Below are 142,496 nucleotides of genomic sequence, written 5' to 3'. Positions count from 1 at the left end.
CATCATCTGTGATGGTTTGTTGCCGCCAGCATTAAACCCACGCTCACATTCTAAGAAATATCTGATTTCACAGGGAGAGTGTCTCAATGGAAACCTCACAGAATCCCCCAGGACCCCAAAGTCCCAGATATGAGGCCAGCAGGTGTCCTGCCTGTTGGAGCAGCAAGTTGTGACTTCTACGTTCTAACACAAGCCTGCCTTTGTTAATTCGCTCCTTGCACTACCCCAGGTTCCAGGCAGAGGGAGCCCGCCTCAGTCTTCTTCCCTTTCCCTTTCTCTTCGGCTCAAAGGATGCAAGTTGCCTGTGCCTATCCTAGACACTAGTATTTTGAAGTCACAGGATGTCATGCCTCACCATGCCACAGGAGCTGGTAGTCACTTCTCCTTGTCTGCCCACTATGAAATGTGCGTTGCCATGTTACCAGAGCCTACCAGAGGTGACCTGCTCAGACATAGTCCGTAGCCAGCTGAAAACTTAGCTCCAGGCGGCTGGGACTACACTCAGGTGTAGTGAGCGCAGCCATGAGTGTTGGGAGGGCAGGGCTGTTCTGTTTCATTTTCTGGTTTTTTCAGGCAGGGTTTCTCTGGGTAGCTCTAGCTGTCCTGGAACTCACTCTGTAGACCAGGCTGGACTTGAATGATCCTCCTGCCTCTGTTTCCCCAGTGCTGGGATTAAGGATGTGCACCCACACCACCTGGCAGAGGACAGGGATTTTTTTTTTTAAGGCAAAAACTACATCCTGGCATCTTGCTCTGTAGCTGCAGGGTGGAGGGGGCTTTGCAGGGTTTGTTTTGTTTTGTTTTTTCTTTTCTTTTTCTTTCTTTCTTTCTTTTTTTTTTTTTTTTTTTTTTTTTTCTCCTTTTCCGGAGACAGGGTTTCTCTCTGTAACCTTGCTATTCTGGTCTCACTTTGTAGACCAGGCTGGCCTGGAACTCACAGCGATCTACCTGCCTCTGCCTCCTGAGTGCTGGGATTAAAGGCACGCACCAACACACCTGGCTGAAACAAGCTGTTTTTAACAGAAGCTACATTAGCTGAGGCATCCTAACCTGGGGGTTCCTAGAGTTTGGTAAATTCCATGCAGTTATCCATCAAGGAGATCAAATTCATCTGGGCGTCATGGCATACGCCTTTAATCCCAGCATTCAGGAGACAGAGGCAGGTGGATCTCTGTGAGTTTGAGGCCAGCCTGGTCTGCAGAGTGAGTCCAGAACAGACAGCCTGCCTTGAAAACTCAAAAACAAAAACAAAAAACGGGGGGGGGGGGGGCAGGGGGGGAGGGGTGGGGGGGAGGGGCGGGGGGTGAGGGGCGGGGGGCGGGGGGCGAGGGGCGGGGGGCGAGGGGCGGGGTAGCATAAATCTTACCTCGCTGCCCACAGCTGTCCTGGAGCCCCTGAGTCCATTTCACAGCCCTTGACCTTGGCCTCTTGGTTTTGGTTTTTCTCCCTCAGACTCCCATTCTATCTGCCCTGTGGCCATAGCAAGTAGCAGGTCAAGGTAGTCAGAGTGTGCTCTTGTGACCTTGGGCGGCAGTCCAGGCAGTTGCCTCCCTTATCCTTTCCTGAACTCTGTCTCTTTGTTCTCACTCACTCTGTCAGTTCCCAGTGAAGCTCAGGCCAGCTGGGGGTTAACCTAAAACCCTGAGTCTTTTCCCGTTGGAGAACACAGTCATCACTCTGTCCCCACAGTAGTTGATTAAAGCCAAGATTAAATATCTTAAAGTAGCCGAGCGTGGTGGCGCATGCTTTTAATCCCAGCACTCGGGAGGCAGAGGCAGGTGTTCGAAGCCAGCCTGGTCTACAAAGTGAGTCCAGGACAGTCAAGGCTACACAGAGAAACCCTGTCTCAAAAAACAAACAAACAAACAAGAGAGAGGGAGAGAAGGAGTGGGAAGGGGTGGGGGGAGAATTTAGAAGGACAATAACTCAGACAGTTCTTACATCACAGTTGCAAGGGCAGACAGAATTTATTGTCACATCTCGCTGTTCAGCTCGGAGAGCTCCCTGCCCTGTCCTGGGCAAGCTTCCCGTGGATCCCTGTGGAATGTCTTTCACCAGAGCATCTCTGTACCCCAGTGTGAACACTGCAGACACAGTCCCAGTCCCTTACAGAGCACTTGGTGACAAAGTCACCAGGACACACAGGATGGGAGTTAAGCCAGCAAAGGGACCACATCAGCTAACCCTGGATGAGTGGTCAATGGATTCCCGGGCCAGATGGCATGCTGTCACCTCCATATGTGAAATTCAACGGCAGTGGTTGTCTGTCTCCTGGTGTCTTTGCTCATGGTGCTGGTGTGAATGATCAGGCTTAAGTGAGATTCTCCCCAGAGTTGGTGAGAGTCCATCCATTTGCCCGGGCGGGTGCACGGGGACCCAGAGACCCCACAGTTAGGGAGCAAGAGACAGTCCCAGCAGCAGCCGATTTTCATTTCTGCTGTAACTTGCCACATAGTATGAATCTGGGGAATTCACGGAATTCCTGGGGCCTTCCTCCTTATCTACACAATGCGGTCTTGAGGACAAGGACAGTGCACGGCTGTACAGTCCCCGAGATGATGAATAGCAGAAACCGTTCTGATTTCTCTCTCTTGATGCCGCTGATCCTAAGGGCAGCCTGGAGAGTAGCCTGGGTTATCCTGGCCTCCAGTCACCTTAGTTGCCAAAAAATTTCCTGCTGGACATTTGGTTGTTCCAAGATGACTCAAGGGTTTGAGGGAGGGCAGCATGTAGCGTTGTACGGTGCCGGAGTGGCCTGCGGTGAGTTCTCTAGAGAATGCCTCACAGCAGTGAGGGCATCCGGTGAGATCCTGACAGGGCCACCAAGCGCTCCTGAGAGGCCTGGCTGGAGGAATTTCCAGTCCCACCTCACAGAGAAAACAACTTGAGCTGTCCATGTTCTTGCCCGAGGCCACTTGGCCAGGGCTCGCCTCCAGTGGCTAAATGTTGGCTCATGTTTTTCACTGCTAGCTCTGCTAGTTCAGGCAATCTACAGTGCTTTTCCCACCCATCCATGCATCCAGGCAGACAGACAGACAGACTGACAGCCATTCACTCACTCACTGTCCCCATTGGCTTGTTTGCAATGCTGGAGACTGATCCCAGAGTTTCCGTATTTTAACTCTTGGGCTAGCTCAGCGGGAAGAGGCATGCTACCCACCCTAGCATGCACGTGGCCTCACCAGGGCCCCTACTGTACTTCTCCAGAACAAAAACTAGTTCTCCCAGCTCCCGGGAAGCTGCCTGCCCTGAGCCTACCCTCCCTGCAGACAGTAACCAACACCAGCACCTGGAAAAGGAAGTCTTATAAAACAAACAAACAAACAAACAAACAAACAAAGCAGGGTGCCCTGCAGGGACAGCTCTGCAGCGGGTGCTGTGTAGATCTGGGCTCCAGGCAGGAGTGTCCGGCTCTTGAGTGGGGACAGTGGCACATTCTGGTGGGCATCTCTGGCCTCAGCTTCTGTTTCTACATGGCTTCATAGACAAGTCACTTGAATATTGAAAATCCATACCAAATAAAGCTGACTAATCCTGGTTATTATAAAATGTCATCTCCTTGTTTTGCAAAATAATTCATTATTGAGTTATGAAAATAACAACAATAAACTTCTGTATTTTATAATTGTGGTGTAATTGAATTGAACCAATTTCAGAAACATTTATATCCATATCAAGGCATTCTTTTTTGTCGTTTTGTTTTGTTTTGTTTTGTCTTTTGTTTTTCAAGTTAGAGTTTTTCTGTGTAGCCTTAGCTGTCCTGGACTCACTCTGTAGACCAGGCTGACCTCGAACTCACAGAGATCCACCTGCCTCTGCCTCCCTAGTGCTGGGATTAAAGGCGTGCGCTGGTTTTGATTTTTCAAGACAGGGTTTCTCCGTGTACCCAGGCTGCCCTAGAACTCTCTCTGTAGACCAGGCAGGCCTCAAACTCATTTTGTTTGTTGGTTGGTTGGTTTTGGAGATAGGGTCTTTCTATGTAGTTCTGGCTAGCTTGGAACTCACAGAGATCCTCCTGCCTCTGTCTTCCCAGTGAGGTACTTTATAGGTTTTTAAAATTTTGATCTTATTTAACAATCTTAATTCAGCACAAGAAAAACCCTTGTGAGCCAGGCTGGGGGGGGGGGCAGGAACAGGAAGTGTAGACTGTGCACACGAATGGGACTCCCGAGGCCCCTCAGCCTGGTGGTTGGTGTGTGATGTAACTACTCCCTGGTAGATCGGGATGTGATTGAAGGCAGGTGTGTCCTGAGGGTGTAAATGAGTGTCTGAAAGGATGTTGACAGATAATTGATCATGTCTGCCAAGGAAGGAAGCAGGGAGGGAAATTTTGTTATCAGTGATGTGACTACATGGGTTCGTGGATGAATACAGGGACACTGTAAATCAGCTCAGCAGCTTACTCAGACTGGGAAATGCTGCTTTGCATTTGTCATTCAGAGCCGGAGATGATAACCAGTCACACACCAAGCATTTAATTGCTTTACAGAAGCACCTTACTCACATATGAAAAGACAAATTGCACTGTCACCTTTTAACCTATTAGTACAAAGTAAATAATAAGCAGTGGTGACGGGTGGGTCAGTGGGAGGAACAGGAAGCAGGAGGCTACACAGCGTCTGTGGGCGACATGAGAACGGAGGGTCAGCCTGTACCAGTGCACAAGTTGCCACAACGCTGGGACTCTATTAAATTTTCCCTTTCTCCAGTCCCTGTGAATTTTAGCAAGGAAAAACAGTCCCCACTGTCACCCAGGAGACAGGCAGAGACTGGACACCACACCCTTTCTTCCTAGCTAATTTGCACTTGCAGCTGGGCTCTGACCTCCCAGGACTGCAAGTTAATCGGATCCCGTGATGAATGAGGGAGCTGAGGCCCTGGGACCCATCAGATATGCAATGACTGAGCTTCCCAGGCCACAGTAACTTCTGCCTCTGTGAGGAACCTGTTTAAGCTGTGAGAAACAACACACACACACACACACACACACACACACACACACACATACAAACTGCTCCTGTCCCAGAAAGAGGCTATAAGAGCTTTTGTTTTGAAAGTTGTACTAAGATGCCTTTGTGATTGGGACTTTGCTTTGGGGGCCCTGTGGTTTGGTACTGAGCACCTCACATTTTGACCGCTTTATTTGTATTATGGTCCCAAAGACCCTGCAGGTTAGCCCTGAATTTGAGATGGGCTCAGATGAAAACAAAGACTTGGCCTCCCAGTTCAGCTTTGTTCATTAAAATTTAAAAATAAGGATAGGGTAGCGGGACAATAAGGGGGTCCCCGCCATTTGTGATGGGCTAAATCTTGATTCCACAGCTCTGGCAAAAGCCTCTCCTGTCTTTGTCCCGTGCACCAGTCGGCTCAGTGACTTCAGAGGGAGGGCGCCAGCTGTATGCAAACTGCAGAGTCAGCGGTGGAGGTTGTGGAGGGAGCTGTGCGCTGTGCTAGATTTCCATATCAATAGTTCTTTATTTATTTCTTTTTCTTCCCTTCCCCTCCAACTCTGTAGCTAAGGATGACCTTGAACTTCTTATCCTTCGCCCCGCACCTCCCAAGGGCCGAGATGACAGGCTCCCGTCACCGCTCCCGGTTTGGGTTGACCTCTTTTTGGAAGGAATTTGTAAGAATAGCAGATCTGGTCACACTATGTCTGAGGGAGGGACTCCAGAGAGAGGTGACTTGACTAGGACGCAGGCGCGCACGCACACATGCACAGACACACTGCAGGATCTACTTGGTGTTGTTGCCCCTAGAGATCATTACTTGAGATTAGATAACACAGCCTATGGGTGGGGGCTCATCCCTAGAGACACCCTCGTTCTGTCTCTTAGCAGCTGTTAAATGCCCTGTAGCTGCTCCTGTAGGGTGGCAAGATTTCCCCTATCCCTGGGGAACCGTCAACTGATGCTGTCATTGTGCAGTTCTTATTAAAGAGGCCATATTTTTAGAGGTCTGGAGTGGGTCGTGGTCCTCTGGCTCCTGCAATCCTTCTGCGCCCTCTTGACAGATGCTTCCTTACATGTGAGGTTGATCTGCCGGCGAATAAGAAACACTGAACCTTTTCTGACAAATACTATAAAGTTTGTGTTTAGGACGAGGAATTCAAGAATTTTGTTTTGTTTTAGTTTTCTGAGACAGAGTGTCTCTGTGTGTAGCCCTGGCTGTCCTGGAATCACTTTAGACCAGACTGCCCTTGAACTCACAGAGATCCCCCTGCCTCTGCCTCCTGAGTGCTGGGATTAAAAGCATGCACTACCACTACCCAGCTGAAGGAATTCAAGTTTTTTGTTTGTTTGTTTGTTTGTTTTTAAAGATGTATATATGTATTATGTATACAATGATCTGCCTGCATGTGTGCCTGCTGGGCAGAAGAGGGCACCAGATTTGATTATAGATGGTTATGAGCCACCATGTTGTTGCTGGGAATTGAACTCAGGACCTCTGGAAGAACAGCCAGTGTTCTTAAACTCTGAGCCATCTCTCTAGCCTGGAATTCATGCTTTATCCTCCCTATCCTGCATACAACTGTCTTAACCCCAACAAACACATAGTAAAGCATTTGTTTGTTTTTTGTTTTTCTTTCTTTCTTTCTTTCTTTCTTTTTTTTTTTTTTTTGGTTTTTCAAGACAGGGTTTCTCTATGTTATCTTGGCTGTCCTGGACTCACTTTGTAGACCAGGCTGGCCTCAAACTCACAAAGATCCACCTGCCTCTGCCTCCTGAGTGCTGGGATTTTTCAGTCTTTCTTGGTTGGCTACTTAAAAAATAATGTCAACCAGGTGTGATGGCACAAACCTTTAATCCCAGCACTCGGGAGACAAAGGCAGGCAGATTGCTTTAAGTTCAAGACCGGCCTGGTCTACAAAGTGAGTTTAGGACAGCCAAGGCTACCCAGAGAAACCCTGTCTAGAAAAACCTAAATAAATAAATAAATAAATAAATAAATAAAACAAGAAAGACCGAGAAGTTGGAGCCCAGCTAAAGGGGAAAGGATACAGTCGTCGCCCGCTTTCCAATAAAAGGAGGCTCGTCCTGTCCGGGCCACCACCCCACCCCCCACCCCCACCTCCTGCCCGGGTCTTTCATTTCTCAACTAAAGAACTTAATTCTGCTCTAAATTTTCACCAGCTAATTGATCATCGTAGTTAAAATTTTAATGTGGCATGTGTTAGTGACAGAGTTCTCAACTTGAATATCACAGAGAAAATAGGGAAGTTTCTCACTTATAAATGAAAAATGGGAGTGACACAAGTTTCTCTGGCAATATAAAATAAGACTTGTGAACCACTTGTTAAAATTAGTAATGGCCCAACTTCATTTGGATGAGAAAAAATTTAATTTATGAAACATTTTAACCCTTCACTCTCCTCCTGAAATCAGCCATTTTCTCTTTATAAAATGGGAAAATAAATTAGGGAGATGGTCCCCATCCTGGAGATAAACCGTTTGTTTTAATTTCTCCTAATTTCTGACTAATTTTATTTTTAGTGGTGTGTGTGTGTGTGTGTGTGTGTGTGTGTGTGTGTGCGCGCGCGCACCTGAGTGCAGAAGGCAATGGAGACCAGACGCTTCAGAGCCCCTAAAGCTAAATTTATAGATGGTTCTGAGCCATGTGATCTGGCTGCTGGGACCCAAACCCAGGTCTTATGCAACAGTTGGTCTTAACTGTTAAACTCTCCTCTTGTCCAGGTTTCTTCCAGCAAGAAATAATTAGAAGCCAGACGTGTGTGGTGGTGCACGCCTTTAATCTCAGCACTCAGGGAGGCAGAGGCAGGAGGATGGCTGTGAGTTTAAGGCCAGCCTGGTCTACAAAGCTTGTCCAGGACAGCCAAAGCTACCCAGAAACCTTGTCTCGAAAAATAAAATGAAATGAAACAAAACAAAGCAAAAGAAGAAGAAGAAGAAAAAATAATTAGAAATTAAGTAAGCCTTTTAGTTTCCCATCCTTCTGTTAACAGATGGGAGGTAACTTTGACATGACCAACCTGCCTTTATTGCTGCTTGTTTCTGCTTTCTTCATCCTCCTCTCTGTAGAAACATCCTCTGCTCAGCTCTTCAGACTGTCACTCTCAGTTTTACATGATGAAGTTTTGTCTGATTGTAGAAGAGAAAAACAAACAAACAAGACTCATTGTTGTAGTATCTTCTGAGAGAGGTGAGACAGCAGTTCCTGCTTGCGGTCAATCGTGCCCTATACTCCAAGTGCTAGATGACAGAATGGCTGTTCCGATTGGAAGAAAGACTGGGTGGTGGTTTGAATGAGAACGGTCCCCACAGACTCATATATGCTTAAAGGCTTGGTCCCTGCTGGTGGAACTGTCTGGGAAGGATTAGGAGGCGTGGCTTTGTTGGAGGAGGTGTGTCACTGAAGCTTTGAGGCCTCAAAAGGCTAGAGTTGGCTTTCTCTCTACTCCTGCTTGTGGGTTAGATGTAAATTCTTAGTTACTGTTCCAGTGCCATGCCTGCCTGCCTGCCTGCCTGCCATGTCTGTCTGCCTGCCTGCCATGCCTGCCTGCCTGCCTGTCTGTCTGCCTGCCTGCCATGCTTGCCATGCCTGTCTGCCTTCCTGCCATGCCTGCCATGCCTGTCTGTCTGTCTGCCTGCCATGCCTACCTGCCTGTCTGCCTGCCTGCCTGCCTGCCATCCTGTCTGTCTGCCTGCCTGCCTGCCTGTCTGCCATGCCTGCCTGCCATGCCTGTCTGTCTGTCTGCCTGCCATGCCTGCCTGCCTGGCTGTCTGCCTGGCTGCCTGCCTGCCTGCCATGCCTGTCTGTCTGTCTGCCTGCCTGCCTGCCTGTCTGCCATGCCTGCCTGCCATGCCTGTCTGTCTGTCTGCCTGCCATGCCTGCCTGCCTGTCTGTCTGCCTGCCTGCCTGCCTGCCATGCCTGTCTGTCTGCCTGCCATGCCTGCCTGCCTGTCTGCCATGCCTGCCTGCCATGCCTGTCTGTCTGTTTGCCTGCCTGCCTGCCTGTCTGCCATGCCTGCCTGCCATGCCTGTCTGTCTGTCTGCCTGCCATGCCTGCCTGCCTGTCTGTCTGTCTGCCTGCCTGCCTGCCTGCCTGCCATGCCTGTCTGTCTGTCTGCCATGCCTGCCTGCCTGCCATGCCTGCCTGCCTGCTGCCATGTTCTCCACCAGCCATCATGGTCAGGGACTCCAACTCCATGTAACCATTTACTATTAATCACATATCATTACTACAGCAGTTATTATTTAACCTGCTACTCTATCAATAAAAGATATGCTACCATATCAATAACACAGACATGCGTTAGACTTTTCATATGCCTATACCCTGGAGCTGGGCAGAAACTATCCCCCTAAGCTGTCTTCGCCTCCCAGCCCCACATCCCATGCCAATTGCTCTAATAATTCCCAGCTGGGCTATTTTTCATCCGCTATCCCATACATACCTGCATCTCAACTAGGTTGCTTTCCTCCACAGAGCCTCACAGTGGGCTCCTCCCAACCACGTGGTTACCCTAACCCATGGCCACTCTGCCTCCTCCTCCCTTCTCCTCTACCCCTCTTGTCTCTCTCCCGTGATGCTTCTGTCCTCTAAGCCCAGGAACCTTGGCTCCACCTAACTGTCCGTGCTGCCCAGGTATAGGTCTTTAGTCAGGCAATCAGGGCTATTCAGAGGCAAGGTTACACACTGCCGTTTTGACAGCCCTGGGGGTTTGCTCATAGAACAGTAAGAATGTGCAAGGTCTTAAAAGTCGTCGTCTCTGCTGGGATTATAAACCTTTCTTTGTTGGCAGACTGACACAAAGCACATGTATTCGGGCTTTTAGATTCCAGCTAGTGATGCGTTTTAGGCCCTTGGGACCAAGGTACAATCTTACACATCCATGATTTTTCTGTCACCCTTTTTGTAAAAAGAGAATCTTTAATAAAATGGTCACCCTTGTACACAGTGTGAAGAAGAGCGTGTGCTGTTCCCTGGTGTCCTGAGCTTCAGATGTGTGATGCCACCTGTCCTGTGAGGCAGAGAGGTGAGACGTGAGCTGTGCCTGCTAAGCAACCTGGGAATGTCCAGACGGGCTGAGGGTGAGCTCCTGAACTAGTCAGCCAGAGGCCTGCACCCAAAGAGTCTGCCTTTAGTTAGGCTCCTGGGTGGTTTCTCGGCCCTTCTGTGGGCTTCCTTGTATGTCCAGTTTTAGCAAAAAACCCTGCTAAGTTAGTAAACTAGGCCTATATCCAGTGGTGGATTAGGTTCTCTTGTCTGCCATCCTCCAGATGTTGTCTGACCCTAACCTACTCTTATCAGGAGTTAGGTTGGTTCAGCCAGGGTGCACGCCCACCTGGGTCTAGTCATCCACTGTTCTGACTATACTGAAAGGCCTGTGGTAGGTGGGTTTGCAAAAAGGTTAATGGAGCTCCCAGTCTGGAGGTGCACCAGCATCGCTGCAGCTGTGCTCAGGGGCTAATGTCAGATGCACTGGGACAGAGTACACGTGGGAGGAGCAGACCGTGCACTGAAGTAGGGCAGAGTGATTTAAAAACTGAAATTGCTCTTTGTGCTGGCTGGCTGTGTGTGTCAGCTTGACACAAGCTAGCAAGTCGTCAGAGAGGAAGGAGCCTCAGGTGAGGGAATGCCTCCATGAGACCCAGCTGTAGGGCATTTTCTCAGTTAGTGATTGATGGGGGAGGGTCCAGCCCATGGTGGGTGGGGCCATCCCTGCGCTGGTAGTCCTGGGTCCTATAAGAAAGCAGGCTGCACAAGCCACAGGGAGCAAGACAGTAAACAGCAACCTCCATGGCCTCTGCATCAGCTCCTGCCTCCAGGTTCCTGTCCTGTTTGAGTTCTTGTCCTAACTTCCTCCAATGATGAACTATGATCTAGAAGTGAAAGCCAAATATACCCTTTTTCCTCCAACTTGGTATTTGGTTATGGTGTTTGGTCACAGCTATAAAAACCCTAACTGGCCGGGCATGGTGGTACACGCCTTTAATCCCAGCATGCGGCATGCAGCACCACGCCCGGCTGAATAGTTTCTATCTTCAACAGTTCCTCCATATCAAGAATCCACATTTGGGGGCTGGAGAGGTGGCTCAGAGGTTAAGAACACTGACTGCTCTTCCAGAGGTCCTGAGTTCAATTTCCAGTAACAACATAGTGACTCACAACCATCTGGAATGTAATCTAGTGCCCTCTTCTGGTGTCCAGGTGTATGTGCAGGCAGAGCACTATATACATAATAATAAATAAATACACATTTGGTGTGTAATGTGCTCAGTGTCCTACACATGTGGTCCTGAGTATGACAGAGGCTCCCTTCCTTCTCGATGGAGCCTGTGCTGGCCTTGAGCTCCTATTCCTTTCCTTGGCTGGGGCACAGGCAGACAACTGGCCCAAGCTGAGTCCATCCGATTTTCTCTCCCAGGAGTTTTGGGGCATAGGAACTGGAAAAAGGAGCCAGCGACAGTGGCATCATCATATGTGTTTGCAGCTCAGACCTTTACTAAAGGTGGCCAAAGCCACCAACAGAAATGACAGCAGTCGGTGTGTCCAGAGTCGGTTTGCAGGGAGAAGCAGACGCAGGCAGACAGTTCAGAAGACAGTGCAACTCCCAGTTTAAGGAGACCAGAAAAGCCTTGACCCTGGAGAAGCCAGAGCTCCATTTATCCTCAGAGCAATGGCCTTCCAAATAGTAGAAACTCAAGAGACCTGTGTTCCAGCATAAAAGATGATGCAACCTAAATCTAATCTGGTACAGAATGTGATTTTGTGAGCTATGACTCCCAGCGCTCTTTTGGGAAGAATTTAGCTTCTGTTTGTTTTTCAGACAGGGTCTCCCGTAGCTGGTGATGGCTCCCCTAGGCTGGGGAGAATGACCTTATTTTACCCCTCGTTTTCCTGCCTCCAAGTGCTAGAATTACAGACCTGTGCCACCAACACCCAGAACAAAGATCTGGTCTTATCCATTCATTTGCTTTTGTAGTGTTGGGGACTGAATCTCAAATTAACATTCTTGATATAAAAAAATAGATGGAAGCCATGTGTGCTGGGGCATATCTGTAATCCCAGCACTCATGGAAGCAGAGGCAGGCAGATCTCTGTGAGTTCAAGGCCACCCTGATCTACAAAGCAAGTCCAGGACAGGAGAAACCCTGTCTAGAAAAAAACAAAACAAGCCATACAGAAACCCTATCTCAAAACAAAACAAAACAAACAAAATGAAATGAAACGAAAACAAACAAACAAACAAATAAAATTTACCAAAAAAAAAAAAAGATTTAATGATAAACTTTAATGAGATTAAGATTTACTGTAGCCGGGTGTGGTGGCGCACGCCTTTAATCCCAGCACTCAGGAGGCAGAGGCAGGTGGATCACTGTGAGTTTGAGGCCAGCCTGGTCTACAAAGGGAGTCCAGAACAGCCAAGGCTACACAGAGGAAAAAAAAAAAAAAGACATACCGTAGGAAACCTGTCACCCACTCACCCAGCCAAGCAGCTCAGGGTTGATTTATAACAAACATATTTGTTTGGTTGCATCTGTTCTCTGTCACCTAGTGACCATGTTCTTTTCCTGTATAATGTCCTATTAAAGGTAAATTGCATTGTTCTTCCAGAAGCCTTTCTCTGTGGATGAGCAATCTACTAAATCTCACACTGAAACCACCTGCAGTGCTCGCTTGGGTTGTTTTACTGTGAACATCCTTACGGGCCTTTGTAGAAATGCAAATCCTTGTGTTTACCCAGACTCACCCAATAGGAAAGTCCGGTTAGTGAACTACTGCAGCACTCTGGGTACCACGTGATGCTGGAAAGCTCAAGTTAAGAACCCCTGTTTTCCCAGCACTCGAGAGGCAGAGGCAGGCAGATCACTGTGAGTTCAAGGCCATCCTGGCCTACAAATCGAGTCTAGGCCAGCCAAGGCTAACACAGAGAAACCCTGTCTCGAAAAACCAAAAGAAAAAAGCAAATCCTGTTTTTGAGGACACAGGAAATCAGAAAAGATCATCCACAAAAGGGTTGTATGGAAGTGAAGGAGACAGTTCTTGCCTGTGTTTTTCCTGCTTCAAAGGCACATCATTCTAATAAATAAATTATCATGATGAAGCCAGGTGTGGTGGCACATGCCTGTGATCCCAGTACTAGGGGAGGCAGAGGCAGGCGGATCTCTGTGAGTCCAGCACAGCCAAGGCCTCACAGAGAAACCCTGTCTCAACAAAACAAAACAAAACAAAAAATTATCATTTCAAAGGAAGTTTAGACAGAGACCCAAAGAAAAGCTCATTTGTTTATTGTTTCCACAAGTCATACTGCAGTGTTTTGTTCAGGGAGCGGAAAGTGTCGCTGCCTACCCTGTCTCCATGCTAACCACAAGCTGCTGACCAGCCCGGGCCTTCCCACTCAGGAAGAAGCTAGTGAGGAGGCGAAAGACAGTTGTCTTCAGAGGCAACATGTCCAAGCAAGTCAGCAAGATTTTGATTTGCTTGTAGTTTTCAACAAGTCTCCCCACTGACACAGTAAGCTCGGGACAATGTTCCCAACAGGAGATTTCAAAACTTCACAAAGGCTAAGAGCTATCAATGTCTTTCTTTTAACGAGGAAAGAAGACGTGATGATTGCAGGATCACACCTTAGGAGAAGCCAAACGCCATCACCTGACTTCCAGATCGGTCCTCGCCAGCCTTCCTTATCATTGTCAAGAGTACACTGACTTCTCTGTCTCTAGACATTCCCTCATAGGGAGCCTGGCCTTCAGGTTGGCTAACTGAGGTCCAAAGCCATGCCATGCTGTGTGTGGTAGCATGTATTTGCTGAATGACTGAGCTAGGACCCTGCATGTCTGGGTGGCAAAGTGGAAATCTCACACACACACACACACACACACACACACACACACACACACACACATCCACATATACACACACACACCTTGTTGGTGGTTTTGTTACCAGGAATTGGGGGAGTGATAGTGTCAAAGGACATTTATCAGAGAAACTGGGATCCCCTCTTAGGATTTAAGAATAGTCTCAAATGGAAGCTCAGAAACAATTTAATACATTTAGGAGAAAACCCTCAGGGCTGGAGAGATGGCTCAGAGGTTAAGAGCAGTGGTTGCTCTTCCAAAGGTCATGAGTTCAATTCCCAGCAAAATACATGGTGGCTCACAACCATCTATAATGAAATCTGGTGCCCTCTTCTGACATGTGGGCGTTACATGCAGGCAGAACACAGTATAAATAATAAATAAATCTTTTTTAAAAAGAAGGAGGAAGAGAAAGAGGAGAAAGAGAAAACCCCCAGGGTAGACAAACTGTAAATTTCTGGAGCTGCCCAGAGGAGAATGGAAAAGAGAAGAAAAACCAAAACTAGAGCCAGGCGTGGTGGCGCACACCTTCAATCCCGTCGCACGGGAGGCAGAGGCAGGCAGGATCGCTGTGAGTTCAGGGCCAGCCTGGTCTACAGAAAAAAAGAAAAAGAAATAGGAAGAGTGGTGCAAGGAGCCTCATTGCAACCCCAGGGCAGCTTGTAGGGGTGGGAATTCTCGGAATAAAATGTACAGCGTCTCATCAAAGGGGTAATTATCCCCCTTGCTCTTTAGCCAGCCTCCTTCCTGAGGGCAGGAGCCTTGGCCCGGAGACTGACCCACACAAGTGGGATGATAGGTCTCCGCCGGCTGCAGACTAAGCTGTGGACCAGGAGTTCTCTTTTAATAGGCCCTTATTGCTGCTCTAATTTCACGTACATTAAACCCCTTTTAGGTTGGGAGTGTAGTAGTTCAGGGACAGAGCAAAGGCCCAGCATGCAAGGTGTATACACACACACACACACACACACACACACACACACACACACACATCCCAAACCCTTTCAGTGTAAAGTCTATGGAGGCTGCTTGTGGCAGCTCGTTCTACTAGAAAGGCACCCCCAGTCTCCCCCCGCCCCCCCCACGTCAGCACACACTTCTTCCAGGAAGGTCACCTCACAGTCACATGTGAGGTCACTTTGAGGCCATCCCTGACGACAGGGACAAAGTGCCCCTTCGTTGGTCCTGTTGGGCAGTTTGTGTACCCTTGCGTTCTCAGTGAACACAGCTTGCTGAGGAAATGAGAAATGTCAACACGAGAGAGCCACTGTTTTCCTAATGATGGGGCCTGCTGGGCTCGGGGACCCAGGCTAACATATAAACAGGTTAATTTGGAGAGCAGCTGAGCTGCAGAACCAGGCTGCCGTGTGCGCTAATTATGATCCTCTGTAATCGTTCTAGACTGTTGGGAAAAAGAAACCCGAAACTCAGGGAGGCTCGGTGACCTGCCCAAAGGGGTCACAGGGCCACCAGGAATTTGTCCTGTGTTTTGAGCGTTGCTAAGGATTTTATATGCAATATCTCATTCATTTGGTGGATGTTTTTGTTTTTAGATAGCCCTGGCTAGCCTGGAAATCATTATGTAGACCAGGCTGCTCTCAGACTCACGGAGATCCACCCATGTGTTTACCTCCCAAGTGCTGGGATTAAGGGCGTCCACCACCACCAGTCCTGGCCCGGTATCTCTTAATTCTTCCAACAGCTTCGGGCCTTTTTATTACTACTATCACCAAATTAGTTATGAGAAGGGGCAACTACCTAAGCCACAGAGGGAAGTTAAGTTACTGCTTGCCCAGACCAGCTCTCCTCGTGCCTGGCGAAGTCAGCTGAAGCAGGTTGAGAGCTGAGGTCAGTCTGTTCCAGCCGACATTAGAAGGTCTTGGCTCACAAGAATTAAGGAGAGAGAGAGAGAGAGAGAGAGAGAGAGAGAGAGAGAGAGAGAGAGAGATCCCATTTATTGCTGAACACGGGCTTATTCGCAGGACTCCGACTGATTAAGCGCTTCTGACGTGCTGCAGAGAAAACCTTTCTAGCCAAGGTTGCGTCGAGAACTAATCTATGTGTACAAAGGTCAGTGTTTAGAAGGCAGCTTGGAGCATGTCCGGTTAGCAGGGTAACATTAGCAGGGTCCCTCTTAGAGTCTGTGCATCCCAAGCCACGGGCTTTTGAGCAGATTTAGAGTACTAGGTACACTTTGCCTCCTGAGGAGTGGGCTTTGGGTCCAGCCCGGCGGCGGTTGGGTAGCCCAAACTCCCATAGCCTCCCTGCTATTGTTGTCCCTGTGGGCACATCGTGCCTGACAGGTTGGTGTGGTAGATGCGGCGTTCATCACTGGGTAAGACCTTTAGTGGTTTTCTCCCCCAGTCGCCTGCCCTTCACATCCCAGCACTATGAATACAAGCCAGCAGGGAGGTCAGGTTCTCGCTTGACTTCTCCGTTCTGCAACTGAAGTGTGTTGTATCTTCAGCAATAGGGTCCTACCACCAAGGGCAAGGCAGGCTCATCTCTTTATTTAAGGGGGTTCACCGGCAGATCCTAACACAGCAAGTCCTCTCACCCACTGAGCCCACTCCCCAGCCTCGGCGCTATTTGAGGTGCTGGGACTGATCCTAAGAACTCACACCTTATAAGAAAGTGTTCTGTCACTGAGCTACACTCTCAGCCCTGCATGTTCTTTTTTTTTTTTTTTTTTTAATTAAAGAATGCTTGTTATGCCAGGCATGGTGGTGCACACCTTTAATCCCAGCACTTGGGAGGCAGAGGCAGGTGGATTGCAGAAAATTCAAAGCCAGCCTGGTCTACAAAGGGAGTCTAGGACAGCCAACGCTACACAGAGAAACCCTGTCTAAAAAAAAAAAATTATTTTATTAATTATTTAATTAATTTATTAAATCTATTTAATCATTTTACAGCCTGATCCCAGTCCACTCCCTCCTCTCTTCCCAAGTCCGGCCCTCAGGCCCCAGTGTTCTAATTTTTAAATTGGTAAAGAACATTTGCTGTTTGGTTTCCATTATTATACATAAAAGACTGTGTTGCTTTTCTTTTTTAAACACAGTCTCACTATATAGCACTGGCTGGTCTAGAATTTGCTATGTGGACCAGGCTGGCCTCAAGCTCACAGAGATCATTCTGCCTTTGCCTGGAAAGTAAGAGGATTACAGGCATGTGACGTGGTGCCCTTAGAGGCTGCGTTTCTTGAATTTGAAAAAAAAAATGACATTGTATAAGTTGTAATTAATATTCTAGGAGGTTGCTGATCAGATTTACTACTATCAAAGTACTTATATTCCATCCCACACACAAGCTGTCAAAATAGCAGTAAAAGTGGCATTAGCATTGTGCTTAGAAAAGCATAAATGTCTTTTTCCTCCTCTTTCTTTCATTTGAAACATATAGTGTGTCTCATAGTGATTAATATTGTCTAGTTTCCCCTTAATTTAAAAATTTAAATGCGCACATCAGGCTGATGTATCTGGAACAGAGTAGCTACGTTCACACATGGCAAAGATATATTTTTTCTCCTTTATTTGAAAAAAATTCTCAGCAACTGGCAATGCAGTTTCCAGATTTATCCTGAAATTTGTATAGCTTTGCTTAAGTTGTTTGGACAGGATAAATATGGAAACTTCCATTCAGCATCACAGATTTTGGTTAGGCATTTTCCCCTCAGAGCTTTATGCTGACTGAGCATGCTCTGACAGGAAAGTCAGTGTGGGCAGTTACCCAGCGCCTTTAAGAGAGCTTATGTAAAAAGCTCCTAGCCCTGTGGCACACGCCTGCAATCCCAGCACTACAGAGGCAGCAAGTGGTGGAGTCTACATGTATAGAGTCAGATTGTTCCTTCACATTTTCACTCGAAAGGGAGCCAACTGCTGCTTTACAAAATGGAGTCACCCAGGACATGGTTCAGCCTGCAAGGCATTGTGTGGCAGGAAATGGAGCAATGTGCAGAACAGAATTGAGAGCAGGCTGCAGCAGTGTAGGGCAAGAGATACCTTAGAGTCGGTCACAGAGAGACCTCACTTAATCCCGTCCAAACACAAGCAGGGATGAGACATATCCCAGCATGCACCAAGCCGCAGATTTGATCCTCTTTGGCACAACAAGGCAAAACAGACAGAGCAAAGATAGGGTTGTGACAACTCCGCTCATCAATATGGGAAAAATATCATGGGGGACAGGGTCCGAAAGTGCTTAAATATGGGAGTCAGTAAACTAAGCTATCAGGCACATGCTCATCGGAGATATCATGAGCTCTGGTGACATGATATTTGCATCTCTGATGTTATCACTACGAGCGAGCAAGGGCTTTCCTGAGGCTTCTCATTGAATGAGCATTTGGCCCAATCACACTGCCTCCCCCAGCATCCAAGCTTCTTGCTCACAAATGGTGTATAAGCACCACCCAAGGACAGAGCTGACCTCTGACTTCTGTCCTTTATGGATCTCCTCAAGGGGCATAATGGAACAGAAGCGCTGCTGAGTGGAAGCTGGAAATCACAGGGGTATTCTCCTGGGAGCTACTGCTTTTGGTTTTTCCAGCGTCTCAGGGAATCCAACTGCCCCCTCCCTTCATGAGCCTCTTAAGCCACCTTCTCTCAGCACTGAAGGGCCTGGTCATTTTGCGACCAGCCTTCCTGTGGATCACCATATGGATGCCGTGGCTCCATATCCCACAGTCCTAGTCAGCGTTGAAGGTGGAAAATGGCTTCCATGCCTTTTCAACTTTTAATTCACACAGAACTCAATCCTTCCCAAGTGGAGGGCAGGACCTTGATCAATGCACCTGCCCTCTTTCCTAGGCAGGCCAATCCTAGAACCGCTCCTGGTTGCAGAATTTAGCATTGACCTTCCCCTGAAGAAGGAAACAAGACATCCCTGGGCATCATCTCCCTGATAGCCATCAGTTTCTCCCTTCCGCTCCTCACCAGCACCCTGCTCCTCTGTGTAGCTTGTGAAGCCAGATCACTGCACCTAGCCGAGACCTGTGGCAGTCTGACGGCTTGTGGCAGTCTGATGGCTGCCTGCCTCATAGCCTCATGGGCATGGACAAAGAGTACATGTGAGAAGACAAGACAGAGTTGTGGAGAACGTGGACACCACCTCTGTATGTCTGAGTTCACAGGCAGCCTGTGCCACTTAAGCACGTCCCCGAGCCAGTTTTCCACAGTCTTCTTGGTTCAAATTAATTGGAAGCAGCTTACAGTATTTTTGTGACCAACCATTCCAGTTAATAAATGGTCCCCATGCCAAGGGCTTAGACAGAGACCCAGAGAAACTATGTGTAGGTAGACTGACGCTTCAGGGAATGCAAGCAGTTGCTGCTTCCCCTGGGCTCACACGGCAATCCAGTTCTATTGGGAGAATAGCTACTTATTCAAAAATATTTTAAAATCCCAGGTGTGATGGTGCACGCCTTTAATCCCAGCACTGGGGAGGCAGAGGCTAATGGATCACTGTGAGTTCGAGGCCAGCCTGGTCTACAAAGCGAGTCCAGGACAGCCAGGGCTACACAGAGAGTCCCTGTCTCAAAAAACAAAAACAAAACAAAACAAAGTTGCTGACAGACTATTAACCTATTGCTGGGCGAGAAAGGAGTGTAGGTAGACTGTCTGTCTGTCTGTCTGTTCCTGACCTGGGGGTCTCAGGGAGGAGAGAGGAGAGAGGAAGGAAGAGGAGGGTAGAGAAAGGACATGGTGCTTAAAAGCTGACCTGATGGAGCAGGAACAGCCCAGGCAGGACCAACATGGCAAGTAACTCGAGGCATGTAGCTGGGAGTAGGAAGACTAGCATAGAGGTTTAGTAGAAATGAACCTCTGCCCAGTTGTGGTGCCTAAAGCTTATTAATAAATCTTATAAGTCTCTGTCTCATTTATTTGGGAGTTAGAGCAAGTGATTAGAAAAAGCCCCTCAGCCGGGCAGTGGTGGCGCATGCCTTTAATCCCAGCACTCGGGAGGCAGAGGCAGGCGGATCATTGTAAATTCAAGGCCAGCTTGGTCTACACAGTTAGTCCAGGACAGGCAAGGCTACACAGAGAAACCTTGTTTGAAAAACAAAAAGAAAAAAGAAAAGAAGAGAAAAAGTCCCTCACCTAAAATATAACCTATCATTTCACTTATTCTTTTTTTCTTTCTTGAAACAGGGTCTCTCTGTGTAGCCCTGGCTGCCCTGTACTCACTTTGTAGACCAGGCTGGCCTTGAACTCCCAGTGATCCACCTGCCTCTGCCTCCAGAGTGCTGGGATTAAAGGTATGTGGCACCATACCTGGCTTTCACTTGTTCTTTTAATGATTTGTTGCTATTACGTCATATGCATTGTTTTCTCCCTGCATGTATAGCTGTGTGAGGGTGCCAGATCCCCTAGAGCTGGAGTTGCAGACGGTTGTGAGCTGCCATGTGGGTGCTGGGAATCGAACCCAGATCCTCTGGAAGAGCAGCCAGTGATCTCAACCACTGAGTCATCTCTCCAGCTCCCAAAAGTCTTGTCCTTACTATCCTTCATTTTGCTATGTCAGAACCTGAGACCAGATAACTTATAAAGACGTCTGTTTGGCACAGGCACCGGTGCTTTGTAACGTGATAGATGACATCACGTGGTGAGAAGGAAAGGATGCTACCTTGGCTCTCAAGGCTTCTCAAAAAGTCACTACGCTGTCATCTAAGCCTCATCACCACTCCACAGAACACTGGTGTGGACTCGAGCATCAAACCTCCACCAGGAGCCTTTTGAGGGGTACATTTACACTCTGGGCCTAGTTATCCCACTGTCCTATGGTTACATTAAACCTAAAGTTCTTAGTACATCTATCTCTGAACCTGTGATTTTTCTCAGTACAGTCCCAAGGGAGAATGGAGCGTAGGGATAAGCAAGGTAAGACAGGCTGCACAGGATTTGTGTCTGTTCTTCTTTACGGTTTTATTTTCACACTGTGCCCTAGGACCCCTGAGCACCGCATTCCAGTGGGCCCGAGAGGCCTAGAGCTCAGTGAGATGCCAGCTGATTAGAAGAGAAGGGTGTCACAGCAATGGCTGAGTACCAGCAGAGGCGCTGCAAGCTCCTTCCTTGGAACCAGAAACACTCGAGCATACAGATGAGTAACAGAGCCGTGAGCGCCAAGGAACATGGGATCCTGTCAGAGGCTCTGCTACTTGCGTTGCTTCCCTGGATTAACAAGCTCCTTGGGTTGCAAATACTGGCTTGAAGGGAGAGATAGGGCCAGCCCATCTGGAGTTCCTCCCGTTCATTCCATTAGGCTGACGAAAGAGAGTGTCAGTGGGACATGTGAATATCACAAAGCAAAATAAAACAGTTGACTTCATTTGGGGACAATGTTTCCACTGTTCTGGATTAAAACAAAACAAAACAAAAAACAAAAATCAACAGCAACAACAACAACAGCAAATGAGCCAGGTGTGGTGGTGCATACCTTTTGATCCCAGCACTTGGGAGCCAGAGGCAGGCAGATCTTGCATCACTGTGAGTTAGAGGCCAGCGTGGTCTCCAGGACAGCCAAGGATACACAGAGAAACCCTGTCTCGAAAAAACAAAAAACAAAAACAAACAAACAAAAAAGCTCCACAGCAAATGTAAAAGATCCAAAATATGGACTGTAATATTTATGATACTGACATATGAGCTAAATATTTGTGTTTGTATATTTAGGAATAAATAATGGGCTGAAATATGGCTCAACGGTTAAGACCACTGGCTGCTCTTCCAGAGGTTCTGAGTTCAATTCTCAGCAACCACATGGTGGCTCACAAACATCTATAATGAGATCTGATGCCCTCTTCTATTTGATGCTTGTTCCTGTCATGTAGCCATACATGCAAATAGAACACTCATATAAATAAATAAATAAATATTTTTAAAAAGAGAGGCTGGGCGTGATGGTGCATGCCTTTAATCCCAGCACTCAAGAGGCAGAGGCAGGTGGATCACTGTGAGTTCCAGGCCAGCCTTGTCTACAAAATGAGTTCAGGACAGCCAAGGCTACACAGAGAAACCCTGTCTTGAAAAACCGAAAAGAAAAAAAAAAAGAATTTAGAAGCAGAAAGGGATTTTTCAGGACTGTTTGCTGTCCTCACATGCCCCCCTGTGTTTTGGGGACCCCCATATCTGGCATCTTCCAGTTACAGCCTGAAACTCATCTCTCATCCAGACCATGGAGCATTTCTGACTCCGTAATTACAGGGATGAGTGGTGGGAACCAGGCCTGGCCTGGGCAGCTGTGTGGCTGCTCACTGCATGATTCACGCGCATCCCTCAAGGTAAGGATGTCTCCCATCACGTTGTTTAACTTTTTCCAGTAGAGCTGGGATGGAAGGCAGGAAGGAAGTAGCTCAGCCACTCGCTTGTAAACTCATTCACTGGAAGACTACTCATCACATACCCAAGACGTCAAATTTCATATAGACATTAAGAGGTGCAAGGATGGAAAAAAAAAAAAAAGTATGGTACCTGTCTTTGGGGTGGTCTCATAAGACAGAAGATATTAGGGAGAGAAAAGCTGCCATTGGCATCCAGAGCTGGTCTCCGCTGTCACCTAGGCCCTGTAAGACCCCAGGAACCTTCTGACCCTTCAAGCCCTGTGCTTCATCTAATAGAAACTAGGGCAGAGTCTCAATATCATAAGGGGCCACTCTGGGACAGTGCTGGATAAAAAACAAAACGAGATCATGAATCTTATGTTATACAGTGTTAGTCATTCTTTTTGGGTTTTTTTGAGACAGGGTTTCTCTTTGTCACCTTGGCTGTCTTGGAATACGCTCTGTAGACCAGGCTGGCCTCGAGCTCAGAGATCTGCCTGTCTCTGCCTCCCAAGTGCTGGAACTAAAGGCATGCGCGACCACCACCTGGCACATTACTCATTCGCTTTTTGTTGTTGTTGTTGTTTATTATTTATTTAGTGTGTGTGTGTGTTTGAGACAGGGTTTTTCTGTGTAGTCCTGGCTGTCCCCGGCTTGCTTTGTAGACCAGGCTGGCCTGGAACTCACAGTGATCCTCCTGCCTCTGCCTCCCGAGTGCTGGGATTAAAGGCGTATGCTACCATGCCAGCCCTCTGCTTCCAAATTCTAAGGGATGATATTTAAATGCAAATTTATTCTAAAGCTAAAAGCTGAAAGTGTTAGTATATAACTGAAACCCCAGTACTAAGGAGGCAGGAGGCAGGAGGATGGCAAATGTAAGGCCAAACTGGATACATAATGAGACCGTATCTCAGCGGCTGTACCCTACCTCTATTTCATAAAACATGGTTAGTGCTCGATAAATATATTCCATCATATTAATTTCCTTCACTATATTAGTCATCCACTACAACCATCTTTCATTGTACTTTTTAAATTTTTATTTATGGGCATGCATATGTCTTTTGTGCAAGTCTGTATGTCATGTGTTTGAGGCCGTCAGGAGGGGAAGGAGGAAGGGGAGGAGGAGGAGGGGAAGGAGGAGGGAGAAGGGGGAGGGGGAGGAGGGGGGAAGGAGGAGCTGGATCCCCTGGAGTTGGATTTACAATGCTCACAGGTCTCTGGCCTTGGGTGACAGGAGTGGACAGCAGGTACTCTGGAAGAGCATCTGGAAGAGCAGTGAGCACTCACCCCAGCCCCAGCTCACCATCTTCTAGACTGATTGGTCTGGGAATGAAGAGGGTGACCTACAAATTACAGGGGATCATCCCATATTGATAATTAGCACTTACAAGTTCATCTCAACCTTTAGATTCATAAATCTGGGAGGGATATTAGAAAGTTATTAAAGTTCCAGAGTCTTAATTATGTAGGTGGGGACTCTAGGCGCAAGACTGAGCTATTTTGTGGACAAATAATTTGTTCACACCTAGAATTCATACCATCTCTTTTTGTTTGTTTGTTTGTTTGTTTTGAGACAGGGTTTCTCTGTGTAGCCTTGACTGTCCTGGACTCGCTTTGTAACACCACCACACCCTGTATCATCTTAATTTTTATTAGTAAAATTGGCCAGAGAGTAACTTTACATAGAAATAGTAATTAAATTGTATTTTTGTATGTGACTCACCATGTCCTATCTCTTGATTCAGCTGAAGCTTATTTATAAGTACTATATGTTCTGGAACTTTCTATATATGCATTTTCTAACTTTGCTTTCTTTATTTTCTGTAAAAAGTGAACAAGAGAGTTGGCCAGAGTGCAAGAAGAAATTGTTACATGGTACTAGAGGGATGGCTCAGTGGTAAAGCAGGCTTACTGTTCTTGCAGAGGACCTGGGTTCGAGTCCCAGCACCCATACAAGGCAGCTCACGGCTGCCTGGAACTCCTCCAGTTCCAGGGCACCTAATGCTCTCTGACTCTGCATGTCATTTGTCCATAAACTCACGCAGGTGCACAAACATGCACATCATAGATTACCTCCCCTCTTGTCCCCACCCCCCACCCCTGACAGAGTTCTTCTGTGCAGCCCTGACTGCCCAGGAACTTACTCTGTAGACCATGCTGGCCTGAAATTCAGCTGCTTGCCTCTGCCTCCTGGGTGCTGGGACTAAAGGCATGCACATGCCACCACGGCCAGGCCAGATCTTTTTTAATTAATTAATTATTTTTGGTTTTCGAGACAGGGTTTCTCTGTGTTGCCTTGGCTGTCCTGGATTCACTTTGTAAACCAGGCTGGCCTGGAACTCACAGCGATCCACCTGCCTCTGCCTCCTGAGTGCTGGGATTAAAGGCATGTGCCACCATACTTGGCTCATATATTTTAAAACAAATAAATGAGAGAAATGGTCACTGGTATGGTATCATCTCCATTTCTTTCTATTTATTTATTTAGGTGTTGGAGCTGGGACTCAAGACCTCATGCACGCTAGGTCAGTGTGTCACCCTTGAATTCCATCCCCAGCCTTCACATTTTTATTCCTGTTTCAAAGGGCCAGTACCTCTGTAGAAATAGAAATAAGAACTGACTAATTACAGCAGAAACAGGCAAAAGGCAGCCTGAAGTGCACAGTGAAAACTGCAATGCTCTAAATCAAAAGACTGACAACATAGCTGCACACAAGGCTGACCAGGGAACACAGGGAGTTTGAGTTACTTTTCTTTATTTAACAACATGTTTTCTCTGTACACCAAGCTTAGAATCCCAGAACAGTGTTTAAATATAATTAAAAAAAAAAAAAAAAAAAAGCACTTATGTTGCCAGAGGAAAGGAGTCCAAAATGTTAATTCCAAGATTGGCAAACATGCCGAAGCTTGTCTAAGGGAGTTCTTTAGCCTTTGATGAGAAGAGGCTCTTAGCATCACCTAGAAGGTATTCCAAGTCACCAAGGTACCACTCCCATTCCCACCTATTCCCTCCCCTCTCTCCCGGGCCAGGCGGCTGACTCTGAAATTCTTTCATATGCACTGTAGGGAAGAGGCTGTCCTCACAACAACGGTCACCAGGGGCCATCCTCCCTGTCGGCTCATTTCTGTGTGGGCAAAAGGCTGTGGTTTTCAATCCTGTCAGCGCTGAGAGCCTTTGGTTTCTCCCCCCCCTCTTAGAAATGTTCTTTTTCTTTTTTTCTTTCCTTTTTTAGGTTTCTCAAGACAGAGTTTCTTTGTGTAACAGCCCTAGCTGTCCTAGACTCATTCTGTAGACCAGGCTAGCCTTTCCTCTGCCTCCAGAGTGCTGGGATTAAAGGTGTGTGCCACCACGCCCGGTTGTAGGAAATGTTCTTTACATGAAATGAAACCATTGTATGTGTACAACTCTAAATATCTACTTTAAAAACCTGGACCTGGCATGGTGGGACATGCCTTTAACTTCAGCACTCCAGGTCAGAGGCAGAGGCAGAGGCAGAGGCCGAGGCAGGCAGACCTCTGAGTTTGAGGTCAACTCGACCGGCTTACATAGAGAGCTCTGGGTCAGCCAGGGCTATGTAATAGAGAGAGCCAGCCTTGGGGGGGGGGGGGAGGTGAGGCATGGGGGCAGGAATCCCTTAAAGAGACACTCCCAAACCATGATAGGCCCAAGTAAAAAGAACTCACACTCACGGTCACTCACACAAACACACAATCATCAACAAGTTCTATAGTGCTGTAATGGTGATAATAAAAAGAAAAGAGCAACTCATATTTTTCCTAAATAAAATTCATGTATAAAAGCCGGGCGTGGTGGCGCACTCCTTTAATCCCAGCACTCGGGAGGCAGAGGTAGGCGGATCGCTGTGAGTTCGAGGCCAGCCTGGTCTACAAAGTGAGTCCAGGACGGCCAAGGCTACACAGAGAGACCCTGTCTGGAAAAAAAAAATTCATGTATAAGCAGAGCAGAAACTATATAGCAAAGTGCTCCTTAATTGGAAGCCACTGTTAACATGCAGACAAATGCAGTTGTGTTACAGTGGCAACTCCAGTCCCTTGAGCGGCACTGACTCATTTGAAAAGCTCAAGGAGGAAGGAAGGACATGCTGTGGTCCCGGCTAACTTGGGAAGCTGGGACAGGAGAATTCCATGAGCACGGGAGTGAGGCTAGCCTGGGCAAACCGAGGAAGAAAAGGGGGTGGGGAGGAGGAAGAAAGGGAGGGCAGGAGGCGGGGTGGGGGAGGGCAGGAGGCGGGGTGGGGGAGGGCAGGAGGCGGGGTGGGGGAGGGGAGGGGAAGGACTAACATGGTGGAGGGCAGGGGACGGCATGGGGTGGGGGCAGAAAGGGGGCAGGACAAAGGAAATGTAGGTCAAGTCCACATCAAAGGGCACAGAGAACCACTTTCCTGTTGTCCCTGCCCCAGCAGCTCCTGCCACCACATCACACTGCTCTTTGACAAGGAGGTGACAATACAGCTATAAACAGCGCTAAGTGTATTATTTCAAAGACTTTCATGTAAGTCTCTGCAGAATCAGAAAAGTTGTCCCCTGGGGTGGATACTACAAATACAACAGGGTTCCCATACACAGAATCTGGTCACAGAGATATTGAAGGGATCGAGAGCCAAAGCCGGGCGGTGGGGGGGGGGGGGACCTGAAGCAAGAGACACCGTCTCCTTCGGCTGTCAGGCGATGGGAGGGTGAAAAGCTACCAGAAGTTGCAGATCACCCTGGGACAGCTAGGTCCTCAGGATGCCACTGCACGGAGAAGCCTGGCCACTGCTGGAAAGGCCACATGAAGCCGAGAAGAGAGGGCTATGTTGCTTTCTCTCTTCCTGGACCACCCCAACCTCCTCACAGCACTGCCCTGTCCAAACCCAGGCAGCAATTGCAGAAGCCTGTCCTGGTCACCTTGTGCTAACCTCAAAGATCAGAGAAAGGCCAGCAACCCAGATCATCACGGGCAAGTTAATTAGAGCAAGCTTTTTTATTTGTGTACACGGGCTTCCTTCCTCTCAGGCAGGGTTCAACAGGTCGGCCTGCATGTCAGGAAGACGAGGTTTTTATAGCTCAGGGGCAGAGTGTATCCAAATGGGGGATTTGGCAAGCAAAATAGGCAGGGTTGCAGGAGCAGCACATAAACATGACAGGCTAGTCATAACACCGTCCTGAAACAAGACACGACTGCAAGGTGGTCATAAGGTAGTCATAACAACCTTCAGAAACAAAGTTGCAAGTGGTTACAATAGCTTTTTGGAAAAAAAAAAAAAGACAAGGTTGCGGTTCCTGGAACAAGCAGTACAGAACCATTTGTAGTTAAGCCTACAGGTGGGGCATAGCCCAGTCCTTGAGAAACAGATTTAATCATAAACATAAACGGGCCAAGTTTGTCTTTACTATATGACGGCTCTCATGCCTAAGATAGAGGAGGCAGGCTGTTTCTTCCCATCAGGTGAGGGGGCTACATCTGCAGGCAAAGGGACGGAGCAGGCACAAGCACATCTTGTTTTGTTGTTCTGTGAATAAGGGATCTATGTTTCATTTACATTATAAACCATCAATCTTTAGTCTAATTTGATTTAACAACAACAACAACAACAAAAATCTCTTTGGGAGTCACAGTTGACTTTCAAACATCTTGCCCTAGGCGGCAGAACTGTGGTGTGAGTGGGTGCGTGCGTGTGTGCATGCATGCGTGGGCTTGGTGGGGGGAGGGGAGGTTGGAGTATGCACAATCATATGCCTGCAAGTGGTTGTGCAGGAGTGTAAGGTGTATTGTATGTACAGTGTGCATCCCAAGATGCACAAGCATGGTGGCCCAGTTGTCTTCTCTCTCTCTCCACTTTACTCTCTGGAAACCCAGGAGCATTATTTGTTTCCACTAGGGTGGCTGGCCTGTGAGCTTCCATTCAGTGCCCCCCAGTGCACAGGCATGCTCTGCTTTTTCCCAGGATGCCAGGGATTGGAACTCAAGTCCACGTGCTTGCACTGCAAGCACTCTTTTCCAGTGAGCCATCCACCAACCCAACAGGCATGTGTCTCTCTCTTTAAGCTCCTTAACTCGCAGAAAACAGGGAAATAAAGCAATACCTAACACCTGAGGCTAGGTGCAGTAGACCCTGGAGGAGCTGATAAGGAGATTCCTCTTTAAAGGAACAGGAAGCTGGGTAAGTTTTCGGAAGACTTACCGAAACACTTTTGGGTGGACTTTTTGCTTGGCTGTGTATAGTCTGAAGAAGTGACATGCTGTGCTTAAGAGTCCTGGACGTAATTCTTTAGGAATGTGAGGCTGTGGGAGTTCTAGGTCACCACTTTGGTACAGAAAGGGGACGCTGGAGCGCCCTCTAGTGGACATGGTTAGTCAAGCGTGACCGTCGGCCTCTAGTCTCTTCCCTGACCCACAATCTAACCTACTAGTATCTTTTCCCTCCAAGCTCTTCAAGGGACACGACTCAGAGGAGTTGGATTATGGGTTACATTTGGTGTGTTTCACGTTCAGAAGATTTCCGGAAAAGTGCTTCGCAAAGTCCAGGCCTGTAAGTGCAGCAGAGCTGGGTTTCACTAGGGGCTGAGGTCAAGCCGCAACAAGACGTGTTATCTTCTGCGAGAATAGCTTTCCTGATTTGTACCCTCCCTCAAAACAAACAAACAAAAAACAAAAACAACAAAAGACAAAAACAAAACATTCAGTTTCTCCTGTAGCTTCGGACGTTCTGGCTAAGTCGGGTCATTCTGATTACAGAGTACAATTTTCTTTCTTTCTTTCTTTCTTTCTTTCTTTCTTTTTTTTTTTTTTTTTTTTTTTTTTTTTTTTTTTGGTTTTTTCGAGACAGGGTTTCTCTGTGTAGCCTTGGCTGTCCTGGACTCACTTTGTAGACCAGACTGGCCTCGAACTCACATCGATCTGCCTGCCTCTGCCTCCCGAGTGCTGGGATTAAAGGCGTGCGCCACCACGCCCAGCTGAGTACAATTTTCCTTTAACATTTCCAAGTCTGTCCAGCCTTAGGTGTAAGCCCTGCCCCCCTTTCACTGTGCTGCTAACACAGAGGAGCATCCTTCAGAAAAACACAGGCTTCTCCCGCTGGCACCGTCTTGTCTACCCTTGCTTCCCAAAATGCCAAGGCTAGATGGAGGACAACTTAGGCGTGTCCTTGGGCCATCTATTGTCCCACCTCCAAAGCCTGGACATAAACCACACTTAGCATCTGTCAAAAAGCTCTTTACAGTCGATGGGTGCGCTCTGCTATTTGCTCATGTAATCAGAATATATCCAGATCCGGTTTTCTCTGATTCTACGGGTCAGGAAGAAATCCGAGACTCAAAAGGGTCAAGTGCTTTGCCCATGGAAGGGAACCTGTACTCTGGCTCCTTGGTGCTCTAAGGCGAACGCATCCGGCCGAGAGTCCTGATGACCTAGGTTTGAATCCCGGCTCAGCCACGGAAGTTCAGACAAGCGGCTTCACCTCCCCGCTCTAGTGTCTCATTCTGAAGACAGGCTTTCCAATTCGGGACTGTTACCAGTACGATAAAGCGTGTAGCAGCAGCGCCTGGCTCAAGGCCGCTGGAACTATAAATGTCAGCTCCCTTTCAGACCCCAAGCTTGGCGAGCTGCTTCTCCTATTTCTACAGCGGCTCCTCCCTCTCGGAGCTGCCCAGGCCACTTGGGGGTGCCAACTGTGGAGCGCTGTGCGGGTCTTGACGCTGCATCCGGTACCAGTGAGCGTTAAAGAAGCTCTGGGGAGCAAAATGAAGAGGGAGGCACGAGTCGGATAGAGGGGGCTGGGACAAACGGAAAGAAAGCTGGCATGCAGAGGAGCCCGCCACACACCCCGCACCTTCAGTGTCCCCAAGTGGCCGATGCCCGCCCTCTTCCCTCCTGTCATCCCGGCTTCTTCCCTTCCTTAGCCAACACTGGCTGGTAGTTCCAGCACAGGCAAAGGCACAAAGTGGTCCTAGGCTGCCATGGCTCGTGGGCAAGCAGGCTCTGCGCCCCCGGAGCTCTAGCCCCGCCCTCCTGCCCGCCCCGCCCTCTCCCCGGCCGGCTGGCAGTAGGCGGGGCGAGCGCGCCCGGCTCTGGACGGAAGGGTACGCGCGTGCTGCTCCTCTCAGCCTGGTAGAAGCGGTGGCTGCTGATCCCTGCGGACTGGCAGTGGGCGGGGAGCGGACCGCGGGAGCCCCGCGCGCGCCGCCAGACAAGTGTTTTTGTGCGAGGCCGCGGCGGCAGCCTCAGAGCTCTGAAGGCACGGTGCAGGGGATGCGAGTGGCCGCGGCGGCTGTGCCAGGAGAACCGGCGCGCCGTGGACCTGAGCCAGGGGAGAAACTCCCCCGGGTCGGCTGAGTGCGGGGGAGGGGACGGCGGGAGCGCTGGGCGCACGCCGGGCGGGGCAGGGGGTCAGTGATGACCGGGCGCGCGGGGAGGCTGCACACCGCCGCCGCCGCCGCCGCCCGGAGCATCTGCCGCCTGAGCTGCGGATCGCGGCCGCCGCCCGGGCCATGGAGACTCTGAACGGCCCCGCGGGCGGCGGCGCCCCGGACACCAAGCCGCAGCCAGCCGGCCAGCATCACCGCCACCACCACCTGCACCCGCTGGCGGAGAGGAGGCGGCTTCACCGCGCACCTTCGCCCGCCAGACCCTTCCTCAAGGACCTGCACACGCGGCCCGCCACGGTCACCTCCTCTGCGGGCCGTGCCCCGACTCCCGCCGCCCCCCGCTCGCCCAGCCTCGCTGGGAAGGCGCCGCCTTCGCCCGGGCCCCCGGCCGCACCCGGTCGCCTCTCTCGACGCAGCGGCGTAGTCCCGGGCGCGAAGGACAAGCCGCCGCCGGGCGCTGGAGCCAGGGCGGCTGGTGGCGCCAAGGCCGCCCCGGGGACTAGGAGGGCTGCGCGCGCCGGGCCCGCGGAGCCACTGTCCCGGGTCGGGAGGTCGGCTGGGGCCGAGCTGCCGCCTGCGGTCGCGAAGGGCCGAAAACCCAAGCGGGGCCCCGGGACGCCTCCAGCTCGTACTGTCGGACCCCCGGCACCGGCTGCTCGGGTCCCCGCCGTGACCCTCTCTGTGACCTCGGTGGCCGGCTCGCGTGTCAGCCACACCGACAGCAGCTCGGATCTCTCCGACTGTGCCTCCGAACCCTTGTCTGATGAGCAGCGCCTGCTGCCCGCCGCCAGCAGCGATGCGGAGTCCGGCACTGGCTCCAGTGACCGGGAACCCGTGCGCGGAGCACCCACACCGATCTCGGGACCCCGCGTGCCGCCGCCGGGCAGCCCTGAGCCCCCCGCGCTGCTCACGGCGCCCCCTGTTGCTGGTGCCTGTCTCGGGGGCCGAAGTAGCCCAGGCGGGGTCTCCTCAGGGTCCCCGGGACCCTTTTCCCAGGAGGATGTTGAGGGCCGAGTGCCACCGGAGCGGACGATTCTCGGGACCCTCAAGGAGCCTAGCTTGGGCGAACAGCCCCGGCTGTTGGTGGTGGCTGAGGAAGAGGAGCTGCTGAGGGAGATGGAGGAACTGCGCTCGGAGAACGACTACCTCAAGGTGAGCGGCCGCTGGGGTGGCAGGTGTCTCTGAGGCCGATTCTGGATCCTCTGGCTTCCCTGAGGTTCGGCGAGTCCATCTCCTCGCCTCATTAACTCCTTACCCCTTCTCTGCACCTCGCTGCTACCCAAATCCAGCTTCTTCTGGTAACTAAATCCCAAACTTGTGACAGGACCTGTAGGTCTGTTTTGTTGTTGGTGGTGTTTGTATTTTTCCCCCCTTTGCTCTTAGTGTTTTCAGAAGTCTTGGCCTGTCTCTGCTGATGCTTTTTGGGTGACTATAAATCGTTTTGAATACATTGATCTCTGCACTGTCACCTGTTGAGGAGGCTTATCTGGATGCCCAGCTGTGACTCTACACGTGCCCGGGTGTGCAGTGTGATTTTTCAGGTGTCAGACTTAATCCGCAGGTCCTCCTAAGAGTTCAGGTTCTTTTCTGTCTTCTCCGTGGCTTTGGGGAAAAGTGGAGACGGGCTGGTCAGTAGTGAGAAACAAAATTAAAATCCAAAAGAGGTGCCGTGAACTTTGCGGCCTGTGTTCAGGGACAGCAGTGTTTCTTTGTGTGCAGCCCTTTGTAAGTGACTGCGATTAGGTTTTCAAAAGAGGTGTCAGGAGAGGACACAGCTCTTTCGAAGGAACTGCAGCCTCCCTTACGCCTGAGTGTTCTCCAATGGGGCCTGCTGGCAATGGTCTTATCTAGTTAGCGTTGGGATGGATAATCGGCTCCATGTTCCCTCTACAGGGCTGGCCTGCGGAGCAGCATGTTTAGACAGTGTCGTAAAGACAGTTGAGGTGATTCGGTAAGAGAAAACGAAGGGGTATGGTAGTGAAAGTGACCTAATTTATTGTAATCCTCTGGCTAGCAAATAACTCCAGGAAAGTAAATCTGTCAAGATCTTGTTGACTGGATCCCCGCAAGGCCGGGGGGGGGGGGGGGCACGCTTCATCCAGCGGGTTATGTAATTTGAGCTGTCCTGTGAGCAGGTGGTGAACCTGCCTGCCTGAGGCCCGGTGTTGAGGCTGGGGTGGAGGTTCAGGTTTTAAAGGTGATGAGTGATGTGATGTACAGTTCACCGGAATTAACACCGTAACTGTGGGTCCTCTGAACACAAACCGTTTGTCAGAAGTTAACTCTTGAGGCCAGCAGTCAGGTTATCTTCTTCAAAGCAAGGCGGGCGGAAGCGGGAACAGAGCACTAGGGGAGGCATCCGATAGTGCATTTGCTTGGTCTTATGTAAAGGCAGCTACGTGGTGTGTGGCTCTCCTGCCGGCAGCACTGTGCAGCTGCCTGGTGAATGCGGGGTCCTGCAGCCTGGGAAATGGAGGCCTTGCCCTTGCAGCCCCAGCTGTAAGCTTAACCCATGGCCCTGTGACCTGCAGTAGTTCCGATCCTGGTGAATGCGGGGTCCTGCAGCCTGGGAAATGGAGACCTTGCTCTTGCAGCCCTAGCTGTAAGCTTAACCCGTGGCCTGTGACCTGCAGTAGTTCCGATCCCAGGAATCCAACTCGAGACTGCTGAGCAACAGAAAATGGAGTTGTTGTTTTGTTTTGTCAAAGAAAGCGTGTTTGTCCCTGCACCCTTGATCTCAGAGCAAGCAACTTTGACAGACGCCATTTCTAAGTTAATTCTTGGATAACTGCGTGTTTGCCTTGCCTACACACTTGGTTTAAACACAGTGAATAAACTTCCCAGCTGTCTGACACTGGAATCTGATACAGTGTATTTGACACCTCGTTGGCCCTTCATAACATGGGACATGGATTTGGCCAACATCCTCCACACCCTATCATGCTAGGTGTAGAACAGGGGACCAAGCACGCTGAGGAGGATCTGTGCTACTGCCCTAACCCTCCCAAACCTGTTATCTTTATCACATCTCCAGTTCCTCAGGCAGGATTCTAAATATTGCCCAAAATAAAGTGGTGCTCCTTTCTCTTTGCCCTGTGCCAGCCTGCATGGACCAATGTACATCATTCACTGCCTCTTAGCTCCTTTACCTCTGTTTTCTTCTCAGGCAAAGGCTCATAATGAATTGTCTCTCACTGGCCTGTGTTTGAAGGACCATAGAAATCCAACCGTGAGCCGGGCGGGGTGGCTACGTCTTTAATCCCAACAGAGCCAGAGGCAGAGGCAGGTGGATCTCTGTGAGTTCAAGGCCAGACTGGTCTACAAATCGAGTCCAGAGCAGCCAAGGCTACACAGAGAAACCCTGTCTCAAAACACCCCCCCCCAAAAAAAACCCCCAAACAAACAAAAATGAAACCCCACTGGTAACGTTTGATTTGCAAGAAATATTCAGTTGCTGCTTCCCTGGGGAGAAAGTGTCCTGGCCATCTGTTTGCTGAGCCTTTCTTTGGGCAGCAGGAGAGAGAACTGGTGACAGGGGATCTGAAGGGGAGCAGGAAGCCAGAGTAATTGTCTGAGTATGTATGCCACGCATACGCTGGCTCCTCCAGAAGTCTGTTTTATAGTAGTGCAACTTTCAAAAGATTAACAACCCTAAGAGACACTCCCACAGGCCAGCGAGTCTGCCCAATTGGTTAGAAATTGGCTTAGACTATGTATCAGCGAACCCGAGGAAGTGTGGACCATAGCCGTTCCTTTTTTTTTTTTTTTTTTTTTTTTTGTACATGGTAGGCAGAATGTTCATGCTACAAACTTAATTTTGCCTTTTGCTTATTGATGTTGCACTGGGGTACCTGCCCGCCCCCCTCCTGTGGTAGAGAAGTGTGTGCTCTTGTTGCACAGAACTCCAGAGATGATTGGAACGCAGCACTCTCCGTACCAGTGTCCTCCAATAAGAATTTTGGTACAAAGATTTTTACATCTATACATTCTGGAGGGTCTTATGTGATTCCTGAAAGAGAGAGAGAGAGAGTTGTCATTCCAGTGCAGAACTTCCACAGTTGACCAAAAGTCTGGAAATAGGAAAATAAGGTTGATGTTATTCTGGGAAGATGGTTCGTTGGTAAAGAAATCCAAGGGATATTTCTTGGATTGGCATTCTTTCTCTTCTGCTGCATGGAGCTTGTGGAGTCATCCCTAACCCTCTGTCTGGTCCTTCATCAAAGGGCACTGGGTAATTAGATGGAAAAAGCCTAATGCCCCAGTCCGCGAGGCTGGCTTCTGCATGAAAATACAAGCAGAACCGCACGGCGGGTGTCCTTTGACCTCTGATGAGCTCACAGATAATACTCAGAAATTAAGACAAGCCTAGGTATCCATTGCCTTTGGGTCTTTCTCAGACAGATCCAGGCAAGTTTCTTAGTGCTGAGGACTGACTTCCACAAGAAAACAAAAAAAACGAACCGACAGCTCAGTTCCTCCTCCCTCGCGTTTTGCTTGAGTGCTCTGGGACAGTCAGACAAGCAAGGCTGCTCATTGTCAACAAATTAATTATGCCCTCCGTTTCTACGTTCATTGGCCGGGCTTGAAGCCGCTCTTAAGCAGTCTTACTTTTTACTGCGGTGTGCTCACAGTCTGGCCCCCAGACAGTGGACACTCCATCCCAATGTCCTGCATGGTGGCACAGTGTTCAGGTAGGAAAGGCTGTTTCTTTTCTTTTCTTTTTTTGGCTTTTCGAGACAGGGTTTCTCTGTGTAGCCTTGGCTGTCCTGGACTCACTTTGTAGACCAGGCTGGCCTCGAACTCACAGCGATCTGCCTGCCTCTGCCTCCCGAGTGCTGGGATTAAAGGCGCGCGCCACCAGGCCTTGCTTGGAAGGACTGTTTCTTTCTGCTCAGCTGTCTCACTGTTTTCTTTCTCTCTTCCTTCTCTTCTTCTTCTTCTTCTTCTTCTTCTTCTTCTTCTTCTTCTTCTTCTTCTTCTTCTTCCTTTAGTTTTTCCAGACAGGGTTTCTCTGTGTAGCCTTGGTTGTCCTGGACTCACTTTGTAGACCAGGCTGGCCTCAAACACACAGCAATCCACCTGCCTCTGCTTCCCGAGTGCTGGGATTAAAGGCATGCACCACCACTTCCGGTTTTGGAGTGATTTCTTAAGAGAGATCATTGAGGCTTTAGGTTTTGGGGATTGAGGCCTTGTCACGTGTATTAAAAAGGCAGGCCACACTGAGAACACCTCCAGCCCTCGAGGTTTGGCAAGATCTTTAGTTTCAGCCTGACATGTTCTGTTCCATTTGGCTGCCAGGTGCTCAGCATAGCCTGAGGGTGGAGTGGTGGGCAAGAAGCACCATCTTAGCCTCTGGGGAGCCAACGCCTCCTCCCTTCCCCTCTCCTCACCTTCTTTTTCTGTGTCTTGGGTGTTTACATGGAGTTTTCCTTAGTTCCTTCCCCCATTTTGCTCCCCCCCCCCATAGGCATTCTTTATTCAGCCTTGAAAGCACCAATATGCTAAGTCTAGGAGGCAAGATGCTGTGGTCCAGGACAGCAGCCACTCAGCTGCCGGCTGGACTGTCACTTGGTAAACAATAGTAGCAGTCCCTGGGCCTGCTCAGCTACAGCTGGTCCTCTGCACAGAACATTTCCATTGTCCCAGAGGAAATGAGGCAGATTATTTCTATATGACAAAAGACAGCAGTTTCTGCCTTAAACTCCCAGAAGAGGAGAGTATTGCAACAGTAACTAACGGACTGTTTGTGTTCCCACAGGGTCTGTTTACAAGGAACTATTAATGCCCATGTAGATGTCTTGAGTTTTTTAAGTTCATGTACAAAGTGATGGATGGATTTCATTATGGCATTTTCACACATATATGCCATTAATCTTTGATTAAGAGAGATGGAGATTCTAATATAATTGTTAGTATGATCTAGGGTTTTGGTTAATTAAACCAAGAAATCCTGGGTTTGGTTTTTATGGACAAAACTGTTGCTTTAGTCCCCTGCATAGGTGACACTCATAATTCTTTGTACTTGGTGTTTATTAAATTTAATGTCTGTTCTCATTCCCATGTGTGAAAGGATTTGGGTTCCATTTCCAGCACCCACATCAGGCAGCTCACCATAGCTTCTGTTCTGAAGGTAACTGCACGCACATGGCTCGCATAAACTCATGTAGGCAGGTACGCATAAATGCCAGGCGCGGTGGCGCACGCCTTTCATCCCAGCCCTGGGGAGGCAGAGGCAGGTGGATTGCTGTGAGTTCTAAGACAGCTTGGTCTACAAAGTGAGCCTAGGACAGCCAAGGCTACACACACAGAGAAACACAGAGAAACAAAAACAAGACAAAACTAGTAAATCTTTTTGTTTTGTTTTTTGAGACAAGGTTTCTCTGGGTAGCCTTGGCTGTCCTGCAATGCTTTCTGTAGACCAGGCTAGCCTCGAACTCACAGAGGTCCACCTGCAAGTGTTGGGGTTACAGGTGTGCACCACCACTGCCCAGCTAAGTAAATTTTATAAAAAAAAATAAAGAAATTTGCGTGGAGGAGACCTCAGCATTTTCACTTGACTAACTATATTGAGATTATATCTACCAGGAACACTGCATGCTCTGCTTTGTTTGATTTTCTTACATTTTTTTTAAAGGCCGGCAGACGCCTTTAAGGTTCAGGAACAAACTGTCTTCTCAAGTTTAGCTTGTCCTCAGTAAGTTAATATAAGGAGTGTTAGTTAGAAAATCACAAGCCACCATGACCTCAGTCCAAATAATAATACCTCTGTACTTCAAGCCGTGTTGCTGCCACCAACATACATGATTATTCATTTGCCTCTGTGGTAACTGACTTCCACTAGACCCGAAGATCACATTTTTCCAGGCCATGAAGAATGTTGAAACGCCAGCCTCAGTTTACCTTTGAAGCAAACCTGCTGTGGCAGGAAGGCATTTGAACTTTCAGGTTCCTGGTTTGTTTGTTTTGTTTTGTTTTTGAGGCAAGGTTTCTCTGTGTAGCCTTGGCTGTCCTAGACTCTCTTTGTAGACTAGGCTGGCCTCGAACTCACAGAGATCCACCTGCCTCTGCCTCCCGAGTGCTGGGATTAAAGGCTGCTGTAGTGTTTTCTTGAGTACCAGTTGCTCTCATGGATGTGGATGCAGGCCATCCACTCTCAGGCTCTAATTGCTAGGCGACTTTTCTTAGTTTTACATGGATGTTGGGCTTTCAAAAGTACAATTGCGCTGGACATGATGGTACATGCCCTTAATCCCAGCACCCTGGGAGGCAGAAGCAGGTGGATGTGAGTTTGTGGCCAGCTTGGTCTACAAAGAGAGTACAGGACAGCCAGGGTTGCACAGAGAAACCGTACCTGGGGGGGGGGGGCGGCAGAAGAAGTACAATTGCAGGTTTACTACGGCTTCACCTGCCCTGCTTGCAGCAGCTAATTTGTTGCACTTTTGCACTTACTAGAAGGTTGAGTGTCTGTGGTAGCAGACAGCCATGTTTGCAGTCTGGCTTCCTTTATTAGCTCTGAGAGCCTGGATAGATTACAGGCTCTGCCCTCAGTTTGGTTTCTCTGTATCTAAAAGTGGAGGTTGATTTTAGGGTTAGCAATTTTAGGGTTAGTGCATAATATAGGAAACCTTCTGTTCCAGAAATCTGTGTAAAATATAGTGTTATGAAAGCAGTGGTTGAATAAAAATAATTCTAGTCTTTTCCTAGTTTCTTTTCAGTTCTACGAATAATGTTGGTGATTATTTGTGCCCAAAATAAAACTGTTTACACACGGCCTGTTCAGTGACTTGAAGGTGTCGACATAAAGACCACCACGTTCATCTTTGAGGGAATATGAGGCAGTTTATTCTGGAGCTATTTTGAGTGATCGTGGCTCAGGAGCGCAGATGTAGGTTACCCCAAATTCTGTGTTCCAACGTGAAAGCACTTTTACAGGGTTTTTTTTTTACAGCTTTTCAGAACATTAAGTCACATGTCAAGGCAACTTCACGACGAATTGGTGGATACACCAGAGAGGCGGGGACAGCCAGATAGGAGGCATTTGTCTATTGGCCCAAGATGCTTAAGATCTTGGATTTCCTGGAAGCCAATGTTCAGCTAAGTTAATAGCTTTCAGGAGGTTTTTATTATTATGAGGTTTAATGGGGGTTCCAGAAGGCTACTGCTAGCCCAAGGTAAAGTAATTAATTAGCCTCTGAATTCACAAGGTTCTAATCTCTCTCCAGGACCGAAATTCCAATCTGTCTATCAGACTTTGCAGGCAGACTCCGTCAAGGAGCTTTTTGTTCATACTCAGACACAGCTTCTTTTCAGCAATTTTCATGGACAGAGGTGAAGGCGCATCTAAAACTGTTTTTAGCTGGTAATGGTTATTTACTTACCTCTCTAGCTTAGCCAGCAGTAGGGTGGATGAGGTTCCTCTGTTGTAATATGTGAAAACTAGGGAATATATTTATATCTGTCAGAGAACTGTGTCTTCTATCTTCTTACGTACACAGCTGTTTTTAAAGAACAGAACAGGTAATTCCACGTATTAATGTCTTGGGTTTATTTATTTATTTTTTGGCCTGGAACTCACAGAGATCCATCTACCTCTGCCTCCTGAGTGCTAGGATTAAAGATATGGGCCACACTCTCAGCAGAATAGTTTAGATTTGTAGTGGTATGTTCAACATTAACATAGAACATTCTGTGAGAGGGTGAGATTTTCATTTGACCATTAGAAAGTGAGTGAAGTTTTCTTTCTTTGTGTGTGTGTGTGTGTGTGTGTGTGTGTGTGTGTGTACTGCATGTGTGTGCTCAGGCAGGCATACACATGCATGCATGCGTGCGCCTGTAGATGCCAGAGGTTGGTAATCACTCTAAACCTTATTTCTATCTTGACATAATCTCTTGTTGAACCCGGAACTCATCAGTTTGGGTAGATGGGTGGCCAGCGGACCAGCTGCAGGCTGGGATAGGGGGATGGCTTCCCATGTCCGTTTTCTAAGACCATGGTGAGAAGCTGAAGTTGGAGAGCTATCTTCCACCAACTGTGCCACTAGTATTTCCTTTAATTCATCTCTATCTATGATAATCTTGTTTTTTTGGGATATTTATTTCCATTTAGGGTCTTATTAAGCTGGGGTACAGATGTTAAGCAATTTGTTCTTTTTTTTAATTAAATATTTTTTTACATATATACCTATATCATTACACATATATACAATAAACTACCTGCAACAAGAAGAAGATGAAACAATAAGGAATTATGTAAATATTACAGCCATAGTGTTTTGGCGGTTTGTATTCGGCAGCCTTGAAAAAAAACATCTTTCCTATCTTGGTGTGTCTGAAATACTGAATGTAAATCAATATCTATCATATCGTTATCAAATTAAAACATCTATCCAGACCTAAAAACATCTTAACCCCTAACCATCTAAGCTTAATTGTAAAACTACACTATCTGTTGTTCTTCATCCCCATCAGAGACTTCAGAAGGAATAAAATTGATTACCTGAGTATGCAGAGAGTGCAGGTTAGCAGCTTCCCAAATGAGACGATAACAGAGACAGTTTGCTGCCTGAACAGTCACCCAAAACTCTTTAACATCGGAGCATCATCTTCAGCCATCTGGCCCAATATATCTGACAGACATATTTGTGAGGCAGGAACTATTGAGGACTTGCTTACCCTGCCTTGGTAGAGTTTGGCCATCAACTCTGCCTGCATCCAAGCTTGCCGATTTTGAGGCAGAATTTTGTCTGTGGCAGAAATGAGAACATTTTGCTCAGTGGCTGGCTTGCCACATTTGAAGCCAACTCCATAAGGAGATTCTTTGATGCTCATCCTCTTTGAAGTAGGCTCGGTATTGCCAGAAGTTAACCTGTCTCATTGTTAATGAATCTTTAAAATAATGATAATGATAATAATAATGATGATGATAAAATAATAATATCTTTTAAGTACCATATTCTGCATGTCTCTGAGGTTTTTGAAGACCTTAACTAACTATCCTACCTTATCTTTCTATAGAATCATATCTATCTGTTACACCTAGGATGTATATTGTTGTGATAAAAATAGACTAGAAATTGATATGACCAAATCAACTTGTATAACTTACTTATCCTAAACAGCCTACAATAGCACTTTCAAAGCACTAGAAGTAAACCCTGTATTATAATTGAGTAGTTTGGATACAATGCCACACATTAGAGTAGAAATATAAAGCCAGGCATGGTGGCACACGCCTTTAATCCCAGCACTCGGGAGACAGAGGCAGGTGGATCGCTGTGAGTTCCAGGCCAGCCTGGTCTACAAAGTGAGTCCAGGACAGCCAAGGCTACACAGAGAGACCCTGGGATTAAAGGCACGTGCCACCATGCCCAGCCTCCCTTCTTTCTTTTCAACCTCTATCTCCAAACCTAAGAATAGAAGATAAAGGAAAAAAGAGACATCGCAGAGTCTAATCTTGTTTGGGAAACTTGTTCTTATTGTAAACAAATGCCCCGCTTGAAGGACAAATCATCAGGATTAGGAAGGGTGTTGGGAACCCCAGGAACCCCAGAACAAGGTGATCAGCAGGCTGTTTAGGGTCTTCAAGTGTGGATGTGTGTTTATTTTCCTTGGGTCTCAGTACGAATAGAACAAAATACATAGGAATTGAGCTTCTCACTCTGTAGACATCTGAATCACCAATTATTAAACAAGTTGTGAACATGTCTAGAGTATTTTGCTTATTGTTCTCCTTGAATAGCTGAATAGCTCATTCTTGAAAAAAATCTGATTTATGTTCTGTCTTCTGCAGCTAAGTTTACTGTTGGGGTGGGGTGGGGCTCTCTCCCTCTCTCTCTCTCTCTCTCTCTCTCTCTCTCTCTCTCTCTCTCTCTCTCAGTTTTTCGAGACAGGGTTTTTCTGTGTAGCCTTGACTATTCCTGGACTCCCTTTGTAGACCAGGCTGGCCTCGAACTCACAGCGATCCAGCTGCCTCTGCCTCCAGAGTGCTGGGATTACAGGTGTGAGCCACCATGCCCGGCTCAGGTTTTCTTAATTAGACTGTAACATTGAAGCAAAACAACAAAATGTTATAGTTAAGTTTGGGTTCCATTGTTTCCATGATTTGGTCTTTTGTAGCATTGTGGGTGTTCCTCTATATTCATTCTACACCCCCCCTCCCGGCCCCCCTCACCCTCCCGACAGGGTTTTTCTGTGTTATGTTTGGCTGTCCTGGACTCCCTTTGTAGACTAGGCTGGCCTGGAACTCACAGTGATCCACCTGGCTCTGCCTCAGGAGTGCTGGGATTAAAGGCGCGTGCCATCATGGCCAGCACTCTACAAATATTTTTGAGGGGCCTCAGAAAAATATTTTTGAGGGCCAGAAGACAAGGTTTCAGGTTTTCAAAGTGTGCTTTAAGGGTAGGCTGAAAAACGTGAAAACAAAAATACAAGTGGGTGATAGAAGATGGGAAGAGAGAGAGAGAGACAGAGAGAGAGAGGGAGGGAGGGAGGGAAAGACGTTCGCCCCGGGGCTAGTCAGGGGGTCCTAACCCTATTGTATTGTATTTACACTTTTTGGGTCTGCAGGCCCTGAGGAGCCCTGAGGAAGTGGTGGGAAGGAGTCTGAGAAAGTCGTGGAGGGTTTTGGTAGTGGGTGGAGTCATCTGATTTACATACTAAAGGATAACCCTGCAGGTGGAGGGATTTGGAGGCCTGCTGGGAAGCTGAGGGCCCTGGAAGGATTTACTTATTGCTTGGGGATTGGGGCAGAGGAAACCTGAATCAGAATTGGGGTTTGGGACGGGGAGGAGAGCCACCCACTGAGGTGATAATAATGCTTCCTGGAGTGTGGGCTGGAGGGGGGGGGGAGGGAGCTGGGAGCGGGGGCGGGGAGGGGGCGACACCTCAGTCTGGGAAATGGTTTTATCTGCAGTTCTGGAATCAAGCACACCGCTGTTCACAGTTCCTTGGGCTGAGGCTGATCTTACGGACTGAGAAAGCCTGGAGAAAGCCGAAACAGGGGGCAAAGAGCAGACTGAGCGTTTCAAAGTTGCTTTCCCTCCCCGGGAGTCGGGACTAAGGAGGCAGAGGCATAGAAAAATAGCAGATTCGCTATCAGGTCACCTCAGGTTACTCTCCTCCCTGTAAAGATTAAAGATCGGGATTGGGTGGTGGGGGTGGGGGTAGGGGTGGAGCTTGTTACCATGGCATTGCAACTGGCTCTCTGCCGACTCTTCAGAAGGTCACATCACAACACAGTTTTGTTTGGAGGCATGGGAAACTTAGTTTGATTTTGTTTTGATATTCGTGCTGATCTCTGAAAGGGCCTGAGGCCAGTGCCCAGTGTGGAACAGTGGATTCTATAAATTTTTTTTTCCTGAGACAGGGTGGCCCCGAACTCACAGAGATCCGCCTGCCTCTGCCTCCCGAGTGCTGGGATTACAGGCGTGCGCCCCCACCCCGCCTGGCTGGACGCTATAATTTTATGCAATGTTCTTGCGTTCATAGAATGCAGTGCCCGTCCTTATAGTAAAGGGGGGAGGAATGGGAAATGCGGGATAGGGCACTGCAAAAACACCCAAACTCTGTGTATTTGAAATAATGGGACGTGTTTCCAATCAGAATCATTTGGGGTTGACATTTGTATCATGAAACAGCTTTAGAGATGCTTGCCGGCATGCTGTAATTCCCGGCAGTCAACAGTTATTGCCCCACTAACATGTCCGGTGGAGGGGAAGGCCTGTCTGGTCCATCTTAGTCCCTAAACTGTGCCTCTGGCTTGAGTCTGAAGGCTTGGTTGTCTGCAGAGCGGATTTCATTTTTGGATATGTAAGGGAGTAGAAGCTGTGAGGAGTCGCATACCTGGTGACGTGTTATCGTCTCTTGTGACAATCTCCAGTGGTCCCTTGCTGTTTTGTCGTGTACGGCCTTGAGCCGCGGCATTTGGTGTGCTGGCTGGAGTGGGGTGGGCTGGTGGGGGGAGAGAGCTGCCTCCTCCTAGCTCTCGCCTGTTAGGGTCTGCCTCACCTTCGCTGTCTGCATTCCTAGGACGAGCTGGATGAGCTCCGTGCGGAGATGGAAGAGATGAGGGACAGCTACCTGGAAGAGGACGGTTACCAGCTGCAGGAGCTCCGGAGAGAGCTGGACCGGGCCAACAAAAACTGCAGGATCCTGCAGTACCGACTCAGGAAGGCTGAGCAGAAAAGCCTGAAGGTGGCAGAAACAGGGCAGGTGGACGGGGAACTTATCCGAAGCCTGGAACAGGACTTGAAGGTGAGCGAGGTCACTCGGCACCCGATTCCTAGGAGTCTGAGACCGTAACTCCAGGTGCCCACGCGGCACTTTTTCCCTTACTGCTCTTGGAGAGGCCCTGGGTCCCATTCCCAGCATCCACAGGGCAGCTTGCAACCCATCTCTAAGTCCGTTTCCATGATGTATGATGCCCTCTTCTGGTCTCAGTGGGCACCAGAAATGAATGTAGGCAAAATACCTCTACACATAAAAATAAATAAATCTTAAAAGAGAGCCAGAGAGAATGAGAGCCACTGGTTGAAGGGGCTGAGGAGGAATCCCAGACTCTCCCCACCCTTGCTCACTTTGTGGACCGCAGAGCTGTCATGACCTCATTGTCCAATCACTGATCTAGAAGTGGATTATACAGCATGTACTCCAGGCCAAGAGGGTGGGTTATAGTTTTCTCACAGTCTTTCCTCATTGACTGTTAGAGAGTAAGGAGCTTTGGGCTGGAGGGAAGGCTCAGCAGTCCTGAGCACTGGCTGCCTTTGCAGAGGACTTGGGTTCCGTTCCCAGCACCGTCACGGTGGCTCTCAACCATCTGCAACTTAAGTTCCCGGGGCATCTGGCACTCTCTCCCGGCCTCCGTGGGCACTACATGCAAAGCATGCAGGCAAAACACCCATGCACATAAAAGTAAAATAAATAAAAATTTAAAAAAGAAGTAAAAGTTTAATTGCTGTGACCATTGCAAGGTTTTAACCACACTGGAGCCACAGAAGACATCTTTAAAACTTGACTATATGGACCATTCACTCCATACAGAATTTTCACTTTTTTATTGCTTCTAGGTTTAACATTGTTTGCCCGGAAGCATGTGAGTGCCAGGAGGATTGGCATTCTGATAATGCTCTGTGAGGAGGCAGCCGTGTGCAGGCTTCGTCACTGTGAAAGCCATGTTCTCCTTCATGTAGTTTCAGGGTTAAATTATTTATTATCTGTGCTCCATATTTTTTTCTTAGGACATTTGACTGATGGTGATGGGGAGAGCCCAGCCATTGTGGGTGGTGCCATCCCTGAGCAGGTGGCCCTGCATGGTATTAAGAAAGCAGACTGAGCCAGGCGTGGTGGTACACCCCTCTAATCCCAGCACTTGGGAGGCAGGCGGATCTTTGTGAGTTCGAGGCCAGCCTGGTCTACACAGTGAATCCAGGACAGCCAAGGCTAAGACTACACAGAGAAACGCTGTCTTGAAAAAAAACCACAAAAAACAAAAACAAATAAACAACAGCAACAACAATGCAAAAAAAAATAAAGAAAAGAAAAGGGGGAAAAAAAAAAGATTGGCAACCCATGGGAACAAGTCAGTAAGCAGCACTCTCTGTGCCTCTATATCAGCTGCTGCCTCCAGGTCTCTGCCTTGAGTTTCTGCTCTGTGATTTGGAGCTAGAAGTGAAATAAACCTTTTCTTCCTCAAGTTGTTTTTGGTCATGGTGTTTTATCATAGCAATAAAGATACTAGCTAAGACAGTATTTGTTTTTTTGAGACAAGGTTTCTCTGTGTTATCTTGGTTGTCCTGGACTCACTTTTGTAGACCAGGCTGGCCTTGAACTCACAGTCATCCACCTACCTCTGCCTCCCGGAGTGCTGGGATTAAAGGCGTGCGCCACCATGCCCAGCAAAGACAGTGTTCTTTATTCAAAGTGTTTGGATCAGAAAATGGCTCAGATTTTGGTGCATCTCAGATGTTGGAATTTTGGATCAGAGATGCTCAACCTGTCTGTTAAATATAGGTCTGTCACGTATTTCCTGAATTCTTGCTACAACTACACTACTTAATGCTTCTGCCTCTGAGGGGGCCTGACTATTCCCTTAGCGCCCCCCCCCCAGATGTCATGTCCTGACATGCTCCCCGCATGTCCGATGCAGGTAGCCAAAGACGTGTCCGTGAGGTTACACCACGAACTGGAGACTGTGGAGGAGAAGCGCGCCAAGGCTGAGGATGACAACGACACACTCCGGCAGCAGATGATTGAGGTGGAGATATCCCGACAGGCCCTGCAGAGTGAGCTGGAGAAACTGAGAGAGGTAAGGCAGAGGCGAGGGGACCGGACTTTGACTGGCCTCTTAGGAATTAGGCACTCCTCACACCTCATTTTTGAGCTGGGAGACAAACAGAAAATAGGTCACGTGAACACACAGATGCAAAGAAGATTGAGGGGGACAGAGTGCTGATTGCTTGCTTGCAAAGCCTAAAATATGTGCTACCTGGCCTTTTACAGAAAAGGCCTTGGAACTCTAGTCTAAATTCATTTGTTGTCATTTCTGTTCAAATGAGTGGGCTACCAGTCCCTTTAGTGTGCAGTGTACTATTGCTAGAGTACAGAATTAAACAGCCACTCCCCCCGCCCAACCTGGAATCTTTCCTAGTGAACTGGGGGGAGGGGGGATGTATTTTTGTCCATCAAAACTCTGTAACACCTGGGCTTGATGGCTCACGCCTTTTAGCCCCAGTACTCGGGAGGCTGAGACGGGCAGATCTCTTACGAGTTCAAGGCCAGCCTGGTCTACATAGCCAGCTCCTGGCCACCTAAGCCTACATACATAGTTAGACCCTGTCTCAAAACAACAGCAAAGAATCCCTCTGTAAATAGATATGTGCTACACACACACGCTCACTTGCACACCCATATCTATGTATCATTCAGCCAATATGAGTCAAACATAGACATCTATATATAGCCGGAGATGTTTTCTAAGCTACAGAATGATTATTCTAGCAAAGTGGTCTAGAAAAAGCATTTCATTTGCATATAGCAATGTAAATCCTGGCTTGACTTTTCTTTTCGACTTTGCGGTAACATTGAAACTGAGTCTGTTCTTGGAAAACACTCTGCCTACCGATGAAGAAGTCCTGGGGAAGGCTGGTTCAGGTGTGCACTACCCTCCCTCAGGGTGCCTAAGTTTGTGTAGCAGAACATAGGTCACTTCAAAGCAGCGATGCTGCCACCTCCTGTGTCCCCACCACCTTTGCCCATGGCCATACTGGCTCAGAACATACTATCTGTTATCTCTCGTGAGTCCCGTTTTTCCACTTATGTTCCTCTGTAATGTGCCCTCCATTGAACAGGGGCAGGGGCTCGCCTGCTTGGCTCTCTGTAGGATCCTTGTGCCTGACACATGCTAAGTGAGGGAACCAACACAGATGATAACACCGAGCCGTGGTGATGGATGCTGCGTGCCTTCCCAGGCCAGGAGGCTAGCTGCTGAGAGCACATTCAGGCTCGGGTGGGGAGGGGGGACAAGGGAGAGTTGTTTGGCCTCCACGCATGAATTTGTTGCTTGGTTCACTGTCTCTGGCACCCTTCACCTTTGGTTTATGTTTTCCAAAACTGCTCTGTGTTTCACAGGTCAGGCCCTATCTGTGCACACGGAAAATAACTCAGGAGTATATTTTACGAGATTGATCTTGAAAGACGTTTTGGTATTAGTATGTAACTAAACATGTTCTAGTTGTATATGTTCATATAGCACATGTACAAGCATACATACATAATATATACATATATAGTAATGCTGGAGGTTCCAGGAGCCCCACAGAAATTGAAGTCCATAGACATTCAAGTCTCTTAGATACCATGTATAGTATTTTGACACTTTGGCATACTTTAAATCACTTCTGCACTATTCATAATGTCTAGTACAATATACTCACTATATAAATAGTTGTTATGTTGCTTTGGGATTAATTATAAAAAAACCTAGTCTGTGTAATAAGGTTGACAGCAGGTTTTTGTGTATGTGTGTGGAATATATTATACTCCATTATGCCCCTGGTTGGTGGAACACATGGCGTAGAAGACTGACTACATATTTTAAGCAAGGGAAGAGTCTTCATATGTTTAAATGGATTTGTGTAAGACTTGGGATCCTCTGGGAGGAAGAAATGATCACTGTTGCTTTTGACATTAAAAGCAAGGCCAGGAGGAAGCAGGGTTCGTCTCAGAGCTGGCACAGGTAAATGGAAGGAGTGGAGGGACCAGCCCCTCCCTGTGGGTTAAAATGATGCAAAGGGATTGCTCATTCGGGGTGGGGCTGGAGTTTCAGCCATTCTGGTGGGAGGGCATTTTTATCTCAAACTTTTGAGGGGTCGTATAACATAGGGGAGAGTTCGACCTTGGCAGAGGGTGCTGGACACAGGGACAGATGGAGATGATGGAGCCAGGGCGTGTGGGGTTGCGAGGTGGTTGAAGAGAGATTACTGGGATGTGCCAGCTCTTGTCTCTGTAGATGGATTTTATTTTTTTTTAAAGCTAAATGCACAGTTGGCTTCGGCTCTAGTAAGTTTGCTCTTTGCTGTTCACCTCTGACATTGTGTAAATGGGTGAATGACAACCTAAAAATGCAAGGGCTTTTCCTGCTCCTGAACATCAGAGTCCTGTGTGGAGCTGCCGGGCCTCGGAGGACCCAAGTAGCCCTGCTGTGCACACTCCTTCAGAAAAGCTCTATGGTTTTCATAATTCAGGGGCCTGTTAGATGCCACCAAACCGGTCCATTACTGTAAGCCTCCTCTGCCTGTCCTGGCGTCCTGAAGTTCCCTGGGGCTTTTGGTGGTGGCAGTCACTGCCCCTCTTGCCCATCTTCAGTGATTTGCCACCAGCTTTGGATTCTGTTCTGCTCTTTCACTGATAATTGGCTCTCCGAAATCTTATTCATTAGATGAATTTCCGGTAGTTTATGGGTGGAAAGGGCCAGCTGTCTAAGGGTTTGGAATTGCCTTGGGTATATTTTGGAACCAGATAGTCTTGAAATGGTTGGTTTTATGCTATGTGAATCTCAACCTCTGTCAAAAAGGTTTTCTTTTTTCTATCATACTTATCAACTTGTTGGCCGATGATGTGGGCCGATTATGTGTTATAAAGTATGATGTGGGCCGACTGTGTGCATTATAAAGTATGATGTGGGCCGACTGTTGTGCGTTATAAAGTATGCACGGTTTCTAGTCTTTTTCTCCTTTACTTCCCAGAGATCTGACACGGTCCCTTTAAATCTTAAACAAACTTGCCTGGGCTCTCAGTGGGTTGACCTTTTGGGATGACACAGGGGGACCAGTACTATCTGGCCCTCACTCTTTCTGTCCCTGTCCTTCCCTCACCCAGGATGCAAACTCCGGACTGGGAAAAGGTTGTCAAAAGAATGATGAAGGACTTTCCCTTCTGGTCCTCTTTAGATGAAAACAGATGTGTGATGGGAAACTCACTTTCCCCACTGAAAGGTGGGAAGGCAAAATGGCTGGGCTACTTGGCTGGGTCTCCCGCTTGCTTCCAAGGCTTGCTTGTTCCTGTTGCATGCCTGAGGAAGCCTTGACTCTCTCCTCTTTGGCCTGGTGCAGAGTTCAAGCAGTTGCTCTCCCAGACTCCCCAGTGTTGTTTCTTCTCAACTCTGGCACGGCATCTCAGAAGTGAAAAGTGTGTAAATGCAGCTTAGCTTCTCCTTTTCAAAGACGGCTGCCCTTATGTACGTCTTTCTTCCTTCCTTCCTTCCTTCCTTTCTTTCTTTCTTTCTTTCTTTCTTTCTTTCTTTCTTTCTTTCTTTCTCTGTGTAACAGACCTGGCTATCCTGGACTCACTTTGTAGATCAGGCTGGCCTCAAATTCAGTGATCTGCCTGCCCCTGCTTCCAGAGTGCTGGGATTAAAGTCATGCGCCACCACCACCCGGCTCTTGTTTTTTTCCATTCTACAGTAACTCCTCCACCAGCCTTTTGAATACAGGTATATACTAGGCATAAATCGGTTGGCAATTCCAAAGGACAGAGATATGTCATCCCAGGGAAGCTTTGCTGTGGAAAAGGAATGCTAAAAGACAAACTGAACATCAGATCCTTTTGGTCTGTAATTGTGATTCTGAGATTTGGGATGGTTTCCGTTTCATAAAACAGGATGAGACCTCGCACTGGTCCGGTGCAGAACAATGGGTTTGTAGACCGTGAACAGGGAAAGAGAAGCCTCATAGTGTCCTGTGAGGGGGCATGCAGAGGGCGTTGTCACCGCAGTAGGTGGGTTTGTCTCATCGCTTGTGGATTTGAAGGTTCAATCTCCTGGAGTGTGGTGTGTGGAACGTTAGCTGGACTGTAGGAGCTGAGTTCAGACAAATGGCCTGGTGTATTTTATTTAATTGAAGCTGCGGGCATCCATAGGCTGTCTTCCCTGCCTGGGTGTGATGTCCATGCTGGGTCAGTGCTTATTAAACCGGGTGGTTAGATACTCCAAGTCTAGATGGAGATTTTCATGTGATTCCAGCACTTGGGAGGCAGAGGCAGGCAGATCTCCAAGTTCAAGGTCAGCCTGGTTTACAGTCAGGGCTATACAGAGAAAGATGTCTCCAAAGCCAACAACCAACCAAACAAAAAAGCAAATAGATTTAGGACATTTTGTGATAAATTATTCTCATCATTTGGCAATGACTTTTTTTTTTTTAAGACAAGGTTTCTCTTGTAGTCATTGCTACCCTGGACTTACTTTGTAGACTGGCTGGTGGCAATGACTTCTTTATCCTATTTTTACTAACTTTTGCTATAAAGTTTCAACTTTCCTCATTTTCTCATCTCTAGTAAATATATTTTATTGGCATTTGCCTGGGATAGGTTTTCTGTGGTTCTTTTAGTTTCTGATTTTCTGTGATTAGGTTATTTTTATGAACCAGAATATAGCTGTATTTTTTTGAAATGACATCTGAGAAGTACTATTGAACCAAGGAATTTAATCCATATATGTTATTGTGGCTATTAATATGTGTGTCATTTTATTTCAATAGAATCTTACGTTCTTTGTTTTCAATGCATTTTTTGTTTGTTTGTTTCTTTTTATAAATGCTGGCTTTTCTTTGAGTTTTTTTTAATTCTCATGTTTAATTCTCTCTTAGTTGGGACACTATACATTCTGTTTCTGTTAATAATTTGGCTCAGGTATTTCATGTGCATGTTTAATTCAAGTTTAAAATTATTATCCCTGCTACTTTCCTGAGTAACACATCTTTTGAAGAGCTAATCAACTCCCCTCCCCACCCCCACACTATTATTATCACTTTAGTTTAGTGTGCACCTCTGTGCCTGGCATTTATTTACTTGTTTTTAATGTGGATGATGGGATCAGAACTTGGGTCCTAGACTCTTCCTACTGAGTCATCTCCAAGGCCCCTTCATTGTTTTTTCTCTTGAGTATATTCCTTTCTTCCTGTGTTTTCTTCACACTGACTGGCTACTCTCTGTTAGGAGTTCTGATCAGTAAATAAGGTCTGAACGTGCCTATGCTCCATACTCAGTTGAAGGATGCCGAGTTAGGTTAGATGCTGAGGTAGTCTGTGTCCCCTTCCCCCTTTTCAGTGCTAAGACTGTGTTTGAACCTGTGCAGGGCTCGTGCATGCTGCCACAGTGTCTGTGAGTTCATACGTGTACAAGTCCTGTTGTGTCTGGGATACACTATTTCCTTGGAGTCATCTACCACCTCTGGCTCCTACAGTCTTTCTGCTGCTGCTGAATAGATCCCTGAGCTCTGAGGTGAGAGAGTTGATGAAGACATCCCGTTTAGAATTGCAGAGTCCAAAATCTCTCACTGTCTCTACATTGTCCGTTTGCGGATCTCTGTTTATTCCCATCTACTGTAAGAAGAAACTTCTCTGATGAGCGTTGAGTGATGCTCTGCTTTATGGGTACAGCGATTTATCATTAGGAGTCATTTTACTGCTACGTTCCTTTAGCAGAATAATAGCGTTAGGTTTTCCTCTAGGCCCCTTAGGCTCATGACCGATCTTAACTTGCCTCAGGTCCTTGGCCACCTTAGCAGTCTCAGGTCTTCAGGCCAATCCAGCAACGCTTGGTTACGCCTGCAACCTTTGTGCCACTGCCACACTAGCATCTCTTGCAGGCCGGCTGCTGTTGTAGGTCTCAGGGTCTATGGCTGTGTGATATCGAGGCTTCCTTTTCTCCTCTGTACCTTCCAGTACTGTGAATTCTAGTTAGCAATGGTGGACCGTCCGGCTGGGCGCCGACTCTGCCTTCTCTATGTTGATATAAGTGAGTGTCCCTAGCAGTAGCGTGTCGCCATCCTAGCCTCGCTATTAATCAGAGAGAGATCTTCATGTCCAGCATGTGCTAGGATGGCATGTGTGAATCTGGCCATCCAAGCTGTGTGCAGTTTACGCCTTGATCATCTTTGCGCCTGAAGAGATTTTTTTTTCCATTCCAGGCTCCTGAGTAGGACCTCACTCTCCTTCCCAACGGATTTTCCAGTTTTCCCTTTGTGTTTGAATTCCCTCAGCACACATGCCCCCCCCCCCACCTCTCTGTCTTTCTCTTTCCCTCCCTCCCTCTCTCTCTGAGGGCCTAGGAAGTCTACTGTTGCCTCCCCGCCCCCTCTTTCTCTGAGGGCCTAGGAAGTCTACTGTTGCCCCCCCCCTCTGAGGGCCTAGGAAGTCTACTGTTGCTTCCCCCTGCCCCCCTCTCTCCCTCTCTCTCTCTGAGGGCCTAGGAAGTCTGCCGTTGCCATACTCCCCCAATGCACATTCTTGTGCTAACTGCTGTGTTTCAACCCCTTACTCATTTTTGACACTAGACAAGTCTTGTCTTCCCCGCCGCCCAAGTTCAGCTAAATTGAAATTTTTGTTTGTTGTGTTTTATTGAATATTTTGGCTACACGTTGGGAAGAAGGGTCACAGTAGCTTGACACACTGTGTTGCCTAAACGGCGTGTGACTTCGGGGTTCAGTGGACATTCCCTGAGTAGCAACTTCCGGAGCTTCAAGCGGTGTTCTTGTCTCTGCTCAGCACCTGGCTCTGGGTCTGCATGCCACCTCCCTCTCATCCCTGCCACACTAGGCCCCCACCGTCCTCGGCTTGGTCCTCCTGCTTGTGCTGTGTCATAGCTTCTACTCTCTGTCTGTCCTTGGACGTCTAGTCTTCCAAGCTAGGACTTTGTTTATGTGCTGTTATATTCAGACTGTCTGACGGCTGGGAGGTCTGGAGGTGTAGGTACGCAGAAATAGCAAACAGCTATTGCCCTTCCACTGCAGTGCAGTGCAGTACCACCACTGGTGTTTCCAGAGCTTACGGTTCCCCTCGTAAGCAGAGATTTGCCTGGCGGAGGTGATAAAGCTCTCCCAGGACACCGGTTGTCTTGGGTCAGATCACCATCCCCTGGATCAGAAGGTAGCAAGTCCAAACGCAGACACTCTGCGCTCACTCAGGCCAGCTGTGAAGGAATAAAGCGGCCTCTGGTCTCCTTCCCCGAGTCCCGCGCGCGCCTCTGTGTGGGAGTGGGTGGCGGGGATTACAGCTAAAATATAGGAAGAGGGAGAAATCTGGTGACTTAAGTGATATGCCAGTTGTGTGTCCTGTTAAGTTAATAATGGAATAAAGTGGGTTGGAGAGAGGGAGGACGAGGAATAAATGGCGTTTGGTTAAGCTTTTTCCCTAATATAGGAACTTGAGAAGAGGCAGCCTCTGGTGTCTGTCTGTCTGTCTGTCTGTCTGTCTGTCTGTCTCTCTCTCTCTCTCTCTCTCTCTCTCTCTCTCTCTCTCTCTGTGTGTGTGTGTGTGTGTCTGTCTGTCTGTCTGTTTTTTTGCTTTTTGGTTTTTTTGGGGGGTGTTGTTTTTGTTTGGTTTTTTTTTGTTTTGGTTTTTTGAGACAGAATTTCTCTATGTAGCCTTGGCTGTCCTGGTCTCGCTTTGTAGACCAGGCTGGCCTCAAACTCACAGTGATCCGCCTGCCTCTGCCTCCCAAGTGCTGGGATTAAAGGCGTGTACCACCACGCCCGGCTGTCTGTCTGTTTTTTATGTGTGTGTGTACGGTGTCTGGGGCTTGCAAGGGAAACCACTTTTCCCACTGCCCCTCTGAGCCTTTTCTATATTTTTATCCAGACAACAGGGCAGATGTTCCCAGTTGGGAAATGCAGAGTTCAGAGACTCACAGAGAATTTTAACAGGCACCAGCCACAGAAAGACATGGCATAAATATTTTTGCATGCCTAAGCTGTCGTTGGCCGCCTGGAAGAGTGTGTACCCTCAGTCTAGGAGCCGTAAGTTTGCTAGAGGCAGACTGGCTGGCGTGGGAGGTGAGAGAGGCTCACAGGTCACTGGGAAGCGATTCTCCTCTGAAGCAAGTGGAGCTTGTATCAAAGCCTCTGAGGCCAGGAACTGACCTGCGACAGCTCCTGTACCCTCCTGCGGCGGCTCAGCTGGCCCCTGTGCTGTGTGCATGCTGGGCTATTTGCTTTTGCACAGGGACTATGGCAGAGATTCGGGAGGAAAGGTGATTGGCCCGCTCAGGTATTTGGAATGTTCCGGTTTCTCGGGTTATGTTAGTTCATTGAGTTTGGTTGTTAAAGATTTTGCTAACACCTTGTTTGGTTTTTCTTATGATAAAGAGAGCGTGGCGGAGAGGAGACTTGGGGAAGGCCGAGGTTAGCACAACCTCCGAGTGTGTGTCTCATCTGTGTGCGAGTTGTGCCTAATCTGTGTGCGAGGTCTGCACCACGACCTAAGGGATGATCGTCTATGTTCTGCAATTCTGAAAAAAACAAAAACAAAAGCAAAACATGAGATAATTGGCTTACAGGAAGAAAGATTTACCTTCATTCTTAGAAGTAGAGATCTCAACCCATGGTCCTTGTGGCCTGTGATGAAGTGAAAAATCGTAGAGGAGCGCGGGCTGGCACGAAGCTGTTTATCTCATGGTGGTTGAGAAAAAGAGAGGCAGAGGCACAGACGGACATTCTAAGGTCCTCTTCAAGGGTGTACCATCATGACTCTCCACCTTTGGAAGGTTCCAGCATTTTCCAGAAGCACCACTGGCTCCAAAACAGATTGTTAGCACGTTGGCCTTTGTGGGACTTTTACAGTGTCAGATCTGTTGAGCATCCAAGCCTGAAGGGTTCCTAGGGACTTGGGCCTACCCTCCCAGGGCAAAGGAAGGAAGCCCAGGTCTGGGTGCTCTGAATGGTCTCCAGTCATCAGCAACAAAGGGGAAGGGAGTCCTCCCCTGAGTCCAGCCCTCCTCCTCCATAGCTCCCTTGAACAACTTCACTGTAGCGAGAGGTTGAACAGCAGGGTCAGAACTCCGGGCGAGGCCTCTGGAACCAGCGTCAAGGCGGGGCATGCAATAGGCAGCTCCGGTCCGTCCTCAGGTGTTGGAGAAAGGACGCTATCCCTCCCTGTGACCCATTGACACTTCTCTGTATAATTAACTTCTATTTGTAGTTAGAAAGGCTGTTTCATCTAATGAGGACAATGCAGGGTGAGGAAAGAGGGAAGGCTTTCCCTTCACAGGAGTGTGAACCTTGCTCCACTGGTTGCACCTCAGTCCCTTCCATCCAGGGATTGTGCCTTCTGTTCCTGGCCACCCCTCTACCAGCAGCCTTGCACCTTCTTTAAGATTCTCCTGGAAACCCCAGCTCCTTATGGAAGCTTTCTGTGACATCCCAGACTCCTTTCAACAGTCATTTCCATATGATGAAACCATTATATGATTATTGTAAAAAAAAAACCCGAGGAATAAAGCTTTAGGAGAAATGCTCAGAGACACCTGACCGCGCGAAACTGGAAGTGTATAGTGTAGTTCTGTAGGGTAGGAATGAGATACAGTTATCTCTTCACAAATCGCCACGTGGTTTATTGTCATTCAAGAAGCGTTCCTTTTGCTTTCGGTTCACAATGAGGAAGAGTAGAACAGGAGAACAAAGCCTGTGGGGAGGTGGGGGTCACTAGAAAGACAGGGTACATTAGCATCATGTTGAGTGAGTTCCAAAAATACCAAAGCCTTATCGTTCAATCAGGATGTCGCACGGCTTTGGAAAGCACGGTTGCTGGTCATCCTTATCTGTGGCGTCACTGTCCTACGTTTCCATTATTGTGGGCCAGCTGTGACAAAACACATAAAATGGAAACTCCGGAAATGGTTGAGGCAGGTGTCTTTATTCCAGTACGTTCTCTCTCATTATTTGTTAACCTCAGTAACTGAGATGATGATGATGATGATGATGATGATGATGATGATATTATTAGGTACTACCATCACTTGGTACCACCTTCATGTATGTCGCAAATGCAGTCAGCTGCGGACCACATGTGGACAGCTGTGCTTGTTTTTCTCCACACGCTGGTCCCTAGCTCATCTTCTATCTCCTAAAATCTTTGGAACCTCCAAAGGAGTCAGGGTGTGTGTGCTTCTGAGAGGACAGATGCCTGGGGTCCTCTGTATTGTCTCTGGAGAGTTGGTCCGGGAGACCATAGGCTTTATCCTCTGTCTTTGAGGAACAGCGGGAAGGAGAGAGCCATTCAAGGTTTTATTAATCTGCCTAGGGTTGTGGCCATGTGGAAAGCTTGACCTCTGTGCTGGCTGGTCTTATGTCAACTTGACACAAGCTAGAGTTATCTGAAAGGAGAGACCCTCAATTGAGAGAATGGCTCTATAAGAGCAGGATGTAGGGTATATTCTTAATTAGTGATTGATGGGGCTGTCTCTGGGCTGGTGGTCCTGGGGTTTTTTTGGGGGGGGGGGGGAAGAGGGGTGTTTCGAGACAGGGTTCTCTATGTAGCCCTGGCTGTCCTAGAACTCTCTTTGTAGACCACGCTGGCCGTGAACTCACAGCGACCCACCTGCCTCTGCCTCTGCCTCCAGAGTGCTGGGATTAAAGGCATGCACCACCACACCTAGCTCTCTCGGGTTCTATAAGAAAGCACTCAGGAGGCAGAGGCAGGCGGATCACTGTGAGTTTGAGGCCAGCCTCGTCTATAAAGCGAGTCCAGGACAGCCAAGGTTACACAGAGAGACCCTGTCTCAAAACCCAAACACAAACAACAAAAAAAGAAAGCAGCTGAGCAAGCCACGAGGGCAAGCCATAGCCTCTGCATCTGCTCCTGCCTCCAGGTTCCTGCCCTGTGTGAGTTCCTGGTGAACCGCAATATGGGAGTGTAAGTCAGATAAATGCTTCCCTCCCCAGCTTGTTTTTTGGTCATGGTGTTTTATCACAGCAGTAGAAACCCTGACTAAGACACTTATCATGTGGGGCTATGTGCCATCTCTGACTTTGGAGGGGGGGGAGGTAAGTAAAGGTCAAATTATCAATAGCCAGTGATGTGATCAGCCATTCCTTTGTAACAAAGCCTTCTGGGACTCCCTAAAGCCCAGGGTAGCACCATGGGGAAGGAAGAGGGCACTGCAAGCTGCGTGTCGTGTCCCCCCCCCCCCCCCGCCCCCTCCAGGCAGCCTCTCATCTGGTCGTGCCTGAGTTGCATCTTTTTTTATAATAAACGTTTAAAGGTGAGTGAGACTTTCCTTTGACTTGTATGAACAATTCTAGCAAATAACCGAACCCGGAGTGTTGAGAACTTATTTTAGCCAAGATACTGTAGGTAGCCTGGGCTCTGAAGATCTCCATCTGATGCTTTCTGGTCAAGTGTCAGCATTGGCTTTTATTATAGCACTCCCACCTGGTCCCACCTGGTCTTCGGTACCAGATTTCTGTGAGAAAACCACACTAGTTTGTCACAGACGTGCTCTGCTCCAAGTGTACATTGAGGGAAAGGAAGGCAGCTGTGTTCCCACCTCACAGGCCGTTGCAGAGTGCAGTGTGCTTGCTTTTGTAGCGTCGAGAGTTTTTATTTTCTGGGTTGTATAGGAGCTGCAGGTTGAATTCTGTAAAGAACGCCCTCACTGTGGTTGTCCTCATACTTAGGTGGTGCTTGGGTACCACAAGCCTTCTACAGCCTCACAAACATAGGCTACCCGGTGAGTAGAAGCCAGAGTGAGTTCCAGGCCAGCCGGGGCTACACAGTGAAAGAGACATTCTCAGAAAACAAATGAACAAACAACAAATTATCTGCATGTGTTTGTGTGGCTGTTTCCTGGTTCTCTGCAAAACCATGCAAGCTTGATTATTCCATAGTGAGTTGTTTTCTAGCTATGTTGTCTAGGCAGCTAAGATCTGATCCCTCCCGGGGCTTTTGAACATCATTTTTTTTTCTGCCTTGTGGTATATACTTGTTTCCCTCCCCTGCCTGTCAGGTAACCATTAAAAACTTGTTACTTTGGCTCAAGAAACAGCTATGCCATTATTCTAATTTTTGTTTGTTTATTTGTTCTTTTTTTTTTTTTTGAAACAGGGTTTCTCTGTGTAATGGTTGTCCTGAAACTCTTGATTTGTAGACCAGACTGGCCTAGAACATACAGAGATCCTCTTGCCTCTGCCTCCCAAGTGCTGAGACTAAAGAAATGCGCCACCAGTACCTGGCTTGCTGTGCCCTTATTTAAAAATCTCTTTATAAGGGATTTCTACTTCTGTAAATGATTAGCCCAGGACAGTCAGTGCGAGCCAGGAACTCTACAGTAGATTAAGCGCACTTTTTTGACTAGGCCTGTGAATCACAAAAGCTTCATGTTTGGTCAGTGGTAAGCAGAGCTCTTTCAGTTTGTCAGGCTCCTGAATATTTCAGTCACGCTCCACTGGGGTCAGGCAGTGCCAGTTGGCCAGGGAGCTGGTGGAGCCTCGCCTCACCCAGGTGGCTGCTCGAGGCAACCACAGTGTCTTTGGATTGGTTGCCTCAGGGCGTCAGTGAAGTTTTCAGTCTTTCCCAGGATTCTAGCCACTTCCTCCTTTCCAGCCCCCTTCCCCCTTTTAATGAGAATTTTTGATAACAGAAGGCAGTGCTTCAGTGTGTTATCTATCAGAATGGAACCTGCAAAAAAAACAAAAACAAAACAAAACAAAACAAACAAACAAAAAACCAAAACATAGAAAAAAGCCGGCATGGTGGTGCACACTTGTAGTCCCAGCACTCGGGAGGCAGAGGCAGGCGGATCATTGTGAGTTTGAGGCCATCCTGGTCTACAAAGTGAGTCCAGGACAGCCACAGCTACACAGAGAGACCCTGTTTCGGGGGGCAGGGGCGGGGGTGGGGGAGTGTAATTGAAATAAATCAGGCATGGTCACGCACATTTCAATCCCAGCACTAGGGAGGCAGAGGCAGGAGGATCTCTGAATTGGAGGATAGTCTGGTCTATATAATAGAGCTCCAGGTCAGCCCGGACCACACAGTGAGAACTTGTCTCAGTGCACCGACTTTCTGATCTGGAGCGGAGCTTCTGAGAAAGGACAGCACTTTCCCTCCTTCTTAATTTGTACAACCTGGTTAATTGTGTTAATGAAGGAATTTGTGTAGGGATGGGGGCTTGCTTGTACTGCCTTGCAGCCCGCATCAGTTTCACTGGGCTCAGGGGATGTGGGAAATGTGGGGGTGCTCATCAGACGGTTGGCGTCGGCGTCCAGCTGCTGTTCATCTCTGGGTGCTGGTGTGAGCTGGCTGCCCAGGCAGAACAGTGTGCACTTATCAAACACCTATTTGCGTTTATCATTTAATTCTAAGCAGCCGGGGTGCTTGTGGGAAGTTCTGCCATGGCATTTGGTTTCATCCCTTCCAGTGGGAGGAGTGGGAGGGAGGGGACTAACAGAGTCGAGAAGCGCTTTTGGGGGAACCTTGGTGGTGGGGGGCTCCTCTAGGGGACTGCCAGATAACCTTGGCTATGGTGGTGGGCAGAGACCAGTCTCTTGGTGATTTGTTGAGTGTTTATTCATATGGATAGCATCATAGTTTTCTCCTGCATGAGAGACATATAAACTAATTGCTGAAAAATCTTCCATGGATTAATTCATTTTAAAATATAAGAAACACGCGAATAGGTAGAGATGTACCTGTAATGCCACAGGATCCCGTTTTAACACGCGTTGAGTGACAGGGCAGCACCGCAGCCCATCCCCCACCGGCATTCCTGTGGGTGGAGAGTAGGAAGGGGCCTTCTTCCCAGTGAACCTGAGTCACCATGGGGGTGTGGCCAAGCTATTCAGCTCTGAAATTCTGAAGGCACACCAACCATCCCCTGTCTGTTTTAAGGGATCTGGATGTATGCATTTTGTCAAGGATTGATTGGGCTTATTTGTAAACAAATGCTGTTCTGTGATCACCCAAGCATTGAGGCCCACGTGTCATGGCGCCCGCACGGAAACATCATGGTGTGTGTGTGTGTGTGTGTGTGTGTGTGTGTGTGTGTGTGTGTGGTTGTAGGAGGTATCCATTTTGAGTTGTCTGCTTAGAACAGGCTTGCTCAGCCTCTGAACGCATGGCATTTTGGATGGGGATTCTTTGTGGTAGGAACTGACCCATGAGATGCCAGTCGCCTAACTGCGTCTCTAGTCTCTTCCCACCAGACGCCATCAGCACTGCTACAGCTCCAAGTGTGGGGCCGTCAAGATTGTTTTCAAATAATACTCGGTGTATTGGAGCAGGGTTGGGGGTCAGCTTGCCCCCTGTTGAGAGCCGTTGACTCGGGCAGGTGCATGCAAAAGCCAAGTTGTTGTCCAAGTGTATTAACTGAGGCATCAGCAGGGGTTTCTCGTTTTTTTCCCTCTGGAAGAGCTTATTCGACCAGACTGTGGGAACATGACAGAGGTAGCCGGACAGTCCTCGTTTTTGCACCTTAAAGCCATGTTCTTCCTTTCAGGCTTGCATCTGGTCTCACATCTTGTACCTCAGCTCTTCTCTAGACTCTAAAGTCTAATAATTGTGCATTTTCTCAGGGGCAGGCCTGCGGTTTTGTTTGTTCGGGTTGTTTTTGTTTTTGTTCTTTCAAGACAGGGTCTCTCAGTGTCGCCTTGGCTGTCCTAGACTCGTTTTGCAGACTAGGCTGGCCTCGAACTCACAACGACTCACCTGCCCCTGCTTCCCAAGTGCTGGGATTAAAGGCATGTGCTACCACGCCCGGCTTTCGGTTGGTTTTTGAAAATCAGCCAGATGAGCAGCAAGTAGCAGACACTCCGTTCACTTTTCGCAAAGCCTTGCAAGGTTGCTCGTGAAACAATCAAGGTGATGCCTGGAGCTTTGTAGGAGGATTGTGGTGCCACCCAGAGGGACTTCCTGGAGTGAGTTCCTTTTTGTAGCCTGGGTTTCTCAGGTGGGGAAAGAGTAAAATGTCTTTGAAGGATTCACTCCTCTGGCCCCGTGCTATTTGGCCCTGGTTGCATATGAGAAACCCTGGCTGTCTTTGCCGACTCCTTGCAATAACACCCAGGCAATAACTCAGGCTCCTCTGAGGTGTGACCAGGCACCCACGGCTTTCATAATGCCTCCAGGTCCATCTGTGTTCAACAACAGTGTACATCGCCCCCTTTGTAGTTCAGGTGTGCCCCACCTGAGGGCAAGTGCCTGCTTAGAGTCAAGAAGGATAAAACACCTCGAATCTGGTGCTTTATAAGGTTGAGGCTTTATTAGGAGTGGCTTGTTTGGACAGATGACCTCTTTGTATCAAAGTGGAGCCTAGACATCGTAGCCGCAGTATGTAGTCTGTGAGTCACTAAGTGCAGTCTTGGGCTTACAGTTTTATGACTTCAGAAGCTGAAAAGGACAATAACACACTGTCACTCTCTCACCATTAATTACAAATCAGAGGCCAGCTTCTAGAGTGCAGGAAGGTGACCTGTGTCTGAAGTTCATCAGAAACTGACGCCACCATCTTGGTTTTCAACTCTTTTCTGCCTTTCCCTCCTGGAGAAGATAGATCCTCTGGTGGCGTGTGGTCCTGTCATACCAGGTGAGATGTGACAGTCCTGGGACCTGTCACAAAGTTGTCAGTGAGGAACTGCCCCCTCTGCCTTCCTCCTTTAAGGCATCCCATCAGGCCAAGTACATAGTAAATCTGAGGATAGCCAGCAGGTCTAACTCTCTCTATGTTTTTTCAAGTTGGAGTCTCTCTGTGTATCCCTGGCTGTCCTGGGACTCACTCTGTATCCCAGGCTGGCCTTGAACTCACATCGCTCCATCTGCCTCTGCCTCCTCAGTGCTGGGATTAAAGATGTGGGTCTCAGTGATTAGCCTGAGAGACTCCATCTTTTGAAAGGGGGAAAAAGGCCATGAGATCAGGGCAGCAGAGTGCATTTCTTGCACCGGGAAGAGTTAAGGATGCTGACATATGAGGTGGCCTCTCCCTCGGCACATTTCTGGGAACTCCAGCGGAGGTGGGAGGGCCAGAGCTGCCACCGCCAGCCGAATGCTCCCTGAGCCACTGGGTGTGGCTCGCAGTGATCTAAGCGTCTGTCTTTGTTCTCCTCTGGGCAACCCAGTGATTTGGGTGGGGCATGTTCACCCAAATTGGTCAGAAAATTGAACCCCAGGGCAAGTAGGATCTCACTCCCAGGACACACAGCCTTGGCAAAGAGGCCCGTACTCGGTGAATAGCAGTGAATCTAGTGGGGTGGACCAAGAAACTTTTTGATAATCAAAATGTCTTTCTCTCTCCTAAAGAGAGACTCACAGAAACCATGTGGGTATATGTTTGGTGTGTGTACACGTGTCTACTGATCTGTGTTAGAGCTACATGTGTATTGTACAGTTCTACAATTCTATTGGACGTTAAATAGCCCACGTTACACAAACAGCCGGCAATAGCTACTTCTGGGGACAAAGCGTTTGTCACTGACATGGACAGAGTTGAGAAAGTCTGTCATTAAAACCACACCTGCAGCCAGTGAGACCGTGACCATTGGTCGTGACTGAGCTCAGGTGTGTTTGTCCGTGAGCATGCACCATGACTGTTCGTGCGCGAGGGTGCACGGTGAAATAAGTGAAGCTTGTTGTGCATGCGTTGTGGGTCCCTTGTGTAAACCAGAATGAGTTTCACACCCGAACACACAGAACGCTCCTGTGAAGTGCAAACAAAGCCGGTACTGGGCCCAAGGAGTTCTCCAAACTCATTCTCCAGAGCTGAGCACAGCGAGAGCTGCACCTAAGAATGTGAGGATCTCAGCACGTGGAAACGACAGTATTTAAGGAGAGGCGATGCCGACTGTACCATTGTGGAAACACACTAAATCATCCTATACGCCCTAAATATGTGCAAATATTATGGCAATTTAATAAAAAGGAATGAGTGCAGCCAGTGGTGGTGGTGCATGCCTTTAATCTTAGCACGTGGGTGAAAGAGGCAGTAGAGTCTGAGTTGGAGGCCAGCCTGGTCTACAAAGCGGGTTCCAGGACAGCCAGGGCTACATACAGTGAAACCTGGCCTCAAAAAACCCCAAAAATAAATAAATAAAATATAGAAGAAGAAGAAGAAGAAGAAGAAGAAGAAGAAGAAGAAGAAGAAGAAGAAGAAGAAGAAAAGAAAAGAAAAGAAAAGAAAAGAAAAATGAAAAAAAGAAAGCAAGATTCACAGATCACAAAATTAAAAAAAAAAAGTTAGGACATTGTTTTTTTTTTTTTTTTTTTTTTTTTTTTTTTTTTTTTTTTGCTGTTTAAAAGGCTGGAGGCAGGTGTGATGGCCGTACAGTCCTGAGGGGGCCATGCTGGGCTCTTGTTCTCTTTCCTGAGACCATAAGGTTATGGAGCTGCGTGTTCACATACAAGATGCTGGGACTGACCTTTATTTTACAAATCAGATGGTAGAACAGCCAGTGTTCACAAAAGGGTTTTTTCTGAGTTCATGCATTAAGGCTCCGTCTGGACATGTAGTAAAGGACATGGGCCAGGGAGTTAAGGTTAGACAGAGCCTCTGTGTAGACCTGGATGTCCTGGAACTCACTGTGTAGACCAGGCTGGCTTTGAACTCAGAGAGACACATCCACATGCTTCTGCCTCCCAAGTGCTGAACCTGTTCTGTTTTACTGTTCTGAATTTCTTAGTGTGTCCAGTTTACAAATTAAACTGTATGAGTGACAAGCGTGGCTGTGGGTGCTCCTGGGAGTTCAGGCATCTGTCACTGTGTTGCTGGGATGACCTGACCGTATCCCCCTGAGGACTGTGGCTCAGGAGCAGCCAAGGTCACGGGAACAAAAAGCCTTGTGGAGCCCTGTTTTCCAGGCCTGGGCTCAGAAGGGAGTCTGTGTATGCCAGTACAAAGGGCCACCCTAAGATCTCTGTGGAGGAGAAGAAAGGAGTCACGCTTCTTTTTCATGGCACTTAAAACAATGCTGTCTCCCTATATAATGGACATTGTCTCCTTCGGCGGTGTTTGGAGGCTCTGGAGAGCTGCTTTGGCTAAAGGTGCTCACTCGCTGCTCTTCCATAGCAGCCAAAATGGATTTCCAACATCCATACCAGGTGCCTCACAAATGCCTTTTACTCCAACTCCAGGGAATCTGACACCCACTGTGACCTGCTTTGCCTTGTGCTCACCTGTGCACGCGAACACACACATGCTTGCACGCATATGCACAGATACACACACATATATACATGCTTGCATATACACGCATACACTCTAAAAATAAATTTTTAAAAAAGATTTTTTATTTATTATTTATACAGTATTTTGCCTGCATGTGTGCCTGCTCGCCAGAAGAGGGCATCAGATTCCATTATAGATGGTTGTGAGCCACCATGTGGTTGCTGGGAATTGAACTCTGGACGTTTGGAGGAGCAGCCAGTGCTCCTAACCTCTGAGCCATCTCTCCAGCCCCCTAAAAATATATCTTAAAAAAAAAAAAAACCAAAAAACCTAAGTAGCAGGCCGGAGAGATGGCTGAGAGGTTAAGAACATCGGCTGCCCTTCCAAACGTCCTGAGTTCCATACCCAGCAACCACATGGTGACTCACAACCATCTATCATGAGATCTGGTGCCCTCTGCTGGCCTAGAGGCCTACATACAGGCAAAACACTGTATACCTAATAAATAAATAAATTGTGGGGAAAAAACCCAACAACTTTTAGCTGTCTGTATAGTATAGTTTTAACCCACATTTGTATATTTTGGGTCCTACTAACTAAAATCCAGTTGTTGACCCCCGGCCTCCCCTGACACGGCCTCACTATGTAGCTCTGTAGCCCTGGCTGTCCTGGAACTCTCTGTAGGACTAGGCTGGATTCCAGACTGAGACCCTCTTGCCTCTGCCCCCTCAGCGCGGGGATTGAAGGCATGTGCCCCCACACCAGTCTCCAGTGGTCGTCTTCTTCGTTTTTAAAAAACAGAACTTTTTTTTTTTTTAACTTTGAGATGTGTGAGCTTCTAGTCTTGCATTCTTTTTTTTTTTTTTTTTTTAATTGCCATAATATTTCGTACGTATTTACGGAGGATAGTATTCTCTGATGCTTTTCCACAATGGACCAGTTAGCATTCCCTCTCCTTACATGCTGTCGTTCCCGTGTGCTGGGAACTTTAAACTCCAGGTGCAGCTTCTCTCAACGTGCTCAGCTCCGGAGAATGAGCTTAAGCTGGGAGAACTCCTTGAGAGTGAGACAATGGCCCAGTATTGGCTTTATTTGCACTTAGCAACCCTCCGAGGCACGCTGGCTGCTGATGGATCGATTGTTTTATCACCCCTATCAGTCGGATACCGGAGGGCCCAGCAAGATTAAGGAGCGGGGAATCTTGGATAATTGATTTAGGAAGTGGTAGAGCTGCTTGAAGCGGGGTGGCTCAGGGCAGGCACCGTGGCCCCTTTTGTTCCTAATGCCTTTTGTACTTGTTCTTCTGTTCATTGCTTTCTAAGGGAACCTGAAACCAGTTTGTTTGTTTGTTTGTTTGTTTGTTTGTTTGTTGTCTTTTCCTCTTAGGGTTTCTCACCATTGATTGAATCATTTCCGGGAACAACCATAAACTCTCCTTTTACAGAACCAGGCAGCAGGGCCAAGCATTTCTTAAGCCCCAGGAGGGTGTCCAGTGTGCGGCACAGTTTGATGTGCTTTTTTTTTTTTGATGTGGTTTTAGTAGACAATTTGATGTGGATGAGTAAGGGAGTTTGGGGTTGTCTGATGAAGTCAGAGGTGTGGTCTCCAAGACCCTGGCTAATTACAGTGGTGTTAATTAACCCATAGTAATTGTGTCTGCCTGGCCCCTTCCCAACCTTCCAGGGAGAATTAATGAGGACACTGATTTCAGCCATTCATCAGTGTCCTCTGGTTCAGCCTCTGCTTTTCCTAACTTGAAAGAAATTACTTAGAATATAGCAAGTACCTTTGATTCCATTGTTAGCACTCCAGGTGTTTAAAGGGTGGGTTACTGTTAGCTTCATTCACAGAAGGAACTAGACCAATACGGATGGCAACAGCAAATTATGCAACCAGGTAAAAGATCATTGGGTAAAGAAAGTATATGCAAAAACAGCTGCAGAGAAACTGCAACTGAGCACCAAGCAATGTACACAGAAAGCAGGCAGGATGCGAGGGGAACAGACAAAAACAGAAGTGATTTACTGCGCTGCCAAAGCTACACAGACGCAGGGACCAGTAATGGCTGTGCTTAAATTATGATGTGCTTGCTGTTTGAGACTTTATTTCTCAGAGCACTTGGTGGCCGTCCAGGAACTCATCAAATCAAGTTAATGGAGACTTAAATGGCTTTGGAAACAAGCTGGCTTGGGGCAGCTGGAAGCCAGGGCTGTGCGCTCTTGGTTTGGTGGAGCTCTGAGTTGGGCCTGCTCTGGCAGGTGAGCTCCCTCAGAGGATGTGAGGTCACAGGGAAGCTGCTGAGCGGTGTGGGGCCTTGGGGGGGGGGGGGGAGTCCTGCTTCCCTTGACCTCTCCAGAGTTGCCATGGTTACCTGGGAGTTCTGAAGTAGCTCACAATCCCTGCTACTGAACCGGTGAGCCAGCTCATCCCTAGGGGCTGATGCCACTGAAAGACCCCCGCCCCCAACCTTCTCAGGGTCACAGTTAGGGAGGTAGGAGTAGTTTACACAAGCGGAAGTTCGCTGGATTTCATTATTTTATTTTTTATTTTAGTCATGGAAAATTTCAAATGTATACAGCATTGGCGAGAACAGCACAGTGAACGTGCAAGGACCTGCAGCCGTGCCCGGCCACTGTCACAGTTCCCGTCTTGCTTGTCCATCGCTCCCCGTTATCACTGTCCCACCCTATATGTTGACTTTTGGAAAGCAAACGTCAGATAGCCACACACAAATGCCATTTAGCACAGTTGAACCAGTTGAACCCTTTGCTTTTTCAAACAGAAACCGTGGGACAAAGAATAGCAAGTGCAGGGGGAGCCCATAATAATTCTTAAAGTCTAACGTTGAGTAGGCAAAGCTACGTAGACAGAGCGCGCAGGTGTCCTTTGTGGTAGACTTCCAGCACCTGAAGGTTTGCTGCTGCTTTTGAAAATGCTTGGGACTGTACCGTCACATGTGCAGGCTCGCAGCAGGTGCTTCGCCTGGGGGTTTATTAGATTATTCTGCTCGGCATAGTGTTCTCTAAGTCCTTTTCTGTCATGTGACGTGGATCAGTGTTACCACTCTTTTCAGGGACTAATGATGACTCATTGGTGATTATGGCACATTTTTTGTGTACCTGCTAGTTAATGGACACAAGAATTGCCCCTACATCTTCATACTATGAGCAAGAGTGGGCGAGGGAGCCCCACTTCTGATCCTGTTGTCTGTCTGTCTGTCTAGGGGTGGAACTGCTGGATTTTACGGCAGCTTTACTTTTAAATTTTGGAGGACATAAGCAATGTTTTCCACAGTGGCTGTACCATTTCACGTTGTGACTAGTGGTGCACCAAGGTGCTAATTTCTCCAACGTCCTGCTTAAACCTTTATTGATATTGCTTTACTGGTTTTTGAGACAGCCCAGCTCTTGTTGGGCTGTGGCTATCTATGTAGACTAGGGTGGCCTTGAACTCAAGACATCCCCTTGCCTCTGCTTCCTGAGCGCTGGGATTAAAGGCGTGTACTTCCTCACCTGGCTTATTTTCCTTTCATTTTGAATGGTAGCCAGTTTTGTGACTGTGAAGGTCTGTCTCATACTTTGTTGATGTCTAGTGATGTTTTTGTTTATTGATCATTTACTCATCTTTGAAGAAATGTCCATTCAAGTTGTTTATATGTATTGTTTTCTTATGTAATAACAATTTTTCACAGTGGCGGCGATAGTGAGAAGTTTATCTTGCATCTTCTAGACTTTAATTTTTGCTTCTGCTGAGACCATGCTTATGGTCTCACCTTGCCTTCTCCTTCAGTTGACTTCTGACCACAGCACCCTGCCATGTGTTTGTGTCTTGTTGTGTTTATAGTTGGTGGGTTTTTGTGAGTTTTGGGTCTCGCTATAGCCTTGGCTGGCCTGGAACTTGCTATGTAGATCAGGCCGGCCTGGAACTCATAGAGATCCACATGATTCTGCAGGACATGTGCTGCCATGTCCAATCCTTTTATTTTTCTTAATTGGGATATCCTTGTGACCACAGTCAAGGCATTACGTATATCAGTTACACATGCTGAGAATTGTGTTCTGTCAGTTGGTGCCCTTTTCCACCATTCTATGACAGTTTAAAGAATAGAGACTTAGGGGCTGGAGAGGTGGCTCAGTGGTTAAGAGCACTGGTTGTTCTTCCAGGGGTTCTGAGTTCAATTCCCCACAGCCACATGGTGCCTCATGACCATGGGGCATCTATAATGGGATCTGATGTCCTTTTCTGTCATGTAGATATACAGAAGGACAGAACACTCATATACATACATAAATACATCTTAAAGAATAGAGTCTTAAATTACATTGTGCTGCCAGGCATGGTGGTGCACACTTTTAATCCTAGCACTCAGGAGGCAGAGGCAGGTGGATTGCTGTGGGTTTGAGGCCAGCCTGGTCTACAAAGTGAGTCCAGGACAACCAGGGCTACACAGAGGAAACCCTGTCTCAGAAAAAAAAGATTATCAAGCTATAAGCTTAAGGTTTGTCCACTTTACAAAAAAAAAAAATTACATTGTGCTTAAATTTATGAGCTTCATCCTTATACTATATGCTGCAAGATCAAGAACATATTCTAATGTAATTGAATGTTTGACTCACACAATTAGCTTCTTGAATCAAATAGGCTTTATCACTCTGAGCAGAATGCCTGTCCATTTCTCCTGTATGGATGATCCGCTTTCTAGGCCATTTGCTAATTGTGTCTTAGAGCAGTGGGCTGGGCCCTAGAGTTACCAGGGCATTCTTGCAGCATTGCATCACTATATCTAAGGGTAATAAATGAATTACTGAGGGTTAGGTATACAAACAGTGGGACTTTTATTTATTTTTTTAAGTTGGGCTGACCTCTTTAGGCTTCTTATAGGCAACCTCTGATGTTTAGTGACTTTAAGTGTAGTTTCATGTGAATGCAAAAGCAATGGCTGGGCAAAAAGCAATGGTGCATGCTCACAGCAGCAGAGTGGGGTATTTTCTCTCTTTTTTTAAACAAATTTTTGCGGGGACATTTTCAAGACAGGGTTTCTCTGTGTCGCCTTGGCTGTCCTGGACTTACTTTGTAGATCAGGCTGGCCTTGAACTCACAGCGATCCACCTGCCTCTGCCTATGAGTACTAGGATTAAAGGCGTGCACCATCATGCCCAGCTAAAGTTTAATTTTTTGGTTTTTTGAGACAGAGTTTCTCTGTGTAGCCTTGGCTGTCCTGAACTCACTTTGTAGACTAGGCTGGCCTTAAAATCACATCAATCCACCTGCCTCTGCCTCTTGAGTGCTGAGATTAAAGGCGTGTGCCACTACCGCCTGGCAAGTTTAATTTTGTTTTGTTTTGTTTTTGGAGAAGGGGTTTCTCTGTGTAGCCTTGGCTGCCCTGGACTCACTTTGTAGACTAGGCTGGTTTTGAACTCACAGAGATCTGCCTGTCTCTGCCTCCCAACATTTTTTTATTAAATAATTTTTTTACATATACGTTTGTATTATTACACATATATACAATAAACTACCAACAGCAAGAAGAACCATGAAACAATCAGGAATTATATAAATGTTACAATCTTAGTGTTTTGGATATTTGTATTTGGCAGCCTTGAAGTAAACATCTTTCCTATCTTGGTGCATGTAAAATTCTGAATGTAAATCAATAATCTATCCTATCTCATCATTATCAACTTAAAACCTCTATCGAGACCTAAAAAACACCTTAGCCCCTAAATAACTAAACTTAATTGTAAAACTAAACTATCTGGTCTTCAACCCTATCAGAGACTTGAGAAGGAATAAAATTAATTACCTGAGTAGACATGGGGTGCAGGTTAGCAGCTTCCCAAATGAGAAGATGACAGAGACAGTTTGCTGCCTTGAACAGTCACCCAAAATTCTCTATAACGTTGGAGCATCACCTTCAGTCTCTGGCCCAATATAATTGACAGACAGCAGCTAAATAGAAGGACCCTGGTTCCCAAAGGGACAGGTCCAACTTACTCTAGTGGGGCCTCCTCTTACTGCTGGTTAAATCTGTAGGGACCCCATTTCTGCTGGGAACAGGGCAGCCAGTTGAAGACCAAGCAGCAGACCCTGCAGGGGCCAGCCCCCGTCTCTCTCCTCACCCTGGCCTTTGTTGCCAGAGCCTGCTTTGGATCACAGTACCCATTCATTTTAGTGTCCCGCATTGGCCTGGCCTTCCCGATGGAAATCTGAGAGGACAGTCAGCCTTTGGACTGCTGACACCTTCCCTAGCGTGCTCCTCAGGCGCTACCTGCTCCACGGTGCCGGCTCTGTGACTTTCCGGCTACTGGGACAATAGACTACAAACTGGTGGCCTTTAAAAACCAGACAATAGTCCTGGGGATTAGGAGCCTGAAGTCAAGGTGGCGGCTGGGCTGTGCTCACTGAAGGCTGCATAGCAGAGTTTATGCCTTTTCTTTGCTTCTGTTGGTGCCAGCCATCCTGGTCATTCCTGCTGTAGCTGCATCACTCCAGTGTCGGCCTCTACTGAATCTCAGCCTTTCTCTCTGTGTGCCCACGGTGTCACATAACCTCCGAGTGTGCATCTCTCTTCCCTTTGCTTCTGAGGATCTCAGCCACGGTAGACCGAGTTCACCAACCTCCAACAGAGCTCCATCCTAACTTGATTGCACCATCGGGACCCCTTTTCCTGAACAAGGTTACAATCAGTGCTATTGGAGTAAGGACTTGAACAATATCTTCCTCACAGGTCACAGGGTCACAGGCCCACTCATGACACTTCAGTAGGGCGGAGACATTAAACTGTGCACCAGCCCATGCCCTCATGGGACCTGATCTGAGACCCAGCACATGACAAGCACAGAATCAGTGGCCTGTGTTGTCTGTTCCTATTTGACTGCTCCTCTTGGTGGCACTTTGTTTGCAGCGACTTTTGCCCTACCCTCCCAATGCCCCTCCCCCACAGTAGACAGCCTGAGTAACATGCTAGGGACCTCTATTATTTCTGCCTTTTGATATGGGCTCTGTGCTATAGTGCCCCTGACCCCAGTGGGGTTTGTGGCATTGAATGATCCTTTTGTCAAGCCTGAGTTGTATTGGGAAGACTATCGATCCTCCTCTGTGTCTTCAGGCCTAACCTCGGCCGCGCCTCCTCGGAAGATGACCGGGCACCCCAGTCAGCTGCCACACCAGAGTCCTAGTGTCACCTTGTCTCTCCCTTCTCTCTGCCTCCATGGAGCTAAGACTCCCAAGATCTCACTACTTTGGTGGTTGGGTAGCAGAACTCTGCCTTAGGGCCTTCCCTCCAGTAAGCTCTGCACAAAGGAGGTTGGCCAAGAAGCATTCTTTCAATAGTAAACATGTCTGCTTCAGTTTAGGAAAATATCCACCCTCCCTCCCTTGGTTTTTTTTGTTGTTGTTGTTGTTGACAGTGAGGTAATTTACCAATCCCTATTTGGAGAAAATATTAAACAAAAAAGTCCCAGCAGACTTAAAGAAGCCAATAGTTATAGCTAAGAAAACAAAAATAGCTAATAGATTTATAATGAAGGGAGAATGGAAATTCAGACAACCAGAAAAACAAAACTGTTTTTATTTATTTGTTTACTTATGTGCCATGGTGCATGTGTGGAGGTCAGAAGGCAAAACCTGGGGGCAGGGTGTCAGTTTTCTCCTACCACGAGTGTTCTGGGCCTTGAACTTGTCAGACCCAGTGGTAAGCACATTTACCCACCAAGCCATTTCCGCAGTCCCTGAAGAGTCTGATAGAAGAGAAAGTACAAGGTGTGTGTGTGTGTGTGTGTGTGTGTGTGTGTGTGTGTGTGTTGGGGGACCGAAGGGAGGGAGAAGAGTTACTGTCATGTTTATGTGTTCTTCAGAATTACTTTTTACACTAGTTCAGGAGGCTTTCCCCTGTCTTTCAAAGTGTTGGTAGATTGACCAAGGGGAGCTTTTGGTGAAGTGGTCAGTATAGCAGGCCTTCCTCAGCATCCTCCCATCCTCCACCAAGCGCTCATGGTTGCCTCTGGGATCCTCACTGTCACCTGAGAGTTAAATCTTCTTGAGCAGTTTTAACATATAAGGACAAATGAGGTCCTTTGATGACACTGGCAGCTGGCAATGTTGTCCTGCAAGCGACACACGTCATTCCCGCTTTTAGTTCTGTTACAAAGAGAGACCCTGGACTTGCCCCAGATGACCCCCATTCGCCACTTACTGTGTTTGTTTAGCAGCTTTCAGCTACTAAGCAGCATTCTCAGCTCCTGGGGTGTTCTTCCTTGAGAAGCATCTCCTTACTCATTGCATGATGTCATGGATGAGCGGACGGAAAGCCTGATGCGCCACGGGGCTTCTGGATCAGCCAGCTGCCTTGGGTCTCAGTAATACCGTTACATCAGGTTTGGAGAGGCCTGCGTTCAGAAGGAGCCTTCTGGCCTAGGGCTGTAAAGCAGTGTCACTGTAGCAGAGGGATGCAGGATGCAGAAACGTCACAGGTGACCTTAAGGGAGGCTGTGCAGGCCAAGGCCAAGCCCTGTGGGCCTCACGTCCTGCTTGGGTTAGCGGAAGCATTTGGAAGCAGTGGGCTCCAGCAGGGTTTTAGGGTGGAGCATGGCTCAGTCTTTGTATTTTGGAAGAGAGTGGACACTGGGACAGAATGGAGAGAGAGCTGTTTAGGATGCTATAGCAAGACCTACGAAAACAACCTACGCAATGGCGTTTCTGACAATGGCAGGCCTCCACAGTCAGGAGATGCCATGGAGGGCATGGCCGCCTGTTAGACACCTGGAAAACAGCACCTTCCACTCAGAGCACCTTCCACAGTGCCCAGTGCCCAGAGCATGAGCTTGGCATTATTTAGACACAAGTGCTGGCCTGTCATTTAGCAGCGAGGTGGCTGTGGACAAGTGGCTCGATGGCCCGAACTTTTAAGCATCTGTAGCTGTAAAGTAGAGATGCCAGTGGCCCCCTTCTGAGACTGTTGCTCTGTCTCTGTGGGCTAAAGCTTTGCTCTGAGTGATGCGATGATAGAAATTTGCTCCTGTAACTCCATGATGTGGGATAGTAAAGCCAGTGTTAGCTTGGTGACAATGACATTTTATGTCTCCTGTGTGGCTGTGCGAACAAAGAGTGCTGGAAGGAACCCAGAGCCAAGACTGCCTTCTTAAAGCTGTACCCACTGCTTTCTCGGTGTCCCTAGCTTCTCAAAGACAGCCGGTTGTCTAGTACCAAGACAGTAGCTGTCACCTCGCTGGCTGGATGTGCAAAAGCAGGAAGTGTCCATCTTTACATCAGATGGGGAGCAGGGAGGAAGATTGACCACTGTGTGCTCTTGAGGTCACATGCTCCGACCGCCTACATCCAGAAGAAGTGGCTCTTAAATGTTTTTCTGGACCTACAAGGTTATTAATCAACATACTTTTTTTTGTTTGTTTGTTTGTTTTTGTTTTTTGTTTTTTGAGACAGGGTTTCTCTATGTATCCTAGGCTGTCCTGGACTCACTTTTGTAGACCAGGCTGGCCTCGAACTCACAGCGATCCACCCACCTCTGCCTCCCGAGTGCTGGGATTAAAGGCTTGCACCACCACGCTCGGCTAATCAACATACTTTTAACATGCTGCAGTGGCCCATCTGACTTTTGGGGGCTGGTCTTAGAGTGCACATAAAACAAGTTCCCTGCAGGAGTCGTGAGAGGTGCCCACTGGCTCTGCTAGGCCAAGGCCTGTGGAGTTCTCTGTTTATGTGTTGAGAAAGCTGCTAGTGAGCAGTGTAGCCCTGGGGTGGGGCGGACACTATTATAGCTGCAGGGTGCCTTGTGGCCAGGTCATTGTGCCAGGTCACCACTGCCCTCATGTGCCCTGAAGATGCTCTAGGGCACAGGCGTGTGACCACACTCGTCCATCATTCTGTGACCGTCTCTCCATCAGTACTGGGTCTGTGCCTGTCTGGATTTTGTGCAGAAGAAAGTTTATACGGGGGTGGGGTGGGGGGGCGGTGGGAAGGCTTAGACGCTACTCTATACTTTTGCTTAAATGTTTAAAAAGGCTTTTGACGTGTTTGGACATAGCTCGTGTGGGTTCTATCATAAAAGGCCCCAGAAGGGAATTATGCCAAGGAATAGGTTCTATGCTTCAAGTTTTATAGGCGTGGATGTTAAACATGCCTCTTCCAGCGGCCACCCAGGAGTGTAACGTGATATCTCATCCTCGCCTCTAAGGATGTAACTAACACTGGCACTACTGTTCTGGGCCATGCTTAAGAGTGGCTATGTAAATTTTTCTAGAATAGGATCCTGAATTCTCAGCTACATTCTCTTTTTAAATTGGGATGCTGTGTTTGATACCCGTGCTGTGTTCTTGGGCCCTGGCGTTACGCCTCTCTACCACGGAGGAAGCCTGAAATGAACCCTGTCAAAATTAGAACCCCAGTGACTCAGTGCAGAACCAGGCTTATGAGCAAAACTGCGTGATGTGGTGGAAGTAAGATTGGCACCGTGCCCCGTGCCAGGGCACACGCTCGCATTGCCAGTAGGAGTTATTTGTCGTTCATCATGAAAGACTAGGTTAAAATAGAAAGACCCAGAGCTGGGCAGGCAGCTCATGGAGCTCACTGACCTGGGCATAGTGTTTAAGATCCACTTGGACCAGAAACTGGAGGAAAAGTGAGCTCGGTAGCGCCTTGAGTGGAGGCTGTTCACAAATGCCTAAGCTGAAGGCAAGGGGAGGGGGCAATGGAGCTCACCGACTGCTCTGCAGCATCCTGGCGGCAGAAGCAGAGGGCATCAGTCTGGGGGAGAAACGAGCTGGTGAAGGCGACAGAGTGACTATGGGGCAAGATTTTTTAAAAGCATTGTCACACGTGCTAAGTGAGAGCATTAAACAGCTGGTATGCAAATTAAACAATAACATGCGTGCATATCATGGCTACTTACAGAAAAACAATCACCTGGACACTTGGTGACCCCTCAAACATCTTGAGAAGTTTGCTTACTTGGTATTTTAGTTTCTGCACGCTGGTTGCATGTGGCCTGAGAGAACTGATCCGTTTTCAGTGTAATGTCTAAGTTTTATAGTTGTCTTTAGCAGTTGTGAATTGTCTTCGTGTTGGTTTGGAGGAAAGAATGAGAAAGGGCTGGCTTAACTCTTTGTCTCAGAGAAAGAAAAGCCTAAGAGAGGACTAGGGTAGCCCTCTATCTCCGAGGTTGGCACCCGTGGTCGGGGGCGGCAGAGGTGTCTCCGTAGTTCAGAGCACTTAAGAGGACCCAGGTCTCTAGCACCCACATGGTGGCTTGCACCCGTCTGTAACTCCAGTTCCAAAGGCTCCAAGGCCCCCTCTGGCCTCCACAGGTACCAGGCTTACGTCACGTTCATATGCTGCACATCTATAGACGCCGGGACAGCATGATGGCACGTTTAAAAAAACAAAAAACTAAATGTAATTTTTATTTTGCAGGCACTTAGAGTGCTTCCAGGGTTCTTGTGGTAACCATTGAACAGAATTTCCTTGCTAATGCCTCAACTGCTAATCCCAGGAGAATGACCCTGAAAATGTGCTCACAGATAGAGCTGGAAATGATGTTGAAAAAGACCCACCACCAGCGCATGCTGGCACCGACACTGGGTGTGCAGCCGTCTCTGAAAACGTGGAGAGGCTCAGAGGTTACCATAGGGAGGCATAAGCACAGTGCCGGGGAGTCCCAAATCAGGTGGGCAGACAGCTACCTCAGCGTTTGCCTCTTCTGAGCTTCTGGAAAGAGAGGGTGGCCTGCGGCTAAGATCTGGGCCTGAGTTCCAGCCCCAATTCCAACTTTTACTGCTGACTTCAACAGAAGCCCAGGAAGCCTCAAGAGTGAGAGTAGGCTGAATAGGCCTAATGTATAAGCAGTCAGTGGGGTTTCCTGGCCGAGCATGCGTGTTTCAGAAAGACGTCGCTACGCACGCTTGTAATCGGGTTTCAGGGGCACAACTTGGGAAGGATGATCTTCATAAAAGGGCAGTCACTAAAAAAAAAAAAAAAAAAAAAAAAAAAAGTCAGGTTCTGGACTAATCCCATTTAAGAGCCTGTGGTCTTTTGTTTGTTTTCCTTTCTTTTCTAACCCAGTTATTTTTCTTTGGTTCAGTTGTAAAGGCCAAACTCTTTCGGAGATTTGTTTTCCTTATTTTTATTTACATGTGTGTATGTATGTACATATGTATGCCACATGTATATATGCCTGTGGAGGCCAGACTAGTGTGAGAGCCCCTGCAGCTGGAGTTACAAGCACTTGTGAGCCACCCACCCACCCACAAGTGCTGGGAACAGAACCAAACCCTAGAGCCATGTGCAGGCTTAACAGCTAAGCCGTTTCTATAGCCCCTAAAGCCATTAAAAAAAAAAAAAGGAGGAAGTCATTATTTAAAATAAAGCTATTGACAGTTGGAATTAGAGATTTTTAGCCTAATTGAAGCCTTAAAAGTGAACTTGCTGCATTTCTCAGGATGCAAAAGAAGACGTAAGACTTCTGGGCTGGGGACAAAGGATTTTATCCCTCAGGAGACCCCAGGCAGCTGCCCCTCTATTCCACACCCAGGAAGTGTGGCCTGGTGGGCCCTGGTGAATGCTGTCTGCAGAGGGCTGGTGTCTCAGCTGACTCAGCCTGTCCTTTGCAAAGGGACGGTGCATAGCTCCATCTTTCTAGGCTTATGCAAAAATTCCCGAGAAATGGTCCACGTGAAGATGGCCATAGCCCTAGGTTCATGGCACACACGGCAGAGCGTGTGAGCCCTGCACAGACAGTGCCGTTCAATGTAAGAACATCTGGGGGTGACTTGTGAGTTGTGACTTATACAAAGCCATCTCACAGCATATTATCTGGCAATGATTTTTAAATTTGTTTGTTTTCGAGACAGGGTTTCTCTGTGTAGCCTTGGCTGTTCTGGAACTCAATTTGCAGACCAGGCTGGCCTCAAACTCATAGAGACTCACTTGCCTCTGCCTCCAGAGGGCTTGGATTACAGGGATATGCCACCACTGCCCAGCGTATTTTGTTTTTGTTTTGTTTTTTATTTCTAAAGTTTGTTGATCTTATTTCCAAGTATTACCATTGCTGATACTTGTACCTGCTTCCAATCAATCATCTTTATAAAGCAATGCTAATGTGAGTTCTCAGAGCTGTTGTGAGTTTGGAAGCCGTAGATGATTCAGCCCTTGGCCTTGTCTTTGTAACCTGAGGACAAGGAACCAGCCTAGGGATTCCTATGGGGATGGTGTCACATCACACATTTTCACCTCTCTGTACCTCTGTAACCACACCCACCTAGGATCCCAGGAGGATGTATACCTGAGGTTACCTTCCCCACTTCTCTGCCTTGGGTTTTCTCCTGTTGTCTGTTTCCATGCCATCTTCAGCTGTCTGAGGTGAAGCCGGGGAGTATTTGTGGTAAGGGAGCTGTTCAGGCTTGGCGTTTACAGGGAGCGTTTACAGGTGGAGCACATCTGAAAGTCTCTCTAAACTCCCTTTCTCTTTGATGCAGTCTGCAGTCCAGCATCAAAGGGGCCCCCTGGTGTGAGCTGCCCAGCCCTTCACTACTGCAGGGGGCTGCAGGGGGCGGGGGTGGTTAGTCACTGTAGGCGTGGCCACGTTAACTATTTGGCCTGCCTAAGGCACAGGTGCTATGGTTGCTTCTCAGCCCCAGTCTGGGGTTAGGGGGCAGCTTCATAAATCCCTTCATTCCACCAAAGGGCTTGTTGGAAATCACACAAGTAACAGACAGGGAGGTTCTAAAACCCAGATGCTAAGCTTGCAGTCACTCTTTTTGATTTGCTGGCTGCTGGTACATTTGAGATGAAAATAGCCACACCGGTACAAACGCTAGTGTTTACTCTTTGACTCTCTTCTCTAGAAGCCTCTTTCCGACATGTTTGCTACTCTTTATGAAAGTCTGATAGTAGGGGCAGCTGTCCCTTCTTCCAAAAACACATCAAGGACACGCATATTCCTCCTGCTTACTTTCCCTGCAACTGACCTTGTCCCAGAAAATCATCCTGAACCAGTGCATCCCTGATCTTCCAGAACATCCCTCGGGGCTCCAGGTTAACTTGACCCATTTGTGACAGATTACAACTATTTTTAATGTCTAAACCTCCCATCTAAAGGCAAACCCTCATCCTCCTTGGGAGCATACGTTCCTGCACAGAACAGGACGTGCTGCTGGATGCTGCACGGCGAGTTATGGCGCACAGCTTTCACATGACTATCCTGGGTTGGGTTAGCATGAAGACTAAGGATTATCATGCACACAGTGGGATGGCAGCTTTCTCCGCATAGTGGGTGCCTGTGCTTTGGCATACAGTACTGGGGTGGGGTCTCTTGAGGGGGTTTTGGCTTTCCTGGAGGTTGTAGTGGTGTATGGCCCTCACCATGTTTCTGCTGTAGAGCAGGCTGAGAGCTTTGTCTTAGCTAGGCGTGAAAGAAGGACATCACCTGCCCAAGGCGGTGAGTTCAAGTTCGTGTGCAGGTGGATTTTCACCAATACTGAGGGATAGAAGCAAACTTCTCCAAGAGAAAGAAACCATTTGGAGCCTTTGCAAGGGAGGAAGGGGAGCAAAATTAAGAGGGTCTCTGTCACGTTAGACAGTGATACTCTACTTCTCCAGCATACAGGTGTTGTTAGCTTTTAACATCTGTGGCATGGTCAGACAGTCTGAGTTTCTTCTTCTTCTTCTTCTTCTTCTTCTTCTTCTTCTTCTTCTTCTTCTTCTTCCTCTTCTTCTTCTTCTTCTTCTTCTTCTTCTTCTTCTTCCTCCTCTTCTTCTTCTTCTTCTTCTTCTTCTTCTTCTTCTTCTTCTTCTTCCTCTTCTTCTTCTTCTTTCGAGACAAGGTTTCTCTGTGTAGCCTTGGCTGTCCTGGACTGTTTTGTAGACCAGGCTGGCCTCCAACTCAACAGTGATCTGCCTGCCTCTGCCTCCTGAGTGCTGGGATTAAAGACGTGCCCCACCACGCCCAGCCTGAGTATCTTTTTAAAGTCTTAAATATTCAGTGGATGTGTTCGTACCTCAGAGACCCCCTTCTACACACGAAGGTGGCTGGCTTTCACCCATTTCTAATGGCTGTAGTTGTCTAGTGTCCAGTGCTCTAATGATTTAACGTTAACAGGGCACAAAGGAGGCACTGCTGACTCCCTAGTAACAGTGAGGAACAGAATCCGCACCATGGAGTAACCAGCTACCAAGTCCTGCAGTAGAAGTCCTAGGGAGCCTCAGAAACAAGGACAAGTTAACCTATACTCTACAAATGCCACTAAAATCAGGAAGAAAGAAAGAAAGAAAGAGAGCAAGTCCAGCAGCCTTTCTGAAAGAGTGGGCTGGCGCTCATAATGCGAAAGTAAAAAATGTTCCAATGTAGTTCAAACCTTTTTGAGCACAAATGGAAAATTCCATGCCCAAAACTATTTTGTGTTCAAAATTATTTTTAAAATGGCCTGTAAATACACCTTCAGCCTATGTGTGTAATGCATACATGAATTTTGTATTCAGATTTTGGTCCTTCAAGATATTTCATTTTATACATGCTAATATTTGAATATCTGGGAGAAGGAAACAACCCTGAATATGAAGTGTTCATATACTTCAGATCCTAAGCATTTTGGAAAAAGAATATTCTAATTGCTACGGGGTACCACAGACCACCTCGGCGAACTTTCTAACCTTTGCCCTCAGATGTCCAGGAGTCTAGACTGCCATAGCCTTCTCTAGTGGTGGACTTTACTTTCTATTGTTTTCAAAGGAAAGGTTAAGGTGTCTCTGCTGGGTCTGTATCTATCGCCATAGTAACGAACGCTGACTTTGCATTGATGACTCATGTCCTGAAGGGCTCTTCTCAGGGGAAAGGCCCCGAAATACATGACTAGAAAAGAATGCAAAAGTAGAAGAAGTGGCTGGAGGCAGGAGGTCTGTGGGGAGACAAGGAGAGACTATTTCTGCCCACTGACCCTGGGTCGGAAGCCTTGAGGAAGTCTGGATACTGCAGAGAGGGCCTGGGACAGGAAGGAGATGCAAGTCTTTGCATGACCTGGGTCTTTCCGCAGACTCTCGTCCAGCGCAAACACACAGGAGTGTTTCCAGCAGCATGGACATAGAGGAGGCCGGCTGTGTCTCTGAGGGTTTTCCGGTCTCTTCTGAGGGGATGGCCCGATCGAGTTTTCTAAGTCTTGAAAGGTGATGCCATTTTGCTGTGGTGATAAGCCATGCTCATCCTGTTGACTGGGGTGAATCTTCCCTCAACTGACTTCCGAAGTGTGCATTTGACTACAACAAGGGTTTGAGATGCCAGCTTGCCCAGCCTGCTCGCTTTCCACGTGTAGAAGATAAAAGCAACCAAGCTGCCTTTGGTGAGAGTTTGTGGCAGTGTCTCACAAAGCTTGCCGTAGGCTTCCCTTCTCAGCATGGCGAGGGGTACCACTGAGAAGTTTTGTTTTTGTTTTTTCTCCACTTACCCAACTGGCATGGCTCACCTTATATTTCCCCAGGAAAAATAATCCCACGTTTTCTTGTTCTGTAGATAATTTATAGAATGTTCCTTCAGCCATAGGATTTGGGGGTGATCTGAAGACAATGGGTAAATCTTTCAGGTAGACCATGTGTCTGGTGTTTTAAGTCATACGACTTGGTAAATCTATACAAATGTGGTTGGCATAAAGCTATGGCCTTTGGTTCTGCTGAGGCTTCCTGAGACCCTGCCCATGCTAACGCATGTTTAGGTCATCCGGTGTCTGTGATCAGACAGTAGATAACAAAGGTCTATACGCTTTGCTGACACTGGGGGAACCAGATAACAGGTTTTCAAACTAGAGTTGAGTGAGAATAGACTACACCAACCTTGTGAAAACTCCCTAGCGTCTGGGGCAGCCTTCTTTCACTGCCATGGACCGTGAGGGGAAAGAGAGAGAAGCCGGTGAGCGCTGGGATGTTGGGGGGGAGTAGACAACTGTTAACCGTTTTTTAAATTGTCCATTGAGATCATTTGCAGGAGCCTAGCTGCTGAGTGTCCACAAGTTCACGCTGTGCTCAAAGCAGAACACAATTTTGCAGCGCTGTCAATCAGCATCTTTCCCCAGGCTCAGTGTATCCTGTTCTAAGCCCTGGGCAGGTTTCTAGCCGTATGGCAGAGTCGGATTAAGGAGGTGTCCGGAAGGAATCCCACAGATTTCAGACAGTTTGGGCTGGAACCCTGGCTTTTTGCAGTTGAAGCGCTGCTTACATTGCCTGCATACCATATACTAGAACTTTCCCTCCACCATTGATTCAGGGCGAGAGAGCGCTTTCCCAAAGGGCACTCTGAAAACCTTCCCGTAGAACAACTGAAGAGCTTTCATTTGTTATCAGTAGCACAACGGCCTCAGGAGAAGAAAACATTTCAAAAGGCAGAGTGCCATAATGAGGCCCTTATTTGAGGGCGAGCTGCCTGCCCTAGCAGGGGACCTTTGGAAAGGCTTGTAATTGGCACGCATTTCTAGAGAAAGTGCAATGGTCATGAATGGCTGATTGTTGTGAAAACAGGCCTTCGGTTTCTACCGTATCTCAGGAAACATTAGACGTTGGCCTGTGCTGACTGGAGCTCGAAGGAGGTGGAATATAAGACTGGCACACAGGAGCGACTGACAGGAAAGTGCCTGGCTTGGGACTCTAGGTCTCTTCAGAGATTCACAGAGCATGCAGTCTTAGGGCCTTGGGGCCTCTAGGGCGGAGCTGTTGCTGTGCTGTGTAAGGAGTGCAGAGCCCCATCTTGCCCTCCTTGGAGTCCCCTAAATAGCCAAGTCACAGCATCATACAGTCGTATACCCTTCTGGGATGCAGGCTGACCTCACCTGCTCATCCTGATCTGGAGTGCTGTCAGCACAGAGGTAGCGGTCCTCCAGGGCCTTGTCCACCTCTGGAGTTCCCGCCTGTGAGGGGCTGTGGGAGACCTGGGCTTCCAAGGGACCAGGTCCAGTGCAGCTGTGGGGCAGCAGCTGCTCTCTGTGTCTACTGTCTGCCTCCTGTTGTCAGGAGGTGTCTCGACTCTGAAGTGTGTGGCTCTGATGGAGTAAGTGACTGGACACGAGAAGCCACAGTCCTTGGTACTGTCATCTGTTCTTTTCCTGATAGCCCACGTAAAATCAAACAATCTGAGTTAATCCAGGGGTTAAGGGGAGCACACATTGGAAGTGTGCTAGGAAGAGAAGGTGTGACCCACACTTTCCCCATTTTAGATCCCAGTTTTCTTACTTCTAGGCTTTCCAATTCCTCTTCTGTGCCTGCCAATTTCTTCTTCCGGTATTTCCATGAGACAGTGTTGTGTGTGCATGTGTGTGTGCATGCATGTGCGAGTATATGCATGTATACCTGTAAGACAACATTATAAGACTCGCCAGAAAGTGTTTTCTGTAATGTAAAACCTGTGCCTCCAACAAATCTTAAGATAACTCTATGAAGTATTTCTTCCACTAGTTTTTTTTTTTTTTTTTAGTAAATTTTAGGAATACCTTTTCATGAATAGAGGAGAAATGATTTGTTTAGAAAGAAACCATATCCACAGTAGTTACCAGAGTAGACAGACTTGAAGTATTAGGAGGTGCAAGGAGATACAAATTATAAAAAGTATATTACTATTTTTTTTTCAAAGGCCATCAGAGAAACCCTCCCCTAAAGCTTTGCTCTGTTTAAAAGCCGCCTTCACAACGTTTATAAACAGCATGAGTCCGCTTGAGTGTGTATTTTACAGATTGAAAACAGAGCTGGCTAATCTTAGCTGTGTGGCCATAAAAGGAGAGAAAGCAGAATGTATAGCTTTGTCCAATGGACAGGCAGTAAATCCTGATGATCCATCGTGACACCCCAAAGTCAGCCGTGGCACCCATAGGGGAGTTGTGTGTGTGCCTTTCAGACTCTTGAAATAGACTAACCTGGATGTAAGGCAGAAACCCGGAAATGATCAGCAAGGTTGGAAAGAAAGGAGTTGGTTAAAATGCCCAAGAGAGAGGCAGAGCCATGGAAGGGCTATGTGGAGCAGATGAAGGCAGGCTGGCTAGGGCTCTCCAATGGGGCCACCCCAGACTTGAATCCCCACAAAGCTGATTAGCTTGGACAGCGTCAGCCTTCTCAGGAGACTCCCCTTTGGTACTTAGGGTGGACAGTGGGGAGAGAGCATTGTTGCTACTTGCATACTAAGGGTTTGATGTATCCTGTAAGTGGCATGTGAAATCGTTGCTTGTGACGGCTCTCGTCTGTACTCAGCAGCATCATGCCAGCTGTGGGCTACTTACCTCCCTCCGTGATGGAAGCAATGCCTTGCTCGTGTGGGAGAGTTTTACTGCTAAAATCTCTCCTCCGAGTATGAGCAGGCAGTAACAGTAAGACGTTCATTGGGAAGATGTTGTGTGAACTGTGAGGTACTGCTTGGGCTTGGAATCATCCAGAAAGAGCATCCAGAAACCTGCAGAGTTGAAATTTTATCTTCCAAGTATACATTCCCACGCAGGATGGAAAACACTTTTCTGAACATCAAGTTTCTCCTAGAGAGGAGGGCTAGGGTGACTAATGCTCTTTTCTGTGCTTATAAAAAGATTATTAGCTCTTAAAAATTTCTTTTTCCCTCTTTTTATTTTTTCTTTTTTTTTTTCTTATTTTCCTTATTTATCTATTTATTTATTTATTTATTTAATTTATTTTTTGAGACAAGGTTTCTCTGTGTAGTCCTGGCAATCCTAGAACTTGCTCTGCTCCAGGCTGGCCTCGGGACTCAAAGATCCACCTGCCTCTGCCTCCCAAGCGCTGAGATTAAAGCTGTGCGCCACCACTGCCTGGCAACTAGCACTTAAAATTTTAACCTAGAAAGGGCATAGTTGCTTTAGCCTAGGTTTTGCTTGTTATGGCTGTCACTCACTAAGCACATGGCTACACTTCCTCCCCACAGGGACCCTGTCTCTGAGGTGGCCATTGCTATTGTTTCTGTTTTTGTTTTTTGACACAGTCTGTACCCCTGGCTGTCCTGGAACTCACTACATAGATCAGGATAGCCTTGAACTTACAGTGATTCCCCTGCCTCTACCTCCACTGTGCTGGGATTAAAGGTGTGTGCCCCCACCCACAGAGCCAGTCATTACTGTTATCCCCAACTATAGATAAGGAAATTCCCATCGCGGCTGTGGTGGTTTGAATGAGAAGGACTCCCATAGGCTCACGTATTCGAATACTTAGTCCCCAGTGACGGAACTGTTTGGGAAGGATTAGGAGGTGTGGCCCTGTCAGAGGAGGTGTGTTACTGAGGTGTGCTTTGAGGTTTCAAAAGTCTATGCTTTTTCCCAGTTAGTTCCCTCTGACTGACTTGTGGTTGTTGCCTCAAGCTACCAGCTCTCAGCTACTGCTCCATCGCCATGCCTGCCTGTTTGCCACTGTGCTTCCTGTCCTGGCGACCAAGGGCTGTAGCCCCAATGCACTCTTCTATAAGTTGCCTTGGCCATGGCCTCACCACAGCAGTGGAAGAGCTGCCTATAGATTTGATGTCATTTATAAGGCCCCAAATAAGGCTGTGCACGGAACAGGTAGATCTGCCCCTGTGGAGACATGTTTCAGTGGGCACCTGCTTCTGTCCCGGTCTGTGCGGTTTCTGTCTTGTGAGTTGGTCCACCTTGTTGTAGCCTGAGCAAGGCCCCAGCTGGTGCAGCTACCTGATGCTGCCGGGCTGCTAAAAGCATGCTTTCTGGGCTCCTTTGTGAGGTCATCTCATCAGAGGCTGGTGCCTTGGGTTCCCCCAAGTGGGGTTCCAGCAGGTAATGGTAGCTGAAATCACGGCCCTCCCTCTTGACTGGATGTCTGTCGAGGGGCTGCCTTGGAGACATTTGGTCTGGCAACTGAGCATGCTTTCAAGTTGTGAGATATTTATTCTGCCTCATAAATATAATAGCAGAAACGTTCGTGGTTTGCACTGTCAAGCTGCCTACCCAGAACATTCACTTAAAAAAAGGCACCCGGCCCTGGAGATGATGACACTGCCTTCTTTGATTCTCACCACATAAAGCTTATGTTGTTTGTGTGCCTCAGGAGAACGCCACTCCCAGAGCAAGCCACCTTCCTCATCAAGGCATGATCAGGACAGCCGCAGACAAGCAGGGTTGGCTCTGCCCTCTGCCCATCCTCAGAGCCGAGGGCAGCTATGGTTCTTGAAGGCCTGCTGCTCCCAGGCTGCCTTTTACTGGGCTCAGGGTTGTTCCTAGGCCTCCCGAGGGCTGGCCAGCTCTTCTGAGGTGTCAGAGCTGCCCAGGGGCCTCCGGGGGCCTCTCACACATCCTGCCCCTCCCCTGTAGCCCACTTACTGCCTTAGCCTAATTAAATCACTCATAATTCTCAGGACACGTGGAAGCAAATGGAGAGCAGAGAGAATCATAAAGCTATGGGCCAAGCTCTCCCCACCCCCAGCCGTCACATATCATTTGGGGTGTGCCTGAGTTGATGCTTGGAAGAAAAGACCCAGGCAGCCACTGCCCTGAAACAGGAAGTGCTGCAGATTTGCCCTTAGAGCTGGAATGGCTTTTCTGCATGGGTGCCAGTCAGGCCAGTGTTTGAGTAGCGTGGTGGCTGATTAGTGGAACCAGGCTGTGACTCCAGATAACAGGGATCTTAAGCAGATTTGGGTCAGTAAGTCAGATGGATGCTGCACTTGGTCTGTCTAGTAGGAGAGCCTCTGGATAGGAAGCCGCAAGTCTGGGAAGGCAATCAGAGACTGGGAATTCTGTTTACCAGCCCCAAGTGACCATTAGACTCCGGGTTGCCCTCGGCAAAGATGTGCATGGGAGTCCCAGCCACACAGAGCTAGGTAGTCGAGCCTGGGAGTTCATCCTCCATTTAATTTCCTGTTGATTTTGCATGGTGTGAGGCTCGGGGCCCCTTGGTCCCACCCATCCCTGGTAGGTGGGAAGACAAAGGCTCGTTAATTAGGCTGTTGATTGTTTGATTCCATTATCATTAAAAACAGAAGACTTTTCTGATTTGAAAGAATAATATAGATCATCCTCTACTGAGAGGGTGCTGTGACTTAGAATTCATCAGCTTTGCACTCAGTAGAAGCTGCTCTTGGAATTCTGGGTTCTGATATGTTCCTGGGCCAACGATTTTTGATGCAAGGTATTACCGCGTCTCGTGCCATGCTGGACAGCAGCTCCCAGTCAGCAGCAAGCACCAGCACCCTCCGTGTGCTCAGCTGTACCATTTAGTGAGAAAATGTATTAAGGCATTTTTTTTTAAGTAGAGTATTTTCTATCAGGATGTAATCCCGTTGTGCCTCAGAGAGCATCAATTAATTCAGATTTCTTAAAATGGAATTGGTGAAAGTCTGCAGTCACTCATAATTCTACTACTCATTAACAGATAACTGTTGGAATTTTAATTTTTAATTAATTTGTAAAAGACATGTTTACTTTATTACGTGTATGAGTGTTTGGCGTGCATGCGTGGCTGTGCACCACATGTGTGCCTGGCACACTGCAGCATTAGAAGGCGTCAGGCTGTGTGTGTTCTGCCCTGGCACTTTCATCACTGAGTTCCCAGGGGGCAGGGGTGAATTGCATTCGACAGGTTGGATGTACTTACAGGGGGCCTCTGTCCACTCATGGGCCATGTGGCTTTTGACACAAGGCTGTTGCCCTGCCCCGTCCCTTTCACCTGAAGAGGTTTGGCCAGCGGGAATCAGCTTCTATTACTATATATTTCTTCCGCCCGTTGTGTCTTATTATAATTTCCCTCATTGACTTTGTGGTATTTTTACCTGCCGGTGACAGTTTTCTGACTGACTTTTCCAAATAAGGGTGTGTGCTGTCTGCGGCTGCGATCTTTCAGAACCCTCCAGAATGCCAAGAAGTCACCTTCATAGCTGTGCACAAGGCGCCTTGAGATCGGCAGCCATTCCTAGAATAGTCCCTTGGGCTCCTTGGCTAAAGGAAGGCAAGACAGTTTGGGAATGAGAAAACTTGCCAGTCAGGGGCTCAGAAAAGAAAAGTAAGGAGAAAGAGCCAAAATCTGGGAGACTGAGACTCTGTGAGCCTTGGGCGGCTGCTCTTAAAACAGAGTGGCGAGAGATTTCTAAGCAGGTGTTCCTCTTTTGAGGGTGTCCACATCACCTGGCTTTACAGCGTTGTAGTCAGTGCCCCACTGTAATTCTTCCCCTTCCTGTCTCTCCTCCCTCTCTCATTCAGCTGTGTTAGCTTGGGCCGCTGTAACAAAACGTCCCCAGGCTCGGCAGCACACACTTCATGAGCCTCATATCTGGCAAGGCCTTACCGCAGCCTCGGTGCTGAACACCTACCATGAGCACGGTCGCTGTGCCATCCCACAACCTGACGTCAAAGGGCGCCGTCTCAGACACCTCGGATCAAGCTGTGTTATGAATTTCAGAGTTTTTACTGAAAATAAAGAACTTTTGGCTCCTAAGAAGCATAATGGTTTAGTTACAGAAGTCAAAAAATTTAATGTTTTCTCACCTCATTCTTCAGCATATAAATTCGTATCAGTGTAACTTTGGATTATATTGTGTTAGGATGTTTGATTTTGAAGACTGATTGTTTAAGTTGCTGATTTAAGTTTTATAAAAGGTTTTCTTTTTGGTGAATTTGCTTTAGAGCTAGGATGCAGTTTCCAACTATTTGTGAAATGGCCCTAAATATACTTCTGTTTTTCTTTCTTTTCTTTTTTACTACATATTCATGCCAAGTGGTGTTCTTAGCATTGACAATCACAAAATCAAAATATTGATTAACTATGAAAAATGTTGAAGATGCTTTACATCCTGTGCTGCCAAATATCCAGTGGAGATGGCGTTCATTGTGTAAAAGTAAATAAACGTGCCTCGTTAGTATGCAAATTCCCCTTAATCTCTAATAGAGGGGAAAAAAATCCTATGTGTAGCAGGATTGTTTTTAGATACGTTTCTGCATGACTTATAACTAGTGAGTGTGTGTTTTATTGACTGCAGGTGTTTGAGGTTCCTGTCTTGACTTTCCCACCGGGATGGGCTATTAACTGGAATTAAGAGCTGAAGTGAGCTGTGATGGCCCATGCCTGGAGTTGCAGCACTCAGGAAGGCAGGGGCAGGCGAGGCCAGCCTGGCCTACAGAGTGGGTCCAGGCCAGCCAAGGCCAGTCTGATGTTCTTTCTGTGTGCCAAAAATTAAAAAAAAATAAAATAAAAAAAGAAGCTTTCTAAATAATTAGAGTCTGCAGGCTTCTGGAGCCATCAGCCTGCCTCTGCACCCAACTCCCCACACGGCTCATTTTACAGTGTCCTCATTTTTATTTGATTCCACTTACTAACAATTCACATTTTAAACTTTAGCCTGCCTCTGAAACACTTTGGCAACCACCTTGCCAGTTTTTCTGAAATTGCTTGAAAGAAATGGGCTTAAATAGAAAGTCTTGATAATTGATATCAAAGTCCAGACAGCTGAGCTGGCAAGATGGTTCAGCCGGCACGGTGGCTTTCTGTCAAGGCTGATGGCCTGAGTTCAAGCCCTGGAGCCCACATGGTGGCAACAAGAGAGAACTGACTCCCACAGGTGGTTCTCTGACCTCCACATATGTGCCATGGTGTGCAAATCCCCCAATAAATACGTTAATTAGGAAAAGAAGCCCACACGATGGCATGATTTTGTATTGAGTAAGCACAAAACCACAAAGGCCTTAAGGTGTATTCAGTTGGGATTCACAAACTTTGCTTTTTAAATTATGATGCAGAGTGGGTTTGCAGGCAGTTGACCAGACTGAAAGGGGGTACCCAGTCCCCAGTCCTGCCTTTCACTTACTGTGCTCCCACACTTAGCCTTTCTTTTCACTGTACTTAGAAGACACTTGGATTGCTGGGTCATACTCAGGAATCAGCTGGGCATAAAACATGCCCCACAGACCCCCAGGGGCCGTTCCGTAGAGACCACTGGTACTCCATATTGGACCAGACTCACCTTTGCTGGGAACAGTTATCACTGTTTAGTTAACACTGTGGCCTGCCTCTCTCTGCCTTGAGATCTGCAGTAATACTGAGGTACCTGGCCAGTTTCTTCCATCCTTCCAACCTCACATGTATATGTAATACTTGAAGAACCAAGCTCATTAAAATACCAGCAGTTTGTGGGGTGAGCCCCCCAAAATTGCCGAGTAACTAAACCTGCCTAAGAATTTAGAGGCACCTCCTCCCCTTTTTGCTGTTGTTTTTTGAGTATACATTTTAATTTCCTAGCCTTTTCTCCTAATTTTTTTTTAGATACTGGACTAACCCAGGGTCTTACATACACTGAGCACACGACCGTCTTGTAGCATCCTCAGCCTTTTGTTATTTTCAAACAATGCCATATACAGTAGGTAAAGTGGGGCACCGTAAAAAGCCATCAAAGGGAGGAATAAATGACCGTGATTCCTTCACCTTAAAAATGTTCACCCACATTGTATTCCTTTAGCCACTCTCCTGGATTACACCTCTAATACAAGGACATTTCTTTTTCAATCTAGTTTCAAAATTAGAAAAGGGAACAAAAATCAACTCTAGCTGGCATTTATAGACAGTGCCTCAGCCTGCTCTGCTAGCCTCTGTGATGCCTTTGCTGGTCTTGGCTAACGTGTTCCTCCTGGGTCTCCAGCCTCTTAGAGATAGCTAGACTTGCCATTTCTACGGTAAACATGGTGGCCTGGCACTCGGTGAGGCATCAGGTGGGAACTGGGATGAGCTAATGAACTCAGGGCACTTCCTAAGGTGACATGTGACGAACACAGTGACTCTGGAACAAAGGGATGGAGCTGCACAGGGACAAGGCTGACTTCAAGACAGGCCAAGAGAACCCAGGAGAGAGATGTCAGGAGAATCTAATGGTCTGAGGGATGCAGATGCTGGCCAGCTGGGTCATTTATCCTCCTCCCCGCCTCCACCCCCACCCCCCACCCCCTGCCCCTGCCCCTGTCTGGCCCAATTGCCCGCTCCAGCTTTCCTTAGAATGACTAATGGAACCTCCTCAGACCATGAGATTCCAGCTCCGCAGGGACGCTGCTCTTCCTCCAGTCTATCCCATCCCCATTCATGGTTTATCTTAGAGCCATCCCAGATCCCTGTCTGTCTGTTCAAGGCGCCCCTGGATCCTCTCAGTTACGATTGTGTTTCATACGTACAGGCAGTTTGTTGAGTTTGTTGAGTTTGTTGAGGCTAAGGTCTCCTGCAGCGTCACTAGCTGGCCCTAACGGGATGTATTTCCTGGAGCTCTGCACCCACACAGTCAACCATTGAAAACATTTGAAAGAAAGATTGCATGAGTGTATAGAACACATGAGGCCTTTTCTTATGCCACTCAAACAATATAGTGTAGTAGTATTTATAGTATTTGCATTATATTAGGCGTTGTGAGTAATCTAAAGATGATTCGGAGTATATGGAAGGATGTTCCTGGTTTATATGCAAATGCTACAGCATCTTATTTAGGTACTTAGGTACCCGTGGAGTTTGGTGTCTGCGGGATACAGAAACAGGTCCTGTCCAGAGACTGAGAGGTGACTATGCTGAATTTAGGCAGGTGCATACCCTAGTGAGGGACACAGCCAAGGCCACTTTGTAAGAATAAATTGGAGCAGTAGGAGACCCTTAAGACGTAGCTTTAATGGTGTCAGGTTGTCAATAATATTGCAAGCTGGGTAGTTTTCTCCATAAATTAAAGAGCCTGCCTTTTTTTTTTTAATCTGTCCATTTGTAATACAAGAATTAATTTTAATAGTAGCTTTTTAAAAAGTGTAATTAGGGAATAAGCCAACTCAGGATCTACTTTGTATCTGTTTCCGAAACTTCCTGCACTTGCCTTCTTGCCTTCTCTTACTGTTGGTTAATCCAAGCCACTCTCTTTTTGCATTAAACAGAGGAACTGCAGGAGGCACCCTCAGATACAGTAGTTAAAATGTAAAATATCTTAGCAGTCAGAGACTTACCAAAGGTACAACAAACTCATTTAAATTCTGACTGAGCTTCGGGTTTTTGTTTTGATGTTTGTTCTTGTTTATTGTTTGTTTGTTTTCTCTCAGGAGTAAGAGGTAGCTCCACCAGTAGTAACAAGTTCCAACTGTCGTATGTGACCCCCTCAGTAACAGATTATTACTGTGTCATCTTTTTCAGAGCTCTCTGAAGAGAAGAGGCAGCCGAGAAATATACAAAGAGAAGAAAACCGTTAACCAGGTAAGCTGAGGTTTCACCCCCAAGTTCTACTCCTAACAAGGAGCTCTTGCTCTGATAACCCGCTGGCTCTTTAGGAAAGAAAACAGACTGGCTTTATGTGACACTATAGGAAGCATAGTCCAGGGGTCTGGCCACCCTCCTAGCTGCCAGAAAGTGTTGTGGCTTTCACAGTCATCCACACAGTGAATTAATGCGGCCGCTGGATGGCTGGGTCATTTATAAGCCGTTGTTTTGTCAATGTGTGTGCTTTAAATGTGTAGGCGAACAGTGCTTTATATCAGCTCACTGGAAAGTAGAACATTCTAGCAGGAAAAACTGGGAGAGTTCAGCCCTCTTTTGCATACAGCGGATATGTCCTTCCAGGCTCTCTAGCTTTTTTGAAGTTGCCCTTCTGGATTCCTTTTCTCTTTTTAAGATTGCTTTTAGTAGCAGGTGTTTGAGGAGAACAAAGGTGTTACTGGTTTATCATTTCAGGAGATGCTAAGCAGCAAGTGGTAATTAGAGGTGCAGTGAGTCAGGGTAACTGGAGAGGGCTTCTTGGGCCTGTGTGCACCCTGCCCTGGAAGCCTCCTCTTCATGATTGCCCTGAGCATGTGCTACTTTTCTCGTGCTGTGATGAGCAGCACACTTATGCCTAAGGCAACTTCCGGAAGGAAGAGTTTATTTGGGCTGACAGTTCCATCGCCATCAAGGCAGGGAAGCACGGCAGCAGGCAGGCATGGCTGCTGGAGCCGCAAGCTGAGGGCTCACGTCTTGAGTCACAGGAAGCAGAGAACAAGACGTGGCATGACTGGAGGCCTTCAGTCCCCAGCGATGCAGGCCTTCCAGCAAGGCGACACACCTCCTCATCCTCACCAAGCAGTGTCACCAGTTAGGAACCAGGCGTTTAAATGCAGTAGACCGTGGGGGAACGTCTTACTCAAACTAACACACGCTGGATCCTGCGTCCTCCAGAAGTTCCGTGTCAATTGAGGACACAACACAAGACTAATTTCTCTTCCCACTGGTTCCCCTAAATCTCATTTTTGAATCCACTGATCACAGGGAAATTGAAGGCAACCCAGGGTTTAGAATATGTCTTAGTTCCCTGTCTCCTGCCCAGCGAAGAGCTCTTCCCTCAACGTGCAGTTACACACACACACACACACACACACACACACACACACACACACACACTCGCGCGGTAGCTTCCTGGGTGTATAAAAGCAACCCGTGCCGTGTGGGGTTGCCCCACAGAGCCCACAGGGTGATTGAGAAAGGAGTTTCTGTTCAGCAGAATGGTGGACTGGAACGCCCTGGGAACTGCAGGTCGGCCACCAAAACCCAAAGGAAGCTGGCACCGAGGCGCAAGGTAGGCACACGGGCAGTTGGCTGCTGGGGTGCTGGCTAGATGGCCGACTTGCAAGCCAAAGAATATATACCAGCAGTGATATATCTCTGTTGCTTGACAAGCCTTTCCAGCCTCGCTGGTGACGGTGCTGGTCCCGCCTGTCTGACCCCCACGCTGCGCTCCTGTCTTCTGCCCGTACTTGAAGTAGTTTCCGCTGGAAAGATGGGTTTGCCCGTGCGCTGTCACACTGTGTCTGGAACTGTCTGAGGGCTCTTGAACTCAAGCTTGACACTCCCAAGTTTAGGATTCAACCTAGACCCCCCCCCCCCGCCCCCGGGTCTTGGCAGCAGCGTTTCGAGAAGCCTTTGATTACAAGTCGATAACACAGCTGCCAGCTCTTTGAGCCGAACCTGTCTCGTGAGGAGAGCGCCCTTCCTCAGAACAGACGGAGCTCAGCTTCCCTTGGGTAGAAGGGACCCCTCTCTCACATGGACCTCACAGAGTAGTGGGTCCTGCTTCAGCTGCGGTGACATCAGATGTGGTCTCCTTCCCCTACTTCCTCCATTTCCTGGCTTCTCAAAGTCTCTCTCCCCGTCCCCCTCCTTGCTTTAGTGTTGGTGGCGGGCCTCGTAGTGTGCATGGGTGTCGGTAGGAATGACAGCATGCGTCATCACGCGTCGGAGTGCCTGCTCTTCGTGTAGTTTCTTTTTTCAAGGAAAAGAAGACCGGACGATGATGAGCCTTCAGTTTGGACACTGACCTGCAGACAGCCTGCAGATTGGACCAGTCATTTGGCCAGTTTGTGGAATCGCTGCTGTGACTGTTCTTGGTTTAGGCTTAGGGAGATGATGACCTGTAGGAGGTGGTGGATGGAGGAAGCGCAAGGGTCGGGGTGACTGTAGGGCTCTGTGGGATGTTCTCTGCACACAAGCAGGTGATGCCAAACACTTAGGAGCTTCCTTCTCAGAGCTTTCCCAGGTGCCCCTCCCCCCCATCACTTAGTTCACCTTGGCCCCCAGGAGAGATCGCCCAGAGTCCCCCAACTATGTTCCTGTTTTAAGACAATTGCTTACTGAGCCGAGCAGGACGCTGTCTGCCCTCGGTGACACCAAGGCCTCACATGGGTTACAGCAGGTGGCCCTGCGCTTCTGTGGGTCCAGCCCTCTGGAGTCTCAGGCTAGAGGCCAGCTGAGGATGGATGTCTGTGGTTCAGCAACAGTCTCGTCAGTAGTCTCTGCTAAAAGATTTGTCTGCCTCAGCAGTATCAATGAAGTCATTTAGTCAATGTGGGTGAGATTCTGGTCACCCATTTAAAGGACAGACTAAAGCCCTTCTCTCTCCCAGTTCCTCCTGCATTTAGCCCCCAAGTGAATTCAGTTAGGCAGTACTTACAGTTGGTCCTCACTGATAAGTATCGTAGCTTCCTTTAGACTCCTTTTCTTCCTATGAATGGCAGAGAGCTGTCAGTGTGCATGGATTCTGTGCACATCTTCATCTAACAGGAAGCTGGGAGAATTATTTTCATTGTTCTAGAATGTTCTGAGAAGTCGGGGCTGTTTAAGACTATATGCCAATCGCTGCTGCTCCTCCTCAGACGTTCAACAGACAATGAGGGAATGAAGGAGGGGAGGAATGTGTGAATGAACGAGGGATGGAGCAGGCACGGTTCTGCTAGTGCCAGGCTCAAGCACACCCTTACTACTTGTGTCAAGTCCTGTCTGAGAAAGAAATAGCAACCCCACAATCTGTGAACCCACTTTGCTAGTGGTTAAAAAGAGTAGCCAGACATGGTGGCACATGACTTTAGCCTCAGCTCTCAAGAGGCAGAAACAGGTGGATCTCTGTAAGTTCTAGGCCAGGTTGGTCTATATAGTGAGCTCTCAGACAGCTTGGGCTACACTGAGAAACCCTGTCATGAAAAAACAAAACAAAACAAGGAAAGAACTAGGGCTGGTAGCCTTACTGCTAGTTACTCGTGGAACCTCTTTTTTTTGGGGGGGGGGTCTACCTAACCAAAACTTATCCTTAATGTGAAAATTCTCAGAACTTGAAGATGGTGACATGTATAGATCACTCGCCACAGCTACAAAGGGTGTGTGTTGGGGAAGAGGTCCCAGGGGACAGTGACGGAAGTCTGTCACTCACAGGGGACACTTTGCAGATCATGCTTTCAGCAGTTCAGTTGTCGGTTTCTTGTGAGGCTTCCAGGTCACCCAGCTCTCCCTCCGTGAGTTTATGGTCTGGGAGACTCGGGCAAGGCAGAAGCCGGACAGCACCAAGGAAGCAGTTCCTAGATCTCACCATCAGCCCTGGTGTGGCAGAGAATAGCTGCAGTTCTCTGAGCGCAAGCACTTAATCTATCCTCCCGGACAATGGGACCACAAGTAGCCAGCCGCACACGGGAGGCTGACTGGTTCTGTCACGCAGTTGGCAGGCTGGACAGCAGCAGTTCAGTAATTCTCAGAGCTGGTGTCAGTATTTCTGCCATGCGATGGAAGCCTTTGCGGGCATCACCCCTGACCTTGTCAGTCAAACACAACTGCTTTGTGAAATTCACTGTTCCTATGTACTGAACACAGAGAATAAAACAACTTCCTAAGCCAAGATAGTATAGATCGCTTGAAGGCCGAAAAGGTAGTTGACGTTTATTTATTTATTTATTCATTCATTTGTTTGTTTGTTTGTTTGTTTTTTGAGATAGGGTTTCTCTGTGTAGCCCTGGCTGTCCTGGACTCACTTTGTAGACCAGGCTGGCCTCAAACTCACAGAGATCTGCCTGCCTCTGCCTCCCGAGTGCTGGGATTACAGGTGTGTGCCACCACGTCCAGCAGTACTTGACTTTCTTAACCTCTGCAAGTCAGTAGGGCCATGAGTAGCAGTTCCTGCTTCAGAACCCCTCTGGATTCTTGAGTATTCTGCCGAGAACCACTTCTCAGATTTTCAAACACTTAGCTTCTTTCTTTGTTCTCTGTGTTCAATTTCCTGCCGTGTCACAGCAATTAAAACAGAGGCCCCGGACAAAAGGCTCTAAAGCGGCTCTTGCATGGCAAGGAGCCCAGGTGTCTTTGCTTGCAGTAGCCAAACCGTGCTTGGTATCGCTGTGTGTTCATATGCGGGCCCTCAACTTTGAAAGCTCCTTGATGTCCACCATCGCCTTGTTCTGGCCTCATGTCCTCTTGGGAGTCTTGAGGAAGGAACTGTGCCCAAAGGGAAGATGAATTATTCTGTCTCATGTACCTCAGCCAGTCAGTGGAAACCCTAGGATCTAACCTGGAGCTCTTCAACCTCGCTGTCCCAGTGGAACATTCTGGATAATCAGATGTGTGAGGAGTTTATGGTGGGCACGGGCTGACGATGAGCTAGGTTTGGATTCACACAGTCGCCACGGGCCACCATGTTACTGATGGATCGTCCACCTCACTTGACTTTCTCCTTCATCTGTAGCTCATGTGATGGTTTCACTGTGCATGGTTCCCGCCCCCCAGCAAAGCTAACTGTTAAGCTTCTTGACAAAGCAACAAACTGTGGGTCATTTCAGGGCCCACCTGCAACGGCTCCCAGGCTCAGCGCTGCTTTGTCATGGCTTCTTTCTCTCCATAAGCCAGCGGCACCAACAGGAAGAATTGGGTGGCGTGCGTGCGTGCGTGCGTGCGTGCGTGCGAGTTGGGGGGTGAGGGGTAAGGGGATCGTGAAAACACACATCTAGTATCTTCAGATAACCTTCCCTTGGGCTGTTCTTGCCTGGCAGGATGACAGTGCGGATTTGAAGTGCCAGCTTCAGTTTGCCAAAGAGGAAGCCTCCCTGATGCGCAAAAAGATGGCCAAGTTGGGGCGGGAGAAGGACGAGTTGGAGCAGGAACTGCAGAAGTATAAGTCCCTCTATGGTGATGTGGACAGTCCCCTCCCGACAGGGGAGGCTGGTGGGCCCCCCAGCACCAGGGAGGCGGAGCTGAAGCTGCGGCTAAAGCTGGTGGAGGAGGAAGCCAGCATCTTGGGCCGCAAGATCGTGGAACTAGAGGTGGAAAACCGTGGCCTCAAGGCGGAGATGGAGGACATGCGGGCTCAGCACGAGCAGGGGACAGGCAGGGACCACGTGCCAAGCATTCCTACCTCACCCTTCGGAGACAACGTGGAGTCCTCCGCGGAGCTCCGCCGGCACCTGCAGTTCGTGGAGGAGGAAGCTGAGCTGCTGAGGAGATCCATATCAGAGATCGAAGACCACAACCGGCAGTTGACCCACGAGCTGAGCAAGTTCAAGTTCGAGCCTCACCAGGAGTCAGGGCGGCGTGGGGACGGTGCGTCTAAGGGCCCCGGGGCCGGTGTTCCTCTACAGGAGGAGCTGCAGTCAGCCAAGCTACAGATCGATGAGCTAAGTGGGAAGGTGTTGAAGCTGCAGTATGAGAACCGGCTGCTGCTGTCCAATGCCCAGCGGTGTGACCTCGCCGCACATCTGGGCCTACGTGCCCCGAGCCCCCGAGACAGCGATGCCGATAGCGATGCAGGCAAGAAAGAAAGCGACGGCGAGGAGGGCCACCGTCTGCCTCAGCCAAAGCGCGAAGGCCCTGTTGGTGGGGAGAGCGACTCCGAGGACGTATTCGAGAAGACCTCAGGCTTTGGGAGCGGGAAGCCTTCGGAGGCCAGCGAGCCGTGCCCGGCAGAGATCCTCAGGGTCCGGGAGGACGCCGAGTACCTGGTGATCATAAAACACGAGGCCCAGCGGCTTGAGCGGACCGTGGAGCGCCTCATTGCCGACACAGACGGCTTCATCCACGATTCAGGCCCGCGGGGTGGTGGATCAGCCTCGCCTGGCATCCAAGGCCAAGGTGAGGGTAGCCCGAGTGAGCCCTACTTGCTGGAGACCATCAACGTGAGGATGAAGGCTTTCAGGAAAGAGTTGCAGGCCTTCCTGGAGCAGATGACCCGGATTGTGGATGGGCTGTCGCCCTTATCCCAACTCACAGAGTCATCCAGCTTTCTGTCCACCGTGACTTCCGTGTCCCGGGACTCCCCCATCGGGACCCTGGGGAAGGAGCTGGGCCCAGACTTGCAGGTAAGGGGGCTCCCAGCTTGGCCTTCCTGCTCCGTCTCGTTCTTCCTCCTCTTCGCTGGCATTGCTGCTCTGGGGCTCGCACTGCTCACGGCTGCTTGGTTTTAATTTCAGACCTGCATTGTACTAAAGCCTCGGCGTCAACCAAATCCTCTCTCTTGGTTGGTTTCATTTTTTTTTTTTTAATTTTGTTTTGTAAGTTCCTTTACTTCCTTGTCCTATTCCCTGTTCTCTGGTTTTTAATTGCACCACTATTTGTGGTTTAGAGGGCTTTTCATGACAAGGCCAAGCCCAGTGGAGGTGCTAGGGACCGAAGCAGCCTTCCATTGCTCCTTTCTTGGTGTCTCAACCAACCAGCCACCCCGGTGAAGAAGCTATGAGGAGTTTAAGACAAAAATACCAACTCCCGGTCATGTTCGGGACACTTAGCAGACTCAGTAACAAGCGCCCCACCCCCTCTGGCTTAGCAGCAGAGAGACAAGTGCAGTTCTGAGGAGCCCCAGGTATCCCAGGGAGACCTTCTCCCTCTGGAAGATAAGCCAGGATGGGGGAGAGGAGAAGGTTGGTTTTGATGGAAAAGCCTGCCGCCACTCACTCGCTCTTGCCACCCGCCCTCGCCGCCCAGGGTGAGGGCCAAGGGGAGCTTCGCCCTGGGTGCACGGCCCAGCTGCTATCCCGGACTGTAGCTTTGACTGCTCAACCCACAAGTAAGGAAGGCAGAGCCTCTTCCTCCTGTCCTTCATGGGTAGTGTGCCTGTGTCCCCATTGCATGTGTCCTATAGCCAGTGTCACGCATAGTGGCCCCTCCACCGCTCAGCTTCTCACGTTAGCTCATCCTCTGCTCCTTTTGATTTTTTTCTCTTCATTCCCTTAAGTGTTTACATTGATTTTTTTTTTAATTTTTCATTCACACTTTTCTCATGTAGTAGTGTTCCCCCCCCCATTGTCTACCTACTTTGTTTCTTACCCTCCACCCCCCTCCACTTCTTACCTACCCCTTTTGTCTTTTGTATCTCATTTGAAAATTAAAAGCAAAACAATTAAACCGCCTTCATGCACCTAACAGTCCAAACTGAGGGACCAGCTGGAGTGGCAGCTCAGTCAGGATCGCGGGGACGAGCGAGAGGGCCTGCGCCTCCGGGCCTCTCGGGAGCTGCACCAGCATGCTGATGGGGATTCCGGGAGCCACGGGCTGGGAGGCCAGAGCTGTTTCAACCTAGAGGTAAGTGAGCTGCCGGGCTCACTGCTGGTCTTCAACCGCCCTTCCCTGAGAAGGTGATGCGTGCCCTGAGGGACTTAACCCTGGACCTTCAGGCCTGTGACGGGAAGCTCCTGTTACCAAAGAGCAGAGCGTACACTGGCACCTACTTAACCTGAAGCAAATGGAGTCACCATACGCTCTCTCAAGGTGCAGAGAGTGGGCCGAAGCATCTGTACCTTGCCTGTGAGGTTCCCCCAGTACAGTCTTTGGACAGAGTTGGGTGTGTGCACTTTAAATGACAAGTTAGATGTTCTGCACTTCTATAACTGAAGTCTAGCGGAGTAGCCACATACTAGAGATGCTTGCTCATTCCCTCACGGATGTCAAGAGATAGTGCCTTAGGACTTTGACAAGAAACACCCTCGTCAGCCTGTGCCGCACACAGGGTCTCCATCGGAGATGGTTGGTAGTTGCTCAGAGGGGCTCGAGCTCACAGTTTTCGAATGGCTCTTGGGTGACTCACCTTCAGGAAGACACTTTGCCCAGCCTTCAGCGAATGTAGCGCCGCTAATCTATTCCTGTGGAGGACGGTGTGCGCCCCAGGGCTCTAGCCGAGGGGCGTATCACCAGCTTGGTCCCCCTGAGCAAGGCTCTGTATCGCTTTCTCATCTATGAAGTGGGTCAGAGTACTTTACTGCTCTGCTCGCCTCCTGGCTTACAGGTGGTGAATCTTAGGTGATTCTTTAAGGTGTGAATGGGGATTGCCTCTCCAGGTACCACAGGCTGTGGACAGCATTAAAGAGGACTAAGAGCAAGGGGTGGAGTGTTCCAGGTCACTCCCCGGTCTTTGGGTGAAAACCATAGCTGGGCAGCACTTGGTAGGGGTCTCTTCCTATTTGAGAGTTGTATGCCCCATCTCAGGAGGCTGGTTATTCTAGCATGGCATGGCTAAGGAAGGTCTGTACGCCTCAGCTTTTCACCAGCTGGACGCCTCCTGGGTCTTGTTGGTGCTGAAGTGATGGCAAAGTGCTGCATGCACACAGGCCTCACAGGCTTCAGAAACCAGCCGCGGTGTTGCGGAGAGAAAACTGCATTAAGTCAAATACAGAGGGGCAGTGGTCGGTCTCTGCAGTCGTTGGTCTCCACAGCCGTGGGTCTCTGCAATCGTCGGTCTCCGCGGAAGGTAGATGAGCAAATCTGGGAGACAGCGTCTCACCAACTGCTCAGAGAGCACGGAGGAAAAATCTCATCTTTAGCCTTAACTCTCTTGTTCAGTGAATGACAAAAATGAGGCCTTTGAAGAGAAGTGACCCCCAAGTCTCTCCTCTCCATCCCCCTCAAGCAACAGAATTGAGTCCAGAACAGTTTTCTCTGCCCACCCCAGTGTTCTGCAGCAGCAAGGCCAGGCAGCCCAGAGCCTACACACCGCACGGCTTGATTTCCAGCCGCTGCCATTCGGCAGCCAGCTACCTTACCACAGCACCGTCATTGTCTCAAGCTCCTTGGGGGAAGTGAGGAGACCAAAGAGAAAGAGGTCACGGGAACGTGTTTTCCTAGACGGGGTTAGAACCTCACATCCTTCATTCTGATGTTTTCATTCACAGCGGCATTTCACATGGAATGGAAAAAAGGGTTCAGTGTGTACTTCTACTTTTAAAAGTTTAGTTAGCTGGTCCTGCTGCACTTTCCCCGTTTAGTTAGATGTGTCATCCCAGGTAGGGCCCCACCCAGGGAGGCTGCCTGTCCTGGCTTGGTGTGCCAAAGCCTTTCTGGTTGCAGTATTGCATTATGCTAAAAGACTGTACATGGGGGAATTCCAAGGAGCAAGAAAAGCCTCCCACTGAAGATATTCCTCAATTCCTGCCGGTCACAGAGGCAGCACGGAGGTAGCAGGGCATCTTGACGACAGAGGTGTATTGAGGACTCCCACAGACTCCAGGCTTTCGGTGGGGGTAAAGGGGTTGGCGTGCGGAGAGGAATGGTAAAGCAAATGTGACCACTTCTTTTTCATTATGCTGGGGATGAACCCAGGGCCTTGTCCATGCAACTTCTCTACCGTTGAGCCATGCATACCCTAGCCCTAGTGTAGACAGCGGTCCAGGGCGAGGCCTGGCGTGCGGCTGGGATGTGTCCCGCTGGCAGCTGCCCTGTCTTGCGTTGCCCTTTACATACCCACCAGTTTGTCCTCGAGCCAACGTGCATCCGTGTGTGAGCCTTCTTTAGCTCTTGGTCCTAAGTTCTCAGAGGGAAAGGGCGAGGGGCTGATGGGTAAGAGCTCTGACATTAGAAAGGACAGGCCCCTCTATCCTCGTGTGAGCCCCCTTCAGTGCTGCTGTTCAGGCTGGAAGAGAGAGGGCAAGTTGCTGCTTTGGTAGATGCATTCCCCCCCCCCCCCCCCCCCCGATTAAGCTATGATTACAGCTACTAACACTGGTGGCCATGTTGTCTACAGCAAGTAGGAAAAGGGAAAGTCCACTCTTAGTAGGCAGCAAACAGGTGTCATACAGACCCCACAGTTTACCAAACCTAGGAAAGGAAAGGTGTCCCCGAGCCAGTGTTCTCTAAAAAAGAAGTCAAAACCCACCCACACCTGCAACCTCACTAATGCACAGAAACTAACAGCTCAAAACCAACCAGGGTTAGGGGGATGGACATTGCTGCTGCTGCCTGTTCGTCCATCTCAGTACCTACTGGCAGCAGGCTCCTGCTGTGCCCCGGACTCCCGCTTGGCTTTGCCCCCTGTGCCTCCCATTAAATCTGCCAAGAGATTCACTTATTTTAAGAGCAAGAATTGTATAGGTCACTTCATATGGAATGTGCAAGGCGCCTTAAAAATAGTCCAGAGCGAGAAGTGGCCAAGCATGGGCACTGGTCGGGTTTCATATATAAATGAAACCAAGCCGTCGCCCAGAGGATTGAGTTTCCATGTCAGGATCTCAAAGGGCTCATCTTACTCGCTCCTCCCTTCGATCCTTTAATCACTGAAGCACACAGCATCTGTGGTCCCTCATGTCTCAGCTGTGAAATACCAGTCCCAGGAAAACCATGCGGGGTTTACGCCAAGTGTTTGTGCATATACTGAGTTTGAAAGGAGCGGTGGAAAAAGCGGCCAGGACAAAGTGGGAATTCTCCAGAGATGAAGTCACAGCCCTCGAGTGGTTGTAGAGTTGCTGGGGGCGAAGAGGGACCTGAGCGAAAGCATGCTCCTTTTGCCTGTTGTCCCGGAGCCCTGGACAAGTTGACAAGCCGCTGTGTCTGGAGCTGGTCAAACGTTAGCCGTGTGGATGAGTGTGAGGCGCAGCCTCTGGTGGGGAAGGGCCCTGGGTTGTGGGCTTCAGCAGGCTGACACAGCGGAAGGGGCGTCCCGACACCAAGGCGCACGCAGCTGATGTTTGCTCCAATAAACCCGGTTTCATAGAGAATTCAGGATGCGTTCACTTGTTCTTGTGATCAAAAAGAAGGGAGTGAGCAGAGGAAGGTTTTGTTTTTGTTTTTGTTTTTAAATTCAAACCTTGTGGGGGGGGGTTTGGTTAATAACAAAAAGTGCTAATTTTTCTACAGGAAATTTGTGTGTTGTGTTAAAGTGTCCCCTAAGTGTATGTGATTGTTTGCAGTTCTGTGGCAGCACAATCATTCTAGGAGGAGTTGCTGGCACAGTATGTTTGTATTTTGTTCTTTGTAACACTGGAGTGACCACACAAGTGTTCTAGTGTGCCACTAGCAAAAGGAGCCTTGCATGAAAAGGGAGCTCGAGAGTGCAGGGTTCTGAGTGTGCACGGTCCGCACAGACAGTGCTGCCCTGTAATAAACCTGGTGCCCCAGGTGAGGACCCTCAGATGACCCCAAGGACTCCCCCCCCCACCCCCCCCTCCCCCCCCCGTGACCCTGCATAAGTGTGGTTCAATCCCAGAGGCTCTCTGTCCGTCAGATGGTGCTGAAGACTGAGGCTTGTCTCCTTATAACACTTAAAATATTTATTAAGATTAAAACTAAAGGAACATAAGATTGAGAGTATCTGAACTGGAACCCGAAATGCCCCAAAGTCTGAAGCTTTTGAGTATCCACATAACTCATAAATAGAAACTTGCGTACCACGTGCAACATCGCACACAGAATTATTAAAACATACTGTGTAAGACTACCATTAGACTATGGGTGTAAGTGCATATGAAACATAAATGAATTTCGTATGTAGTCTTGGGTATGGTTCCCAGTATATCGTATTATGTGCTTTTCTTAACAATGAACTTGATTAGAATGTTTTGTCTAATAAGACAACGTCGGCTAATATCTAGTGCACTGAAACCTAGAGGGTGTCTGCATTTCGAATCTCTAACATGTAACTGGGAAGTGAAGACAGCAGCCAGCACCCAGGCCTCCTGAAATAACGTATAGAAAATGCCCGGGCTGCAGATCCCCACTCTGACCCCAGTGCTGTGTGTGGTGCCCAGCATAGTTAAGTACCCAGTCACACTGCATAAAATATAAAACGTCATGGCTGGAGAGATGCCTTAAAGGTGAAGAGTGCTTTGCTGCTCTTCCAGAGGGTTTGGTTCCCGTTGCCCTCTGCAGGCACCTGCATACACAGGTGCATATAAATTCACACAGGTATACATGTAAATATACACATAAATTTTACACACACACATGTGCATGCGCGCGCGCGCGCACACACACACACACACACACACACACACGCACACACTCACACCATACTTTTTTTTGAATATGAATTGTCACAACTCTTCTGGTTTTTGGAACTCATCCCACAGTGGACAGAGCAATAGTCGCCTAGACATGTGCCTTTGGATGGCAGTTGCCAGAGGTGGTAACACTGGCTTAAGTAGCTCCAAGGGAACAGGTACAAGGCACTGGGCCAACCACTGGCAGGAGACAACATCACCGAGCAAGAGAAAAATTTGCCTGCAGGTTGGGTAGGCAGAAGTGGGGCAGCAGGAACCTGTCTACCAGCTCAGGCTGTGGGGCTGAGAGAAAAAGGAGCCATAGCTTACCCAGAAACCTTACTCAGTGAAGACTTGAACTTATTACCAGTGCGCTCTAAAGGTCCCCAAGGGTTATGTCTATAATGCTGCCTTTGGCAAAAACGATGTCAGCTTACCTTGTGATCATACTCACGCTGTCGTCCATGGGATCTGCAAGACCATTGGCAGTGAGCTTACAGTGCAGAGCATCAAACACACGGTTTAAAAATGCCCACCAAGTTAGAGCAGGCAAATAGCCCTTCAGCCACGCACATGTGAACGTTCCTAATTAAACTAAGTGGATTACCGGGGCTGTGGTGGCTCACGCCTATAATCCCAGCAGGCAAGAGGGTCTCTGAGTTAGTGACGAATGAGTTCCAGGACAGGCAGAGCTACACAGAGAAACCCTGTCTGGGGGGGGGGAAGGGAATGAGGAGAAGAAAGAAGGAGAAGGAGAGAGAGGAAGAGGAAAACCAAGTCGATTATATAGGAGGTGAATATGTGAAAAATACATTGTATACATATATGAAACTGGCAAAGAATTTCTATTTATAAAAATACTAAACTTCAAAATAGTAAAAATAATAATAAAAATGAAAGAGCACAAGTAGAGAAACACAGGGATTCAACTCTGAGATCTTCAGATGACAAATAAGATTATTACACAAACAAACAGTGTGTCGAGCACTGCTCCAGACAGTCGCACACTTTCAAAATAATTACACTTAGTCATTGTGATAAATTCAAAGACAATCCACAGCAGTGCCCAACAACTCACAAACCAGAGGGACATCTCAGGGCCCCTGTTCCTGAGTTTCTTAAAGTTGGGTAAAACTTACGAGTCTAATGTTGGGGAGGCTAGGGCCTCACACAGGCTCAGCAAGTGCCCTACCAGTGAGCTGCACCCCCAGCTTCTGTGTTTGGAGACAGCGTCTCACTATGGAACTCTGGCTGTCCTGGAACTCACTATGTAGGCCAGGAAGAATGGCTTCTAACTGCCTCTGCCTCCCAAGAACTGGGATTAAAGCCCTGTGAGTTGGAATCTTTCGGTGCTCAGTGGTTTACTGCAAAGTTGCCAACCCCCCAGTGTCCAGCTGTCTCTGCTTCTAAGTGTATTAAAAGAAGAGGGGCTCTGCCCTTTTGAGGTCTGTATTTTCTGTCCTGGAGGTGTGGTCATCACCCAAGCCAAGTAATGGCAGCATCTAGAAGAGCCAAGTCCTTAGTGGGAAGTAGAAATTAGTTAAAGGCAGGCAGAAAGAGCCGGTGAGATGACGTGTCTTTATTACAACAATCCACTCTACTTCCCCAGTTTCAAAAATCACCTACCCAGCCAGGAGTAGTAGCACATTCTTTTAGTCCCAGAGGCAGGGGCAGGGGGGCAGGGGCAGGAGGATCTCTTTAAGTTCGAGGCCACCCTGGAATACATGCAGAGTTCGAGGACAGCCAGGAGCTGCAAAGAGAACCCCCCCTTTTTTTTTTTAAATCTTCCTTTAGGTAGCACAAACTTGATGGGTAAACATTTTGCTTAAATTTAATGGCGCCTCCAATTTTAGTGAAACAATCTTTGAAAAGTAACGACTCATCTCTCTCACAGCCATTTGGCTATAAAGTGTAAGCTTTATCAATAAGGATAATAGTATAGACTCCTTGACCTATCCCTAGTGGAATGTAGTGAGTGCTAATAGATCCATGTGGTTCCTGGACATAGTGTGACATTGCCCTGGAAGGAGCCCCCTGCAGCCACCCTGTGGCGTGGGATTAAAGGAAGGCACCCTTGGTGGGGTAGGAAAATCTCCAATAAGCGAGCAGGAGGACCAGTTAGTTATGTAGCCTTGGAAGGTCCCAGACGGCTCAAAGAAGTGCTCCTAGGAGGCTGGCTGTGCCATGGTGGCCCTGGGGGACTAAGGTGCCGTCACCAAGTCCTTCCACTTGAATGGCTCAAGCCACAAGAAGCTGTTGTGGTGGCAGAGAGCCTTCTTGCATGCTCAAGAGTTTTTGTTCTGTTTTCTCAGTCTGGTTTATGGTGGTTGTGGTTAGAGGTTCCTGCTTAGTCATACAGAGCAGTTCAGCTAGCCACGGGGCTCAGAGCAGCAGAAGCCTCCCTTTGAGAAACCCCAGGGGAGGTTGCCTGGTCACTCCACTGCTGCAGCCCCTGTGCTGTGTCTCCCCCATTGTGTGTCACCTCGTACAGATGTGTGTCCTGCGTCATCACGTGAGGCGGAGTTGTCGCTTCCACTAAACCTTTGCTTTATCCTGCCGATCAGCTCAGGGGCGCCCCCACTTTACCTGAGCAGAGTGTGTCCGTAGAAGAGCTACAGGGTCAGCTCGCGCAGGCGGCCAGACTGCATCAGGAGGAGACAGAGACGTACACAAACAAGATCCGGAAGGTAAATTCCTTGTGAGGATTCCAGCACGCCTGCTCTGAGCACTGGCAAAGCGAGCCCCTCTGGAGCAGCGCCATGGTGCATTTTAAAGTAGCGCTGTCTGCTGATTGCAGGTGCCAAGATCCCTAGGCCTACAGACAGGTCACCCTAGTTGGGAGGCTCCCTCTCAGATGCACCAGAGAAGACTGTCCGCCCTACAGCATACTTTGCAGTTGCCTCTCCTAATCGACAGAGAGGACATTCTAGAACATTCCGTAGATGCCTTGAAATCACAGAGAGAAGCACACATCTCGTGTGCTGTCTATTCCTGTACTGCTTAACTTGCAGATCAGGCACAGTGGAGAGGGACAGCGATTCCTAATCCAAAGGAAGCCATTACAACAATGCACTCCAATAGACAGTATTCGAGATGGGTGAATTAATTAGCTATCTGAAGGTTTCCTGTTTAATATCTTTGGACCGTGATTGGCCGACAAAGAACAAACGACGGAAAGCAAAGCATAGTTTCAGGGAACTTCAGATCTAGTTCAACTTTGCTGCCGTGACAGTAAACTAACAGGGACCAAGGCTTTAATGGAATCAGGCAGTAAGGGCGCCTGTCATGGTGAAGGAAGAGTTGTCCAGTAGAAACACCAACTCACCCTAAACTGTTGTCTACAAAAAAAAAAAAAAACCTGCCACTAATTGAGCTATGGCCTAATTAACTTGTAGTTATTTTTAAAATTGTGTGTTACTGGCTAATTATCCTTTATCCACTGAGGGACTTCCGGATCCAGGTACTCCTGCCCTGGGCCTCCAAGGACGCTGCCCTGCCACTGCGCATCTAATTAAGTTGTGAGCGGCTATCTAGATGCAGAGTGGCGGATCTTCCCCCCTTACGCTTGTTCTTGGAAGGACAGCTGTAGCTTCAGACGGAGACAAGGCCGAGCAGTTGGATGATATACCTTGATGCCCTAGGCACGTGTTACGCAAATGAGTCACTTGCTATATCCAGGAATTTGTTTTGGCCAGGAGTGTGTGCTGTAGGCTTATACCTTGGTGACTGAGGCCAAGAGGCTCTAAATGGGTCACAGGCTGATTAAGGGAGCATTGGCCATGCCTTGCAGCTTACAAGGGGCAGCAGTGAATGCCACGCTCTCGCTGTGTTTTCTGCAGCTGCACACTCCTTTCCAGATGCTTTCTGCAGAGGTACATATTGTTACCAAGGAGAAAAAAAATTACATATGAGAGAAATCTATCCTGTCACCCGCCCCCCAATGTGGCGCACACACAAACACATGCATGTTCATGCACGCAGGCATTTGCACTGCTCTGAAAAATGGATTAAAAGGCGAGGTTGTCCCTGGAGATGCTAGTGACACAGTGGCAGAGTCCCTGGTGTGCACAGCATTTGGGCTTACAACAAAGGGAGTGTGCTGAAAAGACTTCAAAGAAGGAGGCGGTGTCTTTCAGCTTGTTGAGAAGGGAAAGGAAGTTTTCTCTCAGTGTCTCCAGAGGTCAGAAGGCCAAGCTCTGTGCTCTACAGGCCCCTAATGCACTGGAACAAAGAAAGTAGACAGAGAAGTATGGAAGGAGGGAGGTCCCCAGGGTCTGGGCAGGGTGCTGCTGGGGACCCAGGGAGCACTCCGAGGCCCTGAGTCTTGACATCTTTCCACAGCATCATGGAAGTACTTGGTGGTGTTGGGGCAGCAGTGAGGAGATGCAGCACTGGGTCTCCGGTCCACCAGGCTGTTGTCCACTCCATGCTGTCATGTCCTTATGGGGATAACCAGCATTGCGAATCTGAGGACTCGGGGGGGTGGTGACTAAGCTGGTGACTTGAAATCCAACATAGAGTGGGCGTTATGATGGTAGCCAGTGCAGCCACACTGCACAGCCAAGTGGGCCTTCTCAGAAGGTATCAACCCTCATGGAGCACATGGGCCATACTGCTGTCTCCACTGGACAGCCGTCGTTATAATCAAATGGTTCTTGAGAATTAATCTAGTGGTTTATGGGAGGGGGGAAACCCCACTTCCTTGGCTTTTGGTCTGTGTGTTGAGTCAAAAGGCAGCAGTAGGGTTGCTGTTATAACTCTCATGTGGGCCAGCTCCTGGAGCTCTTGGAGTCTAGTGGTAGGGCTGTCGTTGTAACTGTCCTGTTGGTCTGCTTCAGGAGCTATTGCTTTCCAGGGTCACTTTCACTACAATGAAGGTTATCCTTGAGCCTTTAGATAAACCATATTTTATTCGCACCCCTTTGCTTAGCACTGACACACACAGTAATTGCTTCCTGTTTGGAAGAGCTCCATATAACTAGCTATTTTTTTAAAAAGGACTTAGCGAGGTGTGGTGGCGTACGGCTGTGGTTCCAGCTACTTTGGAGGGTGAGGCAAGAGATTTGTTTGGGTAGTCTCGGGGATATAGTGAGACCCTGTCTTAAAAGAGAAAAAGCTCAAGAACTTAATGGAGAATGGAGACATTTAGTAGGCACCCTAAGCCTAAAGTATGGAAACGGGTTATCACATTTGCTTACTGGTGTATGCAGTTGGGTCCCACACTCACAGGAAGAGGTTCTTCTCGCCCAACTGCCCTGGTTTTCCCATGCATAGCAGGCCTCCCATTGTCTTAAGTATTTTCCATTAGGGCTTGAGAGAAGCCGGAAACCTCAGGAAGATTTGTAATCTTCTGCCAGTGTCATGAACCCTGTGTGCCAAGCAGGGGAAGTAGGGTCTTTTTAAGGGACATCTGAGTCAGTTGCAAGCCATGCATGCAAGTTTTCCTTATGGGGAACGTTGAGATTTCAATGAAGCACTGAGCTGCTGACGGTGGCGGAGGTTGCAGTGCCCCTCTCTGAGGCAGCACTTGCTTCTAGGTCACAAAAATTCATGAGGTCTTGTACATCAGGCCCTTAGATCTCCCTAAACTTACAAGGATTCCTCTGTTTCACATCCCGTGTGCGCCGTCAAGATCGGGCGGTAGGCTGCCGTAGAGAAGCTTGCCTGGGTGTGGATGGCGCCCCCAACCGGCTGCTTTTCACAGCTTCTCCTCCTCCTCTTCCGTTCTGTTCAAGATGGAGGAAGACCACCTCTATGCTCTGCGGTGGAAAGAGCTGGAGATGCACAGCCTGGCCTTGCAGAACACCCTCCACAAGCGGACCTGGACTGACGAGAAGAACCTGCTGCAGCAGGAGCTGCGCTCCTTGAAGCAGAACATCTTCCTCTTCTACGTCAAGCTCAGGTGGCTGCTGAAGCACTGGCGACAAGGAAAGCGGATGGAGGACGGAGGGGAGGACTTCTCGGAGGTAACGCGCCACCCATGCCGGCCGCCTCGCTTGCGTCTGTTCTATTCTTGACACACACACACACCCCTATACCCGCACACCACCGCCTCACCCGCTGTGTCCTCTTGTTTTTATCTTTCTGTATCAATCCAAGCCACAGAAACAGAGTGGCCTGTCTAGACATCTAGGCCTGCAGGGCAATGAGCTGAGTCTGTACTTGGACTTGGATCTGAGAGAGTGCTCCCCCCCACCCCCACTCCCCGCCATCTTGAATTCCACTCTGTATCAGTTTTGTTCACATCCCCTTCGTTGTGGGTGGATGTAAATCCTTAAAGCCATCACCCCGTGGTCTTCTCAGACTCATCGAGGCTCACAATGTTTCCTGCCCATTCTCACGTGCTGAAGCCCGTGCCGCCAGCTTTGTAAGGATTCCTCCTGAGCCTCGCACGGGTCCTTTTGTCACCTCGGACACTTGTGTATGTTTGCCTATTATGTCTCAGTTCTTGATTTAGAGAGCAGGGCTTGTTGCTTTCTGTTTAGTTTCTGTTTGTATGTTTGGTATACGAACATCTTGCCTGCATGTATGTCTATGCTCCATGTGTATTCCTGGTGCCTGCAGCACCCAGAAGTCGGTGTTGGATCCCTCTGAAACTGGTGTTATGGATGATTTCGAATCACCATGTGGGTACTAGGAACAAACCCAGGTCCCTCGGTGCAAGAGCAGCTCCTAGCTTCTGAGCCATCCATTCTGCCCCTTGGGTTTTTGTTTCTGAAACAGGATCTTTGGGTATGGCCTAGGCTGGCCTTGAACTCAAGATTCTTACACCTCAGCCTCCTAGTTGCTGAGACTACAGGTATGGGCCACCGTACTTGGCACTGACCAACTTGGTACTGCCCGAGTGAGTCTCCTGTGGCTCTGCGCATCCCGTGCCCGAGTCTTGCTTTCTGGGTGGCCACACAAACTACTTCCTCAGCAGCTCCCGCATGGTGAGGGCTTGGAACCCTTTGAGCTGCTCTAGCCTTTTGTCTGCTTCTAACTCCAGTGGACAGTGCGCATTGTCATCTTCAGCTACCGTGTGGTTGTGAGATTTCTTATTGATCAATACATGAAATTCCTCCTCCCGCCACTTATAAAACCGCCACTATAAGCAGTTGTGATTTACAAAAAGAAATTAAAACGTTTTCATTAATCTTTTCTAATAAAAAAGTACCTGCCCTGTGCTGCTTAAAGGAATGAAGTGCAAATAGGTGAAATGAGCCTTTCAGGGGGAAAGACTGAGAAGGGATTGGTTGCCTGCAAGGTGAGCAGTAACACTGTCGGGCCACACACAGAGTTCTAGTGTGAGGAGGCTTGTGTGAGACCAAGAGCTTAAGGCTAGTCTTGGCCACTCTGTCACAGGCGGAAAGTCAGTCTGTAGCACAGAAGAATTTCTGATCATTGTGTCTGCTGGTTTCAGAGCGACCATCCAGACAGTGCTCCCGGGCTTGCTGAGCTTGGAGTCCAGGGGAGTCACCAGACAGATGGAGCCGACCTAGAGGATTCTGACCCACACTCCCCAGTACAGATCAGCGAGCATGGATCACGGCTGCAGCCTGCAGATGGGGGACCACTCAACAGGCAGGTGGGTGCCTAGCTCTGAGCCCAACATTCTATACACGGAGGAGGGGGACTCCTGAGCTGGGTATCTGTCACTTTACTCCAAATGCTGATGCTCTTGGCCGCAGAAAAGTCCTGACTGACTCTGTCCACCTGTAGGTATTAGGGGGTGTGGGGGCCTGGGGGGCGGGGCTGGAATGTTACCAGAAGTCACTCCGGTGCTAGCTCATCTATTCATTGGGTTAACCCATAACTTAGGACTGTAGTAAGACCAGGCCTATGGAGCTTGTGCCTCCTTGGATCCAGAGCATTGCTCTCAGAAGGAAGAAATTCAACAGACAGACTCCAAGAAGAGAGAATAACTGATTTTATCGTGCGAGGTAGCAACCTTGAAGGATGTTCTGCTTACTGTTTAGCTGAGGAGCCATTGCCAACAGCACTGCATTGGTAACATAGTTTATGAGGAAAAATAAAGAAGTATTTGTTCAGCATGCATGGAGCATTTCCGAGTTTCTCCTTGGCCACGTGAAACCTACACACCCAAATGGAAATACATAATGATACTTGGGACAAGTCACAGTATGAAGAGGAGTGGGGATTAGGTATTACTAGATGTTTAGTCTCGCTTAGTACCACCGACAGAAATCCTGAAAACCCACATAAGCACTATTGCTTTTGTTTATTTATTTTGCATTCCAATAAGGAAGAGTTTCACTTGGAGACTTGAGGTCCTGAGAGATCTAAGTGCTTTCTGAGACTCCCTGGTTTCTCAGAGGGTCCCGGCAGAGAGCCTGGAGTTGCCACCCTGGCTGCCTGCTTGCCGGGTTAAGGGTGCAGATTTGGGCACTGGGCACAGCCCAGCCTTCCAGCCCCAGGCATTCTAGATTCCTCCTGCAGCGCTCTTGGTGGCTGCTGCTTTATTCTCACCTGTCCTCTCCACCCAGTTGTGTGGGTCAAGTGGGAGATGGCTGTGACCAGGACTTCAGTGCTATTTGGAGCACAGGCCAAGAGGATATTTAGGGTCTCTCCCAACACTTTCTCTTCATACATACATCAGAACAGTTGTCTGTACCCCACCCACCTTCATCCCCCACCCCCACCCCGAACAGTGTGACTCAGGACAGAGATAATAACCTTCAAAGGAGCCTCTCCTCACAGTCATCAGGAAGTGCGTCAGAGCTGCACAGTCCCTGGGGGGGTTTGAGGTCATGGAATAAGTTTTCCAGCAGCAATCTAGTTAGAAACCAGAATGTTACAAATTATGAATAAAGCTTTCAATGTAGGCATTTTATTGTTTTTGAAAAGAGGTATTGTCAGTCGCCTGAAGTGGCTGTGCCTCCAACCAACCCAGAAAGCTGCCAGTGCTAAGACTACAGTGCAGTGGGCATCTCCCAGGAGTGCATCCAAATGCTCTGGAAAAGGGAAGAGGTGTAACACATCTGGTGTAAACCATCATGGAAACTATTACCCTTGGGGTGAGAAATAATGTAAAGTCACTCAGCCGGACATCAGTGTGTTTGAGCGTTCATCTCCCCTTGCCTTCTGCGGTTACTGTTAGAAGTAGGGCAGACATGTGAGTTTCCACGGCTCACAGCATGCTTTCAGGATGATGGGCGGGTGGGGGAGTGCGCATGTCAGAATCAGGCCTGCCTCTCAACTGAATGCACCAGCCTGCAGTAGTGAAAGCAAATGTGTGTCAGTGCCGCGCGCACACACATGAGGACGGGAGATTAATGAGCTCTACTGTACGGGACGCAACAGCTGCTCCACGGAGAGTGAGCATTCTCCACTAAGGAGCTGTGCCTCTCAGGGAGTGGCGAGGTTAGTAACCAGGCAGCTGGGATGCGAGAGCCACTACATGTGTTCTAAAGCTTCTGTGAAGAACCCTGGCCCCTTCAAAGCCCTGGGAACCTCAGTAGCCCGGGGAACATAGCCAAATGGCTTTCTCCAGGATAAATGAGCAAGCAACAAAATTTCTCGGGCCCCAGCCCTGGATTTGTTGTTTGCTGCAGTTATCATGTGCAGAGAAGTTAAAAAAAAAATTGCATATTTCCAGTCAACACTGAGTACAGGTCAGAAGCAAAATCCATCAGATTGGCAAACATTTGGCCATGCCGGTGCTCCGTGCTGCGCAGTCCTTAGTCACACAATCCAGGACCTTGCTCTCAAGCACAGTGTGCGCTTTCGTTTTCCTTGCTGCTGGGACAAGCTGAAGCTGGGAGCAGGGAAAGGCAGCTTTTTGCTGCTGGCTGCCCCGCTGCCATCTGAGGCCAGCATTCCTTCGGCTGTTTATGCATTTTGTACGTCTTAGTAATCTCTGAAATGCAGGTGATTCATGTTGCCAGAATTGCCTCCCTGTGGTGACAGGGCAAAACAAAGGGTGGCTTGGATGGCTAGAGAGAAAAGAGCTCGTTTTTTCCTGGCATCAGAATAATTAAGTAAAGAAAAGTTACTCTGACGTTCAGAGAAATGACACAGTTTACACTGTGCATGTAGAGAGCCTAACATAAGATTCTCAGGAAAAGCTTAAGACTGTGATTTCACACTGATCGCTAAGACTTCATTCACCCAGCTGCCAGAGCCTTTCATCCCGGTCCAGCTGCAGTGTTAAAGCCTGAAGGGGCTGCCCCAAAGCTGGCCTTCCGTTCCGCTAATCTGCTTTGGCTAGCACTACTGTTTGAAGCCTTGCTTTCTCGCTGTCCGTGCTGCCCCTCTGTTTGTTTGTCTGTTTGTTTTTCCCAAGATAAAAAATGTCTGGGGAGAGTACTTCTGCTCGATGAAAATAGCATGTCAGCTGTGAGCCGCCACTCTGTTCTTTTTTCTTGCTGGCTGTTGTCATATGTACCTATGGTTTCAGTGCACAGGAGGCTGAGGCAGGAAGGTTTCAAGTCAGAGGCCAACCTTAGCAAAATCTCAAAAAATAAGTGAGGGCTGGAGAGATGGCTCAGTGGTTAAGAGCACTCTGCTCCTCCAGAAGATCCGGGTTCAGTTCTTAGCATTCACATGGCAGCTCACAACTGTCTGTAACTCCAGTTCTGGCAGATCCGAGCTAGTCTCACAGACGTACATGCAGGCAAAACACCAGTGCACATAAAATAAAAGAGATCAATCATTAAAAGACAAACTTCAATGACAGGCTGCCAATGAAGTTAAGTGGTAGGGCACTTGTCTCGAGTGCACAGGGCCCTGGGTTCAGTCTCTGCTCTCTCCAAAAAGTTAATTCTTTAAAAAGTTCCCCTCGCCGGGCGTGGTGACTCATGCCTTAAATCCCAGCACTTGGGAAGGCAGAGGCAGGCGGATTGCTGTGAGTTTGAGGCCAGCCTGGTCTACAAAGCGAGTCTAGGACAGCCAAGGCTACACAGAGAAACCTTGCCTCCAAAAAATAATAAATAAATAAAAATAAAAGGCTCCCCTCTTGAGCTTAGATAGCGTTTACGTTTTGCCATTGTATACTATGCCTGGTTTATTCTTTAGACCCTGCAGCTTCGATAGGAGCCAGACCAGATCAAACCAGACCAGAGCACATGATCACACACAGTTGGTCTTTGCTGCATTGTCTCTGGAAACTGCACACACAGGTAAAGATTCACAGGTACCTAAGGTACTTAGTAAAAGGACTCTCTCAACACCCCCAGCCTCCCTCCCAGAATGCACCACACTCAGTAGTTTCTAACGTGCCTTCCACAAGGGGAACAGTGGTTCTGTGTCGCCTGACTTGCCTTGACTTCCCAGCTCAGGTTATACATACTGACTTATTAGTTATCTGCTAAGCATGTTCTTCTTAATCCCCCCCCCCAGTCTATTCTTGGGGGGACTCTTAGACTGTAGGCAGAGAGCCCTCCTGGCCATGGGCCCCCAGGACATTCCCAGCCAGAAGGCAAATGAGACTATCATTCCTGGAAGCTCCCACCAAGGCTTATGCTTTCAAGGCCAGTCTTCAGGGTCTCATTCTCTTTTTACCATCAGGAAGATAATGGTTTCAGAAAAAAAAAAATGCTGAGTTTAATCTCAGTGTAGCAATGAAGGCAGGAGTGACAAAACGCTTATTTAGGAAAATGTCGCCGATATTTGGATCTATCATTTTAAGGTCTTGTTTGGGGTTTCCTGCCAACAGACAAGGAGTGCCTGGAACTGATTTGTTTGCTTTTATTGAACGCCACATAAGCTCCCTTCTCTTTGTCAACTAGAAACCAGCCATGCGTGGGTCAGGCAATCAGGGCAGCTCCCTCCACCTTGTGGAACTCACTGCCTATGTGAATAGCTGGAGTAAATAGGAGACAGAGGCCACCACCTCTGTTTTGTGACTGTCGTTTTGTGAGTTCACCCCACAGGGGCAGGTCAGCGTATCCCGTTCACCTTTTGATTAAGCCCAGCAGGGCTGATGAAGGTTTCCCTCTTCACACAGCTATGGTGCCACGTGATGCATGGTCCCAGAAGCCTCCTGAGTCTGAGAAAAGAGCTGCCATTGCATCACAAGCATCTTGGTATAGCACCTTAGCCACACTCCTGCTATGTATGCATGGTACCACAGGCTTGCAGTGCAGTCTGGGTGCCTGAAGGCCAACCTCGAACCTGCCCTAAAGCATGACCCGTGAGCACAGACTTCAGGTTTGGATTTGAAAGCGCCCCACCCAAGAGAGATGAGTTGTGAAGGGCAGGAATGGCCTTAAAGGAACAGGGAATGGTAAAGCCATTGGTATCAGCCATCCAGTCTGAAGAGATTGGAAAGTTGTGTGTGTTTTTGTTTTATTTAGTTTTGTTTGGGTTGCAACTCACCTGGACTGGAATGTGCTGGGCTCTGGGATGAAAAGTTCAAACAGCCCTTGTGTCTTTGTGGATCAAGAAACCAGAGTTTTCACTAAGTATCCCGGGACAGCCTCAGACCCACAGACCCTCGCTTTTGCCTCTTACCTTATGTTGAGTGATCTTTTTACCCTGAAACCTAACCCAGCAAGAGGCATCTGGAAAGACCTGAGAAAGGGGATGACATTGTCTCAAGGATAGGATGGCTTTCCACAAAAGAAAAAGAAAGCAGCTGGGCACAGTGTATTGTGAAGTTGTGTTTCTGGCTTGGGTTGTCTGTCCTTGTTGGATGGGGACCCTAAGTTATTGTCTAGAGAGTGGGGCTTGGCATAGCTGTTTGCTCCAAGCTTTAGTTCTTCCTCTATAAAAAGCATCAAGTGGGGTGGAGAGATGGCTCAGAGGTTAAGACCTGCTCTTCCTAAGGTCCTGAGTTCAATTCCCAGCAACCACATGGTGGCTCACAACTATCTATAATGTGATCTGATGCCCTCTTCTGGCCTGTACGTGTGAATGCAGGTAGAGCACTGTATACATAATAATAAGCAAATAAATACTTTTAAAAAGTAGCATTAAGATTGATAGGGAATATAAGGTTATATGGATGAGTAAGTTAGCACATATCCTGGCCCCTAAGAAATGGTAAGAGTGGCTGGAGAGATGGCTTGGTGGTTAAGAGCACTACCTGCTCTTCTAGAGGACTCAGGTTCGAGTCCCAGCATCCACATGGTGGCTCACAACCACCTGTTAACTATGCATGTGACTCATCGACAAGTATGTGGGCTAAACACACATACACATAAATTAAGAATTGTAAGTAGTAGAGACTATCATTTCTGGATTTGTGTGTGTGCATCAGAACTATTGAGGAGAACAATGTTGACATGGATGTTGTGTGTTCATGGCGGAGGCTGCCTTGGCTTCCTGCCACCCCACACGGGGCTCCTAGGTGAGTATGATACGTGGCTGTCACCTTGTCTCTCTGAGCTTGCTTGTTCTCATTGGCAGCCTTCACCTCAGAGCAGTTTCGGAGCTCATTCTGTGTAACAAGTACTACCCTGGGATCGCAGGCTGTTATGTTGGACCCAAATGTGCATGGAAACATCAAGGCTTAATTTTATTGGATTCAGTATCTGATAATGCCAAAAAGCACCAGCTCTGCTTCCAGGGAAAGTAAAATTTCAATCTGCAAAAAGGCTATAAAGCTCAGATTCTAATGCTGTTAGTCGTCATGTGGTACAGAGGCTGAGCCATCGCAGGCAGAGCCTTTATCTGACGTGGGGTTCATGGGAAACTGTTGAATCCATGTAAGAAGGTTTTTACATGGTTCACTGCTTTCTCTTGCGTGTAAACGGTAGGGCTGACTACCCCCCTCCCAAGATTAGATCAAAATTATTATGGTTATTTTACACATACATTTGATTTGAGGTAGCATTTATTTGTGTAGCCCTGGCTGTCCTGAATCTTATTCTGTAGACCAGGCTGACCTCAAACTCAGATATCTGCCTGCCTGTGCCTCCCAAGTGCTGGGATGAAAGGCATGTGCCAACACACCTGTACCTAAAGTTCTCTTTAATTCCTTTTCACAAGATGGAAGCTTAACTGGGTAGGATCTTGCCCCGAGGTCATCACTCCCTTAATTCCTTTTACTATGTTTATCTCCTTGGATACAGGGTTTAGCTCCGTTCTCCTTCCCTGCCCCTTTAATCCTTGAACCATATATTTTGTATTTTCCCAGGCTAAGCTTGCTCATTAGTTTCATCAAAATGTTCTTCACAAGAGTGAAATACAGGACAGAGTCTATGCTAGGCTATTTTGAGATATCCTTTGCCCATGCAATTAATCTAAATCTCTTCACTTTAGCCTCAGGCAGACTCAGGGCAAAAAGCAGCCACATACTAAACTTCTTCCTCTCTGAGGCCTCTTTAGCCAGGCCCCACAGCTCAAATCACCCTCAGCACCACTGTCTCCCAGGCTTTCAATAGATGCCCATTAAGGCCCATTGAAAGCACTCCATAGCTTTCCTAATGGAAAAATCCCAAAGTCCACATTCCTGCAAACAAAAGCCAGTCACAGCAACACCCCAGGCTCTGATACCCACTTCTGTCTTAGGGTTTTATTGCTGTGAAATGACACCATGGCCAAGGCAACTCTTAATAAAGGAAAACATTTAATTGAGGCTGGTTTACAGTTTCAAGGGTTTAGTCCATTATCATCATGGTGAGAACCACGGAGGTGTGCAGGCAGGCATGCTATGCTGCTGGAGGTGTTGAGAGTTCTACACCTTGATCCTAAGGCCTCAGGGAGCGACTGTGTGCCACACTGGGCATAGCTTGACCATATAAGACTTAAAAGCCCGCCTCCACAGTGACACACTTCCTCCAACAAGGCCACACCTCCTAATAGTGCCACTCGCTATGGACAAGCATTCAAACACATGAGTCTATGGGGGCTGTACCTATTCAAACCACCACACAGAGCTTCTGTATGAGCCTCGGGCTCCGATGTCCTGAGGCATGAGGTGGGATTTAGTGCTTAGTTCCCCGTGCTTTCCTGAGTAAACAAAACCAAGAACACCCTGAGAATATCCAATCAAGAATTTGTGAACTCAGTGCCTTTTGTCTAACTGGGGTCATCATGGCTGCTCATATTATCAAAAAACTATAATTGACCCAGGGTGTCAATTCAGAGAGGCTTTCCCCACCTTCTTTTTCCTTTCTCCTCTTCACAGATTCTCACTGTGTAGCCCAGGCTGGCCTGGAACTTGCAATCCCCCTGTCTTAGCCTCCCCAGTGCTGGCCTTATGGTGCTACGTGCCAGACTTTGTGATCTAATGCCCACGCCAACACACACTAAAGCAAATCAGAGTTTTAAAGTGTGCTTCAAAGGCTGGGCAGGGTCTGGAAAGCCTGGTAGTAACAAGGTAATAGTTCAGTCTTGGATCAGCAAATCTTGTGTGAGTAAACTGCGAGTTTCACCTCCGGCTTCAATCAGGCACTCCCAGAAGCTCCCGTCCCGCCCCGCCTTGCTTGTCTTACTTGCAGGCTCTTAGCATGAGTCAAAAGAGCAGCCCCCCTGTGTCCCTGAGAGCCACTAGGCCCTCAGCTACTACTTCTGGTTCAACAGCTGGCACTGGAGTGATGGTGTGACATAGCAGCCCAACTCAGAGCCCTGGATGTGAAGTCTAACAGAGCATCGCGACAGCCTGCCTTCAGATTCTAGCCTTCGGGGTTCAGAGCACCTGTGCTGCAGGTGCCCACAGCACCACTGCACAGTCCAGCCTCTGAACACAGAGCTGCTCAGGGCCTTGGCCTCAGGTGGTCTCTGACCAGGGTAGGACCATCCTGCCATTATTCAGCGATCGTAGGTCACGTCACCTGTGCCTTCCTCAGGGACCCTGCAGAGACAAGGTAGTCTAACCTGGCTCTGCTCCCCACAGGTGGTGGGAAATCAGCAGCTGTTCAGAGCCCTCAAAGCCCTGCTGGAGGACTTCCGTTCCGAGCTGCGGGAAGACGAGCATGCCCGGCTGCGTCTGCAGCAGCAGTATGCCAGCGACAAGGCTGCCTGGGATGTGGAGTGGGCTGTGCTCAAGTGCCGCCTGGAACAGGTACCCGCCCCCCTGGGCCACCTCCCTCCTGAACACTGTCTCTTCCCCTCTACCCTTGCTGGGATGGGTGGGGAAGAGGCACAGGTGGGTCCTTCTCAGCAACCCTGGTGCAGTGGCAGGGAGAGCGGGGCCCCAAGGCTGTCTGTGAAGTGCCTCACCACACCCTGTTCACAGTAGTCTTCTTCCTAGGGGTGAAATATGCCTTCTCCTGTAGTGTTTTGTTGTATCATTTGCCTCCACCGTGCTAAGCAAGGCTGTGGAGAAGGCCCACTGAAGGTCTGGCAGCATGAAGTTGTCACCACGTGGAGCTGACTATTCTGGACCACAAAGAGCCAGAACAGACTCCCCTCCACCCCACCCCCTTTCTGAGACAGGGTCTCATTGTGTAGTCCTGGCTGGACTGGAACTTGCCTAGTAGACCAGGCTAGCCTCACAGAGAGTCAGTCACCTGCCTCTCTGCCTTCCAAGTGCTGAGATGAATGTGTATCGCCACCCTGTCTTCAGACCGTGGTTGTTTGACCTCTGAAAAAGATGACATGTCACTGCCCTGTAGAATTTTCAGAATATTGGAAATAACGTCCACCCATGGCTTAGAAACCTTGTCAAGTCCAATTTCCTTTTTATACCAAGGAAACTGAGGCCCAGGAAGGATGGATAGCTTGCCTCAAATCTGAGTTCGTGTTAGGATGGGAAGCGCCCATGTGCCCCACTTCCAGAGAGGACTTACAGCCCAGCCCGTAGGGTGTGGCTCAGCCTGTAGGAAGCAGTCTTTGCTGAGCGAGCTTCTCTGGGTGTCTCCCACACAGCCTCTGCTGCTCCAGGGTGCTCTTAGGTCATAGGCAGGAACAGGGTCTGTGTGTTGTTGCTCATTTGTTTTCTAGCCTTTGTTGTAAGGCAAAGCATAAAGTAATTAAGTTTTAGTTGTAAGGCAAAGTATAAAGTAATTAAATTTTTATATGAATTGGCTCAGTCATGAAGGGAAAATTTCCATAAAAAGGAGCTACCTTGTAAATAGATAATTTCAATTGTGATGAAAGATGAAAAGGCCCTGCCAATTCAAAGAAAACAGCTCACCTAGGACTCCCCAAGTTTACTGTTAGGCCACATGACCTCCAGGTATTCCCAATACCCCTCAAGTTTGCCTGTTACCACTGGCCCCAGGTACCCCTCAGGTTCACCTGTTTTGTCACGTGAGCCTAAGTACCTCCAAGTTCACCTGTAGTGCCACTAATCCTGTGCAGCCCCCGCTGCCATCAGAGTCCACAATTTCACCTGCTCCAGACTCAGGTTTGGGGCTCATAGTCCATGTGGAGAAAGGAACAGAGGCTTCCAGGCCAAGTGTGTGAGCTGATGCAGTCCTGAGCCACTGGGAGACATGTGCAGGGATGCTCTTCCGGGAGCCACCATTACAGCCCCTAGAAGGTAGCACAGGTGCCGGGGATCTGTGTAGATAAGAGGGATGCAAGCCACGGTCAGACTTTGCACCTCGGCTTGAGGGGAGCCTAAGATCCACTGGGGTGCTTGCTCCAAATAAAGCCTCAGGGGAGAAGAGGGTCTCCATGTCAGGAAAAAGCTGGGACCTGAAGTTTAGAAGCCAGGTGGTTCCACAGAGCATTCCTCTTCCGCCCCAACTGTTTAGAGTGTTTCTTCAACATGCGGAGCCCAGATCAGTGAGAACAGCAGCTCATGCTGTTTGAGTTGTTGTGAGCCCTGTTTGAGCCTCCTCTGCTTAGAAGGAAAACAAAAACCCAAGATATCCTCAGTGGAGCTCAAATCTCTATTTTGTTTTCATTTTCATTTTGTTTTGTTTTGTTTTCTCCCAAACTTAGCCTCACTCTAAATACTGAGGATCCAGCAACAGATGAGACGGTTTTTATTTAGCTGAACTTTGTGCGCGCATACCTGTAGGAAAGCTGAGGCAGGAGGATCCCAGTTTGGTAACCAACTAGAATCAATTTCAAAATAAAAGCACTTGCCTGGCATGTTGAGGCCCGCAGCTGCTGCTTTATTCCACCAAGTAAATCCGAGCCACCCTGGCACACAGCTGGCTCTCTGCGTAGAAAATCTTCCTGTTTTAGACACTAAGTGATGTTTAGAGAACAGTTACAGGGAGGAAATGAGCCTTTTATTCATATCTGCCACTTCCATTGTGCATTTTCACATAGTTCAAAGGATTGGTCCATATCCCTTCTATTTGAAGACCCTCCCCTGTCTGTCTGTCTGTCTGTCTGTCTGTCTGTCTGTCTGTCTGAGAGGGCAGGTCTGCTGGCAAGGGTTGTTTCTGGTTTTACTGTGTGCTTTTATTTCTGCATTAGAAAGGGTTTCTCCTTCAGTATTGAAATGTAGAATTTTACTGTCTTAGTTAGGCTTCTACTTCTCTGATTAAAACACCACGACCAAAAAAGCTACTAGGGGAGGAAGAAGTTCATTCCAGCCTACACTTCACATCACTGCCTTGTCACTGAAGGAAGTCATGGCGGAAACTCAAGGCAGGAATCTGGAGGCACGAGCTGAAGCAGAGGCCGTGAAGGGTGCTGCTTCCTGGCTCGCTCAGTCTGCCTTCTTAAAGCATGCGGGAGCACCAGCCCAGGGACAGCACCACCCACCAACAGGCTGGGCCCTCCCCCGTCAATCAACAAGACAGGCCAGACTTATGGAGGCATTTTCCTAAATCAAGACTTCCTCTTGAGTTGGGCATGGTGGCTGGTGCACGCCTTTAATCCCAGCCCTCAGGAGCCAGAGGCAGGCAAATCGCTGTGAGTTCGAGGCCAGTCTGGTCTACAAAGTGAGTCCAGGACAGCAAAGGCTACACAGAGAAACCCTGTCTTGAAAAACTAAAAGAAAGAAAAAGAAAAGACAAGACTTCCTCTTCCCAGATCTGTGTAGGCTTGTGTCGAGTTGACAGGAACCAGGCAGCACATTTAGAGGTACCCATCATTATTTGACTTGCAAAGCTTCCGGTGTTTCTTGTGTGACCCTTAAGCGTCATGTGCAGTGATCAATGGTTCAGGATGCTTCATGGGTACCCAGGGGAAGGAAGGCCTACATGTATGTCCTAGTGCTTTTGCCTCAGTGCATGTGTTTTTTCTCTCTGTTTCTACCAGTTTTACTGCATCAGAGGTAAAGTATATTTTGTTTGCTTTCTATATTTCACCTCCAGATATTTGACAAGCACTTATTAAAGAATACTGGGTTCTATTATTATCTCAGATAGGGACCAAGAATATTGGGCCAGGGGCTGTAGAGACGGAAGACAGAGAAACTTAGACTGGGAGATGGGGCTAAGAAGGAGATTTTATATTTCAATATTCTTATTTCTGGGGGCTGGAGAGATGGCTCAGCGGGTCAGAGCGCTGTCTACTCCTCCAGAGGTCCTGAGTTCAATTCCCAACAACCACATGGTGGCTCACAACCATCTATATTGTGATGTAATGCCCTCTTCTGGCCTGCAGGTGTACATGCAGGCAGAGCACTGTGTACATAGTAAATAAGTCTTTTAAATTTTTTATTTCTGCCTTTAAAAACGAAATTTGTAGCAGGGTAATGGTGGCGCACACGTTTAATCCCAGCACTCTGGAGTCAGGCGGATGTTTGTGAGTTCAAGACCAGCATGCTCTACAGTGTGGGTTTCAGGACAGCTAGGGCTACAGAGAAACCCTGTCTCAAAAAAAAAAGGAAAGAAAGAAAAGAAATTTGTGTTGTTTCCCCACAGCATCCTTCCCACCCTGAAATCATGTGTACACACACTGAGCTTTCTCTCTCCCTCTAATGCTCGACTCCCAGGAAGGGTGCTCCTATGTCTTTTCTTCTTGGCAGCTGGAGGAGAAGACTGAGAAGAGCTTGGGAGAGCTCGACTCCTCCGCTGAGGGCAAAGGGGCCCTGAAGAAGGAGAGAGAGGCACACCAGAAGCTCCTGGCTGACAGCCACGGCCTGGTCATGGACCTGCGCTGGCAGATCCATCACCGCGAGAAGAACTGGAACCGAGAGAAGGTGGAGCTGCTGGAGCGCCTGGACAGCGAGCGGCAGGAGTGGGGGCGACAGAAGGAGGAGCTCCTGTGGCAGGTGGAGCAGGTAGGCGAGCCGCAGCCACCGCAGTGCCGGGTACAGATAGCGCGTAGCCCCAGGATCCAGGAGCACACGGGAGGTTGCCGTTGTCACCTGCAGTCTGTCCAGGGCATCGAGAGATGCTAGGCTTCCTGCGATGGAGACCTTACTCCTGTGCTACCCATGTGTTACTTTTGTGTAGCTGGGACCGGAAGACCTGTGAGAACAACTTAAAGGGTGTGGTTAGCTTTGGGTCAGTCTGTGGTTGCTTGGTGCTGTGTTTGGACAATTCATGGGGGCTGGTGGAGAGGATGCTTCCTCTCACGGTGGACAGGAAACATGGAGCGATACAGAAGGGCTGGGAAAGCTGCAGCTGCGAGGACACAACCCAGGGACCTGCCTCATCCAGCTAGACCCCACCTCTTCTACACCTCCCAGTAACGCCATCAGCCGAGAATTCACCTAGAAACTAACTTGTTTATTAGGTCAGAGCCCCAGGATGTCATTAATTGAAAAGCTACCGTAGACGCACCCAAGTCAGGTACTTCTCAATCTGATGAAGCTGACAGTTAAGGTTGGTCATCACACATGTCTTTGATTGTACAGTTTGCAGGTGACATGCAGGGTCTGGGAAGTGACCCTCTAAAGGGATTTGAAGATGAAACTTGAAAGAAGAGGTTATTTTGGCTTGTCTTCATTGAGTTGTGCCCCAGAGTAAACTAACACTTAGGAAGATGTGGTCACAGTGATGGCTGCAGCCGGGATGGAATTGTTACCCTTAGCGACATAATTAGCAAATTGAGTTAGAAAGCCGTTGTTTCCTGGTGATGGCGTCTGTTGTGAGCAGTTGCCAGCTGTGATTAGATAGGACCAGAATCAAGGGAGGTATCTGGTAGCTCATCATCCTCCGATAAACAAACTCAGATGGGTGCGGGGAGCATGGAGGGAGTTGTTTTCCTGCTGCCTGGATAACCATTCTCCATACTGGCATGGTTTACATGGCTGAAGCAGGCCCCGTGATGTGCAAATCCAGTTTTTCACATCACACTGAGAAGAGGTTTTTGAATTCCTCCCTGGCTAGATTTTCAATCCACAGATACCTTGCCTCTTTCAACCCATCGCTCACATAAATGCACAAAACCTCAGGAAGTATCAGTTAGTTAGTAACAGTAACTGGGATAAAGGGCATCACTGCAGCATTACAAATACCCACACTGCCTGCATTCATAGAGAGCCTGTTGGGAAGTCTGCTCCTCTGCCTGTACACATGGCACGCTGTCCGTGCTAAGGCTGAACCGCAAGGGTGAATTCAAGTTTTAAGTTTGCATAGGGAGGGGCTAAGTGACTGAGAAAAGACCCAGAGCCTTTGACTTAGGATCAGTAGAGAGGAAGGCAGCACAGTACAGACAGAAGGAGCGGAGGCTCTTCTGGGTTTGATCACCAATGAGTCACCTTGCTAATATTTGATATGGCTCCATTTCAAAATTCTCCAAATACTACAGAGAGGAGAGTCATCATTTCCTGTTTGGTTTGGGATTGCGGCACTGGGAAGAACCTGCCAGATTGTGCCTGGCATCTGTGTGCTCCGCTGAGTGGGTCTGCCTTGAGGCAGAAATCCAGAGCTAGCAGTAGCGTGTCTTCTTATAAAATGATCCCCGATTTATCACACCCAATTTGACTTTTTCTTAGGAGACTTGAGCAGATGTCTCCGCCCCAGATGGAGTCCTGACTACAGACCACAGAATGATTCTGCCCAAATCTAGTTTACTGAATCACTGAGTTCCCTGGGGGACTTACAAGACCATGGATGAGGGGTTACTTACAGGAACACCTTATGGAAAGCCCTCTGCAGCATGAGGGCTGCATCTCTGCTGCATAAATCGGAGTCAGCTCAGCCAACCTGTGTCTCTTTCCTCCACAACTGTTCCTATTTCTATAAGCTCAGGGAAGATGCTCAGTGAATCTTCTAACTTTGTGCTTCCTGGACCCTGGGTTGCGTGAAGCTTTCTCCTCCCTCCAAGAGTCAGTGGCACATCTCCCAGGAAACAACAGATAACCCATGGTAGCCTGTTCCACTAGGGACGTCCATTCTTGGCCACTGCTTCGGATTGCTCACCTTGAGTGTCCCTGCCACACCCCAGGAAGGACATCGCGTTCTCTGTCATGGGCCTTTGGGGGATCCCCTTTGCCTAGTCAGTGTTGCCTCTTGACCCCGCCCTGGACTTCTTTAGTTTGAAAGTCACACTTGCTGTAAGTTAGGCAGGTATCTGACACTTTTGTTTTTCTTTGGAGAATGAGGAATAATCTAGCAAGGAAAATCTTGATCAGACTCAGTCCGCAGTGACCCAGGGCTGAGCTGTCACCTCCCTTTGAGACTATTTTGGGGAATAATAACAAAAACCAAGAACTGCGCTTCATTTCCACGTCCTCGGTGTCGCGTTTCAGGTGTCCACCTGGCCCTCACCTCTGTGCTGTTGACCCCAGCATCTATGCAGGATTTCCCTGCTCATCAGATCGATCCATGCTGAAAGTACTGTGCACACATGCAAACATGGCTCTCAGAAATAGGTCTAGTTTCCACTGAAGTACTGAGCATCTTAAAATGGTTTTATAACCTCACTGTCGCACGTGAAAAACTAAGGCAGTAGCTGCAAGCATTATCCAAACGAGGTTGGCTCAGGTGTCCATGGGGATGCATGCACAAGTGGGAACGCGCACGGGTGTCATCGCTCACCCAGTTGCCCGCTGGCTTAATGTCCAGCTGCACATTCCATGGATGAGCAAGAAGAGGAACTGTATATTCCTCACAGCGTCCACTTGATATCTGACTCCCCTGGAAGCCGTGTAACCTTGGCTGTGGTAACTTGATCCAGACAGTCAAAGGAGTAGCACCAAATCCATTTTCCACTTCCAAAACATTTGCTTCGTACTTGTGCAGTGTCCTTAAAGTGCTGCATAATTTCCGCGCCACGTGAGGCAGTTTGCATGATGAATGCCTGTGGGAATGTGGCTCAGGTCACGCAGCGCGAGAACGCTCCTCCCAGCCCACGTTTGATTTGGGGGTAAGTTAGCTTTTGTGGGTTTCTCCATAGGATCGATTACTTCTCACTTCACAAGCATAGCGTCTCTAAACGTGAACTTTGGGAGCTAAAAAGGCCCAGTTGTGCACCACGTAGGCTCCTTCCAGTCTGCGTTCGTAGGCCAGCTAGCTGCCTTCAGAACCCGAACAGCCGGCCCAGCCTCTAAAAAGTGTTTGCAGGGGGACCTTTTTCTTTTCCCTCAGTTGAAAGGTGACACTCTTTGAGATTTTGTTGTGCTCGATTATCTGAAATACAAACACTCTAAGTTTCTATTTGCATCAAGTGTCTGTGCTGCTGCAAAATGGCAAGTACAGTAGGTGTGCGGCCCTGGGAAACCCTCTCTGCTATGGACACTATGACAGGAGCACATCGGCATCTCTGCAGCAGGACTGCCAGCTCTGGCTGCTCCAGCTTTCTTTTTTTCCTTTTTTCTTTTTTTTTTTTTTAAAGGAAACCTAACACTTAGCAGTCGCAGTGCAAACTGCTGCTGGCTGCCCAGGTTTATTTTTGAAACCCCACTTCACTGCGTGAGAACGCGTTTGTTCGTAGCCCTCCTCTTTAGTTGTCCCTTCCCTTCACACACACCCTCGGTGCACATTTGCAGCTTCCAGTGTGATTCTTGCATTTTAATTCTTTGCCCAAAATAACTTGGGAGATGATCATGTGTTGAAATTCAACTGCGCTGACATGCGTTAGAGGAATATAATAAAAAAGCTTTGCTTTATATATATATATTTTAAATTTTTGTAAAGTAAAGCATTTAGCATCATTAAGGAAACTGTGAAGAAATGTGTTGTCAGGGAGGGGGCCAAGCTCAAACCTGCAGTGATCTATTCATTCCTAATTTAACAGTGAGCCTGCTGCAGATGGGTGTCAAAGATTTTGCTGCAGGCACCCCATCTTTCTTAGGCTAACAATAATGTTCAGACCTTTCTGTCACCTCCAAAGTTAGGAAAAACGAGTAGAGGGTCCTTTTCTCCTGTTCTTCGTCCTCCTGACAGCTCACGAGCCACGCTCTGCTAGCTCGCGGATGTAGGCTCAAGCCGGCTTGTGGAAACACAGCTTGTAAAGTTCCTTTTGAAAACCATCTGTCTGGCTTGAGGGATTTTTCAGAAAATTCTTCCCCCATCTCCGCACTTGAAGACTGCAAATCTTTAGTTGGCCACTCCTTCCGGTGAAACCCAAATGTCGCTTTGCTAGTGAGATAATTTACTTATTCAAGAGAATAGTCAATAGGACAGAGTGCACTTATCACCCAGTAAAGACCTCATTGGAAAGTCCTGGGTGGAAATAGCTCCAGGCCTCAATTGCACTTTCTATCGTGTTTAGAGAGAAAGAGAGGGCGAGGAAGAGGGTTCATGAGCCACACCCCTGGGATGTCCCATTGTTCCTCTGCGACCATAGCTCTCTGATAAACTACCCCCACTCATGATCCTGTCCTGGAAGAAAGGCGCTTCGCTGCGCAGTGAGCTGTACATGCCGGACCCCAGTGCCAGCTCACCTTTCACACAGCTCCACTGAACCGAGCAACAGCTGGGAGATTACGTCTGCACACACCCGCAGCTCCAGCCCTGCCGTCTGAAGCGCTGGGAACTTGACCAGGGCCTTGCACTGCCAGGCACGTGCCCTCTCACTGGCTTTACCCCAACCCCTCATCTATCTTTTCACCCTGAGTGATCTGTGTTTGCCTGGCAATGCGTCAGTTTACCAAGCCAGGCCAACTGGTGTGCCAGATCTTCAGTCGTCTTTATAGCTAAATTTTAACCTTCCTCAAACAGTTAAAGTCATTAGCACCATGTGGCTATAATCCAGGTCAATCACTCAGGAGATATGGTCAATCACTCAGGATACATAGATATATAAAATTTGTCACCTGCCTGTTAGTAAAATGGGGTTCACCTCTAATGTTTGCCAGGCGTGGCAGTATTCCAAGGTGATTGCAAACGAAGGTAATAAACCTGATGTTTATTCTCATTAAACTTTTTTTTTTAAGTCAGCCAGATGTGGTACACACCTGTAATGGAGTACTAAGGGAGACAGAGGCTGGTGTATCTTTGTGAGTTCGAGGCCAGCCTGGTCTACAGTCAAGTCCAGAACAGCCAAGGCTACACAGATAAACCCTGTCTTGGGAAAAAAAAAAAAAACTTTAACAAAGTCTAACTTTTTATGAGCACAATAATTGATAAACAAATTATATGACTAAAACAAAAATGAAGAAAATAACAAAAAAGACCCCTCAAAACAGAAATATTCACATTAGGAAGCCTTGTATGGTAAATGCAGAGTCTGTAGTCCTGGTAAGATGTGCTTTTCTTTAGAAAGCATTTCTGATATTGTGGGACATTTTGAATGAGGTCGGAGCTGTGAGAATGTATCCTTCCAGCCAAGTCCTTTTCATACAGACACAGGCGCCTCAACACAAGACAGCACGATGCTGTGGAGGATGCTTAGGAAGGTTGTCACACTGTGGAGGGAGGCTGACCTTTCCATTTCTCACTCTCAGTTACAGAAACAGAACAGCCCCCGGAGAAGCGGCAGTTTCCTCTGCAGTCAAAAAGAAGACGAGGCCCGCCCTTTCGCACACCAAGGAGGCCTCCGTGCACCCCGACCTGTGTCCATGTGGCCCTGTGCAGACGCCGACTCCATCCCGTTTGAAGACCGGCCCCTCTCCAAACTGAAGGAGTCCGACAGGTGCTCGGCCAGCGAGAACCTGTACTTAGACACACTGTCGCTGGATGACGAACCAGAGGAGGATCCGCCACCCCTCAGGAACTGCCTTGCCGAGGTCAGCCTGAGTTTGTCCCCTGAAGTTCCTAGTGGCAGGAGGAAGCGGTCATTAGATGCAGCCAGCGTCTGGCAGAGTCCCCTCCTGGCAAGCTCCCCAGACAACCTTGCACTGAGCCAAGTGACCTCTTGCCAATGGTTATGTGATGGTTTTGTTTGGTGGACCTGATCCTACTGCTGAAATGCTTGACTAGGGTCCTGGGTCCCATGAAAGCTCTGAAGAGCACAGGTAGTTAAACAAAGTACAAGAGAGGAAATGCATGTCTATTTTCAGCTTTCCTTGACACTCTAATACAGCTTTCTGGTTCTAGATAGCTAACGGCCTGGAAATAATTCTGTACTAAGAATTTTCTTAATGTTTAGTAGATATAACTAATTGGCAACCACTATAAATGTGTTATTCTGGGTAAAGAGGAAACACATCCATCAGATTGCCAAATGAGTGAATTAAGAGAGCCACCAAGTTTCTGTGGCAAAATATCACTCTTCCCTGCCCCACCCCCCACAATGATGTTTTTTAAAACTTCATTTTAAAAACTAGTGTAGGGTACTGAGACCCTGTCTAAATAAAACTGGGGAGCGGGCACAACACTAATGCAGAAAGCATTCCGTGTGAACCAGCTAACAGTGGCTGAACTGGATGCTGTTCTTTCAAATATTTCATTCTCACAAGGACTTGCCTCAGATAGTGTTTGAATATGGGGACGTTGTGTGACTCGGATGTCCCTGACTCAAAATGCTGAGACCATAGACCTTCAGCTTCCCAGGTCCTCCAGAGTGTGGGGTGTTGATACATAGTTAGGTATCTTGGAGGTAAGACTCCACTTAAACACAGACACCATTTCAGTTTCATATATAACTTGCGCATGTGGCCTGAAAGTAAATTTTATTCAATAAGTGTATTTCATGTGTGAAGTTTTTGAAGGTTTTGAAGTATTACCAATTTTTGGACTAAGGGATGCGCTACCGCATACGCCAGTCACAGCAGTGACGTCAAATGCCCTCCTCTCAGTTGTGTATGAGAATGTCTTGGCAGAAGGTCCGCCCTGCCCACAGATCTGAGGCAATCTCTGTGGTCCAGCTTCATAGGAGCGAGGGCACAAAATCAGACAGGGAACCTTACTCCTCTGGTGGCAGAATCAGTCACGCTGCCTGTGAGGAAGGATGCCCTTCAGGCTGACTGTTTCATTACTGCCAAGTGACTGTTTCTTCCAGACCAGGCCAATACTCAAGTCTTTTCTCAATAGACATACAACCTCTTTGTTCGTGCTATTGCTTGCCAGCACAGCTCTTTCTCTCTGCTCTTAAGGGGAGTCGCTGTTACTCTGTTATTCCGCTTTGGATCCTAAGAATGTTTAAAAGCAGTCAGGAGTCCTGGGCCCAAGGATACCACCCCCCAACCTCCATGGCCAGATTTAGATCGGAGGACTCTCTACTCACTCTGTAGTCCTCTACTCCTGCCCCAGCGTGCTCAGACTTAGACCTACTCAGGGTTGCCAGCTTTGAACCCTGTTCAGGGGCAGTCTCCACGGGAACGCAGGAGAGCCATTTACTCAGCAAGCTTTGTGGTCCGCTCTTCTCGCTCAGGCAAGCCCCTCTCTCCCTGGGGAGACGACAGAGGTTCCTCCCTTCCCATGATGCTACAGATGCTGCTTTTACTGTTAGACTTCAAAGGACTCAGGGCAGTGGCTTAGCACTTGGCCTCAGTGAGCATTTCAAACCACATCTTAAGGGACCAGAGCAGAACAAGACACTTCAGTGCAGACAGGATCCCTAGGAAGCCAAAACTGACTGATTCCCACAAATACCTGTTTTTGTTTTTGTTTTTTGTTTTTTGTTTTTACAGGAAGAAGAAAGTCCCAAGGGAAATCTTCAAAGGTAAGTGAAACTGATTGCTAAATTTGAAATATTTTGCTCTTAAAGTTCCTCCATTTTGATACAATGTTTGTGAGTATTCTTCAAAACAACTTAGTGGTAGGTAGTTGCTTTTAAATTATTCACTTTGTAGATATACTGGGTTTCAGTTTTAGCAACAAAAAGGCCACCCACACTGGTTATGTGTTTATGATAAGAACTATTCGTGCTGTGTCCAAAGGAGTGCTTGGAAAGCCCAGTTATAAAATGGACTGTGGGAAACTTTGTTCTCGTGACATTCAGAAAAGTTCTCCATCTATGAGGCCTTAATTACACGCCATTTGGGGGCTTGTCGTCATGAGCCTTTCCTGCCTTAATCCCCATAGGAAAGAGACTGGAGCCGCTACCCTCACGTTAGACACACACACACGAGCCTCCTGCTCGCCAGCCTGCCCTCTGACTTTACCTGTTCTTCCTTCTGTAAATGGATACATCTTGTTTCCATCACATGCTATCTCTCGGGCAGTTTGACACTTTCAGCTACCCGCCCCCCCCACAGTGACCGTCTCCTTCGCAGCCTGTGCCATCTGTTGTCCACACAGCCGACTGATCTCCTGGGCATGGGATCTGCCCTTCTCAGGTCTTCCTCCAGGCGATGCAAAGTGCACTTATGACCCTGGGCTCTGGAAGGAGTTTACATGTGCCTCTTACTGATCTGTTCCCAAGGGTCTGAGGCTTAAGTCCTTTGAGCCTCAGTTGCCTCATCCGTAAACAGGGGAGCTTCAGAGTTTCTCGAAGCTTCTGTTTACTTTCTTTGTGTTGTTTACATGTGTGAGCGCACAGGAAGGCACCTGGAGTCTGAGACTGAGAACCCTGCACAGTTCGCTTGTCACTCCAACTGCTTTGGCCCCTTCTCAGCATCATTTGGCCATTTGCTTCTGATAGCCCATGTCTCCCACCTTTCTGTTTCTTTTTTGCACTATAACTGTGTTTTTATTTTTATTTTTTCTTATGCCCGCCCCTATAACTGTGTTTTAAAAATCTTATTCGCTTCTATTGATTTCAAAAGTAGTCAGCATGGCAGTTATAACTTTTAAGTAGCATCAAAAAGTCCAGCAGAAAAGCACAAATGTGCTGAGCGCTCTCCTGGCCACGTGCTGTCTGAGTTCTGACTGTGTGGTGGGCCCTGCCCTACCTCTAACTATATGGTGGGTCCTGTGGTACCTTGTGCATCAGGAAGCACTCGGATGTTCTCCGTGCATCCCAAGTCCTGCTGTTCCATTAACATGGCCGTTTCTAAGGCCCATGCCCCCCCCATTCTTTCTCATCTCTGTGCTCCTTTATCCAGCTAACCTCAGAGGCACAAAGCCCCGCCGTGGCCTCCACTGGTGGAGCCACCACAGAGCGTACAGTACAGACTTACTCCCAGCAGAGCTCCAACTGCTGTTAACAGGTTCTGTAGAGGAGTAGTCTGTGCACTAGGTCTGGGATCCCCTCTGGGATGGCTAGTGCTGAGCTAGAGCCTGTGCTATGGTCTGTCCGTCACGGTGAGGGAACTACTAGTGGGATGCTAAGTTGGTAGCCACCTTGCCTCCCACTTGAGCTGCAGCTGGACTTCCAGGCCACAGAGGTGCTGTCACCTGAGTTGGTGGGTACGTCCAGTCCCCGACAGCCTCTGAACATCTGTTTGCCTGGGTGGTTAGACAAGCCGCATGAAAACGCGGCATCTCCTGACTTGTCCAGTGTTCAGCCCCACCACCTCTGTGGTGACGGATGAGCAGATGGGAAGCATTCAAGAAACTTATGTCAAGATTGAAACGCGAGAAGTTAAAATGCTACCTCTGAGGAATCCACACCCACACTCATGCGCATTGGCTGCCAATGTCCAGCTATTGCTTTGTCTTGCCTGTCTCCCCCTTTCCTGTTTTCATGTATCTAAGGGAGCTTCTTGCTCCTACAACAGACAACAAAGCAGTGAATATATCAGCCGCTCAAAGGATATCAAGTGCTGCTCCAAGTGTTAAGAGTCAAGTAGAGGCAGCTCCCTCCATGGGTAGCCCAGGGGCTGACGCCTGTTCTCTGTCTTTCCCCAGGGCTGTGTCTGTGTCCTGTATGTCTGAGTTCCAGCGTCTGATGGACGTCTCCCCATTCCTGCCTGAGAAGGGCCCACCATCTACCAGCAGCAAGGAGGATGTCACGCCACCCCTGTCTCCTGATGACCTGAAGTACATTGAGGAGTTCAACAGCAAAAACTGGGACTACACATCTCCCAGGGCTGGGGCCGACAGGCCTTCAGACCTCTGGGCAGACAGGACCGAGGTGGGGCGGGTAGGGCACGAGGCCACCACAGAGCCTTTCCCTGACTCCTCCTGGTACCTGACCACAAGTGTCACCATGACCACAGACACCATGACCAGCCCGGAGCACTGCCAGAAGCAGCCACTGCGGAGCCACGTCCTCACTGAACAGTCTGGGGTGCATGTACTACACAGCCCGCCTGCCATTCGCCGGGTTGACAGTCTAGTGTCAGGCGGCGAGGGCAGGAGCCGAGTGGACCCCGAGGGCCACTTTCCTATGAGCAGAGCAAGAGGGAACCTGGCAGATGCCAAGGGAGGTCACCCAGAACCCATGCTCAACAGGTGGCCTTGCACCCCACCCAGACACCCCCGAGACTATGTAGAGGGGTCTCTCCGACCCCTCGACAGACCTGTTTGCCCCTCCCTGGGATTTGCCTCCCCACTGAACAGTTTAGATATGTCTAAGAACATGAGTGATGACATGAAGGAGGTGGCCTTCTCTGTCAGGAATGCCATCTGCTCTGGTCCCACTGAGCCACAAGTCAGGGATATGGCCTGCCAGACCAATGGGTCCAGGACATCAGGGACACAGACTGTTCAGACAATCAGCGTGGGCCTGCAGACTGAGGCCCTCCGTGCCAGCGGTGCCAGCGGTGCCACCAGCAGCCCCCACAAGTGTCTCACGCCAAAAGCCGGAGGTGGCACTACACCTGTGTCTTCTCCTTCCCGAAGCCTTAGGAGCAGACAGGTGGCCCCTGCCATCGAGAAGGTGCAGGCCAAGTTTGAACGCACCTGCTGTTCCCCAAAGTATGGTTCCCCGAAACTTCAGAGAAAGCCCCTCTCAAAAGCTGACCAGCCAAATAGCAGGACCTCACCAGGCACAGCCCAGAAAGGGTTCAGTGAGTCGGCCTGGGCCCGCTCCACCACCACACGGGAGAGCCCTGTGCACACCACCATCAACGATGGCCTCTCCAGCCTCTTCAACATCATCGACCACAGTCCCGTAGGGTTGCGGGCTGGGAGCCGGTCTCGCTCAGCAGAGCCTCGACAGGAGCTGGGTCCAGGCCAGGAAACGGGCGCTTGTTCCCGAGGAAGGTCGCCCAGTCCCCTGGGAGTGGGCTCAGAGATGTGCAGGGAGGACGGGGGAGAGAGCACACCAGTGAGGCAGGACTTATCTGCGCCCCCTGGCTACACACTCACTGAGAATGTGGCCCGGATCCTCAACAAAAAGTTGTTGGAGCATGCCTTAAAGGAGGAGAGGAAGCAAGCCGCCTACAGCTCCTCAGGTTTCACCAGCGACAGCCACACCGGAGAAGCAGTGCCAGCTGAGCCAGGATCCATGGAGGTAAGCTGGGTAGCTGTTCCCAGCTTCGCTAGCTCTGCGTTAGGCTGGCTAGCATAGGAAGCCTGGGGTGGGTCCTGGGTGCTGGTTCCAGCAGTCCTTGTAGCTCAGACAGGAGTGAATTGAAGAGTACAATGGAACCAGCTGAAAGACAAACCCCGAGCGACTTGTAAGAAAGTTCACTTTATCTGCCCTCAAAATCCTGAGAATGCATCTGGGCCTGGGTCTGGGTCTGGTTCATGTCCCCTGGTCTGGATGGCTGTTTTTTCTTGATCCGAGATTTGGTGTGGGGCTTGGTGCAAGTGTGAAAACTGAGTGGGTGGAAACTGTGTGCGTGCGTGCGTGCGTGCGTGCATGTGTGTGTGTGTGTGTGTGTGTGTGTTTGCACTCCTGCTCATGCACATCTATCTGTCAGGACTTCTACATGCTACAGCTCCGTACGTGCAGCTGCATGAGGCACATGTTACAGTGCATTTGGAGCACATGGGCGCAAATTCGTTTATTGGAAACATAGCTTTTGGGTTCTCAGTCTGCCTCAGTACGGATCAGCAGTTTGTCATCTTATAAACCACCCTTCCACGTTGGAATCGGGTAATAGATAAGGTCTAAACTGTGCCCTAACAGAACGTGGCAAGTGGTGACACAAATCTGTCAGCACTGAATTCTCTTCTGATATGTATGCCTATGTGCATCCTTGCACTGGAAACAAAAACCACAAGCAAATCAGGAACCCCACAGGCATATTATTGCACACCTTTAATCCTAGCACTCGGGAGGCAGAGGCAGGTATGTCTCTTTGAGTTCTAGGACATCCAAGGCTACACGATGAAAGCCTGTCTCAAAAGAAAAGTCGTATATCCACAGCAAAATGAAGCGACCCAATGAACGTGGTGACAGGAGTGGGGATTTACACCTCGCTGTCAGTACAGAGCTGATGGAGCAGGTCTGTCCAGGAAGTCATCACGTGACTGCAGGTCCTGGGAGCCTAGATGTGCACATGTATGTGAGCCCAGTCCAAGCCCAGCCCAAGGACAGCGAGGGCGGGCGGGGGCAGGAGACAGCAGGGTGCTCCCAGGCCACTCACCGCTTCCTTGCATGTCAGCAACTCTGGCTTCCTGGGTGACACGAGGAGGAAGATGTATTTCTTTTGCCACTTGCCTCAAACTGCTCACGGGGGAGAAATCATTAGGTTCCCAGTGGTCCAGCCCTCTGAGTCCAGCCCTCAGCCAGAAACAGGTCAAGTCATGTTGATTTTTGACATAGGAATTCCATTACCTGCTCTTCCCAAGATCTGAGTTTTAGGGACAGATTTGTTACACACTCTAAGAAGAACGGACATCGTAGGGTAAGAATTCTCAGGTAGCGAGCGATGTCTTCTTTGATCTTTTTACCACTAAACCTCAGAAGCCCTCAGATGCGTTCCTGTGGCTTGGGAGGGTCTGTTTGTATGTGAATTTTCCACCTTCAGTTAAGATAGCACTTGCTTCAGAGCATCATCGATGGGCTAGCTTGAGGTTCTACTTGTATTAGAGACCAAGTAGAAGTCAATTTGGGGGACTAAAACCTTGTATTCTTGACAGAGAATGCTTAGAGCAACCAGATAGCACAATGGACATGGTTTAACGGTTGAGTCAAAGCCCTGCAGTGTGAAACCTAGCCTGTCACTTCAGGTCACTGCAGCGCTGTCCTTGTCCTCTGGAAAGCATGTGTGTAGGTTCCCCCTCACCCTCTCCCTTGTTGACACCAAACAAGCTGAGTGTCACAATGTGCCACAACAGGAGCACAAGCCACTTCAGGACCCAAGAACTCACAGGGGACTCACGGGCGGTGTTTCAGTGTGTGGCTCTGCCCCTTTCTCACAAGATTGACTGTTCTGGATGCCAGGAGGGTAATTCCTGTTTGGATTGACCCCCGCATAATAGGCCCATTGGGAACCACGTCTCATTTCTTGGTGAATTTGTCATGGGTCTGGCTTCACGCCCAGATGCACAGAGTGGCTGGTATCTTCCTAGCCCATGCCAAGCTCCCTATGTGGCCTTGTTACTGCGACCTCAACACGTGAGGGACGGGAAATGTTCCTCCCGCCTTGCTTCCCTCTCACCCCTCAAGTGACCCTGGCCTCTCTTGAAGCTTGGCACTAAGGCAGGGCTGTGCTGAGAGGAGGAGGATCTGACGTCAGGTGGCATCCTTCCCTCCCTGAGCTAGCTGTCCCCTGGAGGGGGCAGTTGAGCACGGGCAGCTCTAGATCGTGGTGGTCAGAACAAAGCTGACTACGTAAGCAGCTGTGCCGTCGCCATGAAGCGTTGTCAGAGAGCTGGGAGGCCGCTGCCCCTCCTTGCTTCTGTTTCCTTCTTCAATCTGGTGACATATGGCAGAAGATGGTTCTGTGAGCTGAGAGCCATGGCCTCCTCCCACCAGGCCTGCCTCTGATTGAATACAGGGCCACTGTTCTCTCCTGGCGGCCATCTTGGAGCAGGGACTGTGCTTGTACTGTTCTGTCTGAAACAAACTTTCCAACGACTTGTTTTTCTCTTCTTTCTCTGTCTGTCTGTCTGTCCAGAACCAAACTGTCTTACTAACTGCCCCATGGGGACTCTAGCCCTGCCTGCCTCACACTGTAAGTGCCTTCTTCCTCCCTTCCAACTGTCCCAAGAGTTGTGTGTGTAGCTGCTGTGTTCACGGCTGGCACCCGGCATTCATCATCATCTGTGGAGATCCACTCTCACCCTCAGGGACAGACGCTGAGCTCAGATACCTAGCCTTGCGTGCCTCTGGGGTGTGTAGATTCTGCTAAAGTTCCTCCTCATACAGTTTGCAGTTCAAGAAGAAGAGAAACATTAGCCAGAAGGGACCATCTCAGGCACGTCTCAGGTCTTGCCTGTGAGAGTCTTTAGGCCCAGCCTCTGTTGGCTTTAGACTCACCCACTACAGCTCATTGGTGGTTCAGTTGCATGTATGTGTTGCTGTGTCCTGGCGTGTGACATATATAATATGCTGAGCCTCCCCCCCCCAACAATCACGCCAGAAAGAATGAACCCAAATGTCTCTTGTCCTTCCAAGTGAGGCTATTGGTGAAAAAGTCAGTTCTTAATAAGGATTAGCTAAGTTAATAATAACAGAGAAGTCCCTGTTGCCAGTCTCCTGAGAACTCTGGGCACGGCCATCAGAGCCTGAACCCTTTGGGCTGAGTTAGGGTTGTAGTTGTTCTCTTAATCCACTTGTCTTAGGGGGAGACATAGTCTCCGTGGAGTGGGGGGAATAGTCATTTCCACACAGCCCCCTCTCTGGCTTCTGGCTGAGGACAGCGTTGCTTTGTGTGCGTTTACTGAGGGAAACGTTAATTTCCTTGATACCGTGGCTGCGTGTTTTCTCGTACACAAACCGATGCTAGTGAGGAAGGCTTGATGGCTCCTGAGGAAAGCTTGTTCCTGTGAGCCTCCGTGTGAAGAGGGGCTGGGTAGACCTGTAGCCGCAGGCACCCCAACACGCAGCACGCATGCCCACAGTAGTGGAAGCAGGGACGTGGACTTCGCAGGCCACACCCGCCCTCCTTCCGGCACCATGAGGTGAGGTAATGAGACGCAGATACAGCAGCACCTCGACTTGGTTTGCACGCGCATGGTAGCTGTAGGCGCATCTTGGCTCTCATGATCATCATAGGCATAGATGGCCCGGGGAGGCTCCTCCCAGGTCAGGTAAGATGCCTGTCAAAAAGAGGCATCCGATGGGATGCTCTCAATGTTAACGTTGCTTTTCTCCTGGCCCCTCAGGGATAAGGGAAAGATGGCCCCACTCCTCCATGGCTCTTGCAGAAGCCTATGGGTCCCTTGCTGCCCTCGGGCCATGCCATCCTCCCTGCCCAGCTCCAAGCTTCATCTGTCATGTTTCATCTTCTCCCAAGAGCCAGCTCCTGCTCACTGGACACAGCATCCGCCCCTCCATCCGTACTGTTCCCATCTCTTCATTCTGGGTCTTCCATTGTGTGTTCACGTCTCACTCTTCTAGCTCACCTCTTGACTCCGTGTGGGGTCTTATCCCATGATGCCCTCCTCGTGCCTTTCATCGCAGTAGCACACCACCTCCAGCTTTGTGTGTCATCCACGGTTCACACTGCATGTGACACGGCTTTCCTCCTAAACGGGCAAACAGCTACAGACAGTTTGCATCACGGCGGCCCAATGTTGCGTGTCACGTGCTCAGCCCTCAGAACGCTACAGGGGCTGAAAGGCACAAGTGCAGTGTAGTTCCAGTTTGTAAGACTTCTGCCAAGGTGACAAGTCATTAAAGAAAACTAGACCTCAATTAGGATTTCTATCTGCAATGTTTTTTTCCCCTCCCCACACTGTGGGAGTTTGTTTAGCCTACTGCCGGTCAGCTTGGAATAAACAGTGGTGGAGTTCCGTTTGAATCTCGTCACTAATACAGCCGCACGCAGCCCTAGGTCTCTGTGGACCTCAGTAGACTGAGATCCTGCCAGACCAGCTCAGTAGATGAAGGGAGTCTTTCAAGAGGCTCAAGGATGGGACTGGGACAAGGTTGCTACCTCATCTTCTCTGTGTTCCAGCCCGGTTCTGGAGATGCCTTACCAGCACACCATGTCTCTGTGCTGCTGTATTTTTGTCCCACTGTAATAGGTCACGTCATATCATTAATCATTCATGTGGACTGTTTTACTGGTCATTTTAAGTTTCTCTCCATGCATGACGCCTCTCGGTCTGTCCCATTTGACTGTAGCGCGTTTGAAGTATGTTGGGGCCACTGCCCACGTGACACTTGATGGTCTGAGTAATCCTGTCTCCCTTTCTCGGCTCTGAAGGAACTACCTTGTTCTGCGCTCGCGCCATCCCTAGAGCCCTGCTTCTCCAGGCCAGAGAGACCAGCAAACCGCCGCCTTCCATCCCGTTGGGCCCCGCCTTCTCCCACTGCCTCACAGTCTCAGTCACCCGGAGACCCCCCAGTGTCGCTGGAAGAACACCATGAGGAGGATCCGCCAGAGGAGAAGCCACACCTGTGAGGGATGTGATGCAAGCTTGCATGGAGTGTCACCGGAATAATCCCCTGTAATTGGCATAACCCTGACCATCACTACCCACCAACCTCTGCCCCCCAAGGAGAGATGTAGCTTTCTCAAGGTCAAAGGATGTGTGTTCTAAAAACACACAGCTGCTGGATGGTCAACCTGGTACACTGAGATGTTTCGGGAATGAAACAGTAAACGTGCCTGTAATAATTTTTTCATAGCTCAGAAAACTATTTTTGTCTCCATCTTTTTTTACACACAATATATTAAATAAACAAACAAAAAAAGGTAAATAAGGTATAAATAGATTTAAGAGTTTTAAAATGTACATTTAAAGAGATCCCAAATGCTTGTTCTCAGCCCCGATTGCCTCTGTTAAATTTGCACTGTTCCATTTTGCTTCGGTTGCTCCATATTGAGTTCTGCGTGTTCTAAGTTAAATTTTATTTTGTCCAGTGCTGATTTTTTTTTTAAGGACTCTTTTTAATGCTTCAGACTGTCTAACTCAGTGAACTTTTTGTAGTGAAAAGGCCACGAGGCCAGAGGACAAGAGGGTCTGTAATCCGGAAGGATGCAGTTTACCGTTTCTGGAAAGGTACGGAGCCCCTCAGTGGACTTAACACTCGCTGTATGACCCATCTTCCGCTCGGCCTGGCCGCACGTCCTCGGGCGCCTGTACATACACCGCTCTGTCCCTGCCCTCACCCACGTGTGTATCGGTCTGGTCCACTGTAACTTGATGTGAAATTCCTTGTACTGCACTGTTACCATCGGTCCCCTTGTACCAATGTGACAACAGCACCATTTTTAAATTATTGTTAAAACATTAACTGGCAGTGTGCAAAGCTCACTCAATATTTTCTTGTTTAAGGAAAAGCACTACAAAAAAAAAACCCATGAGGATGCCAAATTGAGACAAATGATGGTGCCTCAGAGTCTGTCTGAGACTACGATAAATAGAAATAAAGTCCTTATAAGGAGGCAGCAAGGTCTTGGTGTCACAATTTGCTGGCTTCTTCCTCCCCCTCGTCTTCCTCAGCAGCAAATGGAAAAAGTTTCTCTTGAGTTTCCTGGAGCTGGCAGAGTGCAGGGACCGGGCATGCAAAGGAGGGGACTGGTCACATATCCCCGGGGCCTGCACACAGCCAGAAGGAAGAGTAGTTCACAGCTCTGGGTGTCCTTGTCTCTACAGATACGCAGCCCAGCATTTTGGTGTTGGGGGTGGTATGAGGGCAGAGTCATGAAGACACTGCTGAAGAGCACAGAACTATTTACAAAGGCCAGAGCTTCTGGCTTTGATGTTTCATTAACTCAAGGGTTCTTCTTATAAAGATGAGGTCTTAAGGCCTTTTCCCAGGATTACACAGTTCCTCCTTAAATAGTTTCAAAAGGCAAGTGCTAATGAAAAGATGGGGTAATTGGAGCCCTGGCGTCCTGTCAGTGGAGAAGCTAAGTAGTGCAGGCACCATGCAAGACAGCCTAACAGGCCTTTACCCATCACAGTTACCGTATAACCAAGTATTCCCATGGTGGATGCACAAAGCTTCTAACTTGAAGTAAGACTCACAGATAACCTACTTTTCACAGCAGCATGTATAGCAGGCAAAACCAGAAATAGCATCCATGCTCACCCACAAGTGAGTGGAAAAGCAGTATGCGTACACACAGTGGAATATTAGCCAGCAGCGAGAAAGAGGGACGCTGGTGCACTCTTCAGTGCACCTAGTAAATGAAATGAGCTGGTCACTGTATGATTTCCTCTCGTGATATTTGCCAACAGTCATTCACAGAGGCAAATTAGAGTAGTGGTGACTCGGGGTTGAAGGCAGGAGAGAAGGGAGCCAGGATGAAACGGCAGCAGAATTTCCATTTAGGTGGGTAGTCAAAATGATTGCCCAACAGTGAGGATACATTTGATGCCACTGAGTTAACACTTAGAAGAGCCAGCACAGTAAAGCTTTGGCACACTTTACCACAATAAAACCTTTTTAATGCAGAAAATTAACATCATTTCACACAACCACACTAGATACAGTCAGGAAGAACGTGTGGGAAAGTCAGTGTTTTCTTGGAGACGGGGCATGGCTCCGTGGGAGAGTGGTCCTACCATGTTTGAAGCCTTGGGCTTAATCCCTAGCCTAGGAGACAGGAAGAGACACCCTGACAGGTGCACCCCAGCATTCCTTCTTATGGAGCCAGCAGGAAGGGAGGGGAGCCTCACAGCGGGAGGCAGGACGGCTGTCTCCAGCTGGGCGCCCTCTGTCTTTATTCTCAGAGAAGCATCCCAAGTATTGGTGCCAATGGTTCCACCAGCACTTCTGTTAGTTAGGGCATCTAGAGGAAAAGGCTCTCGCCAAGATGTTAAAAAAAAACCAAAAAAACTGATGCTTCTTAATGCACTGGAATAAGTCACGTCACAGTGTTATTCCAAAGCCTGCCTGCCAATCATGGTGACAGGCTGACCCAGCAAAGGAGTCTGAATGCTGTTGGAATAGAGGGAAGAGGATTCCTGGGAGGCATCATGGGCTTTGTTGCTACAGGATACCCCAAAGTTGCAGGAACAAGGTCTGGTCAGCAGGATCTTGCCACTTGGTTGGATGAGGTAAACTTCCCACGCCCCTCTCTTGTCAGTGCAAATGAGGGAGCCATACGAGAGGCTTTAATAAGAACAGCCCCATCAGGCAGCTGGCTGGCTGCAGAGCTACCACGAACAAAGCCATCTGGAACTTCCAAATACTTAGGTCTATTATGGAGCCAC

The 142,496-nt window shown here is 48.5% G+C and overlaps 1 protein-coding gene across 9 annotated transcripts; it reads left to right on the top strand.

Annotated features, from left to right (window-relative positions):
• The first annotated feature begins 30,460 nt into the window (after positions 1-30,460).
• Positions 30,461-140,726, top strand: MTCL1 (microtubule crosslinking factor 1). 9 transcript variants are annotated; one of them, XM_084778131.1, is made up of 17 exons: positions 30,525-31,663; positions 43,538-43,762; positions 45,654-45,812; positions 91,049-91,108; positions 92,382-92,459; positions 96,187-97,488; positions 98,552-98,707; positions 105,933-106,055; positions 109,104-109,334; positions 110,771-110,935; positions 119,150-119,317; positions 123,134-123,388; positions 128,945-129,226; positions 131,072-131,103; positions 133,173-134,721; positions 137,279-137,335; positions 139,535-139,671. In XM_084778131.1, the coding sequence occupies exons 1-16, from the start codon at positions 30,635-30,637 to the stop codon at positions 137,315-137,317; spliced, it is 5,853 nt and encodes a 1,950-aa protein (XP_084634257.1). In that variant the 5' UTR covers positions 30,525-30,634; the 3' UTR covers positions 137,318-137,335; positions 139,535-139,671. The 9 variants fall into 9 exon arrangements, with proteins under 9 accessions (XP_084634260.1, XP_084634257.1, XP_084634253.1 ...); XM_084778134.1 differs by lacking the exon at positions 137,279-137,335 and having other exon boundaries at positions 30,461-31,663; positions 139,535-140,726; XM_084778127.1 differs by lacking the exon at positions 137,279-137,335 and having other exon boundaries at positions 92,385-92,459; positions 139,535-140,726.
• The last annotated feature ends 1,770 nt before the right edge of the window (positions 140,727-142,496 follow it).

The sequence above is a fragment of the Acomys minous genome, assembly GCF_964271855.1.
Source record: "Acomys minous genome assembly, chromosome: 4".
Classification (NCBI taxonomy): Eukaryota; Metazoa; Chordata; class Mammalia; order Rodentia; family Muridae; genus Acomys; species Acomys minous.
This window is presented reverse-complemented; position numbering and strand designations above follow the sequence as displayed.

What these genes read in the sequence shown, in the direction of transcription:
- MTCL1 (XM_084778134.1), top strand. Translation starts at nt 30,635, where the DNA reads ATGGAGACTCTGAACGGCCCCGCGGGCGGCGGCGCCCCGGACACCAAG. An exon ending in GGGGACCACTCAACAGGCAG is followed by an intron (nt 110,936 to 119,149) that starts GTGGGTGCCTAG and finishes TGCTCCCCACAG; the next exon opens with GTGGTGGGAAATCAGCAGCT. An exon ending in TCAGGAACTGCCTTGCCGAG is followed by an intron (nt 129,227 to 131,071) that starts GTCAGCCTGAGT and finishes TTGTTTTTACAG; the next exon opens with GAAGAAGAAAGTCCCAAGGG.